General features: G+C 42.9%; 1 protein-coding gene across 1 annotated transcript; it reads right to left on the bottom strand.

Annotated features, from left to right (window-relative positions):
- Window positions 1–15,407: 15,407 nt before the first annotated feature.
- On the bottom strand, window positions 15,408–102,459 carry SGMS2 (sphingomyelin synthase 2). Its single transcript, XM_082242973.1, has 6 exons — window positions 102,326–102,459; window positions 35,314–35,915; window positions 31,079–31,196; window positions 28,220–28,373; window positions 17,472–17,638; window positions 15,408–15,897 (listed from the first exon to the last, which is right to left on the bottom strand). The coding sequence occupies exons 2-6, from the start codon at window positions 35,766–35,768 to the stop codon at window positions 15,694–15,696; spliced, it is 1,098 nt and encodes a 365-aa protein (XP_082099099.1). The 5' UTR covers window positions 35,769–35,915; window positions 102,326–102,459; the 3' UTR covers window positions 15,408–15,693.
- Window positions 102,460–104,880: the final 2,421 nt, after the last annotated feature.

Here is a 104,880-nt window from a genome sequence, read left to right as displayed (position 1 = left end):
ACAGAAAGTTGATTTCAAATATATATTTATGTGACAATTTAAAACAGTTTATTGATAACATTTATATATTTTTACTCTGTATTCTAAAGGCTGTTTTTTATTTTGAACAAGTGACAGCCAGCAGAGGACTAGAAGCTCCTCCTGCCATTGTTCCTTACAGACAGGCTGGGAAAGAGCTTGGTTGTGTGGTGGCTGTACGAAAAAAGGTACTTAGATATTTTTTACAGTGCAATCGTCCACATACAGAAAGAGAAAGAATAATGTATGTAGCACCCTCTAGTGTGTGTGCTAGATGTAAGATAGATTTCTGTTAGTCTAGGTTAATTTATTTAGCTCAGGGCAAAGCCTGAGCTCTGGAATCTGGGTAAGGGTTCAGTGACTCAGGGGCTGGATGACTCACCAGGCAGCTCTTTCTGGCACTTCCCCCTGGTCTGGAAGTTTATAGAAACATTCAGGGCTGTAGGGTAGGAGTAAGAAGGCGCTGCCATGCATATTTATGAGGCCTCAGCCAATCCCTAGAATTGGGCAGGGAGGGGGCAGAGCTTAACTTACAAATAGACATGGGTCATGCCAGCAGGAGCAGTGGGGTGGAAGATGGAGATGGAATGCAGAGGAGGGTGTTGATGGCCCTCAGGGGTGCCCCCTAGTCTGAGGGGGGCTGGCCTTGGGCTGGGGCTCAGGTGCTGGAAGGATCCTGCCATAACATACGGAGAAGTCCTTCGGAGGCATGGGAGCAAGGAGAGAGGACAACAGGAGCAGGTCAGCACAACTGGGAGATCTACTGAGAGTCAGCCCTGTGAGCTAGTGAGTGTCAGTTTGGAGGACTGGTGTGGAAAGTTAGCCTGGAGGGCTAGTAAAGGGGAAGCTGCAGCCAGGTACGTTGGCAGTGTCTGAAGAGGTAGTGATGGGATCAGTAGCCACAGGAGGAAAAGTACAAGCTGGATACTGTAATCTTTTTGCTACACTGCCAATGGGCCTTGGGTTCCTGCCTGTAATACGCCATTGCCTTTAATCTGATTGAGTGACTGTCAGATCCATCTGGGTTCTGCAAACAAGTGAGTGCTGGAAGAAGAAGTTGGAGCTGTATATAGACTGTATATAAAGACTGAATATAGGAAGAGTGTCCCTGAAGTTTGTTGTTGAAGTCAAGTGGGCATCCTATGATCTCCCATCCCTATCCAAGTTATTATCCCTCAATAAATAACAAAAACAAAGACACTGACTGTTCTTTGTCTCTGAAGTGCCTGTGAAAATTCAGTGTGCATGGCTGTGCCGCAGGGGCAGACTGGCAACTTTCGGCCTAGGGGGCAAGTACAAACCAGAGGCCCATGGTGCAGCGACTTGGTCCTCCCACTCTTCTTCTTCCTGTCCTCCTCCTGACCCCCATTCCAAGCTGAAGCCCTGCTCCAAATACTCTCTACTTACCAGCTGAATCCGAGTTACTGACCTGGAGAGCAGGGGGCGGTTGGGGGGGAGCTGGGACAGATATGTCGGGGCTGGCCGGTGGAGAAGAGTCTCCAGTGGGGCATGGAACCAGCTTCTGCTCAGACACAGTTTACATCATCCATGCTGGAGGGGGGAGGCCTGCGCTCTGTCCTTGTCTTCAACCCGCACTCACCAGGAATCCTTTAGACATGTCTGTGGTAGAAGTAGTGCAGCCTTTTTACGGGTCATCAGAGCAGCCCAGGGGGCAATTGCCCCCCTGCCCCCTGGTCCAGTCCTCCCCTGCTGTGCAGGGTGGGGGATCCCAGTGCATCTGTGGCCCTCAAGGGGGTGCGCTACATGTAAATTAAACAGTGTGTGTTTAGTATCACTTTAAAGGAAGTGAGTTGGTACACATCGTCCAACCCAGAAGGTGAGCAATGTTGGATTTGGGGGGGGGGTGAATCTTCAGGGACTAGTGCCAGAGTGGTGGTAAGTATTGCAGGTGGAGCTGCTCTTTTATTTTTTGGCATTCTGCAGTAACAGTGCCGTTGTATGCAGGTTTACAGCTCATTTAGCATTTAATATTTCTGTCCCCCCAAATAAGAGCTGTGCTTACTGCTGTATTGATGCTAAATGATGTGCATTTAACAGCATGTTGTTGACTCTGGACATCAAGCCATAATGTAAAATATGAATTCACTGCATGGCTAAATGGAATATTAAATTGCATTAACGGCAGTGGCCATGAAAGGAAAATTCTGCTTGTCATTTCCTAGTAATTGCTTCATTGTTAAATGCATGCAGATTCTATGTTACTTAAGACTGAAAGATGGTGAGCATATAAACCTTTATGTCCTGGAGGCCTCAACTGTTTAGCGATAAATGATGAACTATGCTTGTCAGGGATATTGAAACGGATGTTAGCCCTGTAGTATTTTTAGACAACAGCAATAAAATACATTGCTATTTTTATACTGTTTATTTTCCTTAATTTCGTTTTTCGCATTGGATGGTTATTATCAGTCTGTTGCCCTGTAAGCCTGCTTGTTATAAGACTGCAGTGCATCATACAGTCTGGTTATTGTTTCTTTGCACATAGACATTTAATCAGACAATCTAGTACATCAAGGTCAGGCAGGGAAACGCCTATGCCCTATGGCTTCACCAGTTCAAGCAAAAAGCCTTGAGAGAAAAATAAATGATATTCATGGTAAGCTATATTTACATATCTATTTATGCACCATTCTGTTGAATTTTCCTTTCTATATGCATAATCAGGTGTCCATACTGTCCGCAATTCAGTTAAATGGTTACTAAACCCACAACAGTAAAATCAGTCTGTATATGCAGTAAAGCATGCTTGTTATACTCACTGTAGAACCTAAGAGGTTAATCCTCTGCATTGTGTAAAAAGGCTGTTTGATCCTGTCTTCTCTGATCCTCCCCTTCTTTTACTGTCCCTTATCCATCTGCTGAAAAGACAGAGCCTTTGGAGTCACTCTGCACATGCTCAATCTGGTGTGTATTGCTAGAGTGTTTTTTTTTATTCTTGGGAGGGTGCATGTGATTGGTGCAGGGCCAATCTGCACTGTCCAGACAGAGGGTGAAGCCTCATAGAACACTCAGAGTAGAATGAAAATTCCTTCTACAATCTTTAACCAGACACTGATAAAAGTCACAAGAACATAGCTCCCACCTTTTTGAGAATTATAAAAAAAATAGATTAGTTTAACCATAAGTGTTTTTTTTTACCACTCCTATTCCCTTATACTGGCTTTTGGAGTTTACTAATGCAGCAATTTAGTAATTGGATGAAAGGTTTAGCACTGGGAAACACTATTTAAAAGATAAAAAGTGCATTTTATATACAATTATAAAGCAATTTCAAACCCTCTTATTGGTGCCAATTTACGCAGTAATAGCCCCTAGTATTGGTGCCAGTTTACGCAGTTTTAGCCCCTAGTATTGGTGCCAGTTTACGCAGAAATAACCCCTAGTATTGTTGCCTTTTACGCAGTAATAGCCCCTAGTATTGGTGCCAGTTTACGTAGTATTAGCCCGTAGTATTGGTGCCAGTTTACACAGAAATAACACCTAGTATTGGTGCCCGTTTATGCAGTAATAGTCCCTAGTATTGGTGCCAGTTTGTGCAGTAATAACCCCTAGTAATGGTGCCAGTTTACGCAGTAATAACACCTAGTAATGGTGCCAGTTTATGCAGTAATAGCCCCTAGTATTGGTGCCAGTTTATGTAGTAATAGCCCCTCATATTGATGCCAGTTTATGCAGTAATAACCTCTAGTATCGGTGTCAGTTTACACAGTAATTACCCCTGGTACTGGTGCCAGTTTACACAGTAATAACCCCTAGTAATGGTGCCAGTTTACGCAGTAATAAAGCCCAGTATTGATGCCAATTTATGCAGTAAGAAAGCCACGTATTGATGCCAGTTTACGCAGCAATAAAGCCTAGTATTGGTGCCAGTTATGCAGTAATAGCCCCTAGTATTGGTGCCAGTTCACGCAGTAATAACCCCTAGTAGTGGTGCTAGTTTACGCAGTATTAACCCCTAGTATTAATGCCAGTTTACACAGTAATAGACCCTAGTAATGGTGCCAGTTTATGCTGTAATAGCTCCTAGTATTGGTGCCAGTTTATGCAGTAATAACCCCTAGTATTAGTGCCAGTTTACGCAATAATAACATCTAGTATTGGTGCCAGTTTACGCAGTAATAACCCTTAGTAATGGTGCCAGTTTATGCAGTAAAAACCCCTAGTAATTGTGGCAGTTTATACAGTAAAAGCAGGTTAGTATTGGTGCAAGTTTACGCAGTAATGGCCCCTAGTATTGGTGCCAGTTTACGCAGTAAAAACCCCTAGTATTGGTGCCAGTTTACGCAGTAATAAAGCCTAGTATTTGGTGCAAATTTTAAGCAGGCATAAAGCCTAGTATTGATGCCATGTTCTCAGAGCGAAGGAGGTAGGGAAGAATACTGAGGCCTGCCAACTACAGTGATGAAAGTGTTAAGGCCAGCCACGACAGTGGGGGCGGTCCTAACACTTTTATCAACTTCATAGGAGATAGTTTAAATTTCCCGCTGGTCTCCAGTTAAGCTACAGTACAGCGCACCTCTCCATCCAGGACTCCTTTCCTCCACCACACACCACAGCGAAACTAAGAGGGAAAGCTACTACAGTGCACCTCTCTATCTGGGACTCATGCCCCTACAGCAGAGGTGCCCAACCTTTTGAGGAGTGAGGGCCACTTTAGCACTTGGAAACCAGTCCCGGGTCACAATGAGCGGAGCAGGCGGATAACAGGTCCGTGTCCACTCAGCTTATGCAAAGCCGACACAAACACAGCCTGCTCAACTCTTTGGGCCATCCTATCTGCCCAGACAGAAGGGGATGGATCCCCTTCTCTTTTTTTTAAGTGGATCGGATTGGAGATAGGCGGGTGTAAACTTCAATCTTCAATTCTTCCTCAGGATTCCTGCAGGTTTCGCTGGCTGCTGCTGTTCCCCATGTGGGTATAGCTTATGGCTGCTGCAGGCTGTCCTCCAGGGCTGGTACTGCTGGTGGGTACTGCTGGCTCATACTGCTGGCTGGTAATGCTGGTGGGTACTACTGGCTGGTACTGCTGGTGAGTACTACTGGCTGGTACTGCCGGTGGGTACTGCTGGCACATACTGCTGGTGGGTACTGCTGGTGAGTACTGCTGGTGGGTACTGCTAGCTGGTACTGCTGGCTGGTACTGCTGGTGAGTACTGCTGGCTAGCACTGCTGGCTGGTACTGCTGGTGGGCACTGCTGGTGGGCACTGCTGGTGGGCACTGCTAGTGGGTACTGCTGGTGGGTACTGCTGGTGGGCACTGCTAGTGGGTACTGCTGACTGGTACTTCTGGTGGGTACAGCTGGCTGGTACTGCTGGCGGGTACTGCTGGCAGGTTCTGCTGGTGGGTATTGCTGGAGGTTGCTGCTGGCGGGCACTGCTGGCTGGTACTACTGGCGGGTACTGCTGGCTGCGACAGCTGGCTCCTCTGAGACACCAACGGAGTGTGACAGGAGCGGCGCTGGAGGAAGCATGTGGCTGCAGTAGAGAGCAAAGCCAATGCTTCCTGTATCGCTCCTGTCACAGGTGGAGTACATTTGTATCACTCCACTTGTGACAGGAGCCGGTGTCCTGTCAGAATAGAGCTACCCATTAGAAAATGTAACATAAGTGATGTTCTGAGCAAAAATTCCTTGGTGCGCATGCGTCATGCATTCCAACATGGACATGAAGCAGCGGCGGACATCTTCTTACACCCACTTAAGTCTTCAATTTCACACTTATTTTTGCAGTAAACTCACCTTATATACTGAATCACAGTATGACATTTGCATTATTATTGTATTATGTAAAAATAGCAAGAAACCTGCAGGCAGAAGGTGGCGATGTCCATCTTGGTACACCCCGCACTGCTCAGCGACAATGTGAATATATCGTGAAATAGACTATTTCACTTGGTCACAGTGAAATAGTCTATTTCCGTATATAAGGTGAGTTACCTGCTAAAATAAGTGTGACACTGAAGACTTGTCTTGGTGTAAGAAGATGTCCACTCCTGCCTTTCTGTTCTGTCAGATTAGGAAACCTATTGAAACGCATAGTGGCCGTGTTGGAACGCATAGAGCATGCGCAGTGAGCAACTGTGTTCACAATGTCACTTCCGTTGCATTTTCTGATGAGTAGCATCCAGAACTATACAGGAAGCATTGACCCTGCTTCCTCTAGTACCAATGTTCTGCCGAAAACGCCAACTTGCCAAGAACTCCAATGTTACTTCCGGTGAGTGTGCACCAGGAATAATTGGAGATTTCGACCACTTGGTGTTTGTCACAGGACACCGGCAGCCTTTACCCTCTGGTACATGCTATAATGAGAGGAAATTGTTAGTCCGCCCGCTAATTGTCGGCTCCTTGGAGGGGGCCATGTTTTTGGTTCCTAGCAGGCAGACTAACAATGCCCACTCATTATAGCAAGTACCGGAGTGTATAGGCTGCTGCTGTTCTGTGAAAAATCTCAATTTATTCATGATATACAGTCACCAGAAGTGACGTGATTGGAGTTCTTGGCAAGTTGGAGTTTTTGGCAGAACACCGGCCCTGGTGGGGTGGGGTCCTTTTGGGGGGGCACAGCATAATGTTGAGGGAGCCATGGCCCCCTCTGGCCAAACCCTTAGTGATGCCACTGCTGTGAGCACCTCAAGAGGTGAAAAGTGACACTTCCTTTCCCTGCTGTGTAGTAGAGGAAGGTACCAAAGCATCATTATCAGGGGAGTATAATGGCAGCCAGTTGGTTCAAGGATGGGCAAATAACTCCCCACCATGGATGAACATGTTGCTGTCACAGGGACATAGACTCTGCTCACTTTTAAGGCAAGTGTGTAGTAGGAGGCTTTTTCTTGATGTCCTTATTGTATTTTTAGTATTTCATGCCCATGTGGTGTGGGGTACTTTATTCTTTTTTAGTCTGAGCTACATAACATTTCTGACTTGCAGAATGCTTCGCTCAATGCTCCTTGATGCCATTTGTATTTTAGGGGCCCATTTAAACTTGTCAGTTGTCATGCAGCAAAACCCTTGCATTTTTCTGCATGATAACGCGTGTGAAGTAGAAATCCCATTTTTTCCTGTGGCTGATGAACATATATGCACTGCAGTTTAGTCTGAAAGAGAAACTGTATGGGCTGCTCACACCTACATGTGTACATGCATGCATTCAGAGTGAATGTTTATTTTGTGCTTGGCCCAGGACAAAGGTTCCTCTGTTTCTGAATTGTATGATGAGGAGGGAGACAGGAACATAATGGGGTTGATTTTCTAAAGGCAAACAGGCTTTTCACATTGCATTGGAAGTTGCACTTTGCAGGGGAGTTTTCCCCATAGTTTAGTGAATGAGGACCAGCTCTGTTGACTTTTATTATCCAATCATATGCAAGCAATAAAAGCGTTTTTTTTTCCCTTGCTCATGATTGCCTATGCAATCATTTCCCATACAAAGTGCAACTTCCCTCACAAAGTGAACAGCCTACTTTCCTTTACTAAATCAACCCCAATATTACATTCTGTGAATTTGTTTCAGAATGGTAAACCCATTTAGAAAGCAAATTTAAGTTCCAGAGTTCATACCAATCTGTAGTCGTAGTATTTAGTAAGGTGGCTCATAGATATTTTAGCCCAGTGTTAGTCTAGTAGCTGTCCCCTACAAGGCGATGGGCTAAGCTATGCTCTGTCTTACTGGAGTTCTGCAAACTGGGGGCTCTCTGGAGTTTGGGGGCTTCTGAGGATGGTGATGTTGTGCATAGCTTCGTGTTGGCGGGGTGCAGGGTAGTGGTACTAATTGTGGAGAGGCAGCGATGGCATGGTTCATCTTTATGTGGGGGCCTGAGGAGGGAGGATCAAGGCTGCGATTAGGTGAGCCATCAGAGGGATCCTAAGTATTGCTGAGTATGTTGTGGAGCAGCTCTAATGCTAAAGGAGAGTGCCAATATGTTTGGCAGGATGTAAGATCTAGACCCATCTTCTCACTGAGGGACAGAGTTCTTGTTGGGATCTAAGTAGAACTGTATGCCTAGAGGAGCCGCCGTAATTTGCTGTTATGTTTTAGTTTTTTTTCTATGATTGCGGTTATGCCGTTTATTATATTTTATTGTTTGCCATCTGTCCTGTATGTTTTATGTAATTTCCATTGGCCCAAAGACATGTAATGACTGGAAAAAGATCTGAAGGAAAAAGCCAATGTGTTTAGCAGGATAGAAACTTGCTTTCACACTGGGGAAGAGAGTTTGAATTAGAATCCAAAGAGAACGTCATGCCTGGAGGACCTAACCACCCATATCCCAAGCTTTAAACATCTTGTGGAGCACTGTTCAATCCATCATCTGAAAATGGAACGAGTATGGCACCCCTGCAAACCAACCAAGACATGGCCGTCCACTTAAACTAACAGGCCAGGCAAGGATAGCATTAATCAGAGAAGCAGCCAAGATGCCCACGGTAACTCTGGAGAAGCTGCAGAGATCCACAGCTCAGGTGGGAGAATCTGTCAACTAGTCATGCACTCCACAAATCTGGCCTTTATAGAGGAGTGGCAAGAAGAGAGCGTGGGTAAAAATTTCACTCTCTAGCTGGTAGAGCATGGTAGACACATACCCAAAAAGACTTGCAGCTGTAATTGCAGTGAAAGGTGGTTTTACAAAGTATTGACTCGGGGCTGAATACAAATGCATGCCACACTTTTCAGATATTTATTTGTAAAAAATTTTACATTTTGAAAACCATTTATCATTTTCCTTTCACTTCACAATTATGTGCCACTTTGTGTTGGTCTATCACATAAATTCCCAATAAAATACATTTACCTTTTTGGTTGTAACATGACAAAATGTGGAAAATTTCAAGGGGTAAGAATACTTTTTCAAGGCACTGTATATAAGCTGAGTTGAGCTTCTCTGCCATTTAAGAGAAGCATTGCAATTTTGTCAATGTAAACAAGGCTTCCTCTGATTGGCCGTGGTGGGGAGGCAGGTGCTTGATGTCACGATCTTCAGCTCAGCTAATCGGAGGAAGCCCTGTATTCCTGATAATAATACAAGGCTTCTCTTGAATGTCGGAGAAGCACTAATCCCTACTCTCTTTATATCTGGCAGCAGTTGCCTCAACCAGTTCTGGAACCCAGCGTCACTTACTGTATGTAGCTAATGAACAATGTGGCCACTGCATGTGTTGTAATAGACTGTGGTAGCATTAGCTACATACAGTAATGTGTTCCAGGGGAAGTACGGGTGACTATTTAAAGTGACAGTAAATATGGAATTCTACTTTAAATTGCTGTACTGAGATGTACCGAGTTGTACTCCTTTGGGAATTTTGTATGGAGTTTCTTCACTTGAAATCATATGATTTCAAAGCGGCATGTCAGTGCGACTTCAGGTGCAACTTGGCTGACATCTGTACGAGTTCATGCATAGATGTCTATGCAAGTCGCACCTGAAATTGGCAAAAATAGTGCAGGAACTTCTTTTTCAAATTGGTGCGGCACCACAAAGTCGGCGTCGCACTGATTTGAACAGTTCCATTGCTGACAAAAGGGTGCGACTTGTCATGCAATTTGGACCTGTCAAATTGCATTAAAAGTTGTTGTGACCATGGGCTAATTATTAGTTTCTTAGGGTTGTATCTTTATTATCCATTTATTGTTAAAATGTTGTTGTAATGGTTTTGCTCAACTTTTATTTATAACACTTTTTTTTTTTTTTAAAAAGACATAAAAAACATTGAAAACACCGTGGTAAATATACAGCAGCACCGTTTTGGTTTATTTTGCAATAATAATTTTTATCAAAATACGTTTCTGTATATACATTCTTGGGGAAAAAAAAACTTCAGATCTTTGCTTACAAAAATAGGTTTTTGAATGAGTCATTTGCTTTTCTCATTAAACGTTCTTCTTTAAGTCACTTTTTGGTATCAAGAAACAAAGACCGTGAATTAACATAAAACTCAAATGTTTGCGTTTGAACTCAGTTATATACTTTTTCAGAACATTTTTAGAAACAACATCTTGCATAAATTATTTTGAAGGTGCAACATAAAATAAAACAAGACAGCACAAATAGGTATGTCAAAAATATTTCAAGCTATAAAGGATGTGTGCCTAAAAAGGACTTTATTTTAAATGTATTGCTTAAAAAATGTTTAACTTTTCTAAAGAAAAAAAAAAAAAAGTTAAAACATTTTTACACTTTGATCTGAAAGTGTGCCCCACATTTACTTTAATTTATATAAATTTTAAAGCAACAGTTGTACTCTCAGCTAAGTGATGTTTAAATTTTCATTGCATACAAAATCTATCTATGAGTGGTGTTAGATGTGAGGGGGCGAGTCATCATACAAGTTTTAACCTGCATCCTTTATTGTCACACATGGGTTCAGGTTTACCTTAAAGAGAAAACCCCCTTTGAGGGGTTTGAAATGCACCTACCTAAGAAACAATGTACAAATTAGGGACGTTGCTAGGATCTAAATGGACTCATGGCATGTCTAACAAAGATAAGTGTTGTCAAACAATTGATGCCATGGTAATTTGGCACAGCTCAGAATATTAGTGCAGAATATTAAGGGAACAGCCACACATAACTCAATCAGTCACAGGATTAAAGCCACACAAAATGTTATTTGTCAGAGAGGTAGGGAGAGACAGGACCCCTCCAGTCATAGGGCAAAAGCCAGAGACAGAACCCTTAGTCCCCAGAATAAAGCTATACAGCATGCCATCAGTATCAGGAAAAAGTCACCCAGGATTTAATCAGAAACAGGGGTATAGAAAGGGAACTGACCAGTCAGTTACAGGCGTAAAGTCACATGGAACAAATCAGTTACAGGGGTAAAGTCATGTGGAACAAATCAGTTACAGGGGTAAAAATTCATGTGGATCAAATTAGTTACAGGGGTAAAGTCTCATGGAACAAATCAGTTACAGGGGTAAAGTCATGTGGAACAAATGAGTTACAGGGGTAAAGTCATGTGGATCAAATGAGTTACAGGGGTAAAGTCACATGGAACAAATCAGTTACAGGGGTAAAGTCACATGGAACAAATCAGTTACAGGGGTAAAGTCTCATGGAACAAATCAGTTACAGGGGTAAAGTCACGTGGAACAAATCAGTTACAGGGGTAAAGTCATGTGGATCAAATGAGTTACAGGGGTAAAGTCACATGGAACAAATCAGTTACAGGGGTAAAGTCACATGGAACAAATCAGTTACAGGGGTAAAGTCACATGAAACAAATTAGTTACAGGGGTAAAGTCACATTGAACAAATCATTTACAGGGGTAAAGTCACACGGAACAAATCAGTTACGGGGGTAAAGTCACATGGAACAAATCAGTTACAGTGGTAAAGTCACATGGAACAAATTAGTTACGGTGGTAAAGTCACATGGAACAAATCAGTTATAGGGGTAAAGTCACATAGAACAAATCAGTTACAGGGGTAAAGTCACATAAAGCAAGTCAGTTACAGGGGTAAAGTCACAAGGAGCAAGTCTGTTACAGGGGTAAAGTCACATAGAACAAGTCAGTGACAGGGGTAAAGTCACATAGAACAAGTCAGTGACAGGGGCAAAGTCATATAGAACAAATCAGTTACAGGGGTAAAGTCACATAGAACAAGTCAATTACAGGGGTAAAGTCACAAGGATCAAGTCAGTTACAGGGGTAAAGTCACAAATAACAAGTCAGTTACAGGGGTAAAGTCACAAGGATCAAGTCTGTTACAGGGGTAAAGTCACATAGAACAAGTCTGTTACAGGGGTAAAGTCACATAGAACAAGTCTGTTACAGGGGTAAAGTCACATAGAACAAATCAGTTACAGGGGTAAAGTCACATAGAACAAGTCAGTTACAGGGGTAAAGTCACAAATAACAAGTCAGTTACTGGGGTAAAGTCACAAATAACAAGTCAGTTACTGGGGTAAAGTCACAAATAACAAATCAGTTACTGGGGTAAAGTCGCATAGAGCAAATCAGTTACAAGGGTAAAGTCACAAAAGGCCATCAGTTAATGCCATTAGTTACAGGGCAAAAGCCACATAGAATGCCATTAGTTACAGGGCTAAAGCCACATAGAATGCCATTAGTTACAGGGCTAAAGCCACATAGAATGCCATTAGTTACAGGGCAAAAAGCCACATAGAATGCCATTAGTTACAGGGCTAAAGCCACATAGAATGCCATTAGTTACAGGGCAAAAAGCCACATAGAATGCCATTAGTTACAGGGCTAAAGCCACATAGAATGCCATTAGTTACAGGGCTAAAGCCACATAGAATGCCATTAGTTACAGGGCTAAAGCTGCAGAGAATGCCATTAGTTACAGGGCTAAAGCCGCAGAGAATGCCATTAGTTACAGGGCTAAAGCTGCAGAGAATGCCATTAGTTACAGGGCTAAAGCCCCATAGAATGCCATTAGTTACAGGGCTAAAGCTGCAGAGAATGCCATTAGTTACAGGGCTAAAGCCGCATAGAATGCCATTAGTTACAGGGCTAAAGCACCATAGAATGCCATTAGTTACAGGGCTAAAGCCCCATAAAATGCCATTAGTTACAGGGCTAAAGCCCCATAAAATGCCATTAGTTACAGGGCTAAAGCCACATAGAATGCCATTAGTTACAGGGCTAAAGCCACATAGATTGCCATTAGTTACAGGGTCAAAGCCACATAGAATGCCATTAGTTACAGGGCTAAAGCCACATAGATTGCCATTAGTTACAGGGCTAAAGCCACATAGATTGCCCTTAGTTACAGGGCTAAAGCCACATAGAATGCCATTAGTTACAGAGCTAAAGCCACATAGAATGCCATTAGTTACAGGGCTAAAGCCACATAGAATGCCATTAGTTACAGGGCTAAAGCCGCAGAGAATGCCAATAGTTACAGGGCTAAAGCCGCAGAGAATGCCATTAGTTACAGGGCTAAAGCCGCAGAGAATTCCATCAGTCACAGGGATATAGCCACACAGAATGTCATCAATTAAAGGGGTAAACCACACAGAATTCCATCAGTTACAGGGGAAAAGCCACAAAGAATGCTATAATTAACCGGGTAAAGCTGCACAGAATGCCATTAGCAGTAAGAACAAAGCCACGCAGAACCACGTACCCAAACAAAACAACATAATGAGCGCAAAGCCACACATAATGACATCAGTCACAGGGATACAGCCCCACAGTATTGCTATCAGTCCCAATGACATCAGTCATAGGGAAAGAGCTGTTTACTCTATACTACTAGCAGTTTTAAATGTCAAAGTTAAAATGCCACAGAGATTTCTTTAGGTATGTACATATTTAACAATCAAGTTTAGATGATGACCCCCCTCAGCTCCTGCCTATCAAGCTTACTTTTTAAACGTGTAAGCCACAGACAGCAACCTCTGAAGATCTGGGACTTCCCATACAGAGATTTTGCAGAAGACCCATTGCAGTGTGCAGGCAGGGAGAAGAATGCATCACACTTCCATTATCCCTCCCTGATTAGAGAGAGGGACACAGTTGGTATCTGCAGATTGTCCCTCTGTCTGTCTGCATACCACTAAGGGGGTCCTAATGAACATCACCTTCAATACCATTGGGAAATTATATGCAGCAGGTGCAGGGTAGGGAGGTTGCAGTGACAAGCCCAAGACTTGGAGCACTGGGTAGTAGACTTGGATTACATGTTCCCAGTGCCTAGGCCTAGTGATGCCCCTGCTATAAACAGTCTTAAGCAATGTGTGGCTTTCAAAGATTTATATGTCAATAGTGTTTCCTAAAACTTAGAACTGCACTAAAATTAAAGCCATTCAACCCGCTTTTTTAGGAGAGAAATTTTTATTTCAGAAGGCCAAAACCTTACCATTTGGGGCTGATTAACACTAGCATGGGCTGCCAATCAACAAGTGACACAAAAGGCAAAAAATAAATATGTTTGTTTTTAACACTGGCTGTATTTGTTCCCAGAGTCCCTGAGCCATGGGTACATATCTCTGAGTATATTATTCATGTTCGGATGCTTTTATTATGAGAATAAAACTTTTTTGTGTAATATTTTAGTATTAAGCATATAAATCCAATTTGGCAAAATGCCAAATAAAATTACATCATAGTTACATAAATAGTAAGTTGACATAAAGGTTTTCTTACGTAAGCCATTTCCTATCTATCTTCTTGTATAACAAGAAGAATCTTGAATCTCTCAATAATTGACAGGAGACCTTTACATCTTATTGCACTTTTCATTCTGACCACAGAATATGGCAAAATGTTACAGCTGAAAAAACAGCCAGGTAGCAATTAGCTGTTCTATGTTTTTGGTCAATCTACAAAAATGTACACCTAGTCAAATTTCTAAACTGGTTAGCTATACCTTCAGAGATCTTCATATGTTTTATCAAACGCCCCAAATCCTGGCATTCTCTAATATTCAAATTATGAAAAGTCCCTAAAATGTTATTTTCTGGCCTACCCAATCCTGCACTTTGGTACTGACCCATAATTACAATGGACAACTTCTCTAAGAATGGAATGGGTGCCACAAATCATCATTGCAGGGGAGAGGTTTGTATATTAGTACATCCTAGGATTCAGGGCTTCTTGTGTCATGTCCGAGAAGACATTTGAGGGTGGGTATTACTTGTAACCAGTTTAGAATGTATGTATAGCTAATAGGTGTAATTTAAATAATACAATAAAAGATTGTCATCAATGTTTTGTTAATAATATCAAAAATGTAAACCTCCTAAATGGATTAACGTGACAGTACAAATTGTTATAATTGCATGGTTGCCCAATTACGACAGTGACAGATCCAACTTTTTCTGTACAGCTGCAACCCTTAGTTGTCAACAGAACAACTAAAATTCTATCTATGTGCACAGTAGCCACAAGTAGATAATATACAGAAGACTCAAAATTAAAAAAAAATGCTGCACTTTTTGCTTTACTATATTAAATAAGCTAAAACCATTGTTTTCATCTCCATTGGAGGGCTAAGCTACCTGTATCTTATTTGCAGGTCAGACTAGCCATCATTAATGTCTGTGCAGTCTGCAACTGCAATGACATATTGATCGCTGCATTTGTATCTGAAACACTTTTTGTCTTTGGTAATAAGCACATTACAGCATCAGATTATTGCTGGATGCAGTGACAATACACATCTTCAAAGTCTGATCTTTACCTATTTGGATCAGTGAAATCCAGAGTTTGAAGCCAAGGAAACTTTTTGTATCAAACTGAAAAGCAATGGTGATTTGCCAGGATCTCTTATTTCTGTTACCTATGCAGTATCTACATTGGCCTCCTCCTAAAGACAAATAATTGACAAGTAAGGGACATTTGTTGGAATATTACTGGTAAGTTTTTACATTTTATGTGTGAGTTAATGAACTTAACAAAATATTACATAAGATACCCCAAAGAAGGTACAAAACACATGTTCCAGAGGGAACAGCTTTTTGTTATCCAATTAGGACTTAACAAACACATCCATAAAAAAAGAATATGTTGTTAGTAATATGTGCATGGATATAGACGTATCCTGTTTATAACAACTGTTGTAATCAACATCTTAAAATTTGGTCCTCTTTTTAAATACAGGTGCATCTTCTTTCACAAAAATAATATTCCTTTGGTTAGACGGATTGTCTCTTTTGAAGAGTTACTATTTATCTCCATGATGATTCAGGTGCATTTCTCATTGTCCTCTCCAGTCTTCTGAACCCTTGCATATGTTTTACATGAAGACTTAAAGCAGCTGGGAGGCCATGAGATGGGCCAGGAAAAAGAGCATGGAATAGAAGCCTGGACATTCTTCTCAAAAAAGAAAAACACAGGAAACCACCAGGTCCGGGAAAGGAAATTCGTTGGGGATGTAGTCTTCAATGCCTAAAACAAAGGTTAAGCCAACTTTATTACATTTTCCAGAAAGTTTGAAATCTAGTCAATACATGGAAATTTATAACATACATTGTGTCATTCTTCACAATACAGCACAATCTTTAAATATGCTGACCCTGATTGGACAGACTGCATGTCTAAGTCAATAAAAAAGAATGGTTAAATATGATGGATAATATTCAAATATATGCAGGGTACGTCACAAGGGCATAAGAAAGAGATATCTTAAAGTGATTGTAAAGCTTTATTTAAAAAAAAAATAATATTTTATTTTATAATAATATTTATTAAAATAAAATACATGCCATACACACCTGTTCTGTGCAATGGTTTTGGACAGAGCAGCCTCAATCCTGCTCTTCTAGGGTACCCCGCCGGCGCTCCTGGCTCCTCCAGCCACCTAATGCTAACCATAGAAAGCCGCTTTCTATGGGGGCATTCGTTCTGACTCTCTCCCGAGCTCCACTTTCTCCTTCTATAGACACAGACAGTGGGGCTCGCCCCACCCCCTGCTCCCTCCTCATGGGATTTAATTAACAGCAGCGAGAGCTACTCATTTACCCAGTGACGAGGGACAGAGCCAGGAGAGCCGCTGCTCTCATGCACAACATGGGATTGAGATCGGGCCTAGGTAAGTATAAGGGGGGCTGGAGGAATCCTCCGCAACAGAAGATTTTCTACCTTAATGCATACAAAGCATTAGGGTAAAAACATTCGGGCTTTAGAACCACTTTAATAGAGCTCATTAAAAAGTACCCTAAACAATCTTTATTTTAGCCAAGACAAATGTACAATGTGGTTGGAGCTTGCAATGCAAACTTTAATACCCAAGCTCATGGCAATCATCTGCACCCATACAGTGTCCAATGACTGTCCAATAATTAAAGGTACAAAGAAGTAAGCACATTTATGAAGGAGTTTCATTCCTTAAAAAGGACTATAATTCCCTAAATTACCCCCGTAGAATGGAAATCTTGTGTTTTACACAGCTCTCAGTTCCTTAACTTGTTGGAAAAGCCAAGGCCAGCTTAGGTCGAGCCTCATATGATCTGAGACCTGATAGATTCTAGTGAAGGTCGTGTACCATGCAAACCCCTAAAAAAAATTTCTGATAACTGAACATACCTGCAAATAGCCAGTATGCATGCAGAGGGCTACAGAGCAGATCCATACCATACGCAGCCCTTAGGTTGTCATTTTGATTTTGCGCTAAACACTAATGGATTATTGAGCAGTCCCCTATGCTGGAAAGAGTTATGTTAAGTTCTGTATATATTCTGCTTGCATGAAGAACCTCTTTGTAGGGAAGACTGCTAATTACAAGTAATAAAAGCAAACCATAGCTACCATGCAGGGGGTTTATAATCAATAAATCAAGATCCAACTAATTTCAATGAACACTTTGTCGAATAGGACTGGCTGCTAAGAAGTCAAACATATTTTCGGGGCTCAAATTGCATTCAAGGTGAGTTCTTCTAGTTTGACATGGATTGTATTTATGTAAATGGCCTGCAAAGGAACATAGGTAGAAGTGCTTGAAGATGAACTAATATTTCTCTTACCTTTTCATTAGCCATTGCATGATACCACCAAAAGAGTCGAGTAGTGATGTAGTAGGCTACAATAACATCTACGGTATAGTGTTCATGAGCTACTAAAATACAAATGACGCCTGCAGCACTTAGCAACCAGCAGACTAAGTGATACCACCAAAAGTGACGGGGGGAATCTGCAAGAAAGAACATGAAAAGTGCAAAATCCGTTAAAACTCACGATCATTGGAAAACTCACATTTCCTATGAGAGTTCTTGCTACAAACATCTACAGTATATCAAGAACTCCAGTGGTTAGATCCCTGTACTTGAGCTCCCAAGCCTACACATCTACCAAGGCTGTCACAAGGCGTTCAACTCTTCCAATTGGATGTTTATTCATTTGAATCCTTTATGTTATGTATGCAGCATGAGGAGGAGTGGAAACATCTCAAGGTGTGAGAGAAAACCACATGCTTGTAGCTTGTGCAGCATAACGAAAACGAGTTACAGGACAGAAGAAAGGAGGGCATGCTAAAATGAAAATGTATGAGGTCAAATGGAATTTTCAGCAAACTCAACTAATTCCAGTGAATAGATAAAAAAAACCTTCTTGATATTTTCTAAGTGTTGTGAAATGGATCACTTCACAGACATAGCTCTTTGTTCTAGAATCTATAAAAAGAAATGATTACATCATTTTATACCTTCCGTCTCACAGCAGTGATAAGTGGCTTGACCCACAAAGTAATATTCTTGTAATGGTACAGGATACAGAGATAATGGTGTTTTGGTTTTTAGAAGCAACGTTTTGGAGGAAATCAAGTCAATGCTCAGATGAATTTTTCAATGATATATATCATTTGCAATTTAGTTAATAAAAAAAAAATCATTAAAGCTGAACATGTTACAGTACAAATTTGTACTAGATCACTGAGGATATTGCTAGGCGTGTTTACAAAGAATACATCACTTCAAAGCAGATCTTGCACTATAATGCAGGGTTTGCTTATTATATCAGCAGCTTCCTCTCAACCCTTTAAAAATCATGATATTAAGGCCTCTTGTACACGATACTCCTGTTGAGCATCTCCTTTTGGCCTCTTGCACACAATACTCCTGTTTGAGCATCTACTTTTTCCAAACCTTTTTTTTTTTGTATGTATTTGCGAGTATTTGCGTGCATTGAGGCTTAAATTACTGACCAAAAATGCAGATTTTTCTATTTTGTTCTTACTGAAGAATGCACAGTGCTTGTTTACGCGCCCGTGTGCATAGGCACATTACAATTAATGGGCTGTATTTTAGCTCAAAAAGCTGTACTGAGCATTTTCAAGCCGCGAGATGCTCAAACGGGAGCATTGTGTGCAAGAGGCCTAAAGCTGTAAGAAAAAAACACTAGTAAGGATATAAGTTTACTATACTCTAGGTTTTGATCCACAGTACCTAGGCAATAGTTATGTCAGAATCCTTCTGGGGAGATCCTGGAAATGTTGTAAATCTTGTGAAAAGAAGATCTGGACTGCAGTGTCTTCATGCAATATTTGGAATCCTCAGTATATTTTCTAACTTTTTTAGCAAGTTTTTAAAAAGAAAATCTTTAAAGCTAAACTCCAGTTGCATCCTCAATACTGCTTAAACCAATTCTTGGATGTGTACCAAGGAGCACCTGCCACAAAGTTAATTTCACTTAAAGGTCTTTTTAAAACATTTAATGGTTAAGAGTACTGGATACCTCCAACAGTCGATGTTAACAAAATAAGAATAGAATGCACTAGGGGACCTGTGTTAAGCCTTGATAAAGACTAATAACTCATAATGGCTCTAAGAGCTGTTGATTGTGAAATTAATGGTACAGCTGTAATTTTTTTGTGTTCAGAGAGATAATCCTCTTTTCTGCTCTATGACTTCATCACAGGGGGGCAGCTGGGAGGAGGAATCTGCTGGGCACATTATGTAATTTCCAAAGTTACGTAGGCCATCACGCAGTACTTCAAATGAAAAATGCCTATATACAGTTCTAGGCAGGCTCTTGGTAGTGGTGCCATTGTTGGGTGCGTAGATGGTGATAGAGTTCCCCTCATCGCCAGCTCAACTGCAAGCAGTCTACAAGTCGCCCAACTTCACAAGCAGAAGACCATCTCTGGCACTCTGGAGAGCACATCAAAGAAACTATTGGGGCATTTTGCAGTCCAGAGCTCGGATGTGCTGGCATCATCTGATATCTGAATACACAGCACTATACAATACAGCTACTCCTTTTTCTTTACATATGATGAAAGTCAAGATTAGTCCCTCTCCTTTGCACATAGTATATTGCATGACTTCTGTGTGAACGATTAACCTGTGCTGCCTCCCTGTGGTAACCTGTGTCTCCCTACACTGCGTGCATCAACAGAAATACACAGCCCTGTAGCCCAGGATGGCAAGATATGCTAAGGGTTTAATACTTCTTTAAGCTGACCATACACAGCTCATATTTTGGCTGATTGCTGCAGAATCAGTGAAAATGTGTGCTGTGGGTGGCCCCGTCGGCGCCTCCTAGCTTAACATGCTGTACTTTGATTGAAAAATTGAAGGAGTCTGATGTAAAACTGTTGTCTGAACATTGTGACTGTCTGAATACTATAGCCATGCTGTTTAGTGTGGATGGAGCAAACTGTTAGATTTCTCTTGTTCAGCCCGCAGGCTAATTAAGAGAAATCTATCTTTATATGGCTAGTATTATCTGTGCCTTTCTTTGTGTACATTAAATGCTGGGCTGTACAGAAAGTGTACAGAGTAGCTGGACAGGGAATGGGGGGGCATTATTCAGGGAAAGACTGAGCTGAACAGGTAGAGGTGTGTGCAGGAATGGGCTCCAAATTCTAAAGTCAGCGCTGCCCGACTGCAAAGGGCATTGATGCGACTGGCCAATACTTGGGCGGCCAATCGCATGTGTTGAGTTAAGTTTAGAAGAAGCACAAGTGGTGGATGGTACAGCCTAAAGGGAAACCCTAGAATATTCTGAAAAAAGGTAATTATTGCTTATTGCTGTGTTTATGCTTTATCTTCTATCTGCCAGGAGTTCAGCTTTAATGCAGCAATTTTACTTCCTTTTAGTGAAGGTTTTAGTCCGGTTAGCAAAAAAAAACAAGTGTTGTCACAACTAATGGTGGTCCAACTAAGGTTAGACCTGGTTCATAGACTAACAGTGGGAGAGAAGACCAGTGAAGTACACTCTGTATATACCTAAAAAAGCCTGCATGGCACTGACAGGTGACTCAGAGATATCAAATGCTATCTTGGTATACTGTTTATTCTCTAACCAAATATTGTACTTGTACTATAGAACCCCACTGCAATGGGAGCATAAACGCTTGATAAAAACGATTGAACAGAAAAAAGCCTGCATATGTAATTAGTAAATTTGGCTGCAACCATAGTCTGTGTAATCTATACTATATGTTATACAATGTAAAAAGACAAAAAATTTCTCTTTAGGGATGCACTGTTCAAAACCAGTACAAAATCCAAATAACTATGGGTATGGAGGAGAGCATTTGGGAGATACCTCTAGCAGGAATATCCTACATACAGTACCCCATTTCAAGAAGGGGTCATCATTACAGGGATTGGCAAGGTGTCCTCACACGGACACTGGTCCTTGGAAAGTCCGCTGTGGCTGCCGCTGACTTTTTTATGAGTCTGCTGCTCACTCTGACAGCTCACTGAGATGATGCGATGGCCGGCCTCGGCTTGGTCGCTCAGATCCAGACTGACATGTAGATCTGGCCGTCTCCACCCACTCAAGTGGAGTGGTGATGGAGACTCCTGCCCGTGTGCAGAGTGATCTGTGGGAGTGGGACTGTCTGGGGGAGGGACTGTGCAGTGTGCAGCAGCCGAGGAGGAACTGAAGCAAGGGGGACAATGGACTCAGGACCCGTGGAGTGGAAAATATATATATACAATATATTCTTTTCAGGGGGAGAGGCCGAAGAGAGCCTAAAGTGTGGTGCTGCAGGAAAACCTGGGGATTCTATACACAGGTGAAAAAAATGGTAATAAGAGTAAGAAGACTAAGTAAAGGGGAATCTATTTAATGGGGGACCTGCGCTGGCCTGGCTTGCTCTAAAGAAGGATCTATATGGGGGACCCTGGCCTGACCTGCTCTAAAGGGGGATCTATATAGGGTACCCTGGCCTGCTCTAAAGGGGGAGCTATTTGGGGGACCCTGGCCTGGCCTGTTCTAAAGGGGGATCTATATGGGGGACCCTGGCCTGCTCTAAGGGGGGATCTATATGGGGACCCTGGCCTACTCTAAAGGGGATCTAAGGCGGACCTGCCTTGGCCTGCTCTAAAGGGGGGTCATGGTGGCCAAATAACAGAATTTTTGTAAAATCTTACCTGTAAAATTCCTTTCTCTGAGTCCTCCGACAGTCGCCGCCTCTTCATATTCGTCACATATGGGGTATTAGACTTTGCTCCGAAGGAGTAGCTAGGCAACAGAATATGTTAACAATAAAGCTTTTAACATATCCCACCCTCAAGGGGTGGTCCCCTCAGTCAATACCCTCCTACTTCCTGCAACCATATCTCAGTTTTAGTGGAATAGCAGTAGAGTATACAACCAAACCCCAAAAGAGGGGCGGGGGCGGCGACTGTCGGAGGACTCAGAGAAAGGAATTTTACAGGTAAGATTTTACAAAAATTCCGTTTTCTCTTACGTCCTCCGACAGTCGCCGCCTCTTCATATTCGTCACATATGGGGACGTCCCAAAGCAGTGCAAACATGAGGGGTGGGAAACGCATCCGCGCCGAAAGGCAACACAGTCTCCGCATCAAGGAAAGGAACCTTACCAAAGAAAGGAAACCAGCTGGGCAACAGCAAAAAACAAGTGCTCAACAGGAGCAACAACCCAGGAAAAGACAAAAAACCAGGGGATATAAAACTTATCCCAACAGCCAGGAGTCCCCAACAAGGGACCCTAGGGAACAGCCGCACTAAGAACCTTGCGGCCAAAGGAAGCATCCGCCGATGCCTGAACATCTACTTTGTAGAATTTTGTGAAAGTGTGCACGGTCGACCAGGTCGCCGCCTTACACACCTGGGCTACAGAAGCCCCATGACGACAGGCCCAAGACGTACTCAGAGATCTAGTAGAGTGCGCCTTCACAGGCACAGGGGGAACCTTCCCCTGCAAAGCATAGGCCTGTTCAATGGTCTGCCTGATCCATTTGGCGATGGTAGAGGCCGAAGCCGCCATGCCCTTCCGAGGACCCTCTGGAAGAACAAACAAGGAGTCCGTCTTTCGAAAAGACTCAGTCGATTTAAGGTAAACCCTTATCGCCCGAACAACATCCAGAGAGTGCAATCTCACCTCCTTTGGATGTTTAGGCTTCGTGCACAACGAAGGCAAGACAATATCCTCATTAAGATGGAATTCCGAAACTCGCTTCGGAAGAAAAGAAGGATTAGGTCGCAAGACCACCTTATCCAAATGAATAACCAGGTACGGAGACTTGCAGGACAAAGCCGCCAGCTCCGACACCCTGCGAGCCGAAGTGATCGCCACCAAAAAGGCGACCTTTTTGGACAACATAGATAACGAGATCTCCCTGATCTGTTCAAAAGGAGCACGTTGTAACACAGATAGAACGAGATTCAAGTCCCAAGGGGGCAGAGGATCCCGCCTAGGGGGAACCAGATGCCGCACACCCTGAACAAAGGTGCCAACCAATGGGTTGGAAGCCACGGGACGTTGAAACAGAACGGCCAGAGCAGACACCTGACCCTTTATCGTAGCCAGCGCCAAACGCTGATCAACACCCGTTTGAAGGAAAGACAGCACACGGGACACCGAGTACGTGCGGGGTGAAAACCCCCTGGACTCACACCAGGCAAAATAGGCCTTCCAAGTACGGTAATAAACCTTCCCTGAGGAAGACTTCCTCGCGTTGATCAAAGTATGAACGACCTCCGGAGAGAGACCCCTCTCCTTCAGGACCTCGGTCTCAACAGCCAGGCCGTCAAAGCCAGCGACTGTAAAGCAGGATGGTATATCGGTCCTTGAGACAGTAGATCGTCTCGAAGAGGTAGACGCCACGAGGCGTCGACCGCCAGATTCACGAGGTCTGCGTACCAGGACCGGCGAGGCCAGTCCGGTGCCACAAGAATCACCGTGTTGCTTTCCGAGTGTAACCTGCGAAGGAACCTGGACAGCAACTGAATCGGTGGAAACGCGTACATCAGCCTGTACTGATGCCACGGGGCCACTAACGCGTCCGACGCGTCTGCCCGAGGGTCGCGCGTCCTTGCCACGAACCTCTTCACCTTGTTGTTGAGACGAGACGTGAACAGGTCCACATCTGGAAGACCCCACTTCGCGCACAACATCTGGAAGACAGCCGGGTGGAGAGACCATTCCCCCTGATCCAGGGTCTGGCGACTCAGATAGTCCGCCTGCCAGTTCTCCACTCCCGGAATGTGAACCGCCGTTATCGCCGGGACATGAGTCTCGGCCCAAGACAGAATGTCGGCCACTTCTCGAGCCGCTCGGGCACTCCTGGTGCCCCCTTGGTGGTTGATGTAGGCCACCGCCGTGGCATTGTCCGTCTGCACCCGAACCGGGCAACCCTGCAGCCGGTCCGTCCAGCGATGAAGACAGAGACTTATCGCACGCAATTCCAGAATGTTGATCGGAAGGGAAGACTCCCCCTCCGACCAAGTCCCCTGGGCGGACAGAACGCCCAGAACTCCACCCCAGCCCAACAGGCTGGCATCCGTGGTGATTACCGTCCACGAGATCGGACGAAACGACTTGCCCCCGGACACCAACGGGGACTGGAGCCACCACAGAAGGTTTCCTCTGGTGCGATGACTCAACGAGATTTGAAGATCCAGAGATTGAGGTCGCCCGTCCCACCTGGACAGGATCTCCGCTTGGAGACCCCGCGTGTGAAACTGGGCGAAAGGAATCGCCTCGAAGGCCGAGACCATCAATCCCAGACATCTCATACACGTCCGCAGAGACGAGTTCGGAACGTCCCTGAGGGACCTGACTTCCTCCCGGAGAGTCCTGAGTTTGTCTTCCGGCAGGAAGACCTTCGCCTGCACCGAGTCCAGAATCATTCCCAGATAGGGGAGACGAACCGACGGACTCAGTGTCGACTTTGGAAAATTTATCGTCCAACCAAACTCCTGCAGAGTTTGCATCGTGACAGACAGGTCCTTCTCCAGACCCTGGCTGGTCGCAGACCGAACCAGAATGTCGTCCAGATACCCCAGGACAGAAACGCCCTGGGCCCTCAATAATGCCAGAACCGGTGCAAGCACCTTGGTGAAGACCCGCGGAGCCGAGGCGAGACCAAAAGGCAACGCCACGAACTGGTAGTGATCCTCCGCAATGGCAAATCGAAGGTATCTCTGATGACCCTCGAATATGGGGATGTGAAGGTACGCATCCTTCAAATCGATGGAGGCCATGAATTCCCCCGGAACCAGGGCAGCCACCACCGACCGCAGGGATTCCATGCGGAACTTGCGAACCCGCACAGAGCGGTTCAGAGCCTTCAAGTCCAGAATCGGACGAACCTTGCCCTCCTTTCTGGGCACGGTGAACAGATTGGAATAAAACCCCGGAAACCTGTCCCGATGAGGCACCGGAACCACCACTCCCTGAGCCCTCAGGTCCCGCACCGCCAGGTGCAGGTCCCGCAAGCGCTCTGGAGACAGTTGAAGATTTGAGGGAAAAAATCTGCTCTCCGGCCGAGAGAGAAACTCGATCTTGTAACCAGATCGAACGATTTCCTGAACCCATCTGTCCCGCACACGGGCCAACCAGGGCTGAAGAAAACCGAGCAAGCGTCCCCCCACCCCAAAACTGGGTGAGGGCGCCCCTTCAGGCCGAACTGTTTTGGGCTGCAGATCCGGATTGGCCGGACTTCTGCTTACCAGACCAGGGCTTCTTCTGAGAGCCTTGACCTTTGAACGGTTTGCCCTTGTAGTGCGGCCGAAAGGCACGAAAGGACCCCTGAGGGGGCCGAAAATTAGCATGCTTCTTCCCAGAAGCCCCCTTAGCCTTGGGGAAATGGGGCAAGAGAGTGCTATTACCCCCGGTGATCCCCTTAATCAACACATCCAGGGACTCCCCAAAAAGGCGAGACCCATCATAAGGTAGATTGGCTAAGGTCTTACGTGAAGATTGGTCCACCGACCAACATTTCAGCCAAACCAGGCGGCGAGACAACACCGCCACGCTGTGCACACGTGCAGCCAACGGAACCAGGTCCAGGTCCGCATCACACAGATACATGACACCCTGGTGGATTTGATCCACCATATCCAGGGTCGCCGGCGAGGCCGAGTCGGCCACTAGGACGCGCCTAAGCATCTGCGTCCAACTTGCGATCGCCTGGGCCGCCATGAGAGAAGCAAACAGAGCCTTAAGCATAGAACCCGTAACAGAATAAGTATGACGGGCAAGAGACTCCAGTCTCCTATCCGTGGCATCACGGAAGACAGGGGAATCCTCTGCAGGAATCGCAGTGGCTTTGTTCAAAACCGCAATTGCGTGATCCACTGGTGGAGGCACACACCACCTTTCATCAGTGGAAGGCGAAAAAGGATAACGCAGCTTGAATCTACTTGGTACCGCAAAAGGTTTGCGCAGATTGCGCCATTGATCCTTAACAGCGCGCTGAAAATCATCATTGCAGGGAAAAACCTGCGGCGTCCTGCGTTTCCTCTGCGTCCCATAAGCCGCCAAGGCAGCGGGGACACACACTTCGTCCTGCAAACGCAGCGTTTGCTTAATGGAAGCAATCAACTCATCCATGATTGCAAGCTCTTCAGGCGAGCCAGGGGGAGAATTATCAACCCCCTCAACTTCAGCCTCCACCTCAGACCCCACTAGATCAAGAGAGGAGCGGGACCCCGATAAGGAGGCCCCCGCCATAACAGCCCCATCACCTTCACCCTCAGAATCAGAGGAAAGAGCAACTCTGGGCCTTTTAGTAGATTGAGCAGCCACCAGCATTTGCACCTGAGCAGCAAGGCCAGCCACAATAGTGGCTAAATCCCCCCCTGGGGGGGAAACAGCGGTCCCCTGGCTTTCCACCAATACTGTAGGAAATTTGCCCTCCTGAGAATCCATTGCCCCTGTAATGCCAGACAACCAAGGGTTAACTGCCCCTTTCAAGCAAGCGCGGCAAGCGCAGCCCACCGCACCACACTCAAGCACAATGAGACCCCCACAGGGAATATGCAAACTGAACACAGGCAATGGATAGCAAGAACAGAAGGATAAAACCTGAGGAGACCCTCGCCACTGCTGCTGCCTCGATCGGTGTTCCTGGAAAGAGGAAGTGATGCTGCCAGGGCGCTCTATGTAAGCCTATGGAGGCTACAAGAAAATGGCCACCATGCATGTAAAACATGCGGCCGGAGCGAGTGTAGGCAAAATGGCGTCGTTTGGCGCCGAAACCGCCGCTCCACAGTGCATTAAAACACACATTACATTCCAATATCAGAATACATGTCAGATCGCCGCAGCGATCGCTGTATATGCCCAAACATGCCAAAAAAAACATGCCCCACAGCACACAGCTTCTCACACTGACCAGTCTGACACACACAGTGTCATACAGCTCCCCCCCCCCCTTGCAGCCCACAGCATGCAGCCGAGAGATAGGGAGACAAGCAGTGTGAATAGAGGCAGGTTACACAGTCCCAGACTGACACCCCCCCAGACAGACAGGTCCCCACATAAAAACACTTACCTCACATGGCGTGGGGGACCCGCACAGGCGAACAAGCCGCTGCACATGAGGCAGGGAGAGTCGCATTCAAGACGCACACAAGGGGGGTTAAGAAACCGCACAGCGTCCTGTGAGGTAGCCACCTCACCAATCATCCCTGCACCGAACAGGGATGGGTCGTTCACTGTGCCAGGAGCGTTACCTGGCTGAACGCTCGATGGCAGACTGGGAAGCCACTGACCCACGACCTGCGACCAGGGGGATCAGCCCGAGACCCAGTCCGCATGATCCTCTTCATCCGAAGAACTAACTAACGCTGACAAAATAACAGCTAAGTAAAGGTAGAGAGAAAAACTCAAACAAAATTTTAAAAAGAAGAAAGAGTCTGGGACAGAAAGTCCCAGCACAGAGAGAGCCAGCCACTCCTGACAAGCTAGACATTAAAACTGAGATATGGTTGCAGGAAGTAGGAGGGTATTGACTGAGGGGACCACCCCTTGAGGGTGGGATATGTTAAAAGCTTTATTGTTAACATATTCTGTTGCCTAGCTACTCCTTCGGAGCAAAGTCTAATACCCCATATGTGACGAATATGAAGAGGCGGCGACTGTCGGAGGACGTAAGAGAAATATATATTCTTTGCAGGAAGAGCCTGGAGTACCTGATGTGCCAGAGAGTACTAGGTCAGAGAGTAGACAGCGTTTTTTGATGGTTTTAATCTGAAATGTACCTTGGTGCCCTTCAATAAGGTCTTTGGAAAATGTCCACCACAGCCTTGGTCTGTGCCTATCCCCGGTCATCAAAGTATGATGTTTAAAAAAACAACTCTCGGTCCCAAGGAAACATTGGTAGCCGGCGGGACCGGCTTCTGATCATGTAACCGCTGTAACAGCCAATCACAGTGGTCAAATGATTGACGATACTTGGGCATTAAGAACTTTTAAAGGGGACGCCAAGGCAGGAAGGGGTTAAGAAAACATAGTAAGCATAGACCACAATAAAATGTTTCACTCGACAACATATAGAACATATAATCTTACATTCTTTGATAAATAAATAGGTGAGGGTCAGCATGACCGTGTGTCCGCTGTAAAGAAAGTCTCCACATAAGATATGAGATCCAGTGATAGTTAGGCCACCCCCTGTTAACAGTCGCAGAATTCTTTGTGCTTTGCCGTAAGAATCTCCATTAAGCTGAGAAATATAAAAAATAAAAATAAATAAATAAAAATTAATCTCTATAATAAATTAAGCATTTGTAAAACCAAAAAAAAAAAAACAATCTGAACTCTTCATTTTAAAACTATTAAAAATTATTTATTTTTTAAACTTTTGTAGACAGGCCACAACCATTTAGGTGTATTTTATTTGACACAGCCCACAGCATCAGAATTATTTGCCAGTAAGGCAAGGTCCAGACTCAGAATGGACTGTTTAACAAAGAGGACCTTATAGATATTAACCATTAGCACATCTAAATGCTGCAAAATGCTAGACCTTCCTGGATAACAGTCTATCACAAAACCATCAATATACAACCAGGACCACCAAGACCTGGCTGATGCTGTATAATATTTTTGAAGCCTAGGATTAAACTAGCCATTCTCGTCCACAGTTACTCCAGAGATTGCTAGAAGTTCTTGGAGCTGTGGCTGGCTGACCTCCAATTTGATGGATTCTGCATAGTTCCTGGGGTCAATGCCACTTGGTAGAGCCAGGTGCATGACCCCAATGATCTTTTTAGCTATCTGGGAAGGTGGCATTCAGACCACCCCTGTAAATGGAGACATTTTTACCACCAGCTACTAATGTAAGGTGCATTTTCCCAAGGACAACCAATGAAATGGTTATTACATGGAGACCTGAAAATTATATCAAGGGTTCCTCTGGGGTAAAAAAACTTTGAGTAAGCCTAGACTAAACAGTCAATGTACAGACTATTTTGTTTTTAACCCTTATAAACATTTTTATACACATACAGTAAGGCCCATTAATCAGTCTGGCAAAATAAAAAATTGTCTGTATATCCTATAGAAATTGTTTTTTTTGTTTTTTTTTTTCTAAACTGCCCTGGAAAAATGTCAAGTGAAATCTGACTGGATACTTTGGGCAACACAATTTACATCCAGACACATGAGATGTATTTGTAATTCTCTAGTTTGGAATTTTGTCAGCAAACAAGTTTGTCAAGGCAGTAGCAGTATGTAGGACTTGCCCTTCTATCTCTTATATCTATCAAAGGACAAACAGATTCACTGTCTTTGGACATACAGTACTTTCCAATATTTGTACCTATAAAAGAATGCAATGGAATAGGAAGCAAAATCTGACAAAAAGCGAACAGTTCTTATGTTTATGCAACCCATGGTTGCAGGAAACAAAATCGTATCATCTATGGCCTGCCTTATGGCTGGAATACACGATCAGAAAATCGGCCGAAAATTTCCGTTCAGCGAGCGATCGGCCGATATTCTACTCCTTAATGCCCAGCCATCAATGAGCGATATCGATATTGTGAACGAAAAATACCGTTTGAAAAACTCAAAAAATTCTGTCGTCTCGTTTGTGAATGAACGATATTCTATACGTTGGTGTTGAGGTCGTTCAGTTTAAATCTGTATAACCTCATCACGCATGAGGACCGACGAACACTGTTTCGATGGTCAGCGGGCAACGGTCGGGCGATATTTGATCCGTGTATGTTGGCAACGTTTTCGACTGACAAATACTTTTTCAAAAGTCGGTGGTCGAATGATCGGGCGATATTCTTATCGTGTATTCACACCATTAGTGTTGATGGGGGAATACCTCCCCTCTGAGCTATTGTGTTCTCCCAGTGGGGGGTAGGTGCAGGGAACTGTCCCTGCTAGAACACAGTGTTTATTGCTAGAGACTATAGCCTCTTGAAAAAATTGCATCCTAAAAATCTGACATGCAGGTTGTATCCAAGTCAATCAATGGATCGACTTGGGTACAATCAGCCTGCCCAAACATGGTTTGAATCTCGGCCCATCCATGCTAAGCAGGCTGAGATTTGTACCGTCTATGGTCTTTAGCTTTCAGTCTACAGCAGTAGCAAGGTGTAGACAAATACAGTCACTAAAAATGGAACAAAATTATATTTTGAATATCTGAAGCCACTAAATTATTAGCAGATCCTCCAGGGAGATAGCTTATCACCAATGCCTGCATACAGGTTATTTGCTGGGCCTGATTGTCACCACAATGGTTACGATAAAAAAATGTTTTAATTGCTGGTGGTTGCTGAAGGTAAATTAAACATTAGTCTTGTTTCTGTTTAAGTATATTAACACGTTATACAGACTTCAGAAAAGTAACAAAGCTTATATAAATACTATAAACATGTGTTGATATGTTGTTTTTCACAGTTATTTAATGCCCAATATGAGCCTTGTAAATAAAAAAAGTAAAAAAAGACACATTGACAGCAGTTAAACTAGTCTGCTACGTTCCATTTTATAGGGAGGGGTAGGTGAGTGTTGAAACAACTATCTTATCAATCTTAAAACAGTAATACCGCTCCAGTTTGGTCCACCCTTGCCCACAATACAGAGCTAGGTGCACATCCAGCTCACCACTGAGCATTATACTTCAATCAAACAATGGAAAACCGCATAATGTAGATTTTGATGCAAACTCCTTTATTAGGTTGAAACAGGGAACATATAGGCAGCAAAAAAGCACTTACTCTACAACTTAGTGCTTTTTAGCTTGAAACATATTAGAGATCTGTATCTTCATTTGTTGTTCAATTGAAGTATATCTTAACTCAGTGAAGGTATGTCAGCTGGCAATTTTATTTTAACAGTCAGAAGCATACTAATAATGTATACAAAATTTAATGTGCAACTTTTTCTTTTAAATGGGACAAAACTTACTTTTGGAGCACACTGAAAGTGCATGCCAGGCACAGGTAGGGTTGTGACATACATTGTTATACATCTGTATAGGTACAAAGTACCGATGATGAAAAAATACCTTCTCCCCACAATTGATCTGTAAATAGAAATAGACAAAAACATTTAGAACTTTGTTGATCTTTTAGTTATCTAAACTAAAATGTCTTCCCTTTTCTGCGTGTACTACTCTGGATATCAAAACTAGGGTAATCAGGTACATCTACAGATACAACCAGCTACTTGTGCCTCAACCTATAAGCTGTTTCAACTCTTATACAGGTGGAGGAGCACAAGGTCTCTAACATCCACCAGCTCCGTGATGTCATCATGCAGGAGTGGAAGAGGACTCCAGTGGCAACCTGTGAAGCTCCGGAGAACTCCATGCCCAAGAGGGTTAAGGCAGTGCTGGAAAATAATGGTGGCCACACAAAATATTGATACTTTAGGCCCAATGTGGACATTTTTTGCTAGAGGTGTACTCACTTTTGTTGCCAGCGGTTTAGACATTATGGCTGTGTGTTGAGTTATTTTTTGGGGGACAGCAAATTTACACTGTTATACAAGCTGTACACTCACTACTTTACATTGTAGCAAAGTGTCATTTCTTCAGTATTATCACAGGAAAAGGTAAAATAAATTATTTATAAAAATGTGAGGGGTGTACTCACTTTCGTGAGATACTGTATGTATATATATATAAGAAGAATCAATAGTAATTTAAATTTTCCACTAATAATGTGCTGTTGAAGCATGGTAGCAGCATCCTAGGACAGTAGATATTTACATGTCTCAATCTCAACCTCAAGTCATCACAAATCCCCAAAATAATGGCATTTGTTACAAATTTTAGGACAAAAAAAAATCCTTGATTCCCCTTGGGCTACCGTACATCCAGAACCTCTGGTTTATAGAACCCGATACAACCTAATATTATAAAGCCATTTATTCCAAACTGCACACAGCTGTTTCAGCTTTGTTGACCACTATTAGCACAGTGCTTGGAAACAATGGCTTCTGTGACGTTGGGTGGGCCACAGAGAACCAAAAAAACCCTCCAGTGAACCAGTGCAAAATACAGCAGAACCTTCTTAGCATTAAAGCTATCTAAATATCATATTCCATCACAATGCCTGAAAATAAAAGGGTTATTTTATACTATACTGTTTTAGGATCATATTAACTAGTAAGGTCTGGATGCACAGTTGGCCAAAGAGAAAATCATTTGCATGGTTATCCCACCCATATCCTAAAATGTGAAATATACATAGCTGCCAACTGTCCCTGATTTCGAGGACTGTCCCTGATTTTGATCAAAGTCCCTCTGCCTCTCTTTCCTTCTCATTTGTCCCTAATTTTGGTCTATTTAGTTGTCTATAAAATGCACTTTCAAAAAGTGTTTTCCAGTGCTAAGCCTTTCATCCAATTTCTAAATAGCTGCATCTAAATTTCAAAAGCCAGTATAAAGAAATAGTAGTGGTTAAAAAAAAAAGCACTCGTGGGTTTAACAATTTTTTTTTTTTTTTGTAGAATTCTCCTATAAGGGGTGTGGTAGGGGGTGTGATGAAACACAACATGCTCTTTTCTAAGAAACTCTACTGTGTTTAGCCACTGGTGCAGTGGAGGGCTTTTCAGTACCTTTTGGCCTACCTCACCACAACATGTCTGGTTATATTAGTGCTACTGTATATCATTTTGCAACTAAAGTACCTATATAGGCAGGGATTTGGTGTGTTAATTCACATTGATCTATATGTATTGTGTTCCATGAAGGTGAAAGTCTTCTACGGATACCATTATTTGGTATTTTTGTTTCCTGCAGTGGTAGTTTAAAATTTGATCCCTTATCTAAGGACTACTAAAATACCAAAGCCCTAATATGAACAAAGGAATTTAGGTGCCAGACAGCCTGAGTTAGGAGCCAGCAGACACATTTATGGTGCCAACCCTTATTCTTCCACTCAAAACCATCAAAAAAATGTAGGTATAAGCAAAAAGAAACAAGAAAATACAAGAACTGTTATAGAAGCTATTCCATTGAATTTTGTTATGGCATATTAATGATTAAATGAACCAGTTAAGCCTGTGTTTTTTTTGTGCTCGGACCAAAGCTTCACTTTGAAAAATAATACTCTGTTTCCAGTGAGCTCCAGCAATATGTTTATGTACTAATAAGGCATTCACAGAACACCTATTTCTTCAAAAACATTAAGTGCCAGCTTACGTCCATTGCATCTTGACTACAATAAGCAGTAGTAGGAAAAAGCGTGTGGATATCTGCAGGGCTCAATACTACTGATGCCAGCTCCTAAGTAAAGTGTTTTGGAATTTAATCCCTGCATTTTTTTGCCAAGTGTAAACTATGCATGTTCATGTAATAGAAGAAGTTAAAGACTCTACTTTAGAATATTTTGCACTAAGCTATCAAAATTGGAAAGTTAAATAGCAGAGATGAAAATTAAATAAATAAATGTATCACTCCTATCTAAGCAAACCTTTAGCCACTTGTCTACCAGAGCAATTATTTTTTTGGGACAGATGATGGAATGCACATTTTTAGGCCTGAGATAATTTTAGGAGGGACATTGAAGCCTAAATATATGGCAGGGATAGTCAGGGCGGGGAGGGGGGGGGGGGGGCGGTGCATTTTTTAAGGCTTTGGAAGCCTTTTGAGGTGCAGCCTCTTGAGGCTGTGGAAGTGAACTGGCTTGACAGTTATAACAACTGTCCTTTGAGTGTGCTTGAAAGCTACCAGCTACTATTTACAAATGACACTGGCAGACAAGTGGTTAAGGAGGAAATTGGAGATTTTCAAACACCTGGGGAGGGGTAAGGTCAAAGAATATAAGGTACTTACCTACACAAAATAGCCAAAGGTATGTGGACACCCATTAAATTGATATATCAAAAGGTGTTGAGATTTTTTTTCTCAATAAATTATAGCTGCATTCAATTTGAATACCTAAGGGGGTAAAGAAATTGTATTTCCTGCACCCACAGGGGTAGGGGGGGGAGGTGAGGGCAGGAGAAGACAGTGATTATTGCTAGTGGCTACAGGAGCCACTTGCGATAATCATAAGTGAACCCGGCAGCCTGGTTGTACCCAAGTTGATCGATCGATCTAATTGGTACATTTGGCCTGCCCATTAATCATTTGGCAGGAATCCGCTGAGATTTGAACCATGTATGGCCAGCCTAAGCATGCACAGATGAAATAAACAGGTTTTTGCTTTTCACATGCAGAGGAATCACCACTCCAGGTAAGACAGTGAAATCAATCCTGCAGCAGGTAACCCTACAGATGTTGGCCAGGCTCACCACCACAACAGAAAGAAGAACTCGTAATAGACAGCCACACACCGTAATGAGATACCAATTGTGAACTTCTTTTTTGTAGTGTAAACAGATAAAATCACAACAATCCAAGGATAATGGTGAACGCATTTCACACAGCTTTGTGCTTAATCGTGGTTATAATTAAGCACAAAGCTGAGTGAAACACGTTAACCATTATCTGTGGATTCCTGTGATTTTATCTGTCAACACTACAATAAAGAAGTTCACAATTGGTATCCCATCACGATGTGCGGCTGTCTATTCTGACTTCTTCTTTGCTTTTCACATGATTGTATCATTGAAGCAAATCTTCACCTAAATCTATTTAGTGAAGATTTTCAATTGCTGTAGATCATCATGTGTATGAAGGCAGGTTTATACCAAAAAAATATGATAAACCTGGTGTGGAGGAGGAACTTGAGTGGTCTGCCAAGAGCCCCAAACCAACCCCTACAAAACACCCATTAGGAGAGAACACTAATTGAGAGATTGGTTTTCTTGACCAACACCAGTACCTGACTTTACAAATACTTCCTTGGCTGAATAGGCGTAAAGCCACACAAACACACTCCGAAATCTTGTGAAAAGCCTTCCCAGAAGAATGGAGACTGTAAAGTCACTAAGGGGAAGGGGCAATCCGACAAGCTTATATAAGTGTGATGGATGGGTGTCCATAAACTTTTAGCCATATACTGTAGTATATGAACTCACAGGTTGGGGGTTGTTGTAACCACTGGTAATGAGGACTCTTTGTTTTGACTTCTGTTATACACACTGTCAGCATTATATCTCAGTCAAATTACACCATTATGTTGTTAATTCTACAAAAATGGTAATCTTTTAAAACATTTCTGGAAAAAAAAATTCTCTTGTGCACCTACTTATATCTGAGGAAAAGCCATTGGAGTAGCCAGATTCCTACCAGAATCATCCCACTTATCTCTGATACAGAAAAAGCCCATGTCACTCTGTCAATATAGTCAAAGAACTTGTCTGGCAATGGTGGGTTCACCTCCTTAGGTGGGACTCTTTCATGAACTACTGTGATCATGACTGTGGTTAGAACCATATTAAAAAGAGCATAGACAAAGGCAATTCCTGTTTTCCACCATTCTAGGGGAAATTTGTTTTTTGAGTCTGCTGGTACTGCAATCTGAATATAGTCTGGATATTTCTTTGTTCCTTTCCTCAAACCGTTGGGAAGACTTTTGGCTTTTGTCCTAACAGTTTTGTCATCTTCACTGTTTGAAGAAACTGATCTTGGAAATCCATTTTGTGTTTCACTGTGGGGAACTTCTGTGTGTACTTCAATGTTTGTAGTCTCAATAGCATCCATTTGGGCAGCAGCAATATTTGACGATAGTTTCCTTTTTAGTGATAGAAAAAAATCCAAGAATAAATGTATACTTGTAGAAGTTTAAGGTCAGTAAACAGCACATAGAATTAGAGATGCTCTTAGATTTCAGGCTTTGTATGCCATCATCTGTAAAAGAAAGAAATACACATTGTTCAGCATTTAAATTCATTATAGTATTTTTTTTACAAACATAATAGCAGAATAAATCTAACAGTTGTCTCTAGTACATACCCAACGTCTTTATAATCAGTTTCAACGGTGGAGCCAGTTGGTAGTCATGTATTATTTTTTTGATGTTTAAAATGTTACTACTTTTGGTTTGAATTCATTACTGATTAATTTAGCACACACATGTAACAGACAGCATAGTTGGTGACCATTGTTCTCTGACGCAGTGATTACCGAGTCTGCTGCCAGCAGACATGTAGTATACAGTATAACATTGAGTGTTTAGGAGCTTTTCTCTATCAACAGGGGTATCCCAAACAGGGGACCCTCAGAGGAAGTCACTGAAGCGGTCCATCATCATTTTTTTTTCCACAAAGCCAACACGTTTTGGGGGGTCAAACACTTAACTCTCATTAGGATTAGAAAGAAATGAGATAACAAATAATCCATAAAAAAATTCATTCATAAAAAGTGACCCTAATAAAAAACATGTATACGTGAAACACATATATGAAGACGTGATTATTCTTCCTTACAGGAAGCAATACAGGAACCACACTGAAGGTCTGAGAGCCTTTATCAAGTGTCACGGCCAGGGCTGCTGATAAAGGGGTACCACCGATCCCACTGTACTGACACAGGGGGGCCTGGGCAGCAGGGGAAATCGGATGTGGCAGGACAGGGAGGATGTTTGGCTTAGCAATTAAAGGGATCAATCCCCTGTGCGGCTCTCTGCAGCAGCTCCCCCTCCCCCTAGCTTTCAGCTGCTGGAGTGAGAGACACACAGGGCATCATTCCTGTAATTTGCTACCCCACCGCACCGATCCCCCTCCCTGTCCTACCCATATGTGATTCCCATGTCCGCCGTCCCCAGTATATCCCAGTATTTCTCAGTATATCCCCGGCTGCTGTGTATCTACTAGAGCTGAACGATTCTGGATAAAATGAGAATCACGATTTTTTAGCTGAGAATAAAGATGACGATTCTCTCATGATTCTCGGTGTTACATCATCTTTCACATTTTCCAAAAAAATTGGGCTAACTTTACTGTTTAGTTTTTTAAAATTCATTAAAGTGTATTTTTTTCAAATTACGTTTGAAAGACTGCTGCGCAAATACAGTGTGACATAAAATATTGCAGGATCTTTACTCCGCTGTATCTTCTAGGTGGCTAAAAGGGATGATGGTCAGGAGGATACAAGGGGAGCCTGGAGGACAGCTGTAATTTGGAGGGATTGTCCCTTTTCTTAAAAAGAAACGAAAAAAAAAAAACACAACACTATTTTTAACCACGTCAACCCCCACCTGTATATACCCTCTTATTACCAGATCTGAGAATTTAAAAATTCAAAATTTCTTTAGAATTAGGATGGAACAGGGGGAGGAGTGGTGGACGGGACTGGTGGTTTGGAATAATTGAGCTAGCTTGCGCAGAGGGTGGGTGGCCTCAAACCTGAACCTAGGTACGGAGTCAGAATTATGTAATTTGATTTTGCAGGAATTTTGCAAGTTATGTTTGTGTCCATTAATAATAATTTCAGTGTGTTTTATGTGAAAACATTTCATTTTTTTTTTTGGAGGGGATGTCAGGTATGCTGTATGGGGACCTGTGATTTATAACAGCAGCCCTGATCACAGCTGTGGACCTCACAGGTAAATATGACATCTTTTTTATTTTTGTGAAAAAAATTTCTAAAATATAAGCTTTAGGGCTCGTTCATATTAAACCTCTAACGCTTAACAAACGCTCTAAAGCGCTTGGATGGCGTTAGTATGGGTGTCAAACAGGCGTCAATGAGCTTTAGTATGGTGCGTTTAACAAGCGTTAAAAACGCTCCATAAACGCCCTATGCATGGTTTAAGCGCATTTGATGAGCATTAAAACTAGGGATGCACCGAAATTTTCGGCCGAAAATGGGCCTATCCCATTTCGGCCGAAAATGGGTTAAAATGCCGAAATTAATGGCCGCAGCGCAGGTTTGAAAAGTCCCTGATTCTCCCGTCCGTAGGATAGGAGAATCAGTCTGTTCAATTAGGGGCCGTGGCTGCAGCAGAACGGAGCGTCTGTGACACCTCGTCTATCACACAGCCCAGCAGCGAGCAGTACTCCCCCCCCTCCCAGACACGGACAGGAGAGGAGATAGGCACACACACAGCTCGTCCTCCTCCCCCTCCCACCCCAGTTTTTCTGTCTGCCCGGGGCCGCCCACTCTCCTATCTCGGCGTATGTGCAGGACAGAGAGGGGGATGTGGGCGGGAAATATGCAGAACAGCAAGCAGCTACGTACACGTTCCAAGCCTCATGAATGAAATCTGAGCCATCCTTTTTTTTTTTTTTTCTCTAGCAAAGCGTCCACATGACAACCAGTGAAACTAAGTTGTTAAAACTCTTGGGCTATCTTGACCAGTATCTGCCAAAAGCTCCCTGTCTTTGAACTGAAAAGAAGCAGTGCAGAAATGGCAGTAACAAACACCAAATTATTCCAAACAGTTCAATTACTTTGCTGTTTGTAATTAAGTTTATTCTAATGTTTGAAATAATGTCAGTTTTTAAAGACATGTACTTTATTTGAAGGTTAATTACCCTGAAGCAGCAAATGTACTTTTTTCTCTTTGTATGTATACATAATGTTTCATTTAAGTTTATGCAATTCTGTGTTCTATAGGAACATAAAAAGAAATCTTCTTGCATAAAAAAAAAAAAAAAAAATTAACCCCTTTTGTACTGCATTAGTGCAACCAGTATCAGTGCAGCGAGTGTTAATTAACACTGATACTGGTTGCACTAATGCAGCACAAAGGGGTTAATTAACTGCCACTGGTCGGTCACTAATGCATCAGTGACCAGCAGTGGCAATACATTAACCCCCCTCATGCTCCTTAATACTAATACCATTGGTAATTAAATTAACCTCTTGCCAACCCTTCACAGTACATATACTGTGACAGGGTGGCAGCAACAGGTGTACGTCACTGCCTGTTTTTTGTGTATGCCCCTGTTCTATCTAATTTAAAATTATTTGGGGGGAAAAAGTCATTTTCGGTTTCGGTTTCGGTTTTCGGCCAAGGGCCTCCTGCATTTTCGGTTTCGGTTTCGGCCCAGAATTTTCATTTCGGTGCATCCCTAATTAAAACTTCTTCACAAGGTGACAGAAAAAATAATTTTACTGTGCTGCAACGCTCTACAAAAGCGTTACCATAGACTTGAATGCTAACGCTTCATGTTTTGATAATGTGTGTGAATGTGTGTATGTGCTGTGCTGTCTATTGTATCTTGTGCATAGGTTTTGAGGGGCATTTTTTACGCCTTTCAAACGCCTGCTTTTATTGCCAGTGTGAACTCAGCCTTACTTTAGTTTTCATTCCCAGGGATACTGGTGATCAGGTCAATTTTAGAGAGTGAATTTACATCTAAAAAAAAGTTTTGCCTTTGGCTCCTTTCACACAGGCTTTCAGCCCGATTCGCTGATCCCCACTGGATGACAGGTCCCTCTCCGCTCACTGTGCATAGACGGACCTGTCAGAGTCCCGCTCTCCTCTATGAGAGATTTCTTTACCAGACCTGAAGTGACATCATGACGTTGCTCTAGACCACCAAGGCCATAAAGGCAATCAAAGAGGATCTAGTCTTTTATCTCCTCTGTGACCAGCGGGCCGCACCGTCAGGTCGAGCTTGGGCGAGCCAGTGGAAACAGTAAGCAAGAGAAACACCAGCGAGTGGCGGGAAGGGGGGACGTCCCCTGCCGCCACTTCTAAAAGCGTTCCAGTGGCTCATGAGCCAGTCAAAATGCTTTCAAGAGAAAGCCACCTGCCGGCTGAACAAAAAAAATACTGGGGTTACAGTTGATAGCTTCAGCATTAATCCCGGTAAACCACTTGCAAACTGCAATTTATATATATGTATTGCAGTCAGCAAATGGTTAGGAGTTGTTAGGGCACCTGTAGTCCACCTCTGCTCCCACTGAAGTGTAGAAAAAGTTGTGAGTCTCACTCTATCTTAAATTCTTCATATTGTTTTTTTCCATAAAAGCCAAAGTGAATGCATACATTCTGTCTCCACCTGACATATCACACTCCCTCAATGTGTTTCAAGTAGGGGGTACCTACCTACTCTAATCCCTGTGAGCAAGACCTTAGGGGTGAAATGAGTTTGGAGAGTGTGGTATGTTGGGTGGAGACAGAATGTATGCATTCACTTTGGCTTCATGGAATAAAACAATATAAAGAATTTAAAGCGGAAGTATACTCCGCCATTAAACTTTTAGCTACAGGTAAGCCTATAATAAGGCTTACCTGTCGGTAAAATGAATATCTCCTGCACGGTTTACAAGATATTCACCCTGAATGCAGCCGCTGACAGCAGCAGGGCATGTGCTCTGAAGGTCCGGCGTTTTTTTTTTTTTTTTTATGTTGTGAGGATACAACCGCTTTAAGACGGAGTGCAACTCTCAACTTTTGCAACACTCATCCCTTAACTGATCTAAATACAGAAAGCTAATATCTGAGTGAAATGTGTAACCTCATTATTTTACACCCTGTATTTCTGTATACTAGGTTTCCTCCCCAAACCTACTGTGTTGATTCTCTCATTGTTGACATAGCTCTACTTACAGAAGCATTAGATTATGAGTCATGAATTGATAGGCACTGCTGTTGGATTCTTGTGTAGTATAAAATCAGGACACATCTCTGTGACAGAAAGCGTTTCTGAGAAATTCCATTTACATTGAACATTTCTGAGAAAGTACTATGCTTCTGAGTCATCCTATGACACATCATCCTACTAGACCTCTGGTGGCCAACTTGTAGCCTGAGGACTTCATGCAACCCTTTGGCACTTATTGTGCAGCCTTGGAGTCCCAAGGTACTTAAGCCTCGTACACACGCAACGAATTTCCGCCCGACCAGTCGTTCGTCTTTTGTCCAGAGTGGTGTCTGTTGGTTGGAATGTGCTCTAGACTGCACACGAATTTTCCCGCACGACAGAATTCTACTTCAGAAGTGATGTCATGTGTTGGATTGCTTTGTATGTGTTCTTTCATCTCTGAGCATGCCTAGTGTTGCTCATAAGATTTTTCCCCATCGAAATCTGTACTAATGAGACGAAAATCGGACGTGTTTTGACGGTCGACAAAAATTATATAGCCTGCACACCAGGATTTTTTCGGCCGAAAAGTCGGAGTCGTTTGTCGGAAGCATCATACTAACAAGCCAAAAATCAGCAGATCGGTCGTCGGACAAAAATTCCTGGCCGAATTTCCACTCGTGTGTACGGCCTTTACTGAAATCAGTAAAGAGAGAAACATTTTTTAGACTGGGTTTTGGTAGAAATTTTTTTTTTTTCTTCTTTCACACTATCTTACTTTTTTATGTGCTACCCACTTCTCTTTGGAAGTTATTTTCCTCTAAACATTTTTAGTGGATTTTGCAGAGAGAAGCATCAAATGTGACATTAGTAATTTTTAAAAGGAGGCTGTAGGGAACACACATTTGGAAGCATTGATTTGTAAAGTAGGTCCTTTTTCTCCAACAGCTGCTATAGCATGTCTCACAATCTCTGGCCTTCTCACGGTTGCAAGTCTGCAAGTAGTGATGAGCTTGGGTGTGTTGGGATCTTAGCCTGACCCCATCTGAGTGATCCTGTCAGGAAGTCGTCACCTATAACGAGCCAATCATCTGCGGCTGCGACATTCCTAGCCCTGCGTATACAATGGCTGTTAATATGTGCAGCTACAGGGCAGGTAACGAATTGGCCACTTATAATTGACCTAGGACAGCTTCCTGTCAGGCTTGCTCAGATGGGTTCAGACTAGGATCCAAGTAACCTTGCCTGCATAAATAACCACATGTACAACCATTGTCTAGTTTGAAAGAACTAGGCCACAGCTTTAGTGCCTACCAGGTACTTTTACTCACTTCCTGCCCAGGCCAATTTTTAGCTTTTCTACAAAAATTAGGCTTTATTTTGGTGGTATTTATTGACCACTGGGTTTTTTTATTTTTTGCTAAACAAACGAAAAAGCCTGAAAGTTTTGTAAAAAAAAATTTCTTTTATAGTTTGTTTTAACACTTTGCAAACAAGTCATTTTTCCCCTTCACTGAAGTGCGCTGATGGGGCTGTACTGATAGGCACTGGTAGGCTGCACTGATGGGCCCTGATAGGTGAGTGAGATTCATGAGTCATGAATTGATAGGCACTGCTGTCGGATGCTTGTGTAGTATAAAATCAGGACACATCTCTGTAACAGAAAGCTTTTCTGAGAAATTCCATTTACATTGAACATTTCTGAGAAAGTACTATGCTTCTGAGCCATCCTATGACACATCATCCATCTAGACCTCTGGTGGCCAACTTGTAGCCTGAAGACCGCATGCGGCCCTTTGGCACTTATTGTGCAGCCTTCGAGGCCCAGGTGCTTACTGAAATCAGTGAAGGAGAAACATTCTTTAGACTGGGTTCTGGTAGTAATGTTTTTTTTCTTCTTTCACACTATCTTACTTTATTATGTGCTGCCCACTTCTCTTTGTAAGTTATTTTCCTCTGATCATTTGCAGTGGAATTTGCAGTGAGAAATATCAAATATAACTTGAGTAGTTAAGCTTTATTTTGGTGGTATTTAATCACCACTGGGTTTTTTATTTTTTGCTAAACAAATGAAAAAAGACTGAAAGTTTTGAAAAAAAAGGTTTTATATAGTTTGTTATAACATATTGCAAACAAGTAATTTTTCCCCTTCACTGATGTGCGCTGATGAGGCTGTACTGATAGGCACTGATAGGTGTGTAGATAGAACACGCTTGGACCACAAATGGTGAATTGTGCCGACAAAACTAGATCCCAATTGGACTCTGTGTATGTTAACTTTAGACATACCAAATCTAGGGATGAAAAAACTATATAAAAGTGAATAATAATAGGAAAAAAAGAGGACCACTGACTCCAGCCATATGTCAAGTTAGATGGCCTACACACAAATAATTTCTCTTGAGTAGCTTCCCAGGTAGAAGTGACCACAATATATGGGGGTGTAGTAGCCATCAAGAGGAAGAAAATGTGTACACTGTGTGTTTATATGTCCTTTTATATTGCGTTGTAAAATTACTTGTTTACAATAAAATTTACTTGTTGTAATGTCCTATGAAGATAACATTCTGCTGCCCCAGTTTTTCAATTTTTTTCTATTTTACTACTTCGTAATGTAAACCTGCAAAGTCATGATTATCTACCAGTGAATTAACAACTTAAGTAAAGCTTAAAATGCTATGTAAAGTAAGCTTACAAACACAAAGTTGAGTGAAATTTCCTCTTCAAAATGGTACATAGTTTCTTTCCATTCAACTCTTTCATCATCGTAATGAGCAGCTGGTATGGCAAGAATGTGTGGCACTCTAAACTACAGGTAAAGCTATCCAGGCTTGAGTTATGCATGCTGGAATATTATAGCAAGTACAAGAAAAACACAGAAGAGCCACTCCCAGGGTGAAGCAAAATAGCAGCACTGGATTATAATATCGCAAATCAATTTTTATGTATTTAACTTTTGATATCAGTATTGTTAATGCACTTTATATATTGTAGGCTGTAGAACCTTATCGTGGTAGGTTATTATAGGGTAGACAATTGGGGGTGGGGGGTGGCCCTAAACTTATGGCAGTACTCTGCTGACGACTAACAGAGGGAGCATGCCATCATAGTATATGGTCACTTATTATTAACTGTAGCACAAAACAGGTTTGGATGTAATGGTACTTATCAGGTGAATGCTGGTCAGAAAGGGTAAATAACAAAGCACATCTCAATGCAACAACCTAAGGTAAAAAGCAGGACTTGGATATATCCATGTGCTATCAGTGAATTCCAGAGAAACAAGAACCTGGCACTGTGGAAAGTGCGTAAAGAGGCAAGCTGTCATAAAAATGTGAAGCTTAATAGATGCAGTTCAATGTTTGGGTATTTAGCAGCCATGGTTGTTGGCTGTCAGAACACAGAAGCTGGCATGGGAGAATCCAGTATAAAGGGTTGCTATTCTCTAATAGAACCCCTATGTAGTTGGTTTTGCCAACATCCCTTGGGTATAGGATAGTTAGAAGGTTTGGTGCCTCAGGCCAAGAATTCTTGGCCTGAGGCACCAAACCTTCAAACTGGCATGGGAGAATCCCTCATCTATTCTACACTGTTTAGCATGAATGAAGGAATCTAGTAGATTTCTCTCCTTTCTTGCATAAGCTATTTTTGGAATAGGTGAGCTTAGCCTTTTAAAGGTCAAAGGAATTGAAATGATTGAAATGTATATTGATCTAATGCAATCAGTCATGAGCAAGCCATGAGTAAGGTTTTTATTTAGGGCTCGTTTATACTGGCGGTGCCCTCCAGAGAGTGATCCATGGTGGATAGCTTTTCAGAGGGCATATGACATTTGGTGAGGAGGCATTGTGTTCCCTCATCTCCGCCTGTTTTAACCCCTGAAAATCCACATCACCATGCCACAACTGTGTGCATTTCAGACGCATTGAGGTTGTGGCCCTGCCCTATTCAGTTGAAAAGGAAGCTCACAGAGGAAGGATAACTTTTTGCTGCAGCGTGATGCAAAAACTCGTGGGCACCGGCATGTATAGACCCCCGTCCACTTTCTTTGCAGGTTAAAGGAGAAGTATGGCCAAAGATCTGCTGAGAGCCTAATCTAGACAATCCCACCCCCTCCACAGCCTAGGCAGCAACGCGTTTGGGGGTATAGGAGCCATACCTTCGGATGTCTTCCCACAGCCACTGCTAACTGCTAGGCGCACGCTGGTACGGAGCTTTTTACTCTATGTACAGCCACACAGTGGTGTATTTTGGTTTTGTGCTGCCCTAGGCAAGACTAAAATCCGGCACCCCCTATCTAAATTTGTTCCACCCCTTCCTGTTTAAGATCCACCCCTTCATCTGTTATTATTATTGAAGCCCCCAGTTCTCCTTGCAGACAGGAAGACTGGTAGACAGCCCCCTGACCCCCTATTTATTATACCCTGCTTCCCCATCACCCCATGTATTATATACACACTGACCCCCCCCCCCCATATAATATATAAATATATATATATATATATATATATATATATATATATATATATATATATATATATATATATATATATATATACATATACTGACCCCTATGTGTTATATATACACTGATCCCCCCATCACCCCATGTATTATATATACACTGATGGTCCTGTCTGTGTGAATCATGAGTGTATGTGTCCTCAAGTGACCTGTCCACCTCCCTGGATGTGTAGTGAGGTGTCCCAGATGTGGTAGAACTAGAAGTGCTGCACTCCAGATAAACTTCCTCCCTCATCTCATTCCATTCCAGCCTGGCAGAAACCGTGCCACCCCAGGTGTAAATCCCGCCATCCCCATCCTACCTGATCTGATCATCTCACACAAAGGACCAGCGCTGTTTGGGGGGCATGCACACACAAAAAACGTCTACCGCTCTAAAAGGAGGAGGGCAGGGAGACTCCACACAGCATGCCTCTGCTCGCCTGCTGCCCTTTGATAATTTTTAGGTTGCGTTGAAAATGCTTCACTGCTGCTAACACATAGTTTGCATGTCTGCCTATTGTGGTCCCCCTGCTGAGCTGTACATGTGACCATGGGCTCTGGTGCAGTGAAGCGGGAGGACCTGGTCAGGTTATCATACCAACAGCAGTGCGGCCGCTTTATGGGGGTGCCAGACAGATTTTTCTCCCAACCCAGTCCACCCCATAAGACTCAGGGGCATCTTTTAGTGCCGTCCTAGCCTGCAAAGTGCCGCCCTAGCCTTAGGCCTTGTCGGTCTAGACCAAGATACAGCGTTGCTGGCACAATTTAGTGTCATATATGTGAGTTCCCATCTCATATTTTACTTGTTTTTATTGAATATACCTACAGTATATAGTATATACAGATAGTACTAGATCTTTCTGATCTTTCTCATCCTGTTTTATATATTGCTGATGATTATCATGCACCTGTTACAAGACGAGATGAGGAGAGTGAGCTGAATTACACCTGGTGTTATCTCTATCAGGGGACTGCTTGTTTAGACCTGCTGGTAATACAGGGGTCTAAATGTAAGATAAGCAATCATCCAATCACTGGTGGAGGAATTAGAAACACTTTTGTTTTCAATTTATTTTGTATACACAGAGGTGGAGAATAAACTGAAGATTTTTTAAAGCAGAGTTCCACTCAAAAGTAGAACTTCCGCTCATCTAAACCCCCCCCCCCCCCCGGTGCTACATTTGCAGCACCGTCTCTCGGAAGTTCCGCCCCCCTCCTCCTTTCCCCCGACGCCGAGCCAATTAGAAGGCGCAGTGCGCTTCGCGCATGCGCAGTAGGGAACCGGCTGTGAAACCAAAAGGCTTCACTGTCGGTTTCCCTGAGAACGAATGGCGGCGGCAGAACCTGGCAGCTCATCTGAAAAATGGCTGGGGTGCGTCCATCGCAGGCTCCCTGGACAGTGTCTATATACTAAAATTCAGCAACTACAGTATTTGTAGCTGCTGATTTTTATTCATTTTGTTTCCCCAGCTAGAACACCGCTTTAACACTATATGTTGAAAGGTGCAGATGAACTGCTGTTTTGGAGCAGCTCATGCCTGTATAACATTAATTCATTTTTTGGACAATGACTGATTTATCAACAATTTTTGGACACATTGTTTATTGTTTAATCTCTTTTTGACACTTTACATATTTTTATCATCACTTATCACATTGTATTTACTGTTACCAGTTGCACTGCACTATTTTTTGAGGTTAATGATGTCTCATCGCTCAGTTCTCACTGCAGAGCTGGCGGGGGACAGATGGAGCATCGGAGTGATGAGTATAATTGTTTGTTTTTTCCCAAACTTCTCTTTTAGAGCCGGTTCACACTACCGCAAACAGAAAGTCTCCCCATGAAGGAGCGACTTTTTAGCACGACTTTTGCGTGACTTTGACTTTTGAAAAGACTTTGAAGAGACTGAAAATGATAGGCGACTTTGTCTGTGGGGAATGCCTGGGTAATCTTTTTCTTCTTCCTGGAAAGTCTGATCACAGTCGCTTGAAAATAGATAAGGATCCGACTTAGAGGCGACTCCCATTGAAGTCTATGTGCACAAGTCGGATAGAGGTCGCCTTGAAGTAGTACAAGAACCTTTTCTGAAGTCGAAGCGACTTCAGTAGTGCATATTAAGACGGCTTTCATTCATTTACATTGAATTTGTAATGACAAGCGACTTGGGGCGACTTGAGGTCGCACAAGTCGCGTCCCAAGTCGGAGTAGTGTGAACCGGGTCTTAAGGAGGCTCAAATGCGTGTTTTTACAGCCCATTCAAACACAAATGTAAACATGGTCCTAAATGTTATTTTTAGGGTTCTTTCACAGGGGCTTTCTGCCCGGCGGACTCCATTTTGCTAAGTGGGGATCAATCCGCCGATACACGCTAAGCAGGCGGATGACAGCTCCGTCTTCGTTCAATGTGCTGAGATGGAGCTGTCAGATCCCCGCTGTCCTCTATAGGAGTTTGGATGAAAATGGACCGCCTGTCCGTTTTTATCCGATCTGATCCTACAGACGGATGGAAAATAGGGTTTCCATCCGTCTGGATTTCACGGATCGGAGAGCAACGGGTGTCAGCGGAGATGTCACAGCTGACACCCGCTGCTCCATAGGGGTGCATGGAGCATCCGATCAGGTCGGCCTCAAAAACTGACAGGCGGACCGGATCGGAAAGCCTGTGTCAAAGGGCCCTTACAGTGTTAGATGAGAGTAATGAAGCAGTAGTATGTACTAGATGATTGGAAGCATTGTGCATTTAGATGAGTCACACCTCTGCTTCATCCCCACAGCAGTCAGTGTAGGCCTGTAGAAACCAACCATGATGTGATTTAAAAGCAGATGTGGAGTTCACATTTACATTTACCAGCAAATGCATGTCCATTTGAGAACAAGTGGGATTGCAGGTTGAATGAAAGATTCTATGCTAATGGAACAAGCAGGGAGTGAACCAAGTATTTAAAGTGTAACTAAACGCAAAACATTTTCTTCTATAGTTTTGGATAGTGGAGATGGATTAGAACCCCTGTCAGTTTTTATTGCTGTCTTGGCTTATGTTAGGGAGATTTGCTATCTCTATTTGTACTGTTTACATGCATGCACAATTCCCCATGTTTACATTTTTTTAAATATACTGCAAGTACAGAAACATACCTGTCTAAATTGGTCTAAATCATTTGGTGGAGTGGGGATTACAACCTGGGGTTGTTTTTCAGGGGTTGGGCTTGGCCCCTTTAGTTCCAGTGAAGGGAACTCTTAAGGCATTAGCATACCGAGATATTTTGGACAACTTCATGCTCCCAACTTTGTGGGGACAGTTTAGGGATTGCCCCTTTCTGATCCATCATGACTCCACATCAGTGAACAAAGCAAGGTCCATAAAGACATGGATGAGCGAGTTTGGGGTGGAATAACTTGACTGGACTGCATAGAGTCCTGACCTCAAACCGATAGAACACTGTTGGAATGAATTAGAGCAGAGACTGTGAGCCAGGCCCTCCTGTCCAACATCAGTGCCTGACCTTACAAATGCGCTTCTGGAAGAATGGCAAAACATTCCCATAGACACACTCCTAAACCTTGTGGACAGCCTTCCCAAAAGAGTTGAAGCTGTTATAGCTGCAAAGGGTGGCCAAATCAATACTGAACCCTACAAACTAAGACTGGGATGCCATTAAAGTTCATGTGCGTGTAAAGGCAGGTATCCCAATACTTTTGGTAATATAGTGTATGTATATTTTATTGGTTGAGCTAGATGAACTTGTGTCTTTTTCCAACCTGACTAACTATAAACTTTGATTAACCAGTATAAATGTGAGTCAGGGATCTTAGATTGTAAGCTAAGAGGACAGGGACAGATGTGAATGTACAATACACATTCACTGGCCACTTTTACTTGGTACACTTTGCTAGTACCGGGTCGGATCCCCTTTTGTCTTCAGAACTGCCCTAATTCTTCGTGGCATAGATTCAACAAGGTGTTGGAAACATCCCTCAGAGATTTCGGTCCATATTGACATGATAGCATCACCCAGTTGCTACAAATTTGTTGGCTGCACATCCATTATGGGAATCTTCAGTTCCACCACATCCCAAAGGTGCTCTATTGGATTGAGATCTGGTGACTGTGAAGGCCATCGGAGTACAGTGAACTCGTTATCGTGTTCAAGAAACCAATAGATGGGATGATTTGAGCTTTGTGACATGGTGCATTATCCTGCTGGAGGTAACCTTCAGAAGATGGGGACAGTGTAGTCATAAAGGGATGGACATGGTCAGCAACAATACTCAGGCACTGTGTAACTTGACAGCACTATGTCATAAATAAATAATAAAATATTTAAAAACCCTATACAATTCCCATTATTGTGCTATTTACTGCAGAAAATAGACACACTTTAAAAGCCTTACTTTCTAAATAGACTGTACAGCACTTCACTTGTTAAAGAGGTTGTAAACCCACATTTTCTTTTTTTTCTTCACCCTTCAAAGAGAAACACATAATGAGCCAGTATGCATCGCATACTAGCTCATTATGAAATACTTACCTTAGAACGAGCCCCCGCCGTGCCGCCCGCTTACCTCTATGACGGGCGACATGTCCAGTTGCCCGCCTTCCGGGATTGCGGCATCCGGCCATCTGATTGGCTGGAGCCGCGGTGACGTCACTCCCGCGCACGCGCGTGGGAGCCGATGGTCACGGCACGGGACTCTGAAGGAACGGCACCAGCGGCCGTTCCTTCAGAGTGCATGCGCCAGTGAGGTCACTGGCTGCATGTAAGGTAAATATCTCCTAAACGGTACAAGTTTAGGAGATATTTACAGTACCTATAGGTAAGCCTTATCATAGGCATTCCTATAGGTACAACTTGCAGAGGAGGGTTTACTTCCTCTTTAACCAGGTATATAAATTGCTGCAATAAAAGCCTAGAAAATGAATAAAACAGCCACTGTTATATGAGTACACACAATCCCGCCCCAAGAACTAACTCTCTGGTGTTCACTGAAGGGTAACAGACAAATTACAATGAAAAAGGCAACACTACTGCCCTGACAATTCTCTTCTTCACAGCAGTTACGGCCAAATTGTTTGTCTGGCTCCATCTTTTCCCACCAGAGTTTTAACGTAAACAGCAAATGATGCTAATGGAACATTACTCCAGTGCCATGTTCAGAAATAAAGTTGTCTTTTTTTTTTTTTTTTCAGCTTCCCAGCAATTAACCACCACACTTTCATCTTCAAATAAAGGAGATGTATTTCATTTCCTAATGTTGTGTCAATTTTACTTTATAATAATACTACAGTATATGAATAGAAATGAATATACTGAGCAGAATTATACTTCTGGAAAGTAATCCACTGTTTCAACATGTGTAATTATTACAGGGCAGGTTGGAAAATAAGCAGAAATTCCTGCTTATATGCAGTCATGTACATGAAACTATGAAAGGCATGTGATCGCACCCATTTCGAGGAATTCTACAATTTTCACATACCTATTTAGAAATGATTGTTAAAGCGTAACTTTACTATAGTTGAGAAAAAACCATTCCCCTCTGGGTGATCTCTGTACATTACAAGGATTTTAACAAACTTTGTTGCAGATTCCTACCTTTTGTTATTGTGAAAAAATAATTGTTTGTTCCTCTGTGCTGAGAGGGTCTAATGGGAGTGGTTTCATAATTATCTGTCAGCTGTGGCAGCTGCAGGGCTCTAATGAGGAAATCTGCTGGGCCTGCATCCCTTTAGACGTGTTCCTATTGGGAGTATCTTTTTATAGACCTTTTTGTTGCATAGGATGCCAGAAATCTGACTTGGATCTTAGGGAGACTTCTGGGAAAATTGGTGAGCCAATCACACAAGCAGGAAATTATGTTTCTGGGGTGTGGTCAGAACACATTCTGTGTACAGAACAGCTCCAGGTAGCCATATTGCATTGCATTTTCAGTAAATTAAAACAGCTGCAGATTGAAAAGGAAATGTCTTTTTTTAATAACATTCAATTACAATATGATTGTATACGCTATATTGTTTTTCTTTATTTGCTATTTTTTTCCCCCACAAAAGTGGAGTTACCCTTTAAAGTACATGTAAACCCAATCACTACAATCCTCTATAGCTAGCAAACAGTCAATTGTTGTGTCAATTGTTGTGTATAAAGACCTTTCAATCCATAATACTGAACACTTGGGAACACTAGTAAAGGTTTATAAATATACACAACAGTATAGAGCCAAAAAACTAAAATAACAATTATACTTAAAATTCAACCTGGATCCTCCTCTTCTCAGGTCCTTCTTATCTGCTCCTAGCCCCTCCCTCCTATCGAGTGGCACCACAGCAAGCAGCTTGCTATAGGGGCACCCAAGCCGAGCTGTCGCTCCGTGTGTCCATTCAGACACGGAGCTGTAATCCGGCTCTGCCCCCTCTCTCTCTCTCTCTCCTGATTGGCTAACTGACTTTGATTGACAGTCGGGAGAGCCAATGGCGCTGGGGCTGTGGCTCAGCCAATCAGGAGGGAGAGTCCCAGATGGCCGAGGCGCTCATGGACATTGCTGGATAGAGATGGGTCTCAGGTAAGTATTAGGGGGTACTGAGGCAGCTGCTACACACAGAAGGCTTTTTATTGTAACCACTTCAGCTCCAGAAGGTTTTACCCCCTTAATGACCAGGCCGTTTTTTGCGACTGTGTTGCTTTAATTCATAATTGAGCGGCCGTGCGACGCTGTACCCAAATAAAAATTATGTATTTTTTTCCCCACAAAATAGAGATTTAGTTTGGTCATATTTAATAACCCCTGCGTTTTTTATTTTTTGCGCTATAAACAAATAAAAACCACAATTTTGAAAAAAAAAAACAATATTTTTTTTCCTTTATGCTATAAAACATTCCCAATAAAAAAATTTAAAAAATCTAATTTTTTCATCAGTTTAGGCCAATATGTATTCTGCTACATCTTTTTGGAGACCTACAAGTTTAAAACAATTTAAAATGACCTAACTGCACAGAAGACTAACAAACGCATTAACCTCCTTAGCGGTATTCCCGAGTGTGGCTCGGGGTGAAATTTTAGTGCCATTAGCGGTAACCCCTGAGCCACACTCGGGGTACCGCCAGGGAGCATCGCTGGATCCTGGTAGAGGTCACTTACCTTGTCCCCGGGTTCGCGCGAAGTGTCCCTGCAGCATACGGCGGTCGGATCTTCCGCCCGATGCTGTGAGCCCCGGCTTCAGTCTCCTGCAATGTGACGCTCGCAGGGGGGTGGAACCGGCGGCAAATTCAAATAGTAAAACACACAAACACACTGATATATTGTAATCCTTGGATTACATTACAAAATAAATCAACATTAGTTTGCCCCCCAGTGCCCTTTCCTGCAGTTTTACTGTACTATATATATATATCTTTTGCGCAAACCAATCGGGGGGGGGAATTTCATATATAAAAATGTGAAAAATATTATTTTTTTAAAATTGTCGCTCTTTTTTTGTTTAATTATAATATGATATGATTTTGTGTTTAAAACGTTATCATACCCGAGATGTTATAAAGAAGAACGCACAGTAAAAAAAAAAATCATATGTAAATAGTTGGTTTGGGCTGCTCGTCCTTAAGAATTACATGCAAAATAATGGTACCGCTTTCAGCACCTAAAATCAGAAACAATCATACCGCCAGGGAGGTTAACCGCTTGCCGACCAGTCACGTTGACTGTACTGCAGCAAAGTGGCTCGTTATCGTCTGGCGATGTCATCACCAGACATTCCCCTCTCTCGGCGGCGCGCTGTATTCAGTTACTGCGGGAGTCGGGCCAGGGGAGGAGCGGTGGTGATCACTGCTGCTGCTCTTCCCCGATCGTCGGGGATCTTGTGTGGAAATCCGCCCGCTTGTGTAAACAAGCGGGCGGATCTCCTAAGTGACAAGCAGGGTCAGATTGCAGGATTCAGCATAGCTGAACCTGCGATCTGTCCCTGTGTCACTCAGTCACCTCCCCCCACACACGTCAGTAAGCACCAGGCATACATTAACCCCTCCCTCTCCAAGAAAAATTAACCCCTTCCCTGCCAGTGTCATTTTTACAGTAACAGTGCATATGTATAGCACTGATTACTGTAGTAATGTCACTGGTACCCCCAAAAGTATCAAAAATGTCAGTCAAGGGTCCGATCTGTCCGCCGCAATGTCGCAGTCCCGCAAAAAAAATTGCAGATCGCCGCTATTACTCGTTAAAAAAAAAAACCACCAAAAATGACAGAAATCTTTTCCTTAGTTAGTAAACGCAATAACTTTTGCGCAAACCAATCAAAATACGCTTATTGCGTTTTTTTTTTTACCAAAAATATGTAGCAGAAAACAAATTGGCCTAAAATGATAAAAAATTTTGATTTTTACATTTTTTTGGGGGGAAATTTCATATAAAAAAATGTGAAAAACATTGTTATTTTTTTAAATTTGTCGCTCTTTTTTTGTTTATAGCGAAAAAATTGCACAGGTGATCAAATACCACCAAAAGAAAGCTCTATTTGTGGGGAAAAAAAGGACATAAATTGAATTTGGGTACAGCGTTGCACGACTGCGCAATTGTCCATTAAAGTAACGCAGTGCCGAATCGCAAAATATGGCCTGGTCAGGAATGGGGTAAAACCTTCCGGTCATAAAGCGGTTAAAAATATGCTCATTGAGAATTTTTTTGTCAAAGACATGTAGCTAAATACATTTTGGCCTAAATATATGACAAAAATTTAATATATTCGATATTTTTTAACTGTCAAAGTAGAAAAATATTGTTATTTTTTCATAATTGTCGCATTTTTTAATTAATATCGCAAAAAATTAAAATCACACAGGTGATCAAATACCACCAAAAGAAAGCTCTGTTTGTGGGAAAAAAGGACGTAAATTTCGTTTGGGTACGGCGTTGCATGACCGTGCAATTGTCAGTTAAAGTCGCACAGTGCCGAATCGCAAAAAGTGGCCTGGACGTAAGACAGCAAAATCCTCCGGTGGTAAAGTGGTTAAAGAAAAAAAAAATAGAGGTCAACTATGTAGTAAACAAGTAAATATTTCATCCATGCAGATTATGCATCTATGACCAGCATCCCAGGTCTATGCGCAATTTTTGCAAACACGCCCTTTTTTTGTTCATGGGCCTGGGGCGTTACTCCTAAAGGGTAACTTCACTTTCATGGAAAATCAAAATAGCAATAAAAAAAAAAGAATGTAGCTTATACAGTACAATTGCACCACAAGTCATATTGTAATTGAATGTTATTAAAAGTTAACTTTCCTTTTTAAACTGCAACGCTGTAATTTTCTGTAAAATGCAATGCAATAAATATGACAACCTAGAGGCATTCTGTACACAGATAGTGTCACAGATATTCCCTAGAAATGTCATTTCCTGCTTGTGTGATTGGCCCAATGATTTTCCCAGAACTCTGCACTAAGATACAAGTCAGATTTTAGGCATCCCTCTGCAACAAAAATTTATATGTTGGTGAGATACTCCCAAAGGGAGTCTGAAGGGATGCAGACCCTGACACTTTTTCATTAAATCCCTGCAAGTGCAGCAGCTGACTGATAAATATAAAATCATTGACATCAGATTGATCGATCACCGATCTCAGTTTGATCAAATGCTTTGGAGACCAGAGGAGAGATTCGGGGTATAATAGAAGAGGACCTGTCACAGCCCATGCTATCAAGTTGATACAAAAAAAAAAAAAAAAAATTAGAGGTACAGCGTTAACATTTTTAAAATAAAATAAATAATAAATGTAAAAAATATTTTAAAGCTCCCCTGTTCCCCCGTGCTCACGTGCGCCAGTCCCGCACACATAAGCAAACGCTGACTGCATCACACATGTGAGCTATCGCAGCGAATGTCAGAGAGAGAAATAATTCTAGCTCCAGTCCTGCTGTTTAACTCTAAACTGGTAACCTGTAAAACCGTTTAAATCGCTGCCTATAGAGATTTTTCGTTTGGTGACGTAAGGGGGTACAAAATTTTATAGAGTTACATGTTTGGTATCAATGTACTCGGCATAACGTCGTCTTTTATACTTTACCAAAAAATTGGGTATTATATTATGTTTTTGCATAATAAAATTATTGAAAGTGTATTTTTTTCCAAAAAATTTGCGTTTAAAAAACTGCTGGGCAAATATTGCATGGCATAAAAAAATGCAACACCTGCCATTTTCTTTCTCTGGGGCCTCTGCTTTAAAATATATATAATGTTTGGGGTTCCAAGAAATTTTTCTATCAAAAAAATGCAGGTTTTTACATGTAGGAGAGGAATGTCAGAATTTGCCGGGACTGGAACTGATTACATACACAATTTACAATGGGAAATGTAAAATCTTATTGGGGCCTAAAATCAAATATAATGAAATGGTCAAGAGAAAGCAACAACTGCTTCAATATGTAACCCAAATATCTAAGGCTATGGAAATTGTTTTAAAAAATGGGCACTTTTACCCCCTTCCTGCCCTGGCCAATTTTCAGCTTTCAGTGCTGTTGCACTTTGAATGACAATTGCGTGGTCATGCAACACTGTACCCATATGAATTTTTTATCATTTTTTTCACACAAATAGAGATTTCTTTTGGTAGTATTTATTCACCACTGGAATTTTTTATTTTTTGCTAAACAAATGAAACAGGTAATTTTTATTTTTCACTGATGTGCGCTGATGAGGCTGAACTGATGGGCACTAATAGGTGGCACTGAAGGACACTGAGAGGTGGCACTGACGGGCACTGGTAGGCAGCACTGATGGGCACTGATAGACAGCACTGCTAGGTAACACTGATGAGGAGGCACTGATGAGCTCTAATTGGCAGCACTGGTGGGCATTGCTTGGCAGCCCTGGTGGGCACTGATGGGACTGCACGGATAATCATGACACTGATAATCATTGTCCTGATTATCAGTTCTGATGTCATGCTGTCAGCGTGAGGAAAGAAAAGCCGATACCCGGCTTGTGTTTACATCCTGTGATCAGCTGTCATTAGACACAGCTTATCACGTGGTAAAGGGTCGCTGTGATTGGCCCTTTACTCCCAATCTGTGATCAGCTATGTCCTTTGGATCACAGAGCGTGCTACCCACAGCGCAATCACGGGAGGATGTCTATAGACGCCCTCACAGGAAACCAAGCCTGCGCTGTAGCCATCTTTCGGCTATAGCGAGGGCAGGAGGGGGTTAAATATAATCACTGGTCAAGACAAAAGAAACACCTGCTTCAATTTCTGACGCAAATATCTTATTCCTATTACATTCGAGTCGATTATCGGACGAATAATCGTGCATTTTTTTTTTGTACGCTAGCCTCATATAGAAAATGAAGAGTTTACTAAAGTTACGAAAAATCTTGTATGACAGACTAAAATTATGAAGTGATGTAATGTGCTGTAGTTTATTGGTATTCTATTTTCAAACCACAACTGTACTGATTGAACGAAAATCGTACATTCTGGTATCATAGGAGACAATTTTTAGTGCTTGTCCGATCAGAAAATATCGGATGAACTGTCGCGATCGGCTATCGAAAGCTCTCTACTAATGATCAGATTATCATACGATCGATTGGAAAGAGGTATTTTTTGTACGATTTTCTGATTGTGTGTACGGGACTTTAAGGTAATGGTAAAATGTTTCATATTTTAGATAGCATTTATAGGGGAGAAAACAGATTCCTTCCAACTACATATCCCAACTAAGGCCTCTTTCACACGATCCGCCTCCGTAGGCGGATCCGTGTTACTCAGCGGGGAATCGATCCGCGATCCGCGCTGAGCCGGCGGATGACAGCTCCGTCTCCGGTGGCAGAGCGGAGAGGGAGGTGTCACAGCCCCCGCTGCTCTCTATGGGGGATCGGATGAGAGCGGACCGCCTGTCCGCTCTCATCCGATCCGATCCGATTACTGAACGGATGGAAAAATAGGGTTTCCATCCGTCCAGATTTCACGGACAGGATCGGATACGGATGGCAGCGGGTGTCAGCGGAGGTGTCTCCGCTGACATCCGCTGCCCCCTAGAGCTGCATTGAGGATCCGATCAGATCCGCCTAAAAAACTGACAGGCGGATCTGATCGGATCGCCCGTGTGAAAAAGCCCTAACAGAGAAAAGTCAAATATCCATGATCATCTTCAGTTGGCAATATATATGAGAGCACTGATACAATAAAATGTTTTAATATCTGATGCTCCTTACTGAGGCTCAGCACTAAAGAGGAAATTAAACCCTCTTTGAAGATCAAACATTTGATAAATATCCTCTCCCGCTGACTAATGCAGTGAAAAAAATGGATATAATCAGTGCTTTGTGGTCAAATATAGATGTGTTATATTGTTTTCTAATACGGTTTGGTAAATGTCATTATGTAATTCAACTCTGTTATAGCTTGTGGGCCTTCTGAGACTTTCTGCATTGTGTTTAGCAGATGACATTGCAGTGTCAATAGGAAACACAATGCTAAGCTACCAATGTAAAGTTTTTACACCTAAAAGACTAACTTCACCTTTTCCAGAAAATAGGCCATGCAATCATGTGGCCAAGGTTGGTATTTAAAATACTAGGTAGTTTTGTAAAAGGTTAATTAATAATATTGTCATACCTGTAGGCCAGAAGCCTGGCTGACAAACTCCTAGTTAGCAACCTCCATGCTTCAGTGTTGCTAGGATGGGAAAACCGTTGGATATTCACTCCCAGCATAACAGAAACAAAGACAACTTTCCTGTCATAGAAACAAGCCAGGACGTGCTAACTGGAAGTTTTTAGGCCAGGCTCCTGGGGGCCCCAAAGGGCCTACAGATATAAAAAAATGAAAATAATAGAACATTTTACAAAGCTGCACAGTTTTATTGTATCTACTAGGCCTCCAAGACTGCATAGGCTATTTTCTGGAAAGTGAACTAAGCCTTTAAAGGCCTTTGTGGATGGAGGAATTTGCACTAGTTAAAGAGGAAGTAAACCCTCCTCTACAAGTTGTACCTATAGGTAAGCCTATGATAAGGCTTACCTATAGGTACTGTAAATATCTCCTAAACATGTACCGTTTAGGAGATATTTACCTTATTTGCAGCCAGTGACATCACTGGCGCATGCGCTCTGAAGGAACGGCCGCTGGTGCCGTTTCTTCAGAGCCCCGTGCCGTGACCGTCAGCTCCCAGGCGCATGCGCGGGAGTGAAGTAATCGCGGGTCCGGCCAATCAGATGGCCGGATGCCGCGATCCCGGAAGACGGGCGACTGAACATGTCGCCCGTCATACAGGTAAGCGGGCGGCACGGCGGGGGCTCGTTCTAAGGCAAGTATTTCATAATGAGCTAGTATGCGATGCATACTAGATCATTATGTGTTTTTCTTTCAGGTTGGAAAAAATAAAAAATTTTTTTTAATGAGTTTACAACTTCTTTAACTATTTGCCAACCAGCCACTGCAGTTAAAAAGGGCAGGTCAGCAGGTTCCCGCGAATCACCGTACCTATACGGCCGTTCGCAGGAGCGATCTTGGGGCATGCACCCGCTCCCACTCGCCAGCAGGGAAGCCGATCCATGGGGCCAGCGGCCACGATTGCCGCCAGGCAACCGCGATCGCTCTCCGTGAAGAGAGATACGGCGGTCTGCTCTTGTAAACACAGCAGACCATTGTTCTCCCAGGAATCAACACAGAGCTCCTGTGTTCCTCCTATGTATCCCCCTCCCCACCCCCACCCCCCCACCTAGCATTTCTGGCTGTGCCTACCTTGAGTAAGGACAAATGATTCATGTAGCATTTACTTCCTGGAATCCATTTGCCTTTAGCTCAGGCATGCTGGCAAGAGGGTGTATTTAGCTGAGAAAGAACCTCCTTCCCTCCTGAAGACTCCTGGGATGTATGACATATTTTGCCTAGGACCAGAGGCAAGGACGTAACTGAAGAAATGTAAAAAAGGGTTTTAAACAAGTAAATATAATATATTTTCCTGTCTATTTACTAATGCTAACGGCATAAGGGCTCTTTCACACGGCCGCTCCGCTTGTCCGCAAATCATCCTATTTTTTTGCGGATGATTTACGGACATAATGTAAGTCAATGGCACTGCGGATGTCAGCGGAATACCATCCGCTGACATCCGATTTTCTTCCTTTCAGTTCTGTTCCGTTTTTTGGAACGGAACAGAACCCTATTTTTTCATCCGTGTAAAAAACGGAAAGGAAGGAAAATCGGATGTCAGCGGTGTCATCCGCTGCCATATCCGCAAACGGATGGGATGATATGCGGGCACACGGAGCGGATGACACAAATGTCATCCGCTCCGTGAAAAAAGAAAAAAAAAAGTCCCGCAGCGGACTAAAGCAGTGGAGCTGCCGTCTGAAAGAGCCCTAAGGCTACATTCACACCTGAGCGTAGCGTTTTTCGCACGTTTTTTACCGCGATTTTTGCGGCGTTTTTTACCGCGATTTTACCGCGATTTTTACCGCGATTTTTGTGCAGGCGTTTTTAGATTGAATAGAGATCAATGGAAAACGCCTGTAATCTGCGAAAAAAGAAGCTCATGTACTTTTTTGAGCGTTGGGCGTTTTGTATACAGCGTCAAAACGCTCAGATGTGAACAGGGGCCATTGAAATGAATAGGATTTGTCTTGTTGGGCGTTTTGAGAGCTGATCCTAGAGCAGAAAAACGCCCCAAAAACGCCCCAAAACGCCTAGATGTGAACGGAGCCTAAGGATTAAATGTGGTCAATGTTCATAGAGAGTAAAGTTCCATTTTAAGCCATAAATAAATAAGCTTTATTTGTTTGCTTACACTCAATTAATGCCCGCTTTCTGGTATAGGAAGGCGCTGGTGATGTAGCCAGGGTTTCATTGGTGCCCCCTGGGAAGGTTATGTCACCAGTGCTTTTCAAGGAGATCTAAACTGTGAGATTGCGTAGGGGGAAAAAATTTTTGTTTTTTTTCTACAGATGAATGTAATGTCATATGGCATATGCACAGAATCAGGCTCATTGCATTTTTTGCCTCATCTTGCACGTGTGCTGTATAACAACATACTCATCTGTAGAAAAAACAGCCCCCCCCCCAGAGATTTCTTTGGGGGGCAGGGGGGGGTGCACAGAGCAATAATACAGAAACAAAGCATTAAGGAGGAAGGTAAGTAAATTGTTTATATTAAAATAGTCAACTTTATTAAGGGAGAGTGGGTTGCAGCATCAGGCTGCAATTACACCTATCATCTAAGACTATTTTCTACGATACCTCTAGATATTTGTGACACACCTTACAAACAGAAGTAAACTTCGTCCTATTCACGCCCTTTTAGCATATTACACTATCTCTCATTTATTACCCTTACACAGTAACTCATAAGGACAAATAGTCACATATTGAGATATGGATACATTCCCACTGTTCAGGTTTGGTTTTATAGGCACAGGTAGAAATACAATTTTTAATACATAGCAGCTCACCTAATTGTAATTGTTTTTCAAATTTATTTTTAAAACCATTCCTGTCGTTTTTATTTTTAATAATTTGATTGTAAAGAAAAAGCCGACAATTAAAAAGTATGAAAAAAAAAACCAGAGTGGGCCATACCAGGCCCATGCCAAAAAAAACAAAAAAATAAACGGCACGGGGTCCTCCCCAAAATCCATAACAGACCGTTATCCGAGAATGCAGCATGGCAAGTTAGGAAAGGGCGGGGGGACAAATGAGCGCCCCCCCCTCCTGAACCATACCAGGCCACATGCACTCAACATGGGGGGGTGGGTGCTCTGCCCCCCCCTCCCCAAAGCAGCTTGTCCCTATGTGGATGAAGACAAGGGCCTGATCCCCACAACCGTGGCTGGTGGTTGTGGGGGTCTGCAGACAGGGGGCTTATCGGAATCTGGAAGCCCCCTTTAACAAGGGGGCCCCAGATCCCGCCCTCCCTATGTGAATGAGTATGGCCTACCCATTCACCAAAAAAGTGTCAAGATGTAAGAAAAATGTTGGACAATTTTCGATAATTCCTTTATTAAAAAATAATAAAACAATGTCCCCCAATGTAAATCCATCGGCAACCACGCTGCCAAAAAAGAAAAAAACGATCCGGACCGGTGCATGCTGGGTTGGCGACGTCACGAGGGGGGCGAGGCCACTAGGTGACGTTGCCAGATGACCCCCCCTCCCCTTATCTATATAAGAACTATCAAACGGCAAAGGAGGATTTTGGCAACCAGCTGTCCTCGTGAGCTGAGCTCTTTTTTTTCCCGGGTTCTGGCAGTGCGTAGGCATCGTAATTGACGATGGATTTACATTGGGGGACAACTGTTTTATTTTTATTTTTTAATAAAGGATTTGTCAAAAACGGTCTCGGGGTTTTTATTGCTTTTTGACACTTTTTTGGTGAATGAGTAGGGGTACAATGTATCCCATGCTCATTTACATAGGGTTGGGGCGGGATCTGGGGGCTCCCTTGTTAAAGGGGGCTACCAGATTCAGATAAGCCCCCTGCTCGCAGACTCCTACAGCCACTGGCCATGGTTGTGGGAATTAGGTCCTTGTCCCCATCAACATGGGGACAGGGTGCTTTGGGGTGGGAGGGCAGAGGCCCCCTTCCCTAAAGCACCCACCCCCCCATGTTGAGGACATGTAGCCTGGTATGGTTCAGGAGGGGGGCGCACTCCCTTCCTCCCCTTTCCTGAACTGCCAGGCCTGGTCTGGTATGGATTTTGAGGGGGACCCCCTAAAACCATGGACTGTGGGGAGGACCCCATGCAGTTTTTTTTAGTTGTTTTTAATTGTCACCATGCTTTTTATTACAGTCACTTGTCAGCTAGGAACCCACTGACAGCTGATGAGTCATCTGTTATTAAGGACGTGGTGGCCTGGCTTCCAGGCCCACTCCTTAGCAACCAGCTATTTGTAAAAAAACAGACCACCAAGCTGTTTTTTAACAAATACCGCATAAGATACCGACAGCAAATCCCTGGTAGTAATTATCACATGCTTCTTTACTCTCTGTTCTGTTTGTGAATTGGACTAAGGCCTCTTTCACACGGCCGCTCAGTTTTTTTCTTCCGCTCTGGCGCTTTTTTTTTTTGCATGGACACAAATGACACTTGTGTCATCCGCTCCGTATGTCCGCATATCATCCCATCCGTTTGCGGATGATATACGGACATAATGTATGTCTATGGGCATTGCGGATGTCAGCGGATGACACCGCTGACATCTGATTTTGCATTCGTTCCGTTTTTTAAAAGGAAGAAAAATAGGGTTCTGTTCCGTTCCAAAAAACGGAACAGAACTGAAAGGACGAAAATCAGATTTTAGCGGATGATCCTCTGCTGACATCCGCAATGCCATTGACATACATTATGTCCATATATCATCCGCAAAAAAATAGGATGATATACGGACACACGGAACGCCCGTGTGAAAGAGCCCTTAAGAGCATTTTATGCAATATTTACCATCACATTTTTTTCCCCCGGTAAATACTGCATAATCATATTTTTTTTTTCTGTGAATTGGATTTAATTTACCGCATTCAAAAATGTATGCAAATAAGTAACATGATACCCCTATTGCATGCAATAAAGCTTAGTGAATTGACTCCTGCATCTCAGGAAGGGAAGAGCTCAGGAGTATTTCATTGTATAGGATGAATTATTAGATTGCAGATGAAAACAAATTTTAATCTTGACTTTACTTCCACTTGGAGTTATAATCCTATAAAAGCAGTACATCTGTTTTCCACAATCTTTTAGATACATTTTAGTTTATCTGGGTAGGGCTTTTTTTAACCATAACAACCAAGTCAAGAGCGAGGTGAAAATCCCTGATGTCTACTGAAAAAGCAGGTCAGTCTCCTAGGAATGACACTGCCATTATTTACCTTTCTCCGCATAGCACACAATCACAGGATGGAAATTTTATCCTATTACACTATCATTTATTAAACATGGCTTATCAATTATTTTTTTTTTAGCCTTATATGTTTGTTTTTTCCCCTGTTTCGTTAATCCACCTACATAAGGCAGTACTAGGGTTTGACAGAGGGCGATTTCAATCTTGCCTTACAAAAATAAAAATTCAAAAATGTAATAATAATTTTATATTGCCCCTTAAAAATGATTTATATTGTACAATGTAACAGTTGCTTTACTTATACCTGTAGACTTCTAGTCACCCCTTCCAGGGAACATGAACCACTTATTAGGCTTGGTCAGTCAAACAGTAACCAAGATCTAAGTAATCCAAAGCAACCAATCAAAATTATTATTTTACTTGCGAGTAAACTGATATATGGCTGGTTGTTCTGGGTGACACTTTGCCCATCTTTATTTCACCTTCCCAGAGTGGGCCTCTCTGTATTTTTCCAAGTCTTCATGAACACACTTCTAATATGTCACAATATACAGCATAACAATATTCTTCATAGTTGTATTATTTTTTTTTAATGCACCAGAAACTCCACACTCCCATCTGCATTTGTCAGTGTGCCAAGCTCAATCAAAAGTTAAATATTACATCTAATAGCACTAATAAATACAAAATAATTCTAATATAATCTCAGGAGTTGTCTGCCATACTTGGAAAATAGTGTGGATATGGGTGGTTAGGTAACAGAATGACAGGGGGTTGGGGGTGGGTATTAGTAGACGGTCAAATAGATATGAGAGCACAGAGACTGCTCTGGTGTTGAAATGTCCTCACAATCAGAAGGGTGCAGGTTAGGTCCGTATTCCCGACAGCTGTAGAATTAGAAGAAGGCAACCACACACCAACTTGAGAGTGATAGTAGATGATAAAAACCTTTTATTGAAAATCCATAAAATCCAAAACGACAAACCAGGGACAGGAGGGTAAAAAACAGTTGACGCGTTTCACAAAACTATGTTCACTTAGTCATAACCGGTTATGACTAAGCGAACATAGTTTCGTGAAACGCGTCAACTGTTTTTTACCCTCCTGTCCCTGGTTTGTCGTTTTGGATTTTATGGATTTTCAGTAAAAGTTTTTTATCATCTACTATCACTCTCAAGTTGGTGTGCGGTTGCCTTCTTCTAATTATTAGTAGACGGTACATGATGTACTTTTTATTTACAACTTTCATTTTTCAGGTGCCCACAGAACCCTTTTTATTTGGGTGCAGCCCTTACCTGGGTTAAAGTAAGAGTGTGTACTGTAGACTGGGAAATCTACATACTCAATGACAGTAAAACTAGATGGTTACCAATGACATTTTTTTCTGTTTAAATATATATATATAGATTTTTTTATTAGAAAAATCACATATATTATATAAATACAACACAAACAAGCAGAGTTAATACATATGCATTTCTAAATCTTTTTATTTTTCTTGTTCTGGTTAGTGCAGAGTAGAACAAATACAAGCAGGGACTTGTTTTAGGCTGCCAAGAACAAAAACAATTGGCCACATACTGCTTGTCTTTGGTCATAGACTCCGGCATATGTCAAACCACATTCATAGTAAATGATTGCTCTGGTTATTGGTGCAAATAGTCACGCACAAAGCAAATATTACACTTCCTTCAATCCCAGGACATATGAGCAAACCTTCCCTGGATCCTTATCAGTGTTCAGGCTCAGCCGTTTCGATTGCTAGAGATGTGACTAATTTAATCCATGTACAGGAAAGAGGCCATTCAATGTGAGCCAATGTTCTGGTGTTGTCAACACACAGAAGGATTATAGTAACCAAATTAGATCCTTAGTTATATTCACTGAAATTCAGAGTCCAGTTTGAATTCCACTACCGGCAGACGTAATAAACCACCTCACATATGAACCAGATGTTGGGAAATTAGTGCAAAGTTGTGATGGTAATGTAATAGCATTACTAATGATTTTAGTTGTCATCAGAACACAAAAAAAAGGGGAAATCTTCCAATAGGGACACTAGTTCTGGGAAGCCTTAGACAACCAGGGATTTCATTTTACTTCCTGTTGTGGTTATGGGACAGGAAATGAAGGGAAATCTCCCCAATGGTTCCCAGATGACTAAGAAACTAAGAACTGTTGTACCCCTTCATATATCTATCCAATATAAAAAAAAATAAAAAGTTTTGGCTTTAGTTCTACTTTAAGTAAACTTAAAATTCATCTGATATGGCAACAAAAACTTCAATGTATACGAAAACATGGAGAAAAGAGCAATGGTGAAAAAAACTATAAAAACTACAGCAGGTCTCTAGTTTTTATATTTGACTATTTTTAAATAACTGAAGATCTTTAAGGTAAACCTGCCTTGATATCAATATCTAGGGTTGTCAAAGATTATCTAATTTTGAAAATGCTTGTTTCCTAATCGCTATGCTAACAGTTTGACTTCAATATCTAAGTCACTGACCCCAAACAAGTGTGCAGATCAGAAACGATTTTAGAAAATTAGTTTTAAGTCAGTGACTCAAAGTATTACAAGAAAAATGTTCGTCCTCACCAAGCAACTATCATTTTCAAAGGAGAGACCAGCAGTGACAACTTCTATTATTCTTCACACATGGCTGAAGACTAACAGTGCTTCATAGACTTTCTAATGTTAGGGAAATAACAGGCAACCCCACCTTCATTACTCATTCTGACATAACAAAGCAGAATCCCCAAGTAAGATTATTTTAGGACTGATGACTGAAGATTTTTAAAAGGTGTGCTAACACTGCGGCTACTCATAAGTGCTTTTAATATCCCTGAGGCATGCTCAGCATGTAAGGGAAAGGGCTGCAATAGATAAAAGCTTGAAGATGAGTCACTAAGCAAAGAGGTAACAGTCTATTATGTGTTCATATCTTTACTAATAATCAATACCAAACCTATTGCAGAATTGAGTATGGTGACCAGATATCCGGTTTCTGGGGACATTCCCCCATTTGAGGAGACTGCAAAGTGTCCCCAATTCAGTCCCTGTTTTAGTTCTACCATCCACAGCTTAGGAGCACTGCTTGGTAATCTGCCCAGAAACCTACCTTGTTTGCATTGACTGTCTAAAGGAGGGAGGGGAGCGTGCATCGCCCCCCCCCCCCCCCACCTTCAAGATGTCTGCACCCACTTGTAATTGGTCTGTAGGCGCAGTCTCCCAGCCTCCTAACTTTTACCGACTTGCTTTTCTGTGTGCCGGTAAATAAGCAAGGCCAGGATGAGCTGAGAGGGGGTGTAGAATGGACAAAAGAGCTGCACCTATGGTCTACCTGTGTACAGACCGGTGATCTCTGCTCTCTGGGTTACATACTACTGACATATCCCTTACTTACTACTTACCTCTGCCTTACTTACTAATGACCTCTGCTCTTTGCCTTGTATAATATTGATCTCCGCCTTGGTCACTACTGATTTCTGCCCTCTTTATTGTTTATTGACCCCTGAACTGTGCACTACCTACTGCTGACCTCTGCATTACTTACTATTGTACCCAGGGCTGTGTATTACTTATTATTACTCTGAATTCAGCATAGAAAAAAGTAGGCGATCAACAAATACAGTAACAAGATTGACATATTGAAATAGTGTAAAATCTTTAGCAAATTTATGTCAACAGTGTCTTACTATCTAGCGGAGCTTATATCAGATGGCTATAATCAACATTGAGGTTTGGCAAAGTATCGATCAATCTTGTTACTGGGAGATCAGCTAGTGTTTGTGACCAGCACTCACACTGTGTTTAAAGTCTGGTGTGGTAATGCAAGGAGGAGGTAGGCCTGAGGCAAGCAGTCACCGCTAAGTTGAGGGAGGTAGGCCTGGAAGTGAGGGAAGGAAGAATACAGCCCTACAGGTGGGTGATAGAAGGGTGAGGGAAAGAGGAAAAGAGCGAGGAGAAGAAAAGAAAAGAAGAGATAAATACCGTATTTTCCGGCGTATAAGACGACTGGGCGTATAAGGCGACCCCCCTATTACATGATCTACAGGTAATACTTATACTTAGGTTACCTTGGAGATATTATACTCGGTGTATAAGACGATCTCCCATTTTTGGGGGATTTTTTTGAGGTTCAAAAAGTAGTCTTATACGCCAGAAAATACAGTAATTGAAAGTCTGTGCCTCAGTAGAATGCCTAGTATGTTATATTTTGTTAGTTACAGATTATATGTACTAGTAGAAGCCTGGTTGAATGAAGGATTAGTGCCAGAAAGAGCTAGGGTATCCTAGGGGGAGAAAAGGGATATCTAATGTAGCTAGCAACCTATGTCTGGCAAGGGAAGACCCATTATCTGAAGGTATTCAGCTGAGGACTGAAGGTGAGTCCAGCATGCCCAAGTTGAGATAAATTTAGAAGGGAATCAGTTGCAACCGAGATAAGCTCTTTCATTTCAGCAAGTTTATTGATGCGTGTATACCAGTCTGATAGAGTGGGGGTTTTAGGAGTGCACCACAACCTAGGGATACACATTTTAGCCACGTTCACTAACATTATGGCTAGGGATTTAAAGTAGGGTATATCCATACATGTTTGTCGATGAAGGAGGTATTGTGCGGGTGTGTAGTCTAGGGAGTATGTAGTTCTCTTGGTGATCTGGTCATGTACTGCCTTCCAGAAAGGTTAGATCAGTGGGTGAACCCTAATGTGAGCTTACTTAGTTTGGCCACAATATAACTAACTCTATATGATTTAATGTGTTTTTGTCTTTTGTCGAGCTACATGAAGGATGAATTTAAAATGCCTACCGGCTCTTCTGATAAATGAATAGTATAAGTGGCACTAAGAGACTGTTTTGAGCATTAATTAAAATGTAACCTTCTTTAAAAGACTAAAATAAAAATAAATTCTAAGTCAATTAACAAAAAAAACTATGCAGTAAAACAATCAGACAAGTGAGACGAAAAATATATTTAGCAATATAGCAGATCTAGAATAAAACAATTTCATGAATGGTAATACTTGACAAGAGGAAATGAAAACTGTTATATAATTATTATAAACACATACCACAAAAGTTCTTAGACCCCGTTCACATAGGGGCGACGCTACTTGCTGGGGCGACCTGTGAAGTCGCTGTGCACAGAGTCATTGAAGTCTATGCAGGTCGCTTCCAGGTCGCCCCAAAGTAGTACAGGACCCTTTTTCTAAGTTGGAGCGACTTGTGTCGCTCCTATTAGAACGGGTCCTGTGCTAATCTATGGCAGGCGACCCACCGCGACTTGTCAGGCGACCAAGTCGCCTGACAAGTCGTGCTAGTGTGAACCGGGTCTTAGAATATCTGCATGCTGACTTAAAGTGAAAGTAAACCCTACCTTCGTTTTCAGACAAGGAAGCTGCCATCTTGGCCTCTCTTCAACTGCCTTGATGCTGCACATGTGATCAGTTATGACACCAGCCAACCAGGATGGTTTGACAGTTTGTTGAAAACATGAGCAAATCTGACAGTTAACAATCCCGGCATGCCGGAAACTAATGGCCCATACACACGATCCGATAATCATACGATAAAACTCGCTTTCGACCTGATCGCACGATAATCTGATCGTTAGTACACAGCTTTCGACAGCCAATCACGACAGTTCATCCAACAAAATCCAAAGGGACAAACAGGAAAACATCTGTCGTACGATAGCCCGGCGAACGACAATCGTTTGATCAGTACACTATGCGTCCGCTAAAAATCGATCGACAAAGACCGCGCATGATCAGAAACACTAAAATAGCATGGAAAAAGCCTGGCTGCCATTATTTTTGTTTTGCACCATCTGATACGTAGCTAAACAACCAGGAAGCTTTTCCCGAATCGTACGACAAAAATCATTGTTGAATTCGATGTTAGTATCATGCAACAAAATGCGAACGATAAGTCGTCCGATTATCTGAACATGTGTACAGGGCATAACTGTTTTCTGAACTCATTAAAGCAATGGGTTTACTTCCACTTTAAAACTGTGGCTGCTAAATACCGGAGAACAGATGTTCTAAGTCACCTAAAAATGAGGGGATGTTTTTAGGCAATTAAAAGAGCACACATAATTAACCATATAATTAACCACCTTTTTAGCTGTGTCTGATATTTTTAGGTTAAAAGGGCAAATGGCTTCACAAAGTTTTGGACTAAAAACAGAAACAAAAGCCTACCTGTACCAGTCTCATACTTCTTGACCCAATTTTCCATGGCATACAATCCAATTTGGTCTAGTACAGAACACTTACCACATACAATATACTACTCATACTACATAATCTACTCATATCCGTACACCATCAAGAAATGAATTTCTAACCTTCAGTATTCCTAAAGACTAATGGAAAATGCACATATGTTGATCACAGAGTCATTTACTGTAGTTTTCCTATCCTTACTGGTAAGAAATATTTATGTATAGTAGCATGCAAATTTCAATTAATATTTTTCTACCTGCAAAATGCAAAATGCTTGAAAAAATTAGAAAAATGTGGGAGGTCATAATGCCAGTAGTTGCAATGACATTTGGTATCTCCATGGCCCAGACGAACTTAGACTCCCTTGACGGCCACATGCCTATTTTACCTAATGTTAGCCCTGGTAATGTACTGCCAAACCCACACAACACTTGCCAAGCTTGAACTGCGTGCCCGATCATTTCAACTTTGATCTCCAAAAATAAGCAACAGCCATTTACTATACAAACATTAGTCGTCCCTATGTATCATGGGAACAAATTACAGACAAAAATTGTCTCTTGGCATGTGTTGGTAAATTCCACCATTGTAATGATCACAGAGGCATGAATGCAGCTCAGTGTGTTTAGCCACTTCACAGCAACCCACAATTACAGGCTCCCTAGAAAATACAGGTTTGGAGATGCTGTATATAATACAAGACAGATGGTGTAAGGTACAAATTATAATGGTAAATACATGTACTGTATATATCCTGACCAACGTATCACTATGTACAAAAAAAAGTGTGCACAGTCAAGAACATAATGAGCTTCAAGAGACATACAACTGCCACCAAAACATGTTATTTGGTTTAATTATTGTAGCTATAACACACACTCAGTCTAATCCAACAGGGAGAAATATGGCTATATATACTGAAGTATAGTAGTTGAAAAAAAAAACAATTCCAATACTCAAACTGAACAGGCTTGTGCTTTTCTGGCATTAGGCTGGTTTCTGTTAAACTGTTTGTGGGTCTGTCTAAGCAGGACGTGTACTGCTGTTTTATAAAAAAATGAATGCAGCCACATATCTAAGGACTGGTAAATTGACTGCATTAGGGTAACCAAGCTATGCTCAAATTATTTCATTTTAAGAACCTTTGCTCAATTTTCTGATCGTATAGTAGGGTCAAACCTATCTTGGTTTTTGACCACAGTGATGCGAAAATTCGAAGTATCACGACGGAACATTTTTCTCCTTTTGCTCTAAAATCAAATGTTAAAAGAAGATGTGGGTATAGGATTGTGTGTATATAGGATTGTATTTTCCCACCCTTTAATTGGTTGAACTAAATGGACTTCTGTCTTTTTTGCAAAACAGACTAACTATTGTATATACCAGTAAATATGTAAATTCAATTTTGAAGAATTTTTGACAAGTCATTGAATGTACTGAGAATTTTCATACAAATTTTTGGACAAGTGTTCTTACAAACGTTCACTTGAAAATCTAGTAATGTATGGCCAGCTTTAGGTATGTTCCTGACACTTTTTAGAACTTATAAGGCCACTTGAATAAGTGAAAAAAAAGTCTTTAACATTACACAGCAGGTCTGGCTGAATGTGAACTACTTTTAAGTATACTATGACCTGGATGAAGGAGAACCTTCACAGACATAGTACTGGGGAGATTTACCCTCTATTTGTCCTTGTGACCATTGACACTAAGACAGAAAGTCGGCTTACAGTTGTCAAATTTAGGTAACTCTTCCAATAGGGACAACTTTTCCAGTGATAAATGCTTAAGAGGAGATTTCCCCTCAATTTGGAGAGATTTTATTTATCTGGGATAAATTCAGGGCAACAAATAAAGGGAAAATCTCCCAATGGGATAAGTTATTCTCCAAAAAAAAGTTAAATACCATTTAAATGTTAAGTGTTCAATCAAGAGTTTAGGTTCGATAGCAGGACAAGGTAAATGTTAGAGCAACAATACCTTTTAACCACTTGCCTATTTTTAGCTTTTAGTGCTGTATTACTTTTAATGACAATTGCTTCGTCATGCAAAAATGTACCCAAATGAAATGTTGATCATTTGTTTGGGAAAGATAGAGATTTATTTTGCAAAAAAAAAAGTTTTTCTTAGTTTCTGTTATAAAGTTGTGTAAATAAGTAATTTTTCTCCTTCACTGATGTGCGCTGATGAGGCTGCACTGATGGGTACTAATGAGGCTGCACTGATGAGGTGGTACTGATGAGCACTGACGAGGAGGAGCTAATATGCAGCATTGGTGGGCACTGATAGGTGGCACTGATGTGCAGCACTGATAGGTGGCACTGATAGGCAGCACGGATAAGCAGCACTGATAATCTGTACTGAAAGGCAGCACGGATGAGCACTGACAGGGATGACTGATGGGCACTGACTGGCAGCACTGGTGGGCACTGATAGGCATCACTGATGGGCACCAATGGGGCTACACTGATAATCGGGGCAGATGTCCTCGCTGAGGAATGTAGCTTACCGGCTGTCATCTCCTCACACGCTGTCAGCATGAGAAGAGGAATGCCGATAACTGTAATTTCCTGTGATTGGACACAGCTGATCACATGGTAAAGAGCCTACGTCATAGCCCTCTTTACCTTGATCGGTGATGCGCTGAGTTCAAGGGACGTCCTCCCAGAACTAGAATGTTCTCGCCCGTCTGTCATTTCACTATACGGCAGGCGGGAAGCAGTTAAGGAGAGTATACAGCTGCCATAGGTAATAAAAGGCAATTTTAGGGTTACACTTGTTGAAAATACCCTCTGCCCAAAATTTGGTTTCAGGTGTTTAAAAATAACACTTGGGATCTATGCACACTGGGCTTAAAAAAAACAGCAGTTATTTTGGCAGAAAAAAACGCTCACATAGAGCTTTTTTGTACAGGCGTTTAGATGGGGTTTTTTTTCTACTTTTAAATGCTGGGCCTAAAATATGTTTCTAAACATCCTAATGTGCACTGACACATAGGATTACAATAAGCTGCTTCTACAGGCGAAACTCCTCTAGAAGCAGTGATTTTTAAGCCCAGTATGCATGGACCCATAATGTGTAAACTCCTGTAGTTTGCTAAGCATCTCTTAGCCCAGTTGTAATAAAATTGTTTATACTGTATCTAAACTTAACATAGGGAGAACATAGGGAGAAATGTTCTGTAGTTCACATAGGTGAACTGGGCAAGGCTGATAAAGCTACTGATGTAATAGGCTGATAAAATTACTGATATAACAGGTTGATAAAACAACTGATATAACAGGCTGATAAAACTTCTGATATATAACACTGCAGAGTGCACAGAAACTTTTGAGCTCACTGGATTACTGGCAGGATCAACCTATAACACAATTAACTAGATGCATTCATTTGGTTATTGGTAGCATATCAAAAAGGAAGCAAAAAGGATGTTTGTTGTAAAGTTTTTCATACATTTTACTTAGTCCCGATTCACACTACCGCGACATGTCAGGCGACTTGGCCGCCTTACAATCGCGGTCCATTCAGTGCTATGGGAACCGTTCTAATAGGAGCGACTCAAGTCTCTCCGACTTAGAAAATAGTTCCTGCACTACTTTTGACCGAAGTCGGAGCGACTTGCATTGACTTCCATTATGTGAAGTCCGTGCAAGTCGCGCCGAAGTCGCGGTGCATGGCGACTTCACTAGTCGCCCCCAAAGTCGGATCGCCATAGTGTGAACCGACACTAGCCCTAGCTATTCTGCACAAAAGAAAATATTGCTTTACCAGGCTTATCAAAGGTTGTTCACACTAAGCATGCAACATGCTTAATAAATGAACACTGCTCTTTAGTCCCCAAATGACAATGCCTTAATGCACCCCTGCATATAATGATTGACATGGACATTTGACATGGGTTGGATGTAGTGGTTAGGACCATGTCTGCCATGTCAGTAAAAAGCAGAGATTATTATGTTCATGTGATTGCTGTAAAAAGTATTACACTGATGCTGCCCAACAAGCTGGCCATAGATGGATCAAAATTTGGCCAGATCAGCAGGGACTGGCCGTATTTCGATTCATCTGTGGCCATTTCCATTGGAGAGGAGTTCATCTTGCAAACAACTCCACTTAAACAGGAATGTTGGAAAATTAGAAAATTTGTGTTCAATCAGCACTGCAGGGGAATATTCCGAGATCCACCTCAAAATGTGTGCATAGAGGAATACATTTTTTTTTGTTTTTGATCAGCTGGCTGGTTGATCAAAAAAAAAAAGGAAACATCTATGGCCAACTTTCGTTTATATAAGATTTTAACATGCCAGATGGTCTTCAATATATTGACTATTGTTGCACGCTGTTTTCTAATACTGACATAGGCTGCTTCTGAGTAATGGTTTCGATTGTGCATAGACACTATGATATAATATGCACTCTACACCCTTTTGTTTTTAGAGGGGCTTGCGTAGATCATTTACACGGAAGTAATTAGCATTTTTTGAATATCCCTCATATATACCACCCTTTGTGATACAAAAAGGTTAATTGGCTGCTATTTCTTTGTTACCAACAGGCACATATGGCATAAGGTCTATAAATTGACTTCTATCTGTGGCATTTTAAACTAAGTGTAGCCATATTGCACATTCTGTAACCATCCTAAACCATATTCCTAAAGTTATGCGTAAGTTTAACATACCAAGCGTAAGAGCAAATATGTAGACTCTATACGTTATATGATTTGCTGATTATCTGTATTCTTCTTTTGAGTAGGCATTTTCTCTTTGCTGCCATGTTAAGGAGGTCCTGAGGAAGCGGATAGTGGTGAAACGCTTAAACCTCTTGGATCATACAGCAAAGACAATTTGTTACAGGATATTTTGATATGGCTCACATCGCATAAAAGAATACCTTTTCTTGGTTTTTGAATATTTTTTATGGAAATTTGTAATAAACCTTCTATATTTTATATGTTTTGTGTGGCCGTCTCTCTCTGGTACCAGTAAAGTCCAAAGTAGAAGGTTTTTTTTTTATAGTTTATATAAGAGATCAGCAACATAGGGAGTGCATGATTTTCAAGGAGTCCTCTAACCCACAGGGGTTGATTTACTAAAGGCTGTTCACTTTGCAAGGGAATATGCCTCAGAGCATATGGAATGGGGTGAAACTTTGTTGGCTTCCGTCATCCAATTATGTACATGAAAAAAATTACTTTTTTTAAATTTTCCTTGCACACAATTGGGTATTTTTTGCAAAGTAAAACCTCCCTACATTCACTAAGATCTGGGGAAAATTCCAATGCAAAGTGAACAACTAAATTGCTTCTAGTAAATCAACCCCATAGACTTTCCTTGGAGAAGGAGCAGTAAAACACAATGATTGTGTAGTTCAGCCTTTTTCAACCAGGGTGCCCAGGCATCCTGGGGTGCCTTGAGGCTTCTTCAGGGGTGCCTTTGAAAAATGCCTAAAAATTGCCCCAAAATTGTATACAAGATGGCATGTTGATGAAGGCTGCCTTTTTAGTTACACTAAGTCATGGGTTTCATTGTGCACCATTACAACCTTCTAGCTGACAGCAACCTAACAACCAATGGTGTCATCAGTTGATAAGGAGGTCAGTCATCTGCATAGCATCCTTGTTTGACCCTCCTCTGCCCCTCTTCATCAGTGTTGGAGTCACATTAGCTGAGTGATGGAGGAAAACTAAGGGAGAAGAGAAACATTGGAATACTAATTAGTACCAGTTTGCAAAAAATATATTTGCTTCTGGAGAATAAATTACCTCTAACGTTGGGTGTCCTATTTGGTCTTGTGGATGTTGCTGCATTATGTAAAACTAGAATAGCGTTAACATTTTAGAATGGGGGTGCCTTGAGACTGTCCATATTTTTTAAAGGGTGCCTCGAGACTGTCCATAATTTTTAAAGGGTGCCTCGAGACTGTCCATAATTTTTAAAGGGTGCCTCGAGACTGTCCATAATTTTTAAAGGGTGCCTCGAGACTGTCCATCATTTTTAAAGGGTGCCTCGAGACTGTCCATAATTTTTAAAGGGTGCCTCGAGAATGTCCATAATTTTAAAGGGTGCCTCGAGATTGTCCATAATTTTTAAAGAATGCCCTAGTTAAAAAAAAGTTTGAGAAATGCTGTCCTACAAAAGTAAAAAGCGGAGCCTGCATTTCTAAGTTCCTTACAAACTAAAGAGAATGAAATGAAAATGATCTAAATTACTTGTAAATCTGAAAATCACTGAAAAGACTACGCAGTGCTCGGGTTGCAGGTTGTTGTAGTCATGTAAAAGTCAAATGTATTCATGGTTCATGAACTAATATACTTCAAACCAGAAATATCTCAATGTCAAATGTATCTTTTCTGCACAGAAACAGTAAGGTCTTTATATCAAATCCCCAGAAGGGTTTTCAGCTACTGCACAGCCCTTTATAATTGGTGATTTCTTGGATGCCTCATTCTCTACTGAATTCTTACACAGAACCACTTGTGTCATGTAAGTTAAAGAGGATCTGCGTTCAAAAGTGAAAATACATTTATGTAAACATTTACCCTCAATATTGGAATTAAATGGCAATAGTGGACTGCAAGTTGACTTTTTTTTTTTTTAATGTAAAAGGAAAAATTTTATTTAGCATCTCCCTGGTGTCTGGTAATAAGCCCCAAGGGCTTAGCAAAGGCAAGCAAAGAGCCACATTTGGCCCCAGGGCCACAGTTTGGAAACCACTGTATTAGAGTAACAAGTAAACTCTTCTGCTTTGCCATTAAGAAAGGAAAATATTACAGTATATGTCAAGCTGAAACTTTTTTTTTTAGTTTTGGACAAAGTGAGTAAGAATTATAGCCTAGGTTTTGCCAAAAACGAAAAAACAAGGGACATTACTTACTATCAATGTGATGAATCCCTTGTGCTACTGGCTGGTGCTTTAGCTGGAAACTTCCATCCTCTAATTTCCCCCTAACCCCCCAATCTTCTGGAGCAGTGGGGGTTAAGAAATGAAGGACCTGTCATATTCATTAAGGGTGCCCACTAATCCCATCCTTTCCACCCATCTCCTCTATTCATAGAAGCTGTACTATAGCTTCCATCAATGAAAATCGCTCTATGAATGGAAACAGACCTTTCATTCACACGTCCATCCTCCATTAATAGAGCGCTTTTCATTGATGCAAACTATAGTACAGCTTCTATGTATGGAGGAGGGAGGCGGAAAGGATAGTCGTTACTCTTAATTAGAGCATATTTATCCCTGTTGCACCAGAAGACTGGGGAAGTAGAGGTGGGGGGCATCGGAAGAGAAAGATTTCAACTAAAGTACCAGAAAGCAGCACAAGGGGTGCATCACATTGATTGTAAATAATGTGCCTTGCATGGATTTTTTTTTTTTTTATATATATTTTTACTAAATGTAGGCTTTAAAATTACCCCTGGGTTTTATTTCCATCCAGGGTTCCCATAGAGAGATACAGTATTTCCCCACCTACTGTCCCTGTACCAACCATTTCACCAGAAAGGAAGTGCAGGAAAATTCCTAAAAACAACATGGACACAAAAAAAAAGGCTAGAACCCGTGTTACAGATTTTGCCTCACTTCCTGTTTGAATAAACTGTTGCCAGTAAATGAGGGGGAAATCTAAAAAAAAAATGGAAGCTCGAACAGCAGTGAAAACCAACAATGGTTCGAATCCTTCCCCACTCTATGTAAAAAAAAAAAAAAGTTTTTACAGGACACGCACTTTAAAATAAATGTTTTTTCAAATTGGATTCACTCTCTTAAATAACTAAAATAGTTCAGGTTTTAAATTTTCTTAACTGTTCAAAAGACACACAGTCCACTGAAATGACTTCACGTGGAGTTTTGTCTTTCTTGGAACCAATAAATTCTTTGGTAGAAATGTCAAGGGAATGTGATAAAGATCTAGGAATAACATCTCTCATATAAAACGAAAATACTGTTTAGAAGTCTATTTGTTTTAGCAAATCCTAATTTTAGAACACCCTTCAGTTATACCAACCATTTTATTTCTTGAATAAAAATAATTCTTTGATCATGGAAAAGCTTGCTAGCGGCGCTCAAAACCAAGGTTCAAGTGTCTCCCCGACAGAAGATGGCAGCAGGCGTTTGGTTCACTAATCCAGGAGTGTGAAAGTATTGTGCATAAGACTCTGCTGAAACTGACCCAATGCTTGCAAAATGTGTGGCCTCAGTCAAGGCTACTCTGACCACACCCTATGACACGTTTCACCCCACCCCGCCTATCAGGGCTTGGTCACCTCTGTGACCAAGCCCTGATGGATGGGGCAAAACACATCAGAAGGTGGGGCAAATAATGTCACAGGGTGTGGCTAGAGCAGCGGAGGCCACACATTTTGCAAGCACTTGGTCGGTATTAGCGGTGTCTTATGCATGACAAATAATTCTTTGTTGGCCATCTTCAATTGGGAACATTTGTGTTACTTCTCTTTGGTTTTACCACAGTTAAGCCTTCTTAGAAAAGGTTTTCCTGTCTTATTTTAACACATGTAGCACATGTAGTTGTTGGGTCTTTCTGCTTACCAGGAAGATTGCCAGGTAAATTTACAGTGCTCTCTGCCTACCAGCGAGCAGGGTCTTTTGGTAGGGTCTGATCATGGTGCTCAGGTGCAGCTCAGCTTGTATGAATGTTTCATACTGGTCCAATAGGGAGGCATATGGGGTGGGAGGGAATCTGGCAAGTGAGGGCACATGCACTGTTACAGCCCTGGCGATTGGCAGAGGAAAGTGCCTCTGTGCATGCTTGATGACTGTATAAATGCCAGGGGCACCTGTGCTCAGGGTCTTCGGCTGAAGAGCAGGGTCCCGGAGGGAGGGGAGGCTGCCCCTTCTCTGTAGAAGCTGTCATGCGGCCTTGGGTGGTCGGACTGGGGGCCTGAAGTTAGATAAGAGTTGAACCACATGTCCTGCAGAGCTGACTGGAAGGCAGACACTGGAAATGATCTGATTCTGCATACAGCGAGTACAGATCTGTGTCATGGGGCCTGTCTTGTGAGGGCCCTCCCTTCAGTTAGAAGAGTCAGTGGACGGGTGTCAGTCAAGGGGATGCTAGAGAGTGTCCTGAAGATAAGGTACTTGCATCAAGTCTGCTGCTAGAGAGAGCAAGAAGACTTAAATCTTCTATACAAGTGGCAGTATGGTCAAAGTAGTGTGTTTGCTTCCACAAGTAATCAGAGGGAGGCCTCAAAAGTCAACACACAGAAAGCCCTATGGAGACAGTGCTACACACATATGCCAAATAGGGGGATTATTCCTCATTTCAGGACAGTAAACAGAGCCATGCAAATCATTGCTTTATACCTCATTGGCCAAATGAACAAGATTCAATGGTGTATAGTGCAAATATTGCCTAATATTTTAGAGTAATTTATCCTAAACCCTATACAGATGTTTCAGGCTGTTTGGCCATCATCAGAGCAAAGTAGGGGAACCATGTCTTCTAATAATGCAGGGCTTGGGACCCAAAAGGACAGTATAAGTCACAGATTAGACTGAAATGTATATCTGTATGGCCAAGGGATCAAAACACCCTGCAACCCAATAAGGGCACAGCACAATAAAGCCTCTGTTCTTTGGTTTGAAATATACTGTATAAATAGGCAAACAAGCAATCAATAGTATACCAACCAACAGTATCAAAAGATAAAAAAAAAATAAAACAGTAAAGTAAACCTACACGGACAGAAATATGGAGTTTGCTCTTGCTTATCTCCTTTTGGAAATGTCAATTGTTTGACTGTTGTTGGCCTAACATGTAATTATTGCTAAAAAAGAATAGCCCATTAAAAAGAGTAGCTTTTGTTGCAGCACTCAAGTTCAACTTCAATCCAGGGCTGGTCAATGCAATAACTTTCCACCACCAAATGTCACTAGTTTTCCTGGTTGAATTATGGCCAGCATCATTCAACACACTTTCCCTGAGCCCAGGCTTTCAAGGATGCTCATGGAAGTGCATAATAAGACTAGTCTGGTCTCAGGCTCGAAAATTGCACAAGAACATGAAACAAGTAAACAAATGTACAAAAATGATATCAATAGGAATAGCCCAGGAGCCAGCGCATACAATTGGTCATGCAAGTGTATGGCTGTACGTGGCAATACTTGTAGATGCCGATGCTCCCGTGTACTTAGGTAATTGTTGACACTGTAAGGTGCCACAGAGATCATCAAAATGATGCTATGGGGCTGACTAATTAGTAGTTAATACCCCCCCCCCCAAAAAGCCCAAAGATGCATCCAATTTCTAACATATTCTTTAAGGGTCACCTATTAATTTTCCTATTTCTATTTAGAAAAAAATAGGAATTTAAATATAAGCTGCTCCCCTATTCACAGAGAACTAATTTAATCCTATTCTCATGTTATTGTTGCCTGTTAGCGATATGTGCAAGATCCCTGGCAAGCAACCATTGCCAGTAATATCACAACATAGGCATTGATCTCTGCACTTTTCCAAATTATGATATTTATTTGGAGATTTCAAAACACTCCATAGCAAGATCTCTGGCAACCAAAACCTCAGCCCTGATGAAGAAGGGGTTTCTTGCTCCCTGAAACGCATTATATATAAGTTCTTCACGGGTTTTGACTTCATTGTGATGAAGACATTTATATGGACTTGTGAATGGATTATTTGGTGCTTGGTATCTTCTGCCCAAATATATTTTCAAGAAGCCATGCCCTTAGATAAACATTGCATATTTCCTAGACCACAGATGAGTATGGCAAGCACATAATGTACTTCTTTACTTTGGAGATTTTTTTTTTATCTCCTGCTATCATCCTGCTGCAGAACAGTAAAAGCACAATCCTTCCAATATACACACGTCTCTTTATTGATTCTTACCATCACAATAGTTAGCTATAAATTCTATATTAAGCAACAATTTGGAAAGTGCAAGTGTGGTTGAGATGATCTACAAAATGTACGTACGAGTATTCGTTTTCATCTTGCCTTAGTCATGCACAAACCAAACCATTGTAAATGACTATAAAAGAGTCAGAAAAAGTTTTGTCTTTAGTTCTACTTTAATTCTAATTTTAAAACAAACAATACCTATTGGCTGAAGCAATCCAATATGGCCGGGTAATCAACATAATGACCAATTAAGAACAGCCAGCCAGGCATGCTGTAACGGATCAACCAGCACCACGACCGGGTACCTCTGTTGACGGATGCTCCTAGTGCTTTCCGAGGGCTCCAAGCACTCCACCAGACACCATAACCGACTCAGACCTCATGAACCGCTGCAACTTGGTTAGGGTCTTGCCGTCTCCTACCCACCTTGGACCTACGACAAGGCTCCAGGTTCCCGTGGGTGAACTTCTCTTTCCCCAGAGAGTGCAGCAGAACAAGCTATTACACAAGCTCTTACAAGAGCTTAGTAATTATCCAAGGGAGTATGGAAGACCATAGCAATCCCTTGTAGACGATTCCCCCAATGAGAGACAGGACTCTAGATTGAGGGTGAAGTAGCTCTAGAACTACTTTATTGAACAAGAAACAGACTTATATACAGTTTTCACCCACAAGGTTACCGCCCAGGTGGACCTTGTTGAAGACTGGACGTGACATTCACAATACAATAGGAACAGGGTTTTACACTCCCATACAGTGTACACAATCCCTCCCCTCTGGCTGATTACAGTAGCATATGCAGATGAAAGTGTATACAGGAACTAAACTAATTATCTAGCCATCTGGACAGAACAATGTGAGGTCATTAACATCTAACAATGGAACAGACAGGTAAACTTTAACACAATACACATTCCCTTCCAATACACAAACAATAGGGAAGTCTGCGAATGACAGTCTTTGTGTCTCTCTCACAGCCAAGCATGGAATACACTGTGTAAGGTGGTATTAAATCTTCATATTTCTATATGAAGATTTTGCTGACAAATATTAAAGCAATCCAAACCATTACTTATCTGTCTTTCACTCAGTGACGGTTAGTACCCTAACACATGCTATTTAGTTCCTTGAAGTAAAAGGATTGTTCCCTAGTTTGAAAAAAAAAAAACTGTCTGTGGTGTACAATGATCATGTCATTCCCATAGCTGTCCTTGGACATTAGAAGAAAGTCAAATCTGAATGCCTGGGTTCCACAAGAATTCCAAATCAAGCATATGCAGAAGGAAAGATGGTATATAGTCCTGGAAACTTCTGCTCATCTTGCTGCAAAGACCCACCCATATCTGGTGTAAGGCCAGGTTCACACCTATGTGTTTTTTTCAGTGCCCTATAAGTTTTGCAGAATGCCACTACGGTCAATTTAACATGCGTCACTTCACATCTGAGCATTTTTCACCTGTGTATTTTTTGGAAAGGGTCAGGGACTTTATTTCCCGCAGAAGGTTGCATTTTTGGTTCCATAGACATCAATGGAAACGCATAAAAAAAACAGTGCTTGCACTTTTAAACATTTCTGTTGCATTTTTGCAAGCAAGACAACAGACACCTTCCAAAAACGCAAAACGCATCAAAAACGCATTAAAAACCGGTCAAAAACGCCTGTGAAAAAATGAAAAATGCACCAACTTCAACCTGCACAGGTGGGAACCAGGCCTTAAAGCATAACTCTACTTTTGTTGAGAAAAAAACATTACCCTCTGGGTGATCGATGTACATTACAAGGATTTTACCAAACGTTGTTTACCTTTTGTTAATCTGAAGAAATCCCTGTGTGTTTGTCGGTAGCCATGTGGGAAAATGAGTCTAATGGGAGTGGTTTCATAACTATCAATCAGCTGTGTACCTGCAGGGCTCTTATAATGAAAACTGCTGGGCCTGCATCCCTTTAGACGTGTTCCTATTGGGAGTATCTCACCAAAAATGAGATTTTTGTTGCAGGGGATGCCAGAAATCTGACTTGTATCTTAGGCAGACTTCTGGGAAAATCAGTGAGCCAATCACACAACCAGGAAATGATGTTTCTGGGGGGCGTTCTGTAAACATTCTGTGTACAGAACACCTTCAGATAGCCATATTGCATTGCATTTTCCAAAAATTACAGAGCTGCAGAAAAGGAAGGGTAATTTTTAATAAAATTCAATTACAATATGATTTGTGTCTCAATTGTATATGCTATATTAATTTTCTTTATTTGCTATTTTTCCCCCCACGAAAGTGGAGTTTCCCTTTGAGTCTTGCCATTTAGCAGTTCAGTCTGAGAGCTTTTACTGACCACTAAGGCTCCCACACCTGGATGTTAAATGACAAGGAAGGTCTAAGCCCCAGGAAGGGCTTAGCTCAAAGGAGGGCCTACCTTAGCTCCAAGTCTTGCAGATATAAAGGCTCTATGTATAATGACAGCCTGGGATCCACAAACAATTACTGTCCAAGAAATCTAGAATTACATGCTTGCAAGCAGGGCCACTGACAAGGCAGTCTAGCAAGCCCTCCTGTACCAGGCCCGGGCCCGGGCCCCATCAGTTCAAAAGGGAGGCCCTGGCACCTGAGAGCAATAAGGCCAGCTGTACTGCTTTAATACTGACACTTGTGGATCCCCTGGCAGTGCTGCCGGCTTCTCCTCCTCTTCTTCTTTGCTGCAGGGGGATTGGTTTGATTACCTATGCCCTCTTCCATCTGATGTTGGGCCCCCCTCCCCCGCAGCACTGTCAACTGCCCTCCTCTTCCTCCCACCGGCAGCTGCCGGGGGCACACGCAAAGGATTGATTCAGGATGGAGAGCAGGGGGCCTGGAAATTTGTCATATTAACTGGCCCCTTCCTTTCCTGAATAAACACAGTAAGCAATTTGTACCGATCACTCACTATGTGTATTCATCACTGAAGCATAGTAAACTATTTATTATGCTTCAGTTTGTGAATGAACGGAAAGCCTCAGAGATCCTCCTATTGATTAATCTCCAGTGCAGCTGAGGCTGCAGAGAAACGGACTGATGAATCTGTTTAGACCCCTGATATTTTACCACAGATCCCCAACAAAGCAGTTAAAAAAATATATATATATATATATATATATATATATATATATAATTCTAAAACATTTTAATATAAATTAAAGTTCTAAAGAATAATAAAAAAAAAAAAAAGGACTTATTCACATATGTTTTGCTCTCTGAAGAGCAATCAGCATTTGGATCACTCTTTAAAGAGCATCTGATAGGCAGTGAGGAGGCAGCATGATGCCTCCTCACAGCCTGCTTTAACCCCGCACAAGCGCACTGGTTGCACGGCACTTGCAGAGAAGCGCTATTTACTTGAATAGGTCTTGTTCAACAGGGGTATCATATCTGCCATAGCTGCAAAGCATAGCATCATGGTCATGGCATTTTAGTAAAAATGCCGGTTGAAATTTTCAAGTGGGGGGGGAATCGATGTCAGATAAGCTGTGCAGGGCAGCCCTGCTTGCAAGCACTACAAGGTACAGTGCCTTGCGAAAGTATTCGGCCCCCTTGAACTTTGCAACCTTTTGCCACATTTCAGGCTTCAAACATAAAGATATAAAACTGTAATTTTTTGTGAAGAATCAACAACAAGTGGGACACAATCATGAAGTGGAACGAAATTTATTGGATATTTCAAACTTTGTTAACAAATAAAAAACTGAAAAATTGGGCAAATTTATTCAGCCCCTTTACTTTCAGTGCAGCAAACTCTCTCCAGAAGTTCAGTGAGGATCTCTGAATGATCCAATGTTGACCTAAATGACTAATGATGATAAATAGAATCCACCTGTGTGTAATCAAGTCTCCATATAAATGCACCTGCACTGTGAAAGTCTCAGAGGTCTGTTTAAAGCGCAGAGAGCATCATGAAGAACAAGGAACACACCAGGCAGGTCCGAGATACTGTTGTGGAGAAGTTTAAAGCCGGATTTGGATACAAAAAGATTTCCCAAGCTTTAAACATCCCAAGGAGCACTGTGTAAGCGATAATATTGAAATGGAAGGAGTATCAGACCACTGCAAATCTACGAAGACCTGGCCGTCCCTCTAAACTTTCAGCTCATACAAGGAGAAGACTGATCAGAGATGCAGCCAAGAGGCCCATGATTCTGGATGAACTGCAGAGATCTACAGCTGAGGTGGGAGACTCTGTCCATAGGACAACAATCAGTCGTATACTGCACAAATCTGGCCTTTATGGAAGAGTGGCAAGAAGAAAGACATTTCTTAAAGATATCCATAAAAAGTGTCGTTTAAAGTTTGCCACAAGCCACCTGGGAGACACACCAAACATGTGGAAGAAGGTGCTCTGCTCAGATGAAACCAAAATCAAACTTTTTGGCAACAATGCAAAATTGTTATGTTTGGCGTAAAAGCAACACAGCTCATCACCCTGAACACACCATCCCCACTGTCAAACATGGTGGTGGCAGCATCATGGTTTGGGCCTGCTTTTCTTCAGCAGGGACAGGGAAGATGGTTAAAATTGATGGGAAGATGGATGGAGCCAAATACAGGACCATTCTGGAAGAAAACCTGATGGAGTCTGCAAAAGACCTGAGACTGGGATGGAGATTTGTCTTCCAACAAGACAATGATCCAAAACATGAAGCAAAATCTACAATGGAATGGTTCACAAATAAACATATCCAGGTGTTAGAATGGCCAAGTCAAAGTCCAGACCTGAATCCAATCGAGAATCTGTGGAAAGAACTGAAAACTGCTGTTCACAAACGCTCTCCATCCAACCTCACTGAGCTCGAGCTGTTTTGCAAGGAGGAATGGGCAAAAATTCCAGTCTCTCGATGTGCAAAACTGATAGCGACATACCCCAAGCGACTTACAGCTGTAATCGCAGCAAAAGGTGGCGCTACAAAGTATTAACTTAAGGGGGCTGAATAATTTTGCACGCCCAATTTTTCTGTTTTTTATTTGTTAAAAAAGTTTGATATATCCAATAAATTTTGTTCCACTTCATGATTGTGTCCCACTTGTTGTTGATGCTTCACAAAAAATTACAGTTTTATATCTTTATGTTTGAAGCCTGAAATGTGGCAAAAGGTCGCAAAGTTCAAGGGGGCTGAATACTTTTGCAATGCACTGTATGTACATTTTAACACTAATATTACACTCATCATCCAACAGGGGTGTAGGACAGCTACTGAGTCTATGAACACATACTGTATGTAAGTTAAGATTTTCTCATCCCAACACAACTTGAGATATTTGGCATTGCATTAAAAGAGAAGTATGGGTTTTAATGTTTCCCCCTAACTATACTTACCTAGGTGGATGCAGCATTGGTCCAATGCTGCATCTGTCCTCCAGCGCCTCTACACTGAGAACTGAGCGATCAAACACCACCGATCGCTCGGTCCTGACAGCTCCCTGAGCAGAGAGCTGCTGCCTGTCAGTCACAGCTCTCTGCTCTGCCCCCTCCTCACTCATTGGAGCGCTGGGCTGTGGAGGGGTGGGAGCGGCCGGCTCAGGCTCTCAGCGGCTCGTCGTCATTATACCAAAAAGAAAAAAATTGTTTGTTGTTGCTGATTATAAAGTATTAGCTGGAGTTTAGCTTTAATTTGTTAGTGTATTTAAAGCTGCTAGCCTATCTAACACTCCCCTCCCCCAGAATGACAATGCTCCTGTCTGAATGTGCCCCCTGTGCTCCTTCCTGCAACTGTCACTGTAGGGGGGCCTTCCCTGTCGGGAGAACACATTGGGTCAGTGGGAGCGATTTCTTTTCTGCAGCCCGTCTTTAGCCCGCCTTAGCTTCTCTCTTTTATTCCTTCAAGTGAATGGGCAAATCTGATTGGGGGTGCTGACTGCACCCAGGTGACACCCACCACTGATTGATTGACACCCACCAGACTGATTGACTGACCTGGCATTGTGGCTCTGTCAGTACTGTGTTTATTCTCCTCCCCTCTTCCCGCTCTGTGCCTAGATTCTGAACACTGCTGAATCCATCCCCATCCTGCCAATTTTCTCAGATTCGCTGTTATACTGGCCACTGTAGATCTCGCCCCTGCCCCCGCCCACCTTGTACTCATAGCTGGGCACACACTGTGCCCAAGCTGTGAGCGCTGCTGGGCTAGGCTGCCCTTGGATGAGAATCTGGGGGAAGGGGGGCTTACTGGAGAGTCTACACTATCTATTCTACCTGCATGAAATCAGATCACAGATGAGTGAGTCTAGGAAACCGTACTCACCACATCGCCAGATGGGGATACACAAGTTCACTTGCACTGCATCTGCACTGGGAGTAAGGGGGTGGGGGTAGTTTTACTACTGATCTGTCTGTACTGTGGGAAAGGGGGGGGGGGTTCTACTACTGAGGGATCTGTACTGGGGGAATGGTACTAGGGTCTGTACTGGGGGAAAGTGGGGGTTCTACTTCTACTACTGGGGAAAGTGGGAGTTCTACTACTGGGGAAAGAGAGGGTTCTACTACTGCTTAGTGCCCTACTGCCTATCCTGCCATTACTGTGCAGCGGCAGGACAGAGCACTGTGGAAGCCTAATGGGGGGGGGGGGTCCATACCGGGGGAAAGGTGGGGTTCTAATACTGAGGGGTCTGTACTGGGGGAAGGGTGGTTCTACTACTGAGGAGTCTGTACTCGGGGAAAGGGGGGTTCTACTACTGCTCAGTGCCCTACTGCCTATCCTGCTGTCAATCAGCAAGTGGGGGTGGGAGGGGAGCATGTCCTGTGGGGGGGGGGGGGGTGAGGAGGCATTTTTTTCTACTGTGGGTCTGTACTGGGGGAAGGGGTTCTACAACTGAGAGGTCTGTATTGAGGGGAAGGGGGGGGGGTTCTATGACTGAGGGGTCTGTACTGGGAGGGAGGGGGGGTTCTACTACTTGTTAGTGCCCTACTGCTGCCTATCCTGCCATCATGCCACAGTAGCAGGACAGAGTACTGTGGCAGGGTAACAGGGGAAGGGAGTCTGTACTGGGGGAACGATGGAGTTCTACTACTGAGGGGTCTGTACTGGGGAAAGGGGGGGGGGGGGTCTACTACTGAGCAGTCTGTACTGGGGGAAAGGTGGAGTTCTACTACTGAGGGGTCTGTACTGGGGAAAGGGGGGGGGGGTTCTACTACTGAGGAGTCTTTACTGGGGAGAAGGGGGGTTCTGCTACTGCTCAGTGCCTTACTTCCTATCCTGCTTTCACTCCGCAAGCTAACAGGAGGAGGGAGTCCGTACTGGGGGAAAGGTGGGGTTCTAATACTGAGTAGTCTGTACTGGAGGGAAGGTGGGTTCTGCTACTAATCAGTGCCCTACTGCCTATCTTGCTGTCGATCCGCAAGCGGGGGGGGGGGGGTTGTTTGTCTGTCCTGGGGGAAAGGAGGTGTTCTACTACTGAAAGGTCCATACTGGGGAGAAGGGGAGGGGGGGTTCTACTACTGAGGCATCTGTACTGGGGGGAAGGGGGGTTCTACTACTGAGAAGTCTGTACTGAAGGGAAGGGGGGTTCTGCTACTGCTCAGTGCCCTACTGACTATCCTGCTGTCAATCCGCAAGTGGTGGGGGGGAGGGGGAGTCTGTACTGGGGGCAAGGAGGTGTTTCCCTACTGTGGGTCTGTACTGGGGGATGGGGGGGGGGTTCTACTACTGAGAGGTCCGTACTGGGGGGGAAGGGGGGGTTCTACTACTGAGGAGTCTGTACTGTTGGAAAGGGGGTTCTACTACTGCTCAGTGCCCTACGGCCTATCCTACTGTCACTCCACAGCTGCAGGTTAGAGCAGTTTTTTTTTAAAATTAAAAGCCCGTAGCGTGTGAAACACACTCAAAAGACTTCACCCGGTGCATAAAAAAGTGCACACACACAAACGTGAGGAACACAAAAAGTGCACAGGGTGTGCGAACAAATGGTCTTCCCTCCGAAGAGGTAGGACCCGAACCTCGATCCCCCGGGGCGCAAGACTCCTGACAGGGATTTAAGGTACTCATGGTCTGTCTGGCCGGAACCAGACTGACCCCGTTCTTCAGGGGGACTGCCGAAACAGCCCCCACCGAGTACTAAGTGGGGCTCCCCCGAAGGGAGACCCCATGAGAGAGGGCAGACCAAGCCAAAAGGCCATATCCACCCCCTCCCAAGACTCAAGGTAGGGCCCGAGGACCCACACCCTACAAGTCGTGCAGGTGAAAAGAAGGTGATAGAAAAGTGACAAACTACAAAGAAAAAAGGACACACAAACAAAAAGGTGGGGAAGGGGAAGTGGAGAGGTGAATTAGTGCCTAAGTGAAAAACAAAGGCAGGCCTTCCGGCCGGAATAAAAATTCCTCTGGTCGAAGCCAAAAGGCCTTGCCCAAGAGGCAGGTGCTTAAAAAAGTGTGCGTAGGTGCAGTGACCATGGTGCCGAAAAACTCAAGGCGAGCTGCCCCTCACCAGTGAGAATTAAGGCACCCCTGGGCTGCCACCCCAGGGGCACATACACTACGGGCTTTCTCTGCAGGTTAGAGCAGTGTGGCAGGCTAACTGGGGGGGGGGGGGGGCTTGGGTGGGGTTGGTTGGACACCATGTTTTACCACACCATGTGACACCAACCCTAGTGATGCCACTGATTGCATTGGCCAACCACTTTGATGCCCAGTCCTGATAAACTTCTGAAACATTTACACAAGAGCTTGGCAATTTATTACCTCCTGCTCTTTTATATAAACCAATGCTAAATTTAGGTTTAATGTCTTCTTGAACTGTACACCGTACTTAGTGATAAGGGCTGTTCCCTCTACTCTTAATGCTCATGAATATTTATATAAGACAGGAAAATCACACAGTGGTAGCCAAGTCATTAAATGGAATTTGTCTAGATATGTGTCGTTGTGTGGACGTGACACATGCCATTTAATTATTTACGTCCCTTTTACAGAGGGCTTTGAAGAGAAAAGTCTAGGCTCCATGAGTAAGGGCGTACAGGAAAATATTAAACAGCAATGTGCTATCTTCACTTGTACAGTGACACTCCCTGCTAAGCACTGATACATACCAGAACTGATATACACACAGGCATAGTTTACTCAGCAGGCGAGATCCTGCACTTGCACAATAACCATTGTTTAAAAGGCTAGGGTGTCCAATTCAGTGAAAGCTACACATCATATCATTACCTTCTTTTACCGGTCATGTCACTTTAAAATGCTGGATGACAAACAATGTCTCTATAATAGATAACTTAAATACCTTGCAGTACAGCAGTTAGAATGGAACATTGATTTACACATCTAAATATATACCTTATAAAGACAAGGAGTGTCAGCATTATGTAACAAGCCTGTATTAGGAATCTGCACAGACAAGCACATTACAGATAAGAATCCATTGGATGTAAAGCTAAGGCAGGCCATAAACGGTGAAAATGTATTAAAAACTGCGGGTTGCAGGAAAGAAATTTGCTTGATTCCCCCATCAACAGAGACAGTGCTGACAGGGGAATCAGCAAATGTCTTCTCCCACCATGGGGCGCGGGCTGGAGGGGATGCATTCCCCACCGGGAGCAGCCGCTAGCGACAATGGCAGAAGAATTTGGCATGCTGGTTGTACCCAAGCTGATCGATCAATCAACTTGGTACATTCAGCCTGCCCATTAACGGTTCAAATCGCGGTTGGTCTTAGTATAATTTCGTTTGACAATTTTCATTCTGGGAATGTTCATTGATTTTCTAATGATTGGTGGGGTCAAATCGAGGTTCATTTTTAAACGAAAATTCGAAGGAGCAGGATGACAAATTTTTCTCGAACAAAAGAATTTCTAACAGTGAATGTAGTTCTTGATCTGTAAAGCCCATTCATGTTAAAATCAAGTATTAAAAGCAAATAAAATTTTGAAGTACTTTCGAATGACATTCATCAGGCCATCAAATGTACTGGGGAATATATATATATATATATATATATATATATATATATATATATATATATATACACACACTGAATATGTGTATATATATATATATATATATATATATACATACACACATACACACTTGATATTTGCATATGTATATACAGTATCTCAGAAAATTGAGTACACCCTTCACATTTTTGTAAATATTTTATTATATCTTTTTATGTGACAACACTGAAGAAATGACACTTTGCTACAATGTAAAGTAGTGAGTGTACAGCTTGTATAACAGTGTAAATTTGCTGTCCCCTAAAAATAACTCAACACACAGCCATTAATGTCTAAACCACTGGCAACAAAAGTGAGTACACCCCTAAGTGGAAATGTCCAAATTGGGCCCAAAGTGTCAATATTTTGTGTGGCCACCATTATTTTCCAGCACTGCCTTAACCCCCTTGGGCATGGAAGTTCACCAGAGCTTCACAGGTTGCTACTGGAGTCCTCTTCCACTCCTTCATGATTACCTCACAGAACTGGTGGATGTTAGAGACCTTGCGCTCCTCCACCTTCCATTTGAGGATGCCCCATAGATGATCAATAGGGTTTAGGTCTGGAGACATCCTTGGGCAGTCCATCACCTTTACCCTCAGCTTCTTAAGCAAGGCAGTGGTAGTCTTGGAGGTGTGTTCGGGGTCATTATCATGTTGGAATACTGCCCTGAGGTCCAGTCTCCGTAGGGAGGGGATCATGCTCTGCTTCAGTATGTCACAGCACATGTTGGCATTCATGGTTCCCTCTATGAACTGTAGCTCCCCAGTGCCAGACCATAACACTCCCACCACCATGCTTGACTGTAAGCAAGGCACACTTGTCTTTGAACTCCTCACCTGGTTCCCACCACACATGCTTGACACCATCTAAACCAAATAAGTTTATCTTGGTCTCATCAGACCACAAGACATGGTTCCAGTAATCTATGTCCTTAGTCTGCTTGTCTTCAGCAAACTGTTTGCGGGCTTTCATGTGCATCGTCTTTAGAAGAGGCTTCCTTCTGGGACGAGAGACATGCAGACCAATTTGATGCAGTGTGCGGCATATGGTCTGAGCACTTCAACCTCTGCAGCAATGCTGACATCACTCATACCTCTATTTCCCAAAGACAACCTCTGGATATGATGCTGATTAAATGCACTCAACTTCTTTGGATCGACCAATGCAAAGCCTGTTCTAAATGGAACCTGTCCTGTTAAACCGCTGTATGGTCTTGGTCACCATGCTCGAGCTCAGTTTCAGGGTCTTGGCAATCTTCTTATAGCCTAGGCCATCTTTATGTAGAGAAACAATTATTTTTTTCAGATCCTCAGGTTCTTTACCATGAGGTGCCATGTTGAACTTCCAGTGACCAGTATGAGAGAGTGAGAGCGATAACACCAAATTTAACACACCTGCTCCCCATTAACACCTGGGACCTTGTAACACTAAGGAGTCACATGACACCGGGGAGGGAAAATGGCTAATTGGGCCCAATTTGGACATTGTCACTTAGGGTTGTACTCACTTTTGTTGCCAGCGGTTTAGATATTAATGGCTGTGTGTTGAGTTATTTTGAGGGGACAGCAAATTAACACTGTTAGGGCTCTTTCACACGATCAGATCCGCCTGTCAGTTTTTTAGGCGGATCTGATCGGATCCTCCATGCAGCTCTATGGGGCAGTGAGTGTGAGCGGAGACACCTCCGCTGACACCCGCTGCCATCCGCATCCGATCCTGTGCATGAAATCTGGACGGATGGAAACCCTATCTTTCCATCCGTTCAGTAATCGGATCGGATCTGATGAGAGCGGACAAGCGGTCCGCTCTCATCCGATCCCCCAAAGAGGGCAGCGGGGATCGCGGATCGATCCCCGCTGAGCAACACGGATCCGCCTACGGAGGCGGACCGTGTGAAAGAGCCCTTATACAAGCTGTACACTCACTACTTTACGTTGTAGCAAAGTCTCATTTCCTCAGTGTTGTCACATGGAAAGATATAATAAAATACTGTATTTACAAAAATGTGAGGGGTGTATTCACTTTTGTGAGATACATATGTATGTATGGACAGCATTTATGTGCATAGAAAAGAAGAGAATTATGTTGTTTGCTACAATAGTTTATTATTGTACCTATTCCTCCAATTGTACCAATAGTTTATTATTATACCTATTACCTCCTTAGAAAAAAGGGGTTGAGCGTTCGTGCCACCCAATCTACTTATTCCTCTACTTCCATTATGCATACTGTTAGCAGGTATTAACAGGAAATGTTAAAGTGATATTAACCACTTCAATACAGGGCACTTTCACCCCCTTCCTGCCCAGGCCAATTTTCAGCTTTTAGCACTGTTGCAATTTGAATGACAATTGCGCGGTCATGCAACACTGTACCTAAACCAAATTTATGTCATTTTCCTCCCACAAATAGAGCTTTCTTTTGGTGGTATTTGATCACCGCAAGGTTTTTTCTTTTTTGCTAAACAAATAAATAAAGACTGAAAAGTTTGAAAAAAAAAAAAGTTTTTTTGTTTATGTTATACAATTTTGTAAATAAATACGTTTTTTCCTGCACTGATGAGCACTGATGAGGCTGCACTGACAGGCACTGATGAGGAGGCACTGATGGGGTGGCACTGATGGAGTGGCACTGATGGGGTGGCACTGATAGGCGGCACTGATAGGCGGAACTGATGGGCACTGATAGGTAGCACTGATATGCAGCATTGGTGGGCACTGATAGGCGGCATTGATGGGCACTGATAGGTGGCACTGATAGGCACTAATGGGCACTGATAGGCGGCACTGGTGGGCACTGATAGGCAGCACTGATTGGCACTGATGGGCACTGATAGGCAGCACTGGTGGGCAATGATGGGCACTGGTGGGCGGCACTGATAGATGGAAATGGTGGGCACTGGTGGGCAGCACTGATGGGGAGGGCACTGATGGGCAGCACTGTTGTGGAGGGCACTGGGGGCTCCCTGAGCCCTGATTGCCATCCCTGGTGGCCATAGTGGGCATCCCTTGGGTCATGGGTGGGCATCCCTGGGGTCATGGGTGGGCATCCCTGGTGGTTCTAGTGGCACCCCCCCCCCCCGAGGGTCTGCACCGGTAATCAATGATCTGATTACCAGTGCCGATCCCCTGCCTGTCAGGGGAGCCGCCGATCGGCGCTCCTTTACTCGTGCCTGTCAGGCACGTACTGAGGAAAGCCGATCAACGGCTCTTCCTGTTTACTATGTGACCAGCCATGATTGGACACGGCTGGTCACATGGTAAAGAGCCTACGTCAGTAGGCTCTTTACAGAGATCAGAGATGCGGTGTGTCAGTGTGACAGGCCGCATCACCGATCGCCGCTCTTCGCGCGCCCCGGGGGCGCGCAGAGCGCATTATCCTGCCGACGTCATATGACGTCCGGTCGGGATAATACAACCACATTCCCGCCGTCAATCTGCTATAGGGCGGACGGGAAGTGGTTAAAGACTTGTTTTATTTTATTTTAAATAACAAGCATGTTATACTTACCTGCTCTGTGTAATGGTTTTGCACAGAGCAGCCCGGGTCCTCCTGTTCTTGGTTCCCAAGCCGGCCCTCCTGGCACCTCTGTCCTGCCGGGTGCCCCAACAGCAAGCAGCTTCTCTGGGGGCACCAAAGCAGGTGTGCTCCTGACTTTGTATTCATTCACACACAGATCTGGGGTTTGCCCCCGCCCCCTCCTGATTGGCTCACTGGCTGTGATTGACAGCAGTGGGAGCCAATGGCCCCCACTGCTGCCAAAAGCCGATCAGGAGTGCGAATCCTAGGAGAGGAAAGGCTCTTGTGGACAACGCTGGACTGAGATTGAGCTCAGGTAAGTATTAGGGGGGCTGGGGGGGCTGCTACTTCACACAGAAGGTTTTTTTACCTTTATGCATACAGCGCATAAAGGTAAAAAAACCTTGTACCTTTACAAACACTTTAAACATTTAATATTTCAATAAATGATTACCAACGCAATACTTCTTAACAAGGGAATTATCTGTCTCACTATGGAATTACAGTGGTATATTTATTAAAGCTGAACTTCACCCAAAAGGGCAAGTTCCACCTTTCCAATGCCACATTTTGCACTTTTTTGGGGGAGCGGCTTCCTGGCTTTGGCAGGTACCCACTCCAACTTTGCAATCTGAGCTGAAAGTTTGGCCCCCCCTCCTTCCCCTGAAGCCTTCTGGGACACATTACAGGTCCAAGAAGACTGTGGGACCATTCACAAAGCACACAAAACTGTCTGTTTCCCTTACTTACGGTGACGGCACCAGCACCGACACATGCACCTGCACCTGAAGCCTACTGAAGAATCGGCTCGGGTGAGGACATCGCTGGATCCCTGGATAGGTGAGTATCCTTATATTAAAAGTCAGCAGCTACAGTATTCATAGCTGCTGATTTTTAATCTTTATGGGGGGAGCCTGGAGCTCCTGTTTAAGGAAGAGAGTAATGTACAAAGAGTAGTAATGCATGGCATCCAATCAGAAATCACCTATTTTTACCAAGACTTTAAGGAACTGATGAAAGGTGAAATCTAGTTAGTTCCTGTAGTTTTCTGCACATTACTGTACTTTGCACTCTTTTATCCAATAAGCACTTCTGCATTGAAATTATACATGGAGATTTATTGTTCCTGCTATAGTTAAAGCCACACTCTAGAAAAAACAAGTATTGTCTAAATATAAGAGGCATGTGTTTTCTTTCTTCAATCTTTCTGTGCTTTATGTATTTCATCCAGATCCGTGCAATAATCCTAGATGAAACTTTACCTCTATGCAGGTATTTCCTGTAAGATAAGACTGATCACTGCTGCTCTCTCTCCTTCTACAGGGTGACTGGTCTTGTATCCGCCCCTTCCTCTTGTTTTATGCAGGCAGCCTGAAGCAGGTGGGTCACTTCCAAAGCTCTGCTCTCTACATAGGCTAGGTACAGCACAGCGATGATATCAATGTTACTTTTACAAAGTAATGTCTGGGTTTACAAATATATTTAGTGCATGCAACGTGGATTGATATCCTTTGTGACTATTGAGAAATATCTTAAAAGCTTATATTTATTTTTATTATATATTTATTCTAGAGTCATTTTTTCACATTAAAAAATGTAACATGTCATACTTACCTGCTCTGTGCAAAGTTATTGCACAGAACGCCCCCGATCCTCCTCCTCTGAAGTTCAATGCCTGTGCTCTTGGCTCCTCCTCTTCTCCGTCTACCCCCACAGCAAGCTGCTTGCTACGAGAGGGGAGACACACAGGCTTAATTCCAAGGAAAAAAAGCAAGCTGTAAACTTTTTAATCACTGGAGGATTTTGCTGTCTTACGTCCAGGCCACTTTTTGCGATTTGGCACTGTGCGAATTTAACTGACAATTTGCGCGGTCGTGCGACGCTGTACCCAAACGAAATTGACGTCCTTTTTTTCCCACAAACAGAGCTTTCTTTTGGTGGTATTTGATTACCTGTGCGATTTTTACTTTTTGCGCTATAAACAAAAAAAGAGCGTAAATTTTGAAAAAATAACAATATTTTTCCCATTTTTTTATATGAAATTCCCCCCCAAAAAAATGTAAAAATTTTTTTCAAATTTTTGGCCAATTTGTTTTCTGCTACATATGTTTGGTAAAAAAAATCACAATAAGCGTATTTTGATTGGTTTGCGCAAAAGTTATTGCGTTTACTAACTAAGGGAAAGATTTCTGTCATTTTTGGTGTTTTTTTTTTTTAACGAGTAATGGCGGCGATCTGCGATTTTTTTTGGTGGGACTGCGACATTGTGGCTTTCAGATCGGACCCTTGACTGACATTTTTGACACTTTTGGGGGTACCAGTGACATTACTACAGTAATCAGTGCTATAAATATGCACTGTTACTGTAAAAATGACACTGGCAGGGAAGGGGTTAATTTTTATTGGAGAGGGAGGGGTTAATGTATGCCTGGTGCTTACTAACGTGTGTGGGGGGAGGGGACTATGTGACACAGGGACAGATCGCAGGTTCAGCTATGCTGAATCCTGCAATCTGACCCTGCCTGTCACTTAGGAGATCCGCCAGCTTGTTTACACAAGCAGGCGGATCTCCAGACTCGATCGCCGCTGCTCCTCCCCTGGCCCGACTCCCGCTGTAACTGAATACAGCAGGAGCAAGCCTCCGGCGGCGCGCACGCGCCACCGAGAAAGGGGAATGTCTGGCGACGTAGGTCTACGTCGTCAGACGTTATCGAGCCACTTTGCCGCAGTAGAGCTCTAGTGAGCAGACGGCAAGTGGTTAAAATAAAAAGTTTTAGCATTAGAACACTTTTAGGCAGTATTAAATTCAAGCGTTTATTTCATTGCAGCTTACCAGTTCTTAAATGAGATGGCTGAATTTGTTTCCTTTTTTTCTTTCTTCTATTTTCACCTGTTGATCCAGCCAGTAAGTCTGTTGTTTTTCAACAGAACAAGCGCTCTTGCAAATGTATCAGTTAGAAGGTTGAGACAATACATTTAGCACTGACAGGGGTTACAATGATCAGATTTTTTTTTTTTTTTTTTTTTAATTTAAAACATTTATTCCAAAACAAACAAAAAAAACTGTTTGCTGTATCTGCTTAAAAAGTGTTAGATGGCGTTTGGCTTAAGTTCGTTAGTATATCTATATCTGCTAGTACATCTAACACTTTTCTTCCCCTTTACCAGTGATGGTGAACCTTGGCACCCCAGATATTTTGGAAATACATTTCCCATGATGCTCAACTACACTGCAGAGTACATGAGCATCATGGGAAATGTAGTTCCAAAACATCTGGGGTGCCAAGGTTGCCAATCACTGCCCTAGACTGACAATGCTGCTGTCCAAAGGTGGCCTCTGTGCTCATTCATCCAGAGTGGGGGCACTTTAATGCAGGAGGTGTGTTACTGGCCAATTCTACAGGTGAAAACAAAAGGAAAAAAAGCTCTAGAAATAAAAAAACGAATGCAGCCACCACATCTAATGATTGGTAAGCTGCAATAGATTTCATTTTTGGTTTTGGGTTTAAAGTGGTTGTAAAGTCAGAAGGTTTTGTTATCTTAATGCATTCTAGGTATTAGGATAAAAAACCTTTTGTGTGCAACAGCCCCCATAACCCCCCCAATACTTACCTGAGACCATCTCGATCCAACAATGTTGCAAGAGAGACTCAGCTACCCGGGACTCTCCCTCCTCATTGGCTTAGACATTGGCTCCCGCTGCCGTCATTCAACGTCAATGAGCCAATGAGGAGAGAGAAGGGCTGGGGCCCGGGCCATAGTTCCATGTCTGAATGGACACACGGGGCTCGGGTGCCCCCATAGCAAGCTGCTTGTTGTGGGGGCACTCAACAGGAGGGAGGAGCCAGGAGAGCCGAAGAGGGACCCGAGAAGAGGAGGATCTGGGCTGCTCTGTGTAAAACCAACTGCACAGAGGGGAGAAGTATAACATGTTTGTTATTTTTAAATTTAAAAAGCTGAGACTTTAGTATCACTTTAATACTGCTTAAGGCTGCATTCACATGTCAGCTTATGGATCGCGGGCAGAATCGCTGCGATTTCGCCCGTGATCCGGAGATCATTGCAAATCGCAGGACGCCTGTGCGTTGCCCGTGATTTGCAATAGCACCCCAAACGCTGAGCGATGTTGCCGCGATTTCCGCCTGGTGAATCGCGGTAACATCACGCAAAAAAAATCGCGGGACGCATTACGCCCAAAAAAGTACAAGAGCTTCTTTGGAGCGTATTGCGTCCGCGATCTTTTTTGCGCAATGTTACCACGATTCGGCAGGCGGAAATCGCGGCAACATCGCTCAGCGTTTGGGGTGCTATTGCAAATCACGGGCAACGCACACGGACAACGCACAACGCATCATTTGCAATGATCTCCGGATCGCGGGCGGAATCGCGGCGATTCTGCCCGCGATCCATACGCTGACATGTGAATGCAGCCTTAAAGGAGTTGTACAGCCAAAGCTTGTTTGGCTGTACTCCTCTTGTGGATCACAGGAGTGCAGTTCATTCTGCACTCCTCTGACCCATTTTCAGCAGACAGCAGGCTGAAGTTCGCTTTTGGCTGACGTCACAGAGACTGTCAAGGCTCAGGCAAGATTGTGACAATGAGCCTGAGCCAGCCGCTCCCGCCCCCTCCACAGCCAGGCAATCCAGTGAGCGCGGGGAGGCAGAGCAGAGAGCCAATGACTGACAGTCACCAGATCTCTAATCACAGAGCTCTGAGTACCGAGCGATCAGCAGTATTTGATCGCTCAGTTCTCAGTCTTAGCGCTGCTGGGGGACAGATGCAGCATCAGATTGATGCTACATCCACCTAGGTAGGAATGATTCTCTAAAAAAAAGAAAAGAATCCAATACTTCTCTTTTAACCACTTGCCGACTGCCTAACGCCGATCTACGTCGGCAGTCAGCCCCTCACAGGCAAAGTGACGTAGGGCTACGTCACTAGCTTGTGAGGGTCTAGGGAGCGAGCGCGCGCCCCCGGAGGCGCGCTCCCGCTCCCGCGTGGTCACGGACCCCCCCGCACGTGTGACCAGCGGACCCGATGTCCGCCGGTCACTCGGCGATCGGCGGGGGAGAGGGAGAATGTCAGGCAGCTTGTGTAAACAAGCCACCTGTCATTCTCCTCGCTGTAAAGACACTGATCACACGGATCTAGTATGTAGATCCGTTGATCAGTGTCCTTACAGCTCAAGCCACAGCCAATCACAGTAGAAAGCATGCCCCTAGGGATACACACAGCCCCTCCCTCCCAAATAAAGTTAACCCCTTCACAACCAGTGTATTTTTTACAGTAACAGTGCATATGTATAGCACTGATTACTGTAGAAATGTCACTGGTAACCCCAAAAGTGTCACAAATGTCAGTCAAGGGTCCGATCTGTCCGCCCCAATGTCGCAGTACCGCAAAAAAAATCGCAGATCGCCGCCATTACGCGTTAAAAAAAAACCAACAAAAATGACAAAAATCTTTCCCTTTGTTAGTAAACGCGATAACTTTTGCGCAAACCAATCAAAATACGCTTTTTGCGATTTTTTTTTTACCAAACATAGGTAGTATAAAACAAATTGGCCGAAAATTTTAAAAAATTTTGATTTTTACTTTTTTTTTGGGGGGAATTTCATATAAAAAAATGTGAAAAATATTGTTATTTTTGCAAAATTGACGATCTTTTTTTGTTTATAGCGCGTGATCAAAAAATCGCACAGGTGATCAAATACCACCAAAAGAAAGCTCTGTTTGTGGGAAAAAAAGGATGTCAAATTCGTTTAGGTACAGCGTCGCACGACCGCGCAATTGTCCGTTAAAGTCACGCAGTGCCGAATCGCAAAATACCCCCTGGTCAGGAAGGGGGTAAAATCTTCCGGGGCTTAAGTGGTTAAAGTGAAAATCTACCCTAACACCAAAATCCCTGCATCTACAGACATCTAACACTAACCTATCCAGTCCTGTAAAGAAGAAATCAGTATACACACCTTTTTTTGAAGCCGATCCGACCTGATCCCATGCTGAGCTGTGGAGGTGGGTGCAGAGGACACATCAGACAACGGAAGCCCCATAGTAAGTCTATGGGTGACGTGAGTCCCCATCCATTTCACAGCCGTTGTTGGCCGTGTCCTCTGCAGAGCTTCTGCCACTGGAGATCGGGTCGGGTCGGCATAAAAAAGATAAGTATACAAGTAAGTATACTGATTTCTTCTATACAGGGCTAGATAGGTTAGTGTTAGATGGTGGATGTCTATAGATGCAGGGATTTTAGTTTTAGGCCCCTTTCACACAACGTCAGTTGTCATCCGTTTTTCGTCAGTTGTCATCCGTTTTTCATCCGTTGTCATCCGTTTTTACATAGAGATGCATTGATGTCCGTTTTTCATCCGTCAACGGATGGATGAAAAACAGACAAACGGACAGCGTGTGTGAAAGGGGCCTTAGGGTGGACTTACACTTTAACGGAAAGTTTTTGCGCCTGGAGTTCAGCTTTAAAGAATGACAGCTAATCCCAAATTGTGTATTGTCATTTTTTACACTTCCAATCCAGAATGAAGGCTGCACTTTGTGCTCCATACAAGGACAGTGGAGCAGTGAGGGGGACACAGGGTGGGAAATTCAGGTACAACAGGTGTGACAAGCTGCATGGAAAGACCTGTACTAGTTTTGTGTGTCTCTGCTGTCACTGCAATGACAGATGACACCATTCCAATACACTGATTGCAGAGCCAACATGCAGCATGTTTGTAGTTGTCATGCTGGGGACTTCCAGAGACTAAACAAAGTGCTATGTGATACAATTCTACACACTCCAGAAACAAAGCTGGAAGTATACATCTACAAGAGAGAAAGGAAAGCAAAATATCTATATTATGATACATTATTTCTCCTCTCTGTTAGCAGGAAATAATAAATGTAGGTTACCTCACCCTCCCCAGTCATGTAGAAGGAATGTTGCAGGGGAGTAAAGAACAGTATAGGACTGTAGGCACAGGCACATGGGTATGAATGGGAATGTCCATCTGACAGCTCACACTAAAGACAAGAATGTAAGTCATTTCATGCTTAGGAGTCACAATGTACTGCTTATAGGCTGGGGGGATCCATAACACCATTTCTATGTATTTCTAGCTGGAAAGTATGTGCATGTGAGCCCACTATGGTTGTAGCCAAGTATAAGAAGGTATGCCTTGCATTGCACTCACATTGGCAGTGCCATCTAATGCACCGAGCACACACTGCTATTGCCATCTGATGCACTCAGAGCACACACATTAACAATGCCAACTCACGCATTTAGCACACACATATTGGTATTGCCATCTGATGCATTCAGATCAGACACATTGGTAGTGCCATCTAATGCATTACAGATCAGACACATTGGTAGTGCCATCTGATGCATTCAGATCAGACACATTGGTAGTGCCATCTGATGCATTCAGATCAGACACATTGGTAGTGCCATCTGATGCATTCAGATCAGACACATTGGCAGTGCTATCTGATGCACTTAGTGCACACACACTGATTTTGGCACTGATGCATTCAGAGCACACACATTGCCATCTGAATTTTGAGGGCACACACATTGGTATTGCCATCTGGTGCACTCAGAGCATGCAAGTTAGTAGTGCCATCTAGTGTTTTCAGATCAGACACATTGGCAGTGTCATCTGATGCACTTAGTGCACAGACATTGATACCGCCATCCAATGCACTTACAGCACAGATTGATATGGCCAACTGATGCACTTAGAACACACATTGGCAGTGCCATGGGGTGCACATAGAACACACATTTATGTCACCATCTGATGCACTTAGAACACACTTAGAAAACACTTTGATATCACCATCTGATGCACTTAGAACACACATTGATATCCTCATCTGATGAACTTAGAAAACACTTTGATATCACCATCTGATCCACTTAGAACACACATTGATATCCCCATCTGATCCACTTAGAACACACATTGATATCCCCATCTGATGCACTTAGAACACACATTGATATCACCATCTGATGCACTTAGAACACACTTAGAAAACACTTTGATATCACCATCTGATGCACTTAGAACACACATTGATATCACCATCTGATGCACTTAGAACACACATTGATATCACCATCTGATGCACTTAGAACACACTTAGAAAACACTTTGATATCACCATCTGATGCACTTAGAACACACTTAGAAAACACTTTGATATCCCCATCTGATGCACTTAGAACACACATTGATGTATCCATCTGATGCACTTAGAACACACTTAGAACACACATTGATAACCCCACCATCTGATGCACTTAGAACACACATTGATATCACCATCTGATGCACTTAGAACACACATTGGAAGTGCGATCGGATGCACTTGATACACACACACTGATAGTGCCATCTGATGCACTTAGAACACACATTGGCAGTGCGATCGGATGCACTTGATACACACACACTGATAGTGCCATCTGATGCACTTAGAAGACACATTGGAAGTGCCATCTGATGCACTTAGAACAAACACTGATATCACTATCTAATACACTTAGAACGCACTTTGATATTGTCATCCGATGGAGTTAGAACACACACTGACAGTGCCATTTGAAGCACTTAGAATACACACTGCCAATGCCATCCGAAGCACTTAGTGCGCACACATCGATAATGCCATCTAATGTACTTTAGGAGACACATTGGCAGTGCCCTGGGATGGAAGACACATTGGTAGTGCCCTATGGTGGACTTGGAAGACACAGTGACAGTACCCTATGATGCCCACCCCTAAGTGTATGAGCCCCAGGAAAACTTTGCCCATGACCCCCCGTCCAGCATTGATGAGCAGGGTGCACCCACCTGACAGAGGCGCTGGTATGTAGGGATGGCAGCAGGTCCCGGGTGCCTCCTCGTGTGCTGAGTCCTGGCTCTGTGTTTACAGTAGTCCTCATGATCCCTGCCCGACCCCTTTTTTTTCCTTCTGTCTTCAATCGGAGCGATCTCCTCCTCCGACTCTCCTCCTCCTCCTCCCAGCCTGACATCACTGTCCTCTCCCTCCCACTCCATTCTCCAGCCCTGACTCAGATCCCTCCACCTCCTACATCCTAAGATGAAGGGCCAGGTGTGATGACAGCTCCTTACTATCCCTTATCAATAGCCTGCCTGATGATTCATGGGGCCTATCATGAGTACTTTCTATTCTCAGCAAGTCATTACCATCACACTTAGCATCAGGTGACTGCAAGTGCATGGTGCCTACTCAGTGTCGTCTTGTGTTGTCATCTATTAGATTGGAAGCTCTTCTAAGCATAGTCCTCTTCACCCTCTCTTATTTTATTGTCTCCCTTTATATTGTAAAGTGCTGTGCAAACTGTATATATAATATAATTCCTGTATAAACACTTCAGCTCTGGAAGGATTTACCCCCCCCCCCCCCCTTCATGACCAGGCCATTTTTTGCAATACGGCACTGCGCTACTTTAACTGACAATTTTACTGGTCATGCAATGCTGTACCTAAACGAAATTTGTTTTTTTGTTTTGTTGTTTTTTTTTTTACACAAATAAAGCTTCCATTTGTTGGTACTTGATCACTACTGGATTTTTTATTTTTTATTATATAAACTAAAAAAGAGCAACAGTTTTGAAAACAAATATATATTTTTTACGTTCTGCTATAAAACACATCCCATAAAAAAATAAAAATCTCCATAGAAATTTTGGTCAAAATGTATTAAAAAAAAGAATCCCAATAAGTATATTGATTGATTTTGTGTAAAAGTTCGAGCATCTGCAAACTATGGGATATATATTAATTTTTTTTTTTTTTTTGATACTAGCAATGGCGGCGATCAGTGACTTATAATGGGACTGTGACAGTGAACCTACTGCCGCTGACATCACCAGTGCCATTACTAGTGATCAGTGCTAATAATATGCACTGTCACTGTACTAATGACACTGGGCAGGAAAGGGTTAATATCTAGGGCCATCGAAGGGTTAAATATGTGCCTAACAAGTGTTTATGTTTGTACTGTGTGCTGCTTTTTTTTACTAGGGATCTAGCGGTTTTTATTGACCCAGGAGAGCAGATGCTCTCATGCACATCACTGGATCTTTACTTCTACAGTGTAGGCTAGCTGGGCATACATATATATGATTCTGCTTTTCCAGGTAGGGGCTGCACGCTCACGCGCCCACCCACCTGTGCAGTGTTTCTTCACAGCACATGCCGATTCCTGAGCCAATGATTAACCGATATATACTGTATGTGTGATTCTGCACAGCCAGCCCACACTGAAGCAGTAAAGATTCAGTGATGTGCATAAAAGCATTGGCTCTCCCGGGTCTCTCTCCCCTCATTGGCGCACACACAGCAGCAGGAGCCATAGGTGTGTGCAGTCCATTGCATTAGGGCATGCACCCCAAAGCTCGTACACACATGCTTGTTTTTGCAGTTTCAGCTGCACGGTACAGTGAATAAATGGGAAGTGCTCTGCGCTGAGCATTCCTGTTCATTAACAAACTGAAGCATAGTAAACACAGTTTACTAGGTTTCAGGTATGGTTGAACACAGTGATTGTGTTTACTGTGTTTATTTAGAAAAGGAAGGGGCTGGTAAATGACATATTGATTAGCCCCCTCCCCCACTCTCCATCCTGAAACATCCCTCGCAGCAGCTGGGGGGAGAGGAGGGAAACCATCGGCAGCGGTGGGGAGGTGGCGCAACGCGGGTGGAAGCCCAGCCAGTAGGGGGAATCGGCACTGCACAGGGTGATTAGGGTGTGCCCAGGCACACCTGACACCCCCCCCCCCCCTGTGTACGCTTATGGCAGGAGCCATTGGCTGTATTGCTGTAAATACCAGCCAGTGAACCAATGAAGAGAGGGCGGGGCCAAGCTGTGCTCTGTGTGTGAATGGACAATGTCCATTCACAGGAGCATGGCTCAGGAGCAGACCTGCTCGAGTGCCCAGCAGGGAGGAGGAGCCAGGCCTGCCGGAGGGGGGACCCCAAAATAAGAGGGTTGGGATGCTCTGTGCAATAATATTGCACAGAGCAGGTAAGTATAACATGTTTTTTTTTTTATTTAACCTTTAGAATCACTTTAAATCTGATTAGGTGCTGGGGTAGACATATCATTGTGGGGCTGCACAGGGTCCCTCTGGGGCATGGGGCCCATTTATTATAGAGGTGGGCCAGTCATGTCCCAGGAACCCTTCTGTTGTTATGTGGGATCTGTTCCCTTCTAGGACAGATAAGTAGGAGGCCATCTTTCTGATGTCACAAGCGGTTTACTGGTTAGTAAAAACAACTGGTTTTGGGCAGTGAGCAGAATTCTCTCTTTTTATAGAAATCACAAGAAAAAGTAAACTGTTTCGTATATAAAAGTCTGTGCAAAAATATGAACACGTACA

This window comes from Pelophylax lessonae (genome assembly GCF_965119305.1).
Source record: "Pelophylax lessonae genome assembly, chromosome: 1".
Taxonomy (NCBI): domain Eukaryota; kingdom Metazoa; phylum Chordata; class Amphibia; order Anura; family Ranidae; genus Pelophylax; species Pelophylax lessonae.
The sequence above is the reverse complement of the archived record's forward strand: the minus strand, read 5'-3'. Positions and strand labels throughout refer to the sequence as shown.

Excerpts from the sequence above, each read along its gene's own strand:
- SGMS2 (XM_082242973.1), bottom strand. The coding sequence starts at position 35,768 with ATGGATGCTATTGAGACTACAAACATTGAAGTACACACAGAAGTTCCC. Across the intron at positions 28,374-31,078 it reads ACTTTCAGTGTGCTCCAAAA|CTTAATGGAGATTCTTACGG; the intron begins GTAAGTTTTGTC and ends TATATTTCTCAG. Across the intron at positions 15,898-17,471 it reads ATGCAATGGCTAATGAAAAG|GCATTGAAGACTACATCCCC; the intron begins GTAAGAGAAATA and ends CCTTTGTTTTAG.